This window comes from Phoca vitulina, unplaced genomic scaffold, assembly GCF_004348235.1.
Source record: "Phoca vitulina isolate PV1807 unplaced genomic scaffold, GSC_HSeal_1.0 scaffold30, whole genome shotgun sequence".
Classification (NCBI taxonomy): Eukaryota; Metazoa; Chordata; class Mammalia; order Carnivora; family Phocidae; genus Phoca; species Phoca vitulina.
In genome coordinates, this window is record NW_022589733.1 from 9,024,199 (window position 1) to 9,166,641 (window position 142,443).

At 43.9% G+C, this 142,443-nt stretch overlaps 5 protein-coding genes and 1 long non-coding RNA gene across 14 annotated transcripts in view; 3 read left to right on the forward strand and 3 right to left on the reverse strand.

Moving 5' to 3' along the window:
* The window catches only part of AMFR (autocrine motility factor receptor), a 46,460-nt gene extending 43,270 nt beyond the window's left edge, over positions 1 to 3,190 (reverse strand). Inside the window, exon 1 of the mRNA XM_032424241.1 lies at positions 2,776 to 3,190. Coding sequence (XP_032280132.1) covers positions 2,776 to 3,030 — 255 coding nt within the window. The 5' untranslated portion in view covers positions 3,031 to 3,190. The remainder of the gene's footprint in view (positions 1 to 2,775) is intronic.
* Positions 3,191 to 9,575: 6,385 nt separating this feature from the next.
* Positions 9,576 to 25,406, reverse strand: NUDT21 (nudix hydrolase 21). Its single transcript, XM_032424313.1, has 7 exons — positions 25,145 to 25,406; positions 21,691 to 21,891; positions 20,770 to 20,833; positions 16,254 to 16,343; positions 12,191 to 12,266; positions 11,249 to 11,363; positions 9,576 to 9,906 (listed from the first exon to the last, which is right to left on the reverse strand). The coding sequence occupies exons 1-7, from the start codon at positions 25,258 to 25,260 to the stop codon at positions 9,885 to 9,887; spliced, it is 684 nt and encodes a 227-aa protein (XP_032280204.1). The 5' UTR covers positions 25,261 to 25,406; the 3' UTR covers positions 9,576 to 9,884.
* Positions 25,407 to 25,601: 195 nt separating this feature from the next.
* OGFOD1 (2-oxoglutarate and iron dependent oxygenase domain containing 1) lies at positions 25,602 to 52,304 on the forward strand. 4 transcript variants are annotated; one of them, XM_032424339.1, is made up of 14 exons: positions 25,736 to 25,824; positions 26,177 to 26,356; positions 27,526 to 27,671; positions 32,442 to 32,488; positions 35,590 to 35,690; positions 38,917 to 39,033; positions 39,578 to 39,669; positions 39,876 to 40,004; positions 40,288 to 40,401; positions 41,821 to 41,900; positions 42,190 to 42,503; positions 46,188 to 46,310; positions 46,789 to 46,847; positions 47,580 to 52,304. In XM_032424339.1, exons 2-14 carry the CDS (start codon positions 26,290 to 26,292, stop codon positions 47,739 to 47,741), a joined length of 1,551 nt encoding a protein of 516 aa, XP_032280230.1. In that variant the 5' UTR covers positions 25,736 to 25,824; positions 26,177 to 26,289; the 3' UTR covers positions 47,742 to 52,304. The 4 variants fall into 4 exon arrangements, with proteins under 4 accessions (XP_032280229.1, XP_032280231.1, XP_032280230.1 ...); XM_032424338.1 differs by lacking the exon at positions 26,177 to 26,356 and having other exon boundaries at positions 25,602 to 25,824; positions 47,580 to 52,302; XM_032424341.1 differs by lacking the exons at positions 25,736 to 25,824; positions 26,177 to 26,356 and adding an exon at positions 29,813 to 29,870 and having other exon boundaries at positions 27,594 to 27,671.
* A 580-nt stretch (positions 52,305 to 52,884) lies between these two features.
* Positions 52,885 to 85,196, reverse strand: BBS2 (Bardet-Biedl syndrome 2). 3 transcript variants are annotated; one of them, XM_032424352.1, is made up of 17 exons: positions 84,937 to 85,196; positions 79,977 to 80,204; positions 75,357 to 75,482; positions 75,030 to 75,092; positions 73,733 to 73,810; positions 70,643 to 70,747; positions 70,473 to 70,559; positions 67,090 to 67,225; positions 66,706 to 66,845; positions 65,472 to 65,616; positions 65,213 to 65,384; positions 64,659 to 64,788; positions 63,421 to 63,552; positions 62,795 to 62,932; positions 61,800 to 61,912; positions 55,053 to 55,201; positions 52,885 to 54,249 (listed from the first exon to the last, which is right to left on the reverse strand). In XM_032424352.1, exons 1-17 carry the CDS (start codon positions 85,051 to 85,053, stop codon positions 54,143 to 54,145), a joined length of 2,166 nt encoding a protein of 721 aa, XP_032280243.1. In that variant the 5' UTR covers positions 85,054 to 85,196; the 3' UTR covers positions 52,885 to 54,142. The 3 variants fall into 3 exon arrangements, with proteins under 3 accessions (XP_032280243.1, XP_032280242.1, XP_032280244.1); XM_032424351.1 differs by having other exon boundaries at positions 63,358 to 63,552; XM_032424353.1 differs by lacking the exons at positions 52,885 to 54,249; positions 55,053 to 55,201; positions 61,800 to 61,912 and having other exon boundaries at positions 62,824 to 62,932; positions 63,363 to 63,552.
* LOC116644638 lies at positions 83,432 to 88,463 on the forward strand. Its single transcript, XR_004301800.1, has 3 exons — positions 83,432 to 84,969; positions 86,670 to 86,819; positions 88,285 to 88,463. It is a non-coding gene; the product is annotated as an uncharacterized LOC116644638 (long non-coding RNA).
* Positions 88,464 to 109,677: 21,214 nt separating this feature from the next.
* On the forward strand, positions 109,678 to 119,133 carry LOC116644642 (metallothionein-4). 4 transcript variants are annotated; one of them, XM_032424363.1, is made up of 6 exons: positions 109,678 to 109,808; positions 110,833 to 110,958; positions 112,699 to 112,813; positions 116,961 to 117,027; positions 118,252 to 118,317; positions 118,882 to 119,133. In XM_032424363.1, the coding sequence occupies exons 4-6, from the start codon at positions 116,997 to 116,999 to the stop codon at positions 118,971 to 118,973; spliced, it is 189 nt and encodes a 62-aa protein (XP_032280254.1). In that variant the 5' UTR covers positions 109,678 to 109,808; positions 110,833 to 110,958; positions 112,699 to 112,813; positions 116,961 to 116,996; the 3' UTR covers positions 118,974 to 119,133. The 4 variants fall into 4 exon arrangements, with proteins under 4 accessions (XP_032280254.1, XP_032280255.1, XP_032280256.1 ...); XM_032424364.1 differs by lacking the exon at positions 112,699 to 112,813; XM_032424365.1 differs by lacking the exons at positions 109,678 to 109,808; positions 110,833 to 110,958 and having other exon boundaries at positions 112,619 to 112,813.
* The last annotated feature ends 23,310 nt before the right edge of the window (positions 119,134 to 142,443 follow it).

The following is a 142,443-nucleotide window of genomic DNA, read 5'->3' on the forward strand; positions in this document are numbered from 1 at the left end:
TTCTCAACCATCAGTGTGCCTAAAAAATCGCCTGGGACATTTATCAAAATGAAGATTCCAAGGCTCTGCCTTTCCCCTTGAATTGATCCCCCGGATTCAATCTGAGAAACTACATTTTTCAAGTACCAGATTGCCATTTTCAGAAATATACCTTTATAGGGGTTGGTTACTTCCCTCACCTCCTGCGACTCCCAGGCCTCCCCTTTACCTTCCCAACCTCACTCTTAATCATAGGACCCAAAGGAATTGTAATTTAAGAGCCCAGTTTATGGGCTGCTCTGCACAGGCCCTGCACTACCTTTCATACACCATCTGACCTTCACATGCTGTTTTCTCTACTTGTAATACATCATGCTGCTTGCTGAGATCCTTCTTACCTCCCAAGGCTGGGTTCAAATACCATCTTCCAAGCATCCTTCCCCTAGGCATTACTTTCTCTTTCCTCCAGACCCTGCCGTATATTTTTTTTTAATCTATCTATCATCACTTATCAAATTTTGCTTTATTTGTATATGGATTGCTTTGAGGGTAGGGGAAAGGGTTCACAGCTATGCCCTCCAGAGTGCCCCAAATGGTACCTCTGAAAGGTTCTGAATTGAGTTTGTTAATCAAAACCTCCTGAGATGCTATCAGACCTATATTAAATTGTGCTCTACAAAGATAAGTTTTAGAGATTCCAATATGCCAAATAACAGCCAGCAGGATTTGCAAACTGGCAGAAAGATCAGTTTTTGTTTTATCTTGCTTGGTTTTTAAAAAACTGAATCTGAATGTCTTTGGGCAGGGTGCCAAAGGGATCCATTTTGACCAAGGCCCTACCATATATTCACTCAATCATGCTATCTGTCAGGCTAAGGAAGCAGGCTTTTGAGATTGTGGCCCCCGCTCAGGTACCAAAGCAGAACTATGCCACAGGTGATGAGAAAAGCTTACAGAGCACACGTGGAGGGTCTGAGAAACCAAGGCAGGCCAGCATGAAAGTGGGAAAACCACGAGGAAAGATGTTAGAAAAACCGTTAAAAAGATAACTGAAAAAGGAAAACAATCATCAACAGATCAGGAAGAAATGAGAAACCTGCTCTAGGTAAGATCTCTAATGAAAAAGCCAGGGGAAAACTGAAATTTTCTTAAAAGAAATAATTTTCGCAGGAAAATCAACAGGTTTTATGCAGTGGTTTATGAAGAGGTGTTAACCTTGGAGTTTGAACATGAGTTTGGTAAAAACAAAAACTCCTGGGAGGGGAAAATCACTAAACAATACTAGCAGTTGTTCTATTCTATAGTGGTTCCGTCTCAAAGGCTTATTTAGGTCTCATACTTACCTGTCAAAGAATACATTATAATCTTAACATTTGGCAGAAACACTCTTCACACCACTTTAAGATGTTTACCTGCTAACTCAAATGAAAAAATAGACTGGAGATAAGACAAAAGAGAGGTGAGCTGAGTTCTTTCTTTTCTCCCTTCTTCCCTACTGTTTACACAGTACGAAAATCAAGTACACAGCAGTGAAAGAATAAAACTCCACTCTTCACTGCCTTCTACTAATCTCTTCATCAGAAGGACCAGGAGACTTAATCCACAGCCCACCAAATTCATAAATCCCACAGCTTCCTGATGAAGCACAGTGGGATTAATTATAACAAATGAGTTGTATATCATTCTCTATCCTTGGAATATTAATCTTAGTCATTTACAGCCTACTCTTAACCCCAAATGGGAACTGTAGGAGAAGACAAGCCCCAAGACACCACAGTAAACCCAAGTGACAGACTTAAATCCTGGAGCAACTTTTCTGATCATTGTGTGTGTGTGTGTGTGTGTGTGTGTGTGTGTGCGCGCGCGCGCACGTGTGCATGTACATGCATGGCATATAAGGCCAAGGTGGAAGCAAAGTTCTTTAGCCAAAATACTGTTATCTGCCCAGCCTGAAATTATCTGTCCTAACAAGCGAAACCAGCATTTATGCCTTGTAGGTGCTGCTTATCTTGCACTGGCAGACAAACTGAAAACGTTGTTTTAAAATGGATCACTGAAAGGCGAAAATCCTGAGTGAAAACGATGAGCCAGCTCTTGACTCTGAATGTTTTACTGCCCTCAGACATCAAAGGAAACCGTCATGAATCACCAGGTAAAGGCAACAGGAAAGGAAGCACGGTTTGTATGTGTGTTTGACCCAAACAGGACAATCACATACTAAATGGCGCAAAAAAAAAAGTTATGGGAGACAGGCAGTCTCCTCACAGAAATGTCCCAACACACCCAGATGCGTACAGTTCTCCCCTAGCCAGCACAGGACTCGTCTCTGCCCCCTCCTCCTCACGGGCAACCCGCTAACAACATTCCCGGGCTGACCGAGCCAGAAAAGCCTTTCAACTTCCCTCCACAATTCCCTGAACCGCCGGGGTAACCGACTCCCGGAGGTCCTCGAGTTTCCTTCGGGGCTCCTCGGACACCCCACCCCCACCCCCCTCGCCCCTTCCCCTCCCCGGGCCCGGCCGCGTGCCCTCGCGCCCTCCGCGCCTCCCGGAGCCCCTTCCTCAAACCGCCCCCGCTTTCGGCCCCGCCGCTCTCTCGGAGCCCCCCGACCACCGCAGCCCCTCAGCCTCGGGTCTGGCGGCGCGCTCGCGGGAGGACCCCGCCCCCCCCAGGCCCCGCACCCGGGGGCCCGGAGAGGCGACCCCGGCCCAGCCACGCCCCCTGCACATAATGGGTGACATGGCGGCCCCCGCCTCCCGCCCGCTCCTCCGCGGCGGCCCGGGCTGCCTCGCTCACCCACACGAACAGACTGTCCGAGAGCAGGTACTGGGCCACGTCGCGGGCCCGGGGACCGCCGGCGCTGGGCCGGGCGGGTACGGCCGCCTCCGTCTGCACCGCGGCGGTTGGTGGCTCCGACTCCCCGGGCCCGGCCTCGGGCTGGCTGAGGGCGCGGTAGGCGCTGACGATGGTGCCGAGCAGGGCCAGGCCGCTGAGGCCCGTGTAAGTGCGGAGGCTGGGCCAGGGGAAACGCTCCAGGAAGAGCAGCGGCATGGCGGCAGCGGCGGCCTCCAGGCCCCAGGCCTCCCCGCGCTGCGGCCGGACTCCCGCGGCGGCCTCGCGAACGACGCCCTCGGGCTCTGGCGTCGCCGCCGCCGCCGCCGCCGCGCCGGGCCGGGCCGGGCCGCTCCTGGCCGCTGGCGCCGCTCCGCCCCGCGCCGCTCCCGCTGCTGCCCCTGCCGGCGCGGAAGAGCCTCGGCGGGCTCGGGGCGGACCGCCGCCCCCAGCGGGGCGCGGGCGGGATGGGCGCGGGGGCGCGGCCTCCGTCCCCCGCCCCCAGCAGTCGCGCCGCCGCCTGGCGGGCGAGGGCCCGGGCCGCAGCCTCTGGGGCCCGGCACCCAGCATGACCGTCCGCCGCCAGCCCAGCTCGGCGGGGCCCGCGGCCGCGGCCGGTCGAACAGAAGCGTCACTCTGGCCCGACGGCGCTGGCGGGCGGTCGAGCCCAGGCAGTGTGGCGGGTCCGCAGGTCGCGGGGACCCGGACACTCGGCCCTTGGTTTCCTTAACCCACTCACCCCCTCCCGCTTAAGCAGGTTACTACCCCTGAGCACGCCTGTGGGCCTAGCAGCTTCCCGGGTGGTCCAAAGAGATGCTGCTTAGGGAGTAATAGAGGACCCTCAAAGGAAGAATATAATCAACAGTCTTTTTTCTCGCCAGTAAGGTTATCTTAAGTTTCTGTTGTGTACTAGTAGCCTGGAGCAGAGTCTAAAATGGACTTGAATTAGGAGGAAATGAAAATGTGTTCCCTCATACACCAGGTAGGTATATAAAACAGTGCAGCTTCTTTGGAAAGTTCCTCAAAAAGTTAAACACACGGGTAACCATTTGACCTAGCGATTCCACTCCTAGGCATATACCCAAGAAAAATGAAAACAGAGCTCAAAACACAAACTTTGGTAACAGCATTATTCATAATAAATAGCCAAGGGTGGAAACAAGCTAATGTCCCTCAAGTGATGGATGGATAAGTAAGGTATAATCCATACAATGGACTGTTACTCAGCCGTGAAAATGAATGAAGAAGTACTGACACATGCTACATCATGGAGGAATCTTGAACTTGCTAGGTGAAAGCAGCTAGACACAAAAGGCCACACGTTGTGGTTCCGTTTATATGAAATATCCAGAATGGGCAAATACATATACAGACCCAGAAAGCAAAATAATGGTTGCTTGGGGGGGAGGGGCAGGGATGAGGGAACTGGGGGATAAAAGCAAAATATGGATTTCTTTTTTTTTTTTAATTGTGCTGTCGGCTCCACAACTCTGAATATACTAAAAATCATTTCATTGTACACTTTCATAAAGCTGTGACCAAAAAAAAAAAAAATGTGTGAGCTTGGGGGTCTTATTCCTCATTGTAGCTCCAAGGCCTAGAATTGTGCCTGCTCCAGAGTAGGTGCTCAGTATTTGTTGAATCTTACAAATTTTCAAAACAAAAGGACTAAACCATTTTTGAGTCTCTTTAATGCCTAATATTTTAATTCTAAAACTCTACTAATTAGAAAACAAAGACCTCTCAGAATTATTACCATCCACTTTCGAATTTATAGAAACATCCTATTCAAAAGCCTATGATGGAACAAAACAATTTGGCTGGGGGGTGGGGGGGACGTGTTACTTACACACTTTTTAAAGTAGGCTCTACACCCAGCATGGAGCCCAACAAGGGGCTTGAACTCACAACCCTGAGCTTGAGGCCTGAGCTGAGATCAAGAGTTGGATGCTTAACCGACTGAGCCACCCAGGCACCCCTCTGAAGGATTTTTTTTTTTTTTTTAGCATGGTCAAAACCCACCTTCTAAAATCAATTCGTGTTTCTCGTTCTTTGCACTGTATCCTACTCCATGAGAGGACCCGGGGAGGAGGCAAGACACAGAGGAATGAACACTTAGTGTGCCCAGGAAGGCTAGACATAGGTATAGGGACGACCTTTCTCAGTTGAGTCCTAAGGCCCAGTGTGGCAGGAGGGCACCCACACCAAACCTTAAGGGGCCCGTCCAGCTTAGACAAGAAAAGTATCTTGAAGCTAGAGCTCTCGGCACTCCCACCCTCATTTCAGAATACCACTTATGCTTTCTGGATTCCTTGGAGACTTTGAGTTGGCCCCACAGTCTCCCAATAATGACTGAGAGACTGAAATTTCTGTCGTCTTTATAGGATGGTGGCTCTGACTTGGTTTGATTTAAAGGAAATTTTTAAAAATTATCAATTCAGACAAACCAGCTTATGCAGATTAAGAATCACACCTAGATACTTTACTGTTATTTACTTTTTAAATATCTGAAATCCTTTCATATTTATGACTTCATTTGATTTTCATCATTCTTTGAGAAAGGCTGAGTAGTTTTGTTGTTGTTGGAAGATTCTCAACATCCTAGAAACTGAACTACCTTATCTAACCAATAACCTTAAGTGTACTCCCACAGAACTCTGGTGTTTCATTAGCTGGACCAGTGTGTTCCACTACTAAATCTAGCAGAGGGGGAAACAATAACCAACTCAAGTTGCAGGGGTAAAAAGTAAGTTAATGGGTATACTTCAATTTTTAGCTTTCCTTTCATAACTTTTCATAGCTTTTTGGTACCTGCAATATACAAGCAGTAAAAATTTCATAGAAACTTTATAATAACTTTATCAGGTTTTGTTCAACTTTTGTTCAGATATAAAACCTTAAGGCTGTGATCTTATGACACAGGTGTTCTCATCTTTTGGGTACACGGTTTCTATTTAAGATGCTTAAATTATATTACACAGTATTACATAAGCAGCAAGCACAGTGTCACAGAACATGACTTCCAGACAAGTTTGAGGGAAAAAAAAGCCTAAAGGAACCAACACAGAGATTTATAGATGAGGAAACTTGAGGCCCCCAATGATACAACACAGCAAAATTGTGTGACAACTTCTAAATCCCAGTCTTCAGGTTCCAAATCCAGGGATTTGGAACTTCACAATGCAGGAAACTAGATCTGCCTAAGATCATGGTTAACACACAATGGGGGAGCACCAGAGAGGGCAACATCAATGTCCCAGTTCTTCAGACCCTTGCTATTCTGTCAAGTTGTCTCTTACCTAATGGCCCTTGGCCAACAACAATGGAAAAGAACCGTTCAGGATTTCTAATGGCACACTAAGGTTAGTAGCCACACACAAGCAGAGTCATTCTGTTTTATTTTTTTAATTGAAATGAACAATAAAATAAAATTTAAAAAGAACAGTGACCATTGTAATCAAACTTTTACTTTACAAATATAAAAATATAACCAAAACTTCAGTTTCTTTTATACATTTTCTTTAAGTGTAATGCCATAAAAATTCTCAAAGCCAAACCATAAATGATGCTAGTACACTATAATGTAAACACAGTAACCAAGTTTTAAGTTTGTAAATGCACTGATCTTTCCCTCAACAGATAACATAATACATTTTCCCAATTCTTCTCTAGTCCTATGGTACAATCCATCACTAAGATAGAAATTACACCTAAACTGGCTTCATTAAGACTCACTTAGGTTTTAGTCAGGTTTTTTTTTTTCCCACAAAAACAAGCCTGATAAATATGAGCTAATATTAAAATGTGTTTTATGGCTCAAATCAAATTATAGTATTATGTTCCTCATCACATCTGAACAACAAAGGCAAACTACTTGAAATGAGTCCAGTTTAACCCAAATAATAAGTGATGCAAAACAAGTAGAATAATTATAGGAAATCAAACCTTTGCTACAGAAGCGGACTTGTAGTACATTCAAAAACCACTAAGGCTTCTCTGGCGAAGCAACATACAAAACCGCACACCCTCTGAAGCAGTCTTAGTGAGCGGCACGTACTGTCCCGAACACTATGAAACAGTAAAAACATTAAGTTTGAGAAACTCTGACGTGGAAAAGCTACTCCAAGCATTTCATCTCAAGTGACTGAACAAATACTTAAAAAATATAGTCATTAAAAACCTGAGAGCTTAAGAGTCACATCATTTAAGAAAGGAAATTTTAAGTGGCTTGCTTGCTGGCCTGTTGAATTTAGAGGACCTCTACCTCTCACTTTTATTAAGCATGGAATAAAACAAATTGGCTAATTTGGCTATGTTTTATATGCCAATAAATGCTAATTTAATGGAACCTGTAAATATAACTGAACCATAATAAGCTAAGACAATGATAAAAAATAACAATTCTCCCTGATCTGCTGTTAAAAGTATAAATTCATAAACAGAATTATCACAATGCCATTTTAAGTATTATCTACTTACTAAAAAATCATAATAGTCATCCTCAGGAAAAAAAATAAATTTCCCTTTTCTTCAAAGGGATGTCAATTCTAAATATAACTGAAAACATTTGAGTAAAACTTTTAGTGTTATCCCCCAACCTACTAAATATTTTCCGGTGCCATTTAGATTTATATAGAATATGCGCTACTTGAATTACTCAGGGAAAATAACATGACATATGTTGTACTTATACAATGCAAAAGAGGACTCTCATTTATAAACAAACCTGGAACGTAGGAGGCATTCAAAAATACAAATCAGTCCATCAAGAGCTCATTTTAAAATTATTCAGTATTTAATATGTAGAGAATTGGAATGCACAATTTAAGACTGTCAGTTCTTGAAGTATGTTAAGAATTTACATCAAAAGAGCTTAGTGTCAAACATTCCCTTGTACCCTTTTCTAATGTAGGAATATATGATATATAAATTTCTCTAGTTTTACTATTTCCATCAGGAAACCTAAAACATGAGTATTAAGATACAACTGTAGCTGACAAAGTTCAAAGTTCAAAGTTTAAAAAATCAGTGTTTGTGTGTTGCCAATTTTACATTTAAAACCAGATCTTTTTAGGTTCTAAGGTTAGTAACCCAGCCAGCTTAAATCAAAGGTTTTTCTCACCCAGGCCCCAACATATAGATGACTGACTCAAGCACTTAAACTGCGAAGTAATGATCAAGAAAGACTTTCCAGGTCAAAGCTTATGTTACAAAGGACATGAGTAGCTTCAAATCAGATCTCTTCAACTTATACAGCATTTTATAGTAACACCAAGAAAAAGTCCACTTCTTTCCACCCTCCCCAAGTGGCAAGCGCTAGCACATCTGAAATGTGGTTACTATAGCCTTTCACTTGGATGCCAGAAGCAACCATAAAAGGTGGGCTGGATCAAGCTGTTTCCATCTCTGCCTTCCTCAATCTTGATAAGGCTCAGCTAATCAGTGAACTCACCAGTAAAATTATAGTAAGTTATAAATATGCTAATGTAAATCACAGGGGCAGGACTATTAGCTCTTGAGGGAAGAGGACTATCCACAGAATTAGTGGCTTTTAATGAAATTAAGAATTATTTTTGGTCCTACAGCCTGTTGCTAACCTACTACTAAGCACGAGCATGATCACAATCACTACTTGACACAACCTTGTGAAGGCTTGATGGGACCTCAGCTAAATAAACTTGAACCTTTATTCATAGAGATGTTCTTGGTCTGATTTTTTCAAGTCTAAATAGGGAAGAATTTACAATATACCTTTCAACTCACCCAATATTTAGGAGTCAAGGCCTGTGATCTTATCATAAAGATGTAAGAACTAATCAAAAGTTCACTTCTATCTCTTAAAAACTGCAGCAATCTCTCTTCTTTAAGTAGCTGCATCTTACAAGATCTCCTTTTCATTAAGCCTATAGTCAACACGCTTGTTTTAAGGCATGCACAACATACTTGGACCATTATGCAATGACACAGCCAGCACACTCCTTTGCCCTAAGAATAATTTTCTATTCCCCCCCAAACCTGATCCTAATTTAGCAGTGTTATTTGAAAGAACTTTAAAATTCGGCATTTTTCCCACAGGCTGACAAAATCTATCCCCTATCCTGTCTTTAGATTTCAGTTGATTCAAATTATCCCCAAATATTTTTGAAAAGGCTTGTCACTTGCTAAAACCAAATTTTCATTTCTATGGATATAAACTGAAATAACTAACTTGGTAATCCAAGAGTTCAAAACCTAACAGACCCACTTTTAAAAACTTCCTTCACAGATCACCATTTTACCATGGCCCTAAGAATAACTAAACCACATAATTTCACAGCAACACAAATAATTAACACCCCTATTATATGAAGGAAAAAAGTCTCAGTCAGCTCTCAAAAAGGTCTCTTTTTATACCAATTCCCATGAGTTTCCCTAATCTAGCCAATTTTAATGGCTTCCCATATGTTTAATGTCTGTTGCTTGTGAACAAAGGTCTGAAAAAATCAGTATGAAATGTACCAGTTAGTAATATACTGGGAGCTCTGCTGTAGAACAACTCAAAGTGTATTATTTGGTTCAGGAGTTGCACCTTGGGACTCCATCAAGCAAATCTAGTTCCCAAAAGAAACAGAAGTTCCTCATCACAAAAATCTAGAACACAGTCTTGGAGTATATCCCCCAAAATGGCATCCAAACAAGGGTCCCATATACTCAACTGACCTAAACCTGCCATTGTCTCTTAACATCACCAGCCTAGGAGCAGGGGGAAAAAAACAGTCCTCACCTATAAGAATTGTACAAGTTTAATGTGAAAATTAAAGAAAAAATACAAATAGAAAGAAGTTCATATTCTTTAATGTTGTACAAAAAAGTATGAGTAGAACCAAAAGTAAATTAAACATTATCACATTTGTTTACACCACTATCGAGTTCTTCATATTAACTTTACTATTCAAACAACAGAAAGTAGGTAGCAATTTAGGGACTGGGAAAGAGATAAAAACCAAAAAAAACTTTTCTACCATGTTTATTCTACACTGTGTATAGCTGTGCTCACAGAGACGGCTTCTTTTACTTCTCCACTGTGCAGGAATTCAGTTGTATATAAAATTGAACCTGAATTTTAGAAAGAACAATATCTTTATTAAAAACAGCATTATTTACCAAGTATTTTTTATCTTAGATGGTAAAGAAATTTGGACATTTCTACCCTCCCTTGACATTTTTGGCATTTTCTCACACCAAAACATCCTTTTCTCTCACCTGGATCGTCTTACACATTAAATAACAGTGTTGTTGAATACTTACAATTAAAAAAAATTTAACAGTATACATTTGATTAATTATCCACTAACAAGTTCCTTGAGAGAAGGAAAATTTTTATACCTCATTGTATTATGCCACTCAGCACAGTTCCTGATACCTGATAAGCGGTGTTCAAATAAATGAATTATATGACTCTTTTACATATCTCATACTTCAACTTTTAACCCATCAGCAGACCAAAGAAGAGGAGCAAAAGATAAAGTTTGAGAAGTTAACAAAATGGAAAGAACCAATTTCATACTCAACAAGCTTTCACGGAAGGCCAAAATCACTATTGGAACTGTTTTTGAACTAACATCTATTAGGCATTTACCAGGTGCCTGGCACTGTTCTAAGCACTTTATATGCATTTTTTCACTTGCTCTTCACAATTCTATGAAGTGGGGACTACCACCCTGATTTACAGGTGAAGATTAAATAAGCAAATAGGCATAATCATTTGTCTAAGGTCACACTGCCAGAAAGTTATTAAAGGTGGAATTAAAAAAAAAAAAAGGTGGAATTCAAATCCAAACACTGCCCACAGCATCTATATTCTTAGCCACCACATTGTTCTGTGACTCCTATCTATATAAGACTTTAAGGACCTCAACCAGTACAAGTCAACTCTTTTTTAAATGCATTTCTTATACCTCTATCAGCCAATGACAACAAAAAAAAACAAAAACAAAAAACCAAACTCCATGTACGTAAAAATTCAGGACTTAATCCCACATATCCCAGTAGACGTAAATATAGCACATTTCAAAGAGGAAAGAGAACATATTACACCAAGAGATTCAATTCTCCACATTTTCATATAGATAATTCCCCTCAATTTTATTATATAGTGCTGACTGCCATTTTACCATCTCTTCTCTGAATGCAGACTTCAAACTTAACAGTAACAAAAATATCAGATGTGGGGCAGAGCACTCACCCAAATACCAGAATGTCATGCTGCAACTTGGAGTCTGGGGATACTTTTAGTCAGTCATATTTAACCTATGGCTTGTACATAAACTAAAAATCCATCTACAGTCTTAGTTTCCTTGAAGACCAAATTTCATAACTATTCCTTCTCAAGCAGCTCAGAGTATTTTAAATTTGGCAATTTAGATGAATCAGTCACAAAATATTCAACTTTCCATACCTGCTCAGAAGCTGAGGGAGACTAGAAATGATGGGTCCATATCCTGGTGCATTATCATATAATTCAAACAACGGTGCAGCTACAAGCTTGTAATTTTTAGGGACTGCAAACAAGGCTAAAATAAAACAAAACAGTATTCATTTCCTGTAAATTCTTACATAATCACTGCTTAAAATTCATTTATAAAGTAATCACCAGTTTTACATTTGAGAAACTTTTGCGGAAAAAGATAATCCTCTTTAATACCCTTTGGTTGTATCTTTCAAGCAAAGTTCACAGTGTTAACAACCAAGAGCACCTTGTAAGTGCTGGCCCTGGGAACAAGGGGAGAAGAAAAGAGCCTTCAGGTTTATAATTTATTTTGAATTCCATTTTAAGACTATGACAAGAAACAATTATTTGTTAAAATGTACAAAACACCTAAAGGTGGTATTTAAAAAATTAATTCCTCTGTCTCCTAAAAGTTTTAGTTTATCATGTGAATATCAGTACCAGAAGCTAAACAGCTATTTTAAAATACTACAATCTGGTATTTTAGGCTCTAGTTAACCTTTCCCCTATAGCATGATTGGCACACCTATGAGAAGAACTAGTTAATTCTGGGGCGCCTGGGTGGCTCAGTCGGTTAAGCATCTAACTCTTGATTTCGGCTCAGGCCCCTGCGCTCAGTGTGTAGTCCACCTGAGATTCCCTCTCTCCCTCTGCCCACCCCTGCTTATGCTCGCCCTCACACTCTCTCCCAAATAAATAAAATCTTTAAAAAATAAGTAAAATCTTTAAAAAAAACACAGTAGTTAATTTGGTATATACATAAGTATATGTTTTTATTTTCACAATAAATCCAAAAATTCAAGGAACTTGGAGAAAACACAAATATAAGTATTCTTGAAATTACTCTACAAAAGTTTTCAGATGGCTGCATTCTAAAACAAAATAACTTACCTTTCTCTTGAAGTTGAACCAAAAACAACTTCTTATGTTCCTTAGGTTTTGTAATATGTGCAGGAATATATGGGTACTAAAATCACAAAAGAGAATAATTTGCATTTGCCAAGACATCCCTCATACCTCCATGCCTTTATTTATCAACTTCTCCCATTTCAGGCATTAAGATCAAGTATCAGAGACCATGTTCCTCATAATCCCAACACAATTTAACATGTATCCTGTGGTTTCATTTATTTCTTTATATGCTTCTTTCCCAATACAGCATAAACTGTTGGGAGAAACAGAACTCTTTCTAGTCTTCCCTTTACCAGAACGTGGTACCTAACAGATGTTCTAATAGATAAATGCTTAATAAATACAACATAGTGAGTAGTAAACCATTCAACCATTCAAGTCAATTAAATAAGTAGTCACAAGATTTACAGCTTGAGAAATTTACAACCCAATGAAGTTTACTATATTAGAAGTTTAAATATGGCCTGTGAGGTATTTGACAAGACACTCCTCCCCCAACAATGTCACATACACATACACACACACACACCCCAGATACATGCTTCAGAATACCAGATGAGTAGTCTCAGTGGAGTCCTGTCAGCTAGAAAGAGTCAAGGTGCTTGTGAAAATGGAGAAAATATTTTGAAGAATTTAAGGGATTCTAAAGAGAATTAGAGAGGGGTGGTTGCTAGCTCAGAAAGAATTCTGGCATAGTGAATTTGAAAAGTCAGAGATAGAGAACTCACCTGCACCTCCCCACATACATTCAAAAAATCTACTTTGGCTTTGGGAGTTGTATTTGAGAGTAGGGGAATTGGAAAATGCTGAAAATAGATATAAGGGGACAGTAGGATAAAACAGAGGTGGCCAAAAGGAGGAAACATCACCCACATTTTATGTAAGAACTTAACACTGAGAAGCTACATGTCTTTCCCAAGACTACACAACTAAGTAGTGACACCAGGATTCAACCTCATCTATTCAACCCTTATCTAATGGTAAAAGCCTATTATTTCCCACTATGCTACCCCATTGGATATCCCAGTATTCAAGTTAGAATAATGATACACCAGAGCCATCCCTAAGGTATGATGAATGAAGACAACTGTCCCAGGCTTTGGAGGTGCCCTACACAATCATGAAAACCAGGCACAGTGGCAATACAGACACAGCAGTGAGTAGTAGTTTGAAGAGCACAGGCTACAGGAGACCTGTGGTTCACATACAACAAAAGCTCCTACACCATGACCGAACCAAAGTGACTGGCATTACCCCAATTGTCTTCTACTCGTGGCTATTTGTTCCTTTTCTTTTAATACTTTCTTCTCCAGTCTTCATCTTGGGAGTTTATTTTAAGCCAACTGCACTTTATACAAAAAGACAGGGAGATGGTGTCATGCTCTTTTCCCGCTGACACCGAACCAATACTCCAAGTGTATTAAATAAACACTCAACACTTACGTTATATCTCATGCTAGCAAAGCCAACCCTAGGGTTCAGTCAATGAAGGGAACTGTCCTAGGACTTTGGTAGGGGAGATGAATGAGGGGAGTATTCAGAAAGTAGCCTGGAAAACTTTTGTGTTATTACTGAGCTTCCAGTTTGATCAAAGAATGTTCAGAAACCAAAAAACATTAACAATTATCGTTCTATGTACCTTTGGACCAGGAACTTCACTATTTCCAGATGAAATTATACTTTCTTAAAGCCAAGACAATTTTCAGGTAGTGAGTACTAGCACCAGCTTCCACAGTGCCTTCTCTTCCTATCCCTCAGCTATACTAGAGAGTCAGAAGGAAGAGGACAGATATAATCATTTTTTGCTTGGCTGGTATTTTGTATAATTCTTAACCTGGAACATCTTGTCATGCAAAGAAGCTATCTAAGTCATAGAGCCTTGTCAACAGGATTCAGGATCAGAGGCTCCCATCAGTTAAAGGTAAGAAAATTTGAGCTCAGTACCATTATCAATCATTACAATGGATTAAAACACAATGAATGTATTTAAATCCATGAGGTTATAGGACACTTTAAAAGGTCACTGAACCAGATGCTTTTTGTGCACCTCACCACCACCCACCTCAGATCTCATCCCACCTCAGATTTCAGGGCAGCTATGTTGGAAAGTGCCAGAAAGCTCCCAGCTTGCTGCCACTGTCTCACTCTCTGCTTTTCAGCCTCAAAGCATGTCCAAAGCCCCAGAAAATCTCACAACCAGTGCTCCGACTCAACATGAAAGTGCAAGGGAGTTAATACAACCCTCATCCAATGGGGTAGGAGTCTCCAGCCTTCCATCCTTCTAATGGAACAATTTTAAGGTCCAATCCACATGGTTCTTCACAGTCCTTAGCAGGATCAATCCAGCTGCCCATAGTTGTAATAAAATCAATTATATACCCTTCTTTTTTTTGACTACTGCTGTTTCTGGTCTCTATCTCCCATCAGTCTCACCAGTCTACTGCTTTCTGGGATCACTTCCCAAACAAACTATCTGTACCCAAGTCTCTGTCTTATTCTTTCTTTTGAATAAAGTCTTTGAAGGATACTAATAAATTAACTCATTCTTCTGCAAAGAAGCATCTATTCTTTCCTACACAAACTATACCTCAGGGTAACCAAACAGTTGGTAAGAGAAGTTTCTCTTAATAAAAGGATCACAACCTTAATGAATTAATACACCCAAGAAATTATTATCTATGATCTGCTAACATTACAAAAAGAGACCACCAGACATTATAAAACTTTTGATGGAAACACATGATACTGTCTGTGAGGGCCATTCCCCAAGATGACCCCCAATGGCTCCTGTCTCCTGGTATCCACACCTCTGGGTAGTCCCCTCCCACAATGTACTATGTTGACTTGTGTGACCAATAGCATATAGCAGAAGTGACGGTATGTCACTGCCAAGATTAGGTTACATGGATCACAGCTTTCTACGTGGGCATGCTCTCTGTCACTGCCTCTACCTTGGATCTCAAGCTCTCGGGGAAGCCAGCTGCCTTACTGGGAGTTACCCCATAGAGATGCTCTCATGGTAACAGAGAGAGGCCTCAGGTCAACACCCAACAAGGAACTGAAGCCTTCAGTCCGACAGTGCAGGAAGAGAGGCCTGCTAACAAACACATGTGTGAACCTGGGATCAGATCCTTCAAGCCCCAGTCCAGCCTTGAGGTGATGCAATCCCAGCCAACAGCCTGACCATAACTTCATGAGAGACCATGAGCCAGAACCACCTAGCTAGGCAGCTCCCAGATGCCTGACCCTGAGAAATTAAGATAACAAATGTCTGCTATCTTAAGCTGCTAGGTTTGGGGGTAATTTATTATGTAGCAATAAACAATATACCGCATATGGTGAGCCTTATACTCCCCCACCAGCCAAATCCAGGCTCTTGATCTAACTACCAGTTTATAGGACAGAAACGAAAGAACTACAAGTTCAATGACAACTGGCAGAATGCAATCAACAATGATAACACAAAGGACTTTAAAAAGCTTGTTTTCATTAACAAATAAATTATGAGGAAAAAAAAAGAGAACTAGGAAACTGACCAGCCAAAAGAGATTTAAAAGACTATCCTAATTTAAACAGAGAACAAAATAAAAACTTGAAACTAGTCAGAGTTACACATATTTAATGCTATCATGAAATAATTTCTTACTCTTAGTGTGAGAATGTGTACTGTGTTGTTTTTATTTAAAGAGACTCTTATGTTTTAGAGACGCGTACTGAAATATTTACATCTGACATGATGCCTACGATTCGTTCCAAAATAATCCAAGGTGAGGGCAGGGGAAAAGGCGTGCCAGGTGAAGTCTGACCATGAGCTGCTAACTGTTGAAGGTGGAAGACAGGTAATGGGATTCATGTACTTTTATTATTCCTACTTTTGTCTGTGTGAAATTTTTCTTTAAAAGAAAAAAATGCTTGATTTTTAAATTTTTTATCTAAACTAATGAGAGAGAAAGTCAAATTCTGCTATACTCTTTTCAAAAGGCTGGAATTAAAGTAGTTTTCTACTTCCCCAAATGCTCAGCAAATAGAAATGAGCATTGACCTGAGGAGGTTCAAAATTTGGTCTCCACCAGTTACCAATGCAGTCATCAATGACCCAGTCTTGCAGGACTCCATCCTGACGACCCAGTATCTGTCAAAAAGAAATAATACAGTCAGTAAACAACTAAATATACCTACCCATGAATATCCTTCTTTTTTAAGATATAGATTTTCTCTTTATAATTTCTTGTCTATTATTATCTATGTCACTTGGCCCAGGACATAACTATTAGTCCCAAAATGGCAATCTAGTATCAACCTAACTATATAGGACCAACAAATCTGTTGTTACGCCCTGGCCACACATGAAAAGCCAAAGGTGACCACTTTCTTACATCAGCCAATGCCATACATACAATAGCTTTAAATCACTACCTAACTAAATTATAGAAAAAACTTTCATTTTTATAAATCTGTGTGGCATAATATTAAACTTAAGTTATTTTAATCAAAATTATACTCTATACATTTTAATTGGTCAAACATGGTTCTACAAGGTTTATAATGAGAAAGAGAAGTTCCCTGTCCTGCTTTCCCCATTTCCATTGGCTGTAACTTTCAACTCTTTGCGGTTTTCCCCCATACTTGCCTCTATTTTTACAAGCATTCACCTTTTTAAAGAAACTGTTTTAGTTTCAGAAGGTTGCTGGGGGGGCGGGGATGGGCTAGGTAGAAGGTGGGTATTAAGGACACTCGTGATGAGCACCAGATATTATATGTAAGTGATGAATCACTAAATTCTACCCCTGAAACTATAAACACTGTATGTTAACTGACTAGATTTTAAATAAAAACTTGAAACAAACAAAAAAACCAAACTGTTTTAGTTTCAGATTTACAGAAAAAAATGCAAGATGGTACAAACTTCCTATGTATCCCACACCCAGTTTCCCCTATTTACATCTTACACTAGCACAACACATTTGTCACAATTAATGAACCAATACTGCTACTTTATTAACTGAAAGTGAATACTTTATTCAGATGTCCTTAGTTTTTAAACTAATGTCCTTTTCCAGTCCCAGAATCTCCTGTAGTAACAGTTTCTCAGTTTCCTTGTTTTTGATGATCTTCACAGTTTTAAGGAATACTAATCAGATATTTTATAACATGCCCCTCAGTTAGACTGGGATTATGGATTTTGGGGAGTTTGGAGAGGAAGACCACCAAACTAAAGTACCATTCTCATCACCTCATGTCAAGGGCAAGTTATACAGACAGGACTTTTCACTGATGTTAACCTTGATCACCTGGCTGACATACTGTTCATCAGTTTCTCCACTATAGTTATACTTTTCATGCATTCTTTTTGATCATTTCTTGATTACTTTATATTTTTATAAACCTAAAGAAAAGAAGCAATTAACACCCTCTACTGTGAGAATGTGGATCTTTTTTTTTTTTTAAAGATTTTATTTATTTATTTGACAGAGAGACACAGCGAGAGAGGGAACACAAGCAGGGATAGTGGGAGAGGGAGAAGCAGGCTTCCTGCACAGCAGGGAGCCCGATGCGGGGCTCGATTCGAGGACCCTGGGATCATGACCTGAGCCGAAGGCAGACGCTTAACAACTGAGCCACCCAGGCGCCCCTGAGAATGTGGATCTTAAAACTATATCCTCCATTCATACTTTCTCTTCCACTGTCCCATTATCAATATCTAGTTAAGTCTACATTCAGTATTTAAATTACTATGACTAGGTGACTCAGACACACCAGAGTGTTTAGTAAACTATAATTTCATTTCTTACTATACAACTATCCTTTTCCTTTAGAGTTAATAACTGTTTCATACATATATCATTCACTATCACTACTTCATCTCCACATTCTCCCAAGAACTTAAATTTCTTCTCAATTCAAATGTCAATTATTCTGTCAATTTCATTTTTTTCCTAGGAGACACTTTCTATCATCCTCCTCTAGTCTTAGATGCTCTCTCATTCCTGCCTCGCAAATGGAGTCCTAGGGCTTCCCTCTGCCTCTCTTCCGTGTTGTTACATCCTCTCTATATTTTGAACCCTGTATCTTCTTAGTTTTTTCTTTCATTTTGGTAGTGAACACCCTCCAGCAGCTTCCTGAGAAAAGTTACAAGAGATATATTTCTGGAAACTCTGTATGTCTGGAAATAATTACCTGCACACTTGATTTATGGTTTGATTAGACAGAGAATTCAATGGCAGAAATCATGCTCTCTCAGAATTATGAAGGCATGTTACAAGACCTTTTAACTTCCGGTATTATTTCTAGGAAGTCAATACCATTTCTGTTGATGCTTTGTATTTAATTCATGTCTCCCCTCCATTCCCCAACTTCAGAAGTTTTTAGGATCTTCTCTTTATCCTTACTGATTGAAACTTTCATGATGATATGCCTTTGCATGGATCTTTTAACATTCATAAGAGGGCAGGCCAGCAGGTCTCTTCAACCTGAAAACTCATGTTAAGTCTGAATTATTGCTTTGATATTCTTCCTCTGCCCTATTTATCTATAATCTATTTTGGTCCTTCTAGAATGACCCACTAATTTTATCTTTTCACACCTCTGTTTTACCTTTTCATCCTACTTTCTAGATTTCCTCAATTCAATCTTTTAACCCTCTACTGAATGTTTTGTTTCTGCTAACATTTTTTCAACACTCATGGGTTCTTTCTTGTTGGCTGAATAGTCTTTTTTATGGTCCAGTGTTCCACAGATGAGCTATCTCCTCTCATCACATCAAGAATATTTATTATAGGGGCGCCTGGGTGGCTCAGTCATTAACTGTCTGCCTTCGGCTCAGGTCGTGATCCCAGGGTCCTGGGATCAAGCCCCGCATCGGGCTCCCTGCTCGGCAGGAAGCCTGCTTGTCTCTCCCCCACTCCCCCTGCTTGTGTTCCTGCTCTCGCTATCTCTCTGTCAAATAAATAAATAAAATCTTTAAAAAAAAAAAAAAATTTTTATTATAATTTTATTGATTGCTGAATTTTCTGTTTCTGTTGAGTTCCTTTTGCTTCTTTTGATCTTTTTCTTATTAAGACACTTTCTCCAAAAGCCTGGCTCACATTAAGGGTAAAGTACTAAGGTACTTAGTTGTCACCTCTGAGTGATAGGGCCATTCTCTTTGGGAAGATTCCCAAATATCATCATCTGGAGGGGGTTTTTTGGACTGGTCACTTTCTCTAGAAACAAAACCTCCAACCTATAGTCTGGGGTATGTAAGCCTAGTTGTCACAATTTTATCAGTGTAGTAGAAATCTAGAAGTCTCACTATTCAGGATGTAAACTCTCATTTATTCTCCTCATCCCTTCTACTTTTTCATTATGTTTAGTGTTCTGAGTCAATCTCTACTGACAATCAATCACCAGCCAATCTTTATCTAACTGGAAAGAGTATGGAAGACTATCTAGATATAGAAATACAGACTATCCATCAATCCAGTTTCCAATCCATGCATGCCCCCACTTTCATGGGCACCTGGCACTTCCAATTCTTCAGCCTTTGTGGTGTTATGAAGTGCTAGGTCCTGAGCTACCCCCCTGCTGGGCTGAGGTTTCCACTAAGTCAGATGTGATTTGCCCATCTGCTTTTCTAGCTTCTAAAAATTCTTTTTTGCAATTGTCTCATTTTAAACTCCTTCAATCCTACTGAATTTCTATCTTTTAAAACCCCTTTACTTCCTTTTTGGTGGATTTCTGAGAAGCAGCTGAGTTAAGCAAGTAGGTTCAATCAGCCACATGTAAACGGAAGTCCAAGCAGAGCACAATATTTAAAACATATGATGCACTTAAAAAAATACTGGAAAGATAAACCAATAGGTCAAAGTGGTAGAATTACAGGTGATTTTAGTTTTGTTTCTCCTTCTGCTTTTCAGTATTTGCCAAGATTTTTGCACAGAATGTGTATTAGTTTTGTAATTAAAGAGGGAAGGATGGCGTGCTATTTGGCCTCAAGTCTTCAGAAACAGACATTAGAGTGACTTTTAAAAGGTAGCACAATTTGGGTAAAGCTTAAAAGATGTGCGCAAAAATGAAAATAGCTTTTTAACAGGAATCACTCTTGTTAAAACCCTATAGCGGCCTACGCTGCAACAAAACTAACTGCATTCCAATCTCCAGCTCCATGACATACTAACTGTAAACATCAAGCAAGCTACTTGAACCCTCTGTGCCCAGTTTCCCTATCGGTAAAATGGCATTAATATTAGTACTTCTCCCTAGGACTGTTGTGATGATTGAAGGAGCTCCTGCATGTAAAGCACTCAGAAAAGTGCCTAGCACAGTAAGTACTCAATAAATGTTGGCTTTTATTAACCATTATTGTTACATCAACACCTTAATGGAAAAAAATGTTAAGTTCTAGTTCAATTTACGGAAAATAAACATAGTACTAACACTCTGTGTTTAAGTTTTATTTATTGAAAACTATTCAAAATAAGCTTAAAAAATAAAAAGATAAAAAGCCTAATTATCCATTCAGTTGATGATGTTCAAATAGGCAAGGATAAAACCACCAAAGCAGTTAAATGGAGAAATACCTCTGTCATTAAGCGTTTTAGTCCTTCAACTTCATCTTCTCCTGGGTTAAGTTCACCACCTGGTCTATATAAAGGTTAAGAATTTCACCTTTCAACTTAAAACAATTTTAGGATAACAGGAAGAACACAATAATAGTTATTTCCATCATATAACTGAATAACACATATTTCAATGTCACATAAGGCAATCAAAGCAAACAAATGTCAAAGGGAGGGGGAAGAATGTGCTATAAAGTTGAATTCATAATATTAATTCACCAGACTAACAGTGCACAAACCCTAGCTTTAAACGAACAAAATATGTAATATAACAAACAACTTCTAGCCACCAGTCTTTCCCACTCTCTTTTCTCTGGAAGGTAATCTGGTCATAATGGATTCTAGAAATGCCCAAGGAGGCAATGGACCACATTCTTTAGGTCTGAAAAATGGGGCATTCTTCAAGAATTTCAAACTAAGGATTTGGACCTCTCTTTTTGGTACAATCTGGTCAAACAGTTGTGCACTAAATGCATAATATGGAGATATTTATGAGTTTAAATGATAAAACTAAACAGTTACCTATAAAAATGTAAGTCATTTTAAGAATAGGAAACACCATTCATCCTAAGAAAGAAATAATATCACTTGTTCTTAGTAATGGTACAATGACATCTAGAAATTAAACTTGAACTAATTTGCTTCACAGGGCTTCTATCAGGCTCAGTTATTAACAACAATATACAGAAACATGCAGATTGCTAGTTAAGGAATAAATGAATACTACACTGGAGAAAAATGACATTTTTTCTCTTTCTAAAGACTCCATTAACAGGAGTGTTTATGGAAATAAATGACTAAGGTCTAAAATTGTCTTCCAAAGCTGCACAAACATCAATCCTATTAAAAGTTGTCTAGCTGTTAACTTCCAATGACACTTACAATTTGAAGAAAGTTGTTCCCAGCTGTAGCAGTAACACATGTGGTAGCCGGTGCTCATGTACAATCAGAACTCCTTCTACAGTCCTTCTCATTCCAATTTTATCAAATTCCTCCCTCATGCGCTGAAATCTGGCTGCAACAGAGCTGTCCTTCTCATAGAGGGGCTCTTTTGTACCAAAAGTATAATTGGTAAGAGGGTACCTGTGATCCAAAAACAAATATCTAACATGAGAACTGAAGACCATAATTTACCACGACAGATACCAAACACATATAAGGAAACTATGGTTTAAAAAAAAAAAAAAAAAGTGTTCATACTGTACTCAGAGAACCAGGTTTTGTCCAAAGTTACACAAATTAATGTGACAGCAGAGATTAGAATCCAGCTCTGGACTGTAAGGCCAGAGCTTCCATTACATCAAGTTGCTACACCACACTTAACTTTCAGGTATAGATAACACCACCCCTTTAGGCCCTCAACTGCTTAGAGAAGTGGCTATCTGGATATCTGGTAATCCTCTGGTTTTAGATCATGGCTGCTAGACTAACACTGCCAACCTGGCTAACACCCCCTTGGGCTCTTCTACTAATCTAATCAGAAATTCTATTAATTATGGGTGCTAAAGACTAGTATCTCTTTTTCTATAAGGTGAGCGATCGATCACCTTCCATCATCTCTTCAGTTACTTTTCTCCCAGTCAACTACCCTCAGACTTTTCTGGTACTGAAACCCTTTCCTCTTCAGGTGAACTTATCTTTTCCCTCCATATAAACCTTACCTTTCTGCATGTATTCTATCCAATATCCTTATTCTTCCCTTCTCGTCATTCAAATCCTTTGCCCACAGTATCTAATCTGAATATTGTCCCCTCCTCTAGCAAGAATTCAAAATATAGCTCATATAAAGACAGTTTTCATCTTGCCTAGTAAATATCAAATTTTTCCTTAGAGATAGTTAAAAATCCTATATTTATATTTAATGAAACATACCACCTTTTAACCCCCCAATCATAACCCTTACATTAAAGAAGCCTCTGATTATAAGTCTTTGAGTAAGAACACTTTGACCACACCTGCCTATTCCCTACCAAAATGACTTAACATTAAAAGCCAACAACTATATTAATTAATCCACTTAGCTATTCTTGAAAGGTAAACAAATCAAGATTGTCAAAACTTAACACCAAAGCCAGATTCTAGGCATGAATGAAGCAGCTCTAAAATAACTAACATATACGATTTCCAGGATCCTTTAAAGAATTTAATAACTTCCCCAGTAGACCCAACACTGAATCTAACATCATTGCTAGCAACAACAATTTCACACAGTACTATCTGCCAGGCAATTTTTTATATGTATTAACATTTAGTTTTCACAACTTGAGTTAGAAAGAATTAAGGATAGCTGTATGTATCTGTACTGTAAAAGCCAGCTCTCATATCAATAAAGAGATGCCATCAAAATGAAATGTAAGAATTTTCAGATATGAAATCAGAGTGCCAGCCCAGACATGCATTTTATTCCCATCACACTGTGAACTTTGCAAAGCAGGGACTACATCTTACTTGCTCACCACTGTATGCCCAGCATTATGCCCAGTGCCTGGTATAAAGTAGACATTCATGCAGTACTTCCTAAAAGAAAGTATAGTAGGGGAGAAAGGACTTGTTTTCAAGTTAGATTATAACCCACCCAGGTGAACTGCGTTCACAACAGTGATTTTTTTTTTCTGAATACCGTATTTATATAGGAGAGGAAACATTCTGTAAATTCATCAACCCATAACTTTAATGGAGCAAAAATAAAAACACTTCACCAAGTTAATTCTACACTAACTTGATGCAAATTGATCCAATAATGAAGTTAAATCAAGGGAAAACCGCAAGCCCTAGTCCTAATTACCAAAGTAATCCAGAAGCTGTGTTTTCACATTTTTAAAAAGAACGTTTGCCTTTTCTGCTTCATGGGAATCTTATGAAGATGTTTTAAAGAGAGGATATGAAATTAAACTGCTATTATGTTAATGTAATAGCTAGAGATATTAACTGGTATATACCCATCTATCTAGCTACAGATTTCATAAACCTAACATTTTTATTGTCTAAATTTCCATGCCAGCACCTGTTTTGCCAAATAAAACAATAATTACAACCATCTCTTCAATTTCAAATCGCTTTTGAAGGGGAAAAGTTAATTTATTTGAAAGTAAAATAGAGAAACACCTGAAGTTTCTCATGGAAACACCAGCATCAGTAAATCCTTGCACCTTTTCTAAGATTTTGTTTGTTTGACAGAGAGAGCAAGCGAGCACAAGCAGGGGGAGCCTCAGGCAGAAGGAGAGGGAGAAGTGGGCTCCCCACTGAGCAGGGAGCCCTACGCGGGACTAGATCCCAGGACTCTGGGGATCACAACCTGAGCGGAAGGCATAGGCTTAATCGACTGAGCCACGCAGGAGCCCCAGTCCTTGCACCTTTTAAACACTGCCCAGTATAAACTGGCCACTTTCCTTCATTAGGGTCAGCACCACGGTGCCTCACAAACTCTCAGAAATGATTTAAAAAAAAAAAAAAGAGAGAGCACACTGACAATTTGTTGAGCAAGATAGAACTCCAATGCCAATTACCTGCCACTGCGAGATAACTTTTGAGAGTGACTCCGAAATGCAATAGCTTGAAGGGTTCAAACAGAAAAGTGTTGAAAATAAAAGCACAGCCCACAATGGGTTCTCTGAGGCTACATGCTGGTCCCCTCCAGGGTCTGAATGAAAGCCCAACCTTAACAGTATGCACCCTCCCAAGATGGGGCCCGCTGGCTGCCTGGCTGCTGTCGCTGCGGAAAGAAGACAGGTGAATGCATAGGGTAAGCCAGATGGCCCCGAGCACATGAATAAAATGTGGTGTATGCTGGAGCTCAAATATCAATTAAGCCGTTAAGAGAAAAAAACTAAACCTACGCATTAGAGCTAGCTCTCGAAAGCTCACTGCTACAGAAAAGTGAAAATTGCAAACAAGATAACATTATACCATTTATACCAAATAAGAACCCACAAAAGCAATACCACATACGTGATGTGAAAACATAAACACTGCACAGGAAGAATGAACACCACGCTCTGCAGCTGGTTTCCTCTGGAGACCTGGGCAAGGGCTGAGTTCAAAAGCAAACTCGGGATTTTCCTACTATCACTGAATCCGGGGGCATGGGAGCAAGCCCTCTCTCCGGGAAAGGAAAACCCCCTCAAGTAGGACTCTAACCCCGAGGCGCTCGAGGACCACGAAGGGGCCCGTGGGATCTAGAAAGGCGCGCAGTCGCGAGCGGGAGTGGAGGTGATGGGGAGGCGTGAAGCCCGCCGAGGGCCGGGGGCGCGCCGGAAGAAGATCGGCAGTCTTTGCGAGCGCTCACGAGGAAGGGGGTGCCCGCGAATGCAGCGCGCTAAGGCCAGGCCGCACTTACAGGTTGATGGTGCGCTCCAGGGTGAGGGGCTTGGTCTGCTGGATGTACTTGTTGCCGAACTGGTTGACCCCCCGGGGCCAGCCGGTTTGTGAGCGATTGGGCGGCACCACGGACATACTGGCGAGCTCGAGTACTTGCGGAGAGAGGAAGTGGGGCAGGCAGGGAGACTTTCCCTGTGCCGGTAGCGGTTATTTGCGTCCCCCTCAGCAGACGCCACCCGCCATTAACATGAGAGCGCAAGAGGAGGCGAAGGCACGCCGGAAGTGCATCCGGAGCCTCTGGCGGCAGGAAGTAGAGAGGCGGACGCCAGCCGGGCCAAGCGCCACTAGGCCAATCGCTGATGAGATGGCCGCAATATCTAGAGCTTCCATTGGTAAACCAGGAATGGGTTCCGCCTCCTTTTACTTTGATACTTCCTATTGGTCGGCGCTGGGGAACACGGGAAAGGGGGCATTCTGGGAATTGTAGTGGGCCTAGGAAAGTAGCTGCTTAATCAGTGTGGCGTGGGTCTGTAGCTTAAGAGAAGATGAATGGGAAACGGCCCGCTGAGCCAGTTTCTGGCCGGACGGGGAAAAAGGGAAAGAAGGAGGTGATAGCGGAGTTTTCGGACGCTGTCACCGAAGAAACCTTGAAAAAGCAGGTGTCTGAGGCCTGGAGCCGCAGGACGCCGTTCGGTCACGGTAACCCGGTGCTGTGAAGGGGGAGCAGGGTCTGGGGGGCCTCTGAAAGTCCTACCAATCGAGTCGAGCCCCGGGCAGCGGGGCCACGAGGGAAGAGGCTCTTGGAGACAGTGTGACTTTGGCCACCTTTGACTCTCCTGCTGCTCTCTATCATTCCAAGTTCGGTTTGGATTTAGAAATCTGAGGAGGAAGAAACGTAGGCCCGAGAGTTGGGAAGCAGAGGGCATGGCATGCAAGTTCGTAGTTCCTCCGAGGGCAAAGATCGGTTATCCCAAAATCGTGTAACCAGAGCATTTATCGTGAGCTGCCAGATGGCTGGCGCCTGAGCTTACTCGTTTTTACACGCCTATAGGCCGACTACGTGACCTATGGGAGTAAACGAGTGTTGAGCAAGGGAAGAAACTCACCTTGAACGATTCCAGCCTCAGCTTCAGATATCACTTTAGAGGATCAGAATTCCGCTTCATGCCGCATGCTTTCCCTCCTAGAGTTTGCCATGATTTGGGTTTCAGTTGTTATGTGCTTCGAAGGGGTGAGTCCTGGGTGTCTGGATGCACATAAAAGGTGATAGCTCGGTGTCTAAAGGGCAAGCTCTGTACCCCCAGGGACTTGTCAGTATCCTCAGCTGTAGGATGGAAATAGTGATAATGTCTATTACAGGGTTGCCGAGGAGATGAAGTGACATTATGCATGTAAAACACCACTGTGTTTGGCACGGGGTAGGTGGTGGTGGTGGTGATGGTAGTGGTGGTGACTATTAATATTAGGAGGGTACCTAGAGTATCAGAGGCAGTGGCTAAAATGTTGAGACAGAAATCAAGGCATGGAAGAGTTATGCTTGAACCGATTTTTTTAAAAAGTGTATGTTGTAACTTCCTTCCTCCAACAGTAACTTGGGGAAAGAAAAGGCAGAGTTGAAGAAAAATTGCCAACCAGTATTGCTATTCTCATTGTTTTTTTAGGGGTTGGGGGTGAGCAGAGGGAGAGGAGAGAGAGAATCTTAAGCAGGCTCCTGCCCTAGCATGGAGCGTGGGGTGAGGCTCTATCTCACAACCCTGGGATCATGACCTGAGCCAAAATCAAGAGTTGGATGCCTAACCAACTGAGCCACCCAGGTGCCCCTCTATCCTCATTTTTCATTTGCTCCTCTCACTTTAATTTTGGGGGAAATGAATAAGGAATCTAAAATATATTCAGTTCAATAGCTAATCATTGAACTAAAAAACTCAAAAAAGAGCAAGAACCTTAATTCAGTGATATCACCTGTACTCCTAAGGACTAGTATTTTGAACACAATATATTTAAAAAGTAGTATTGAGGGGCACCTGGGTGGCTCAGTCGTTAAGCATCTGCCTTCGGCTCAGGTCATGATCTCAGGGTCCTGAGATCGAGCCCCGCATCGGGCTCCCTGATCAGCGGGAAGCCTGCTTCTCCCTCTCCCACTCCCCCTGCTCGTGTTCCCTCTCTCGCTGGTCTCTCTCTGTCAAATAAATAAAAATCTTAAAAAAAAAAAAAAAAAAAAAAGGTAGTATTGAATGGGGTAAAGAAAAAAGGGAAGAGCTTATAATTCTTTCCCCAAGTCTTTCGGTACTAGATTTCTGAAAATTCATGATCATGCCCTTTTGTATTCCCTCTGCCATGCTACTCAGGTCAAAAATACAAAAGGGGAAAAAGCCATAAGTAATGTTTTCCTTCCAACAGAGGCCATTGCCATGGACATGGATCCCTTTCTTCACTGCGTGATCCCAAACTTCATCCAAAGCCAAAACTTTTTGGAAGGGCTTCAGAAGGAACTTTTGAACTTGGACTTCCATGAAAAGTATAATGATTTATATAAGTTCCAGCAGGTATTTATGTCCCTTTCACATTCACTCTTCCACTTAAGAAATGCTTTATCTACAGAATCATTCCTTACCTTTAGACTTGAGGTTTTAGATTGGGTTTGCCTTGGAGGGTCCTTGCCTTGACATCGCTAAAAGCATTCCTTCATTTCACATAAGCTTACTGAGTGTTAATGATGTGTTAGGTGCTATAATTATTGCATGGGAGCCTCTGACAGTTCCTGCCCTGTAAGACTAAACTAAGAGAAGTGCTAGTGATGGTGACAGATAGTCAAGAAATACAGTAAGCCAGTAAGTTAAGTACATTATAAACAAAGGGGATTAAGTGCATTTTGAGGATTGGTATGCTGAAGAGGGTTGTACGTTGGAAAATAATACCTATTTAAATTTTTAGTTCATGTCTTTATTTTAGGTGACTTGATGTATGCTGTGCATCGCAGTATGTCCGCAGAGAGTGAGGTCTATTCTTTTTTTGGTGGACAGTTTAACTTGGCAGGAAAGACCATATCAAAATGAGGGCCAGTTTTTCCACTCTTAGAAGACAGGGCTCAGTCTAGGTATAGAAATACAGGTCATTGGTTTCCCCAGTTTGAGGGGAAATATCTTTTTAGTACATGGTATACATCACTCTTGGAAATCCTTTATAAAATCTCAAGGATATCAGCCCTTAAAAATCACAGAACAAAATAAAAATGAAAAAGATGAAGGATTATTTTGTTTTCTTTGCATTTAACCCTTTGATTTCTCTTTATCTGGGATAAGAGAGTAAATAACAGGATTTCCTTCTCTTTTATTCTTTTGCACTAGAGCTGATTATGTCCCCCAGTCTCTATCTTTGGGCCTTAACACATATGATTGACCAAGTTAAATACACACATGATATGACTCTTAATAAGTCAGGAAATCTGACAAAATTAAACTTCTATCCTAGTGAAGTTACATAGGTTAATTAGAAGTCACAACTGTCTGCCTTTGTAATTATATCAACTTCAATAACAGTAGGTCTCTTTGTTGATTTAGGGCTATATGTATCTCTGATTACAAAAACTGAGGATTTAAACTGGTTTTTACTTGATGCAATTTGGTAGATGAAAACACTTCTAACTGTGATGTCAGTGAGTGGCAATATAATAAAAAGGGCTCTGGGTAATGAGGAGGGGGAAAAAGATTACTTTAGATCACATGGGTGTTAGGTGAAACTCTACTCTGCTGTGAATAATTTTTACTATGCTCACTTTGGGATTGAACTTCTTCATCCTAAAACAGTAGATGCAAAACCTATTTTCAGTCTCCTGTCCCTTCAGACTTTGCTTATATCCTCTTTTCTTTGCTTGTGCTGTGAAATATCTTAATAATGGGGTCTATGACATCTTACAACCTTCCTAAACAAGTGTGTCGGTAGGAGTTGCCTGATATTCTGGATATTTTAAAGCAAGTGTTACTGAGTGCATGCTTTATGCCATGCTAAGTGCTTTATATTTATTAATTCATTAATAAATTCTCATAACAGAGAATGAATGAATGAATTCATTAAGTCCTCATAACAGTCCTATGAAGGAGGTACCTTCCTATTCCTGTTTACAGATGAGGGGAGTACACTGGTTTTTTTCTTCTCTTCTGGATCATTCCCTGTGACATGTGAAAGAAAGCTGTTCCTAGGGGCGCCTGGGTGGCTCAGTCGTTAAGCGCCTGCCTTCGGCTCAGGTCATGATCCCGGGGTCCTGGGATCGAGCCCTACATCGGGCTCCCTGCTCCGGGGGAAGCCTGCTTCTCCCTCTCCCACTCCCCCTGCTTGTGTTCCCTCTCTCGCTGTGTCTCTTGCTGTGTCAAATAAATAAGAGAAAGAAAGCTGTTCCTAAGAAAAAAATGCTTTTGACCTAACTTTGCCCTTTACCCCATTCCTCTGCTCCTCTTGACAGTAGAATTCCGTATAAGTTGTCTGTACTTTCTCAAATACTCCTTCTCTCATTCTCTGTCAAGCCCATTTTGCATCAGGCTTTTACCTACAGCTCCACTGAAACTACACTTGTCAGGCTCACTCATAACTTCCACATTAGTAAATCCAGGATTCATTTTACTTGACCTTCCAGCTGCATTTGAGATACCATATTACTCCTTCCTCCCGGAGATATTTTCTTTACTTTCAGGATACCACGCTCTCAGAATCTTCCTTCTACCTCCCTGGCAAGCCCCTGGTTTCCTTTGGTAGGTCTTCCTTTTGTACCTAACTTCTTTTTTTTTCTAAAGATTTTATTTATGTATTTAATTGACAGAGAGAGAGAGAGAGACAGCGTGAGGGGGAACACAAGCAGGGGGAGCGGGAGAGGGAGAAGCAGGCTTCCGGCTGAGCAGGGAGCCCGACGTGGGTCTCAATCCCAGGACCCCGGGACCATGACCTGAGCCGAAGGCAGTCGCTTAACCAACTGAGCCACCCAGATGCCCCCTAACTTCTTAATGATAGAGTACTTTAGGGCTTTGCCCTTGGGCCACTTCCTGGCAGATTTCCAGGGACTCCCATGGCTTTGCCTCTACTCTTGGATATCTGTTAAGTGTCTCACACTTAAGTCCAAAACTAAACTCTTGGTCTTCTCCCCCTAAGTCTGCTCCACCTACAAATTTACCCATCCAGTGAATGGAAACTCGATCTTTCCAAGTGGCTCAGGCTAAAAACCTTCCATTCCTCGGGCGCCTGGGTGGCTCAGTTGGTTAAGCGACTGCCTTCGGCTCAGGTCATGATCCCAGGGTCCTGGGATCGAGTCCCACATCGGGCTCCCGGCTCAGCAGGGAGCCTGCTTCTCCCTCTGACCCTCTCCTCTCTCATGCTGTTTCTCTCTCGCTCGCTCTCTAATAAATAAATAAATAAAATCTTTAAAAAAAAAAAAAAAAAACCTTCCATTCCTCTCTCACCTCATACCTAGTTCGTCAGGAAATTCTGCAGGCTCTCTCCTCAAAACATATCCAGAAAAACCCACTTCTTTCCACTTGTACTACCAACAGCCAGTCCAAGGCATCCTTGCCTCTCATCAGAATTACACTATTAGTTTATTGGCCAGTCTCACTGCTTCCACTCTTGCCCACCTACACAATCACAGACATTGTGTTCTTTTAAAATGGCAATGGACCCAAGAGAATTGAAAACATGTGCACATAGAAACAGGTACACAAATGGTCATAGCAGGTTATTCATGATATCTTAAAAAGTGGAAAGAACCCAAATGTCCATCACCTGATGAATGGACAGATGAGTGTGGTCTAGCCACACAGTGGAGTATTACTCAGCCAGGAACGGGAATGGCATAGCAATGCTGCTGCAACATGGAGGAGCCTTGAGAATATACTGAGAGAAGCTAGACATGCAAGGCCACGTGCTGTAGGATTCCGCTTATCTGTAATGTCCTGACTAGGCAAATCCATATAGAGAGGCAGAAAGTAGATTAGCAGTTGCCAGGACCTTGGGGAGAAGAGTATGTACGGTGACTGCCTAATGAGTATAGGGTTTCTTTTTGGTGGGGGGATGATAAATGTTCTGGAATCAGATAATGGTGGTGGTCGCACAACATCGCGTATATACTAAAATCTACTGAATTACACATTCAGATGGTTAAAATGGTAAATTTTATGTTACGTGAATTTTATCTCAATTTTTAAAAATGTAAATGGGATCCTATTACTCCTTTGTTCAAAGCCTCCAAAGTTTCCTCATTTCTTTGTCAGAAAGCCAAAGTACTTAGAAGAGTTCTAACGCGGGGCTCCTGGGTGGCTCAGTCATTAAGCGTCTGCCTTCGGCTCAGGTCATGATCCCAGGGTCCTGGGATCGAGCCCCGCATCGGGCTCCCTGCTCGGCGGGAAGCCTGCTTCTCCCTCTCCCACTCCCCCTGCTTGTGTTCCCTCTCTCGCTGTCTTTCTCTCTGTCAAATAAATAAATAAAATATTTAAAAAAAAAAAAAAAAAAAGAAGAGTTCTAACGCATCCCATTGCCTCTTTGGCCTCATCTCCTACTGCTGTCCCCCGCACTCTCTACACTCTAGCCACACAGTCTCCTTGGATGTTTTGACTAGACCAGGCATGCTTCACACCCAGGACCTTGAATCCTTTTTTTTTTTTTTTTAATTAATTTGTCTATTTTGAGAGAGAGTGTGCGTGGGGCAGGGCATGGCACAGGGAGAGGGAGAGAGAATCTCAAGCAGCCTCCGTGCTGAGCAGGGAACCTGACATGGGAGCCTCACGACCCTGAGATCACAACCTGAACTGAAATCAAGAGTCAGACACTTAACCGACTGAGCCACCTGGGCACCCCAGGACCTTGAATCCTCTTTGCCTAGATATTCCCTTGGCATGTTTCCCAACCTCCTTCAAGGCTTTGCTTCACTCAGCAAAATCAAGCCTGGCCATCGTGTTTGTACTTGCAAACCCTTTCCCACCTTCAGCACGCCCAGTACGTCATATCCTGCTGGTTTTCCCTGTGCCTTTGTCCCCTTATTTCATGCTAACAATCAGCTTTTTATGTTTATTGTCTGTCTCCCTCAAAAAGAATATAAGCTCCACTGTCGATAACTATTTAAATATTTGTTGAATGGAATAAGGCCCAGGGGGGTTAAGTAACTTGCCCGAGTCACAGAGCTGCCATATGGAGGGGCCACAGGTCAAAGCCAGGCAGCTTGGCTTCAGTCCAGGCTCTTCGCCATAATCCTACACTGCAAGGGCACTCACTGAACTGCTTTCTTCTGTGTGTAATATATGAAGGAAATCCTTTTTTTTTCTTTTTCTATGATCAAGTCGGATGATTTGAAGAAGAGAAGAGAGCCTCACATCTGTGCTTTAAGGTAAACAATCATATTTGTTGGGTGCAGAAAATGTTACATCATATAACGTTATGTCATTATCCCATTTTGTAGAGGAGAAAACAGATTGAGAGATTAAGTAACTTCTTCAAGCTTCCTAGATGAAAACCGAGGGAGCTAAGCTACAAACTCAAATTAGTCTGATTCCAGGGCCCACCTTCTCAGTGATAAAATGTTCAGCTTTGTTAGTAATCAAGGAAACACTGCTGGAACCATTTTTCACATATTAGGTTGGCAAATATTCGCAACAAAATCCCCCAGTGTTGACAGAAGTATCGATCCCTTTCTTAGATGATGGTTTTGAAAAATGTATCAAAACTCTTAAAATTATGCTTACCTTTTTATAGTATCATTCCACTTATAAGAATTTATCCTGAGAAAATAATTAAGGATGTGCTCAAAAATTCCATACAAGATTGCATGTTGTAATGTTGTTAAAAACAGTGGGGAAAAAATGTTCTAAAGACTTACTCATTTTAGAACGAGAAAGAGAGAGAGAGAGTGCGTGTGCTCTAGTGCAAGTTGGGGGAGGAGCAGAGGGAAAGGGAGAAAGAATCTTCAAGTAGACTCCCTGCTGAGCTCAGAGTCCAATGCAGAGCTCGATCCCATGACCCTGAAATCATGACCTAAGCCGAAATCAAGAGTCGGACACTCAACCCACTGAGTCACCCGGGTGCCCCAAAATAGTGAAAAACTATATACAAATTAAAAGGCCATGCATTGAGATTTATATAGATAATGGTAAAAGCATGAGTGGAAAACTCTACAACCATTGAATATGATGTGTGAATTTTAATACATGAGAATGATAAACCTGATTTCACCAGTTCTAAGACACATTTCTTCTTTTACATTTTAGCACTGCTGGGGTCCAGTGTCTCACAAATTACTATTGTGTTCTATTTTAATTGGCAACATTTTTTTAAGTGATAGCAAAACAATGATACTTCTTACAGAGGAGGCATATTAGAGTTGATGCAGTACACTTGTCAAGAGAAAAGATGGGGCGCCTGGGTGGCTCAGTCGGTTAAACGTCTGCCTTCGGCTCAGGTCATGATCCCAGGGTGCTGGGATCAAGCCCCACATCAGGCTCTCTGCTCAGAGGGAAGCCTGCTCCTCCCTCTGCCTGCCATTCCCCCTGCTTGTGCATGCGCGCTCTCTCTCTTTCTCTCTCTCTCTGTCAAATAAATAAGTAAATAAAAATCTTTTAAAAAAAGAGAGAGAAAAGACGTTAAAACAGCACACACAGTGTGAATGATTTTTAAAAGATATATTTGGCTATCTGTGTACAAAGGAAAAAAGAGAAGAATGGAATGTTTAAATCTGGCTAGTTGGATTTCAGATTTTTTTTAACAGTTTCTTTTTACTTATCGAGGGTTTTTTCCCCCAGTTTTGCTACAATAGGCACATGTTACTTTGTAATCACTGTTTTTCATTTATACAGAAGTCATTTTTTTCTTGTTCTCTTTTTTCCTCTGGGACATTTTGATATATGATGTCAGTCTGCACAGATTGTTATTTCTTCCCGATTCTGAAGTATTACTCATATATTAACTGCACCTCATAATATCTCATATTTATTTAGACCTTTTGTTATTGTTGTTCCAAAGAGAGATGATCGTACTGCCCTGTAAGGCATTATCTCTTTAGTTCACAGCACGCCTCTGGTAAGCATTTCCTGTGGGACTGAGGTTCCATTCTATTCCCACAGGATAATAGCCAGATGGTGTGTTAGACGGGATTCCTTGGTCTATAGAAAGGTGATCTTTATACTTCCCAGTTGGGCTCTGTGATTTCTCCGTTATATTCGATTAACAAATGAGAATAATGACAGAAAGTAACCCTGGCCTTGTGACCCTTTCATAGTGACTAGAGGAAGAACTTTTTATGGAATACATTTGAGGAAGCCAGTGTTACCAGTAAAAGAGGGATTTAAGGCTTTGATCATAGTTGCTTAAAGCATCAAGACTTTGCAGAAATGTTTGCTACCCACATCTCAAGCCTGGTTCAGCACTTTGTTCTGCTGGCTCATTAAATATAATTTGCAACTCTGTTTTTGAAGTTACATGGCATTTCTGGTTGGACCAACCTAGCACAGCGTTTTTTAGAATTTTTTGGTTTGGTAATGTAAAGTGTGGAAAAGGGACTTGGTATTAAAATCTTAGGAGATCAGCCTGGAGACTTGATACATAGTTATGACCAGCACAGTTGCATTTTATGGGAATTTCAATTGTGTACATTTATACTGTCTGTGTGTGCAAAATGTGAACCGATGTAAGTCCTTTCAAAATGTTTTCAACTCATGAAGATTCACATAATTCCAAAGTTGATTGGCTGAGTGAGTTATAAATTGTGTTAAAGAGATTTCTATACGGAGAGCCCCGTTAGCTGGCAAATGGAAGTGTTCGGCATCTCTTACTGGTATCATGCTGGCATCAGAACTTCTATAAAAGATTTTCCTGAGCCTACAGTTAGCATAATATTCACTGTTATTGCAACTTAAAGTTTTTAATCTGCAACAGTGTCACCCAAGTGGTCATTAAGCAGTGGAGTAGTATTTTTTTTTTTAAAGATTTTATTTATTTATTTGAGAGAGAGAGAATGAGAGAGAGAGAACACATGAGAGGGGATAGGGTCAGAGGACGAAGCAGACTCCCTGCCTAGCAGGGAGCCCAATGCGGGACTCGATCCAGGGACTCCAGGATCATGACCTGAGCCGAAGGCAGCCGCTTAACCAACTGAGCCACCCAGGCGCCCAGCAGTGGAGTGGTATTTAGTGCCAAAAAACATGTCTAAAAATCAGTAACCTCGGAAAGGAACATCAGGGTGCTAAATTATGACAGAGGGCAAAGCACTGCCGTGCTAGAGCATACTATCAATTTAAGAGGAAGAAAGTAAAATGAAATAGCAGAGCAAAACTATATTACAGTAGATGGATTTGTATTTCTTTCTCTTTATTTCAGTTCCAAGTCCTAAACTGTGCAAGTTTCAAGTAAAGAAGCTACTACAGCCTCCAGGAAAAAGTAGCTGTGGCCGAGATCCAAACGCTGTGGCTAACAAGTTACCTTTGTTGACATTTCTAGGAAAGTTCTGTTTGAAGATTTCCGGACTTGGCTTGCTGACATTTCCAAGATTGACCTGGAATCAACTATTGACATGTCCTGTGCTAAATATGAATTCTCTGGTAAGAAAGATAAAGCCCTTGATGTCTAGAGGACTTTCAGGCTTTAGCTACACAGTGGCGGCAAGAGCATCGGTGTGCCAGGATCCTAGACTTGGGACACGTCCCCCCATAGCATTAGGACCTTCTTTTTTTTTTTTTTTTTTTTTAAAGGTTTTATTTATTTATTTGTCAGAGAGAGACAGCGAGAGAGGGAACACAAGCAGGGGGAGTGGGAGAGGAATAAGCAGGCTTCCCGCGGAGCAGGGAGCCCGATGTGGGGCTCGATCCCAGGACCCTGGGATCATGACCTGAGCCGAAGGCAGACGCTTAACGACTGAGCCTCCCAGGCGCCCCAACATTAGGACCTTCTTAATAAGGAAGATTTGACCCGGTTCGAATACCGAAACGCCCATCTTATTGGAAGGTATAAGGCAGTGGTTCTCTTTGGTGAAAATATGATGAAAGCCGTTGACCAAATTTTCAGAAAAATGCTGATAAGGCACACACACACCAACTTCGTGTAGAGCATCAGGAAACTCAGGGGTGGTATTGTCAGCTCTACTCTTGGGCTTCCTAGGGAGCAGATATCCCTCAGTGCCTCTTTTTCTTTTTTTTTTTTTTTCTTGTTGTTGTTCTTTGGAAGATAAGAAAAGACTACATTCTTTTTTTTTTTTTAAAGATTTCATTTATTTGACAGAGAGAGAGACATAGCGAGAGAGGGAACACAAGCAGGGGAGGTGGGAGAGGGAGAAGCAGGCTTCCCGCTGAGCAGGGAGTCCAATGCGGGGCTCGATCCCAGGACCCTGGGATCATCACCTGAGCCAAAGGCAGACGCTTAACGACGGAGCCACCCAGGCGCCCCGAAAAGACTACATTCTTAAGGAAGAATCTTCGAACAGTATAGAAGGATAGTGTAAACCTTGACAGTTCCCTGCACTTTCTCCTTGTCCCCCTTCCTCTTCAGAGGTATCCATTGTCACCAGTTCCCTTTGTGAGCAAAGAAATGTCTTTTTGAAAGTGTGTTTGCTTTTTCACCTGGAAGGAAAAGTGTTTTGCTTTGTTTCACTAAGTAAAATTTTGATGTGGGTTTACTCTCATACAGTATAAAGTATAAGGGGGAAGTATACATTGGTAACCACTTTTTGAGGCTAACTGAGTGATACACAGGATGAGTCCTATCAAAAGCCCTTTTTTTAAAAACTTTTTTCTTTTTAATTGAAATCATTTCAAACTTACAGAAACATGGCAAGCATAGTATAGTTTTTTCCCATTTTACTTGAGAGTAGGTTGCCGTCCTGTTCCAGGACCCCCATGTACTTCAGTGATTCCTACAACAAGGACATTCTCCTAGATGATGGCAATAAACCATCAAAATCAGGAAATTAGGATCGATACATTATTCCCATCCAATCTGCAGGCTCCATTCAAGTTCCATTATTTGGTCCTTGATTGCAAAAGGATCCCGTCCAGGATTGCGTAGTTGTCATGCCTGACTTGGTCTCCCACAATCTAGAATAGTTCTTCAGTCTTGCCTTGACTTTCATGATCTTAAGTCTTCTGAAGGTTTACAGATGACTCATTTTGTACATTTGCCCTCAATTTGGGTTTGCCTGATGCCTCCTCATGATTAGATTCAAGGCTTGCATTTTTGGTAGGAATGTTACAGAATTATGTGGGGGTTGTTTTGTTTCTTTTTCTTTTTTTAGTACATCTTATCAAGTGGTATATGGTTTCTGTGTGTCATAGTCTAGTGATACTTTGATTACTTAATTAAGGTGGTAACTGATGTCAGGCTTTCCCACTGTAAACTTGTTCTTTTTCTTTCTATAAGTGAATAAGAATTTTGTGGGGAGATACTTAACGATTATGTAAATATCCCATTTCTCCTCCAACTTTGATTCGCTTATTTTAGCATCCTCTGGCATCCCCTTTACATTTATTGTCATTCTGTAAAGGAAACCTTCCTCTCTTCCCATTTATTTATTCATATATTTATTTACATCAGTGTGGCTTTATGGGTCACTATGTAACGGGCTGTAATCAGTTGCTATATTATAGTGATGCTCCTCTTGTCCCTGATTTGATCAAAGGGAGCACCTTTAAACTGATTTCCATGTCCTTTTGATGTGTCCCCATCATTCTTAATACATTTTACTTCCTAGCAGAACAAGATTTTTCCAAGCTCATCTTATATGTCCCCTGCTCTAGACCCAGAGTTAGCCATTCTTCCAAAGAACCCTGATTCCTTTTAGTGACGAATGATGCTTAAAAATCAAGATCTGGACTCTGGGTGTTTTGCCATTAGGGTGTCACTGCTCCCAGGCCTTTCTGTGGAGAAGAGGTAGCAAATACACGGATGCGCACGTGCACACGTGCGTTTACATGTTCATGTATGTCAGTGTCTAGAAATATGTTGATATCTAACTAAATATCTCCATACATAGGAAAATCAATTCACATTGATTCCTCCAGTTCCAATTCAACACCATAAGGTTTATCCCAGATTTCTCCATTTCCGTATTTATAATTTCCTCCCTCAGCAGTGAGAACCATGGCTTCCGTCACCTTCAGGATATTTCTTTATCAAAACAATCCCTCCATGTGTGAACGATCACAGTTCACTATAGCAAATCCTCCCTCTCCTGCCCTGCAGGGATGCCTCCCTTGCTCAGTCCCACCTAACGGCTTTTAGAAGCGTTAGCTCAAGAAATTAATGGGAACCGCTACCAAAAGATCTACGTACAGTAATGGTCATTTGCTTATTGAAGCATTTTTCTTAACAGATGAGAAATGGAAACAATTAAGTCTAAGATTAATTAAAGGAGAAAGAAGGTAATTCATAATCCGTATAGTAGAATAACCACAGGGCCATTAAAAAAGCGATGACAGCTGTATATAGTGATGGTAGTAAAAAGGCCACAAAACAACCACTGTAGGACACCCATTTTTATTTTTTTTTAAGCAAACATATGTAGGAAAAGTGCTGAAAGAATATAAGCACAAATATTGTTAGTGATTATCTCTGGGGTCTGTCCATATGTGTGTTCTTCAGGGCTTTTAGAGTTCTCCGTGTTCCCAGTTGTATGTCTCCGATTATAAAACAGGAGAAACAAGTGTCATTTTACAAAGCTGGAGGAGCTCACATTGCAGGTGAATATCAGATGGACCGATATTAAAATGCAGGATCAGAGTAACGGCTGCTCCTTGTCAGCTCGGGGACATTAAAGTACATGTTGCACTATTGCAGATGCCCTCCTCTGCCACGATGATGAGCTGGAAGGGCGCCGGATCGCCTTCATTCTTTACCTGGTTCCTCCCTGGGACAGGAGCTTGGGGGGCACCCTGGACCTGTATGACGTTGATGGTAAGAGAAGCGCGTACACATCAGCACCAGTAGCTACTTCTGAGCTCTTACACACAGTGTGTGTCCTCCTCTGAGGAGGGGGAGCGGACACCAGCCTTGACAGCCGCCTCCCTACATTGTACTTGTAGTCATTACTCCAGAGATGGAGTCCATGAGCATGAGGACTAGTCAGACCCTACTCCTGAGTACTGACCGTGGAAAGCTGGAGCACGTGGAAAGCTGCCTGGGACCATCAGTGTGCCCGCGCCAGTCTGTCTGACAGGAAGTCAGGGTTGTTTCCTAATGACTGACACCAGATGTTGCCTCTCGAAAACTTTTCCGAACTTATCCCAGCCCTCATCAATAATAGACAGATGGCATAGTAAGAACAATGGTCAGCTAGCAGAACTGAGTGAAACAGATGGAAGGGGGTGGCGTTTTGGGATCTGCAGGGTCCATCTACTTCCCCTTAGAAATCTGAGAATTGTCAAGGTGAAACGAGGCAGCCTGAAAGTGGTTAGTGGTAACGAAATCACATTTGTGGTTGTCTTCTCTCCTGGTGCAGAACACTTTCAGCCGAAGCAGATCGTCAAGTCTCTTATCCCTTCATGGAACACACTGGTTTTCTTTGAAGTGTCTCCAGTATCCTTTCACCAGGTAAAGATTATAAACCACAAATATACAGAGTACTAAGGATCATGCTTTTTAGTCCCCCGTTATCGAAATGTGAGAGCTTCCTGTTGGACTTCCGTGGCCAGGTTGTGCGCGCATCCAGCGTGACGGATCCAGAAGTGAGCGCGCCTTGGCTAGCAATCGTCCCCCTCAGCGGGTACGTTCATGCGCTGCTGGCCTTGTCCTTTCAGGTGTCCGAAGTCCTATCTGAAGAAAAGTCACGTTTGTCTATAAGTGGCTGGTTCCATGGTCCTTCACTGACCCGGCCTCCCAACTACTTTGAACCTCTCATACCTCGGAGCCCTCACATCCCACAAGATGTAAGGATAAATGCCTCTTGTCGGGATTCTTATCTTAGAAGCTTTACCGTGTGGTTTGTTTTCCTGATAATGAAACTGGACTTTGAGTTTCCTCTTTGGCTTTTCTTAGGTAAACTTTTGATAGTGTCTTTTTCTCAGGCAGAGTTTTCCAGCACTTTTATGTGTAACAAGGAGAAGATTATAAAGTGAGGCTTTGCATATATTTTACTAGCACGAAATGATGTAAGAACAAAAGCAATAGGAATTGTTAATTCACGTTTTGCATCTGCTGCTTCTTTGTAAGCATGAAATTTTGTATGATTGGATCAACCCTACTTATCTGGACATGGATTACCAAGTTCAAATTCAAGAAGAATTTGAAGAACGGTCTGAAATTCTCCTAAAGGAGTTCCTTAAGGTAAGCCAGCATGTTCTGTCCAGTGTATCTTGGGGACCTCGCAGGCCCTAACAGAATCTCACTGCTATAACAACTTGTGCTTTTGTCTTTCTCGCTTCTTGGGTGGGTAAACAGGCATCACTAAGGGAGTTTTTGGTTAGTTCCTGGTTAGAATGTTTATATCATCTTTTTCATAAAATACACAGGTGATGCTAGTAACTAACATTGGTACCAGTTGTATGCTTAGTGGGTTGAGGCCCTTGGGTGTGCCCCAGTTTTCTGGAATCTTAACGGTACACACATACACACACGCACGCTTCTACACTGACAGGGAGTTGTATGTAGCTTCCTTCCTATTCATTTGGTGAATATGGTTTCCTATCAGCTTACTATTGCTTTTAGTAAAAGATAGATTATTAACTGAGCAGCACCTATTAATGAACATTTGACAATGATACGCAGCACATTTCAGTGGAGAGGGACTACATCAGGAGTCAGAAGACTTAATATTCATGCCCTGGCTCTGTGGTTTTACTAATGAGCAAAGCACTGAATCTCCCAGAGCTTGTAGGTCTTCATCAGTTAACCTGGGATAAGACCTGCCTTGTTCGTCTTGAAGAGTTGTTGTGAGGGCCAAACAAGATCGTAGACACCGGTGTGGTGCTTCACAGTTGACCCTGGGTCCCATGGAAGCACAGTCCCAAGAGCTGTTCCTCCACAAGAAACATACTGCCTCTCTCTCTCTCTCCCCCCTCCCCTTCCCTCTTGAAATTTTAAAGCTGACATTAGCATATTAAGGAGTTTGAGAAATATTAGAGTAAATAAACTTTGTTTGATCCTATTTTATTCAGCTTACCTAAACCAGGCTTTGGGATCCTCTTTCCTGTTTTACAGCTGATAAGACTGCTGTTTTGAGAACACTCCTTGGGAAGCCACATTAAACAAGTACATAGAAAGCCTCTTGTGGAGCAGATTTCAATAGATTAATCAGCTTCTTGCTCTGTACTTGGCTTTCTCTATTTAGAAAGCTGATTGCATAAAGGTGAGGCCTACAGAGACTTTTAGTGTGATGACATTGACTGTTAAGCAGTTTCATTGTTTTTCCTCACATCTTATGAATTGAAGAGACCATATTATGATCTTCATTTTATAAATGCAGGAGTCTGAGAGGTTTAGCGATCTGACATGAGACACACAACCACTAAAGGAAATAGCCCAAATTGACACTCGGGTCTCTTGGCTAAAGCATGCTGATGATTTATCCAGTCTTTTTTCTGGCCGCACTATATCAGGCCTGGGGACCTTGGGCAAGAGGGGTGAATGTGCACTGGCCCTTTTAGGAATCAGCCAGCATGATTCTGCAGAGCGGCTCCACCTGCAAGACCAATGTGGGATCAGAGAGAGACTCACTGACTGCTTCTTTCTTTGCTCATTTTCCAGCCTGAGAAATTTGCAGAGGTCTGTGAGGCTTTGGAGAAAGGAGACGTGAAATGGAGCAGCCGAGGTCCCCCTAACAAAAGGTAGAGCCGCGACATTTGCCTTTGCGTTCAGCATCTGCCTATTTGTCTGGAAGGCTCACTTCCAATAATAGGACATTTGCCAGTGGTAGGACATTGGCCCTGGTGATGTTTCATTCCCAGGGACATCCAGTAGCAGGCCCTGACAGAACCTCACAGTTACAACAACCTGTGCTTTAGTAGGCTGTGCCGGGACTTCGGAGCAGGGTACAAAACTAATGAACAGCTTTTCTTCCATGAGTCATTGTATAGGTGTGGCTTTGATGAACAACTTGGCATCACTGCTTTCCAGGTTTTATGAGAAAGCTGAGGAGAGCAAGCTTCCCGACATTCTGAAGGACTGCATGGAATTGTTCCGCTCCGAGCCTGTGTTCTTGCTGCTCTCCAACTTCACAGGCCTGAAACTCCACTTCTTGGCCCCTTCAGAAGAAGATGAGGTGGCAAACCAAAAAGAGGGAGAAGGAGCCTCTGTGGCCGATAACCGTGAAGAAGGGACGAGCCATAGGTCCCCTGGGCCAGAGAACCATCAGACAGCCTTCTGCAATAACAGCCAGCAGAGCCAGGGACAGACAGACCCAGAGTCAGAGGAAAATGAAGCAAAGGAAGGTAAGCCGTTGATATCAGTTGTCCTTACTTAACCATTAAACATTCACTATTCAATTATTGATTCATCTAACAACTATTACTCGAGCATCCATGATCTGCTAGGCCTGTTTCGGGAGCTGGAGGACAGAACAAGCAAGGTCTCCGCTCTCCCAGAGTTTATGTTCTAGTGGGAGAGGACGGAGATTAAACGTGTCCACAGACCACAAGAAAACATAAGCTAATAAAAGCGGTTTGCAGAAAACTTGAATAGGGTTGTGTGCTGAGGAACAACGACCGAGTGGCCTCTTAGGTGACCGGGCAACTGGAAGAACCTGTCTTAGGAGCTGCCATCTAAGCTCCGATCGGAATAACAAGAAGGATCTGTGGGAAGAATATTCTAGGTAGGAGGAGCAGCTCATACATTCTATTAGGCTGAAAATATACTTGAACAGTGGACAGAAATAGGATTGGCTTTGCCCCAAACTACTCTAAAACATAACATCAAAGAGAGGAAGGTGAACACAGCTTATTTCTGCCAAGGACCAATAATAGCCTAAGAAAAACCTCCTTGAATTTGGGAAAATAGGTAGAAGGAAATTATTAATAAAAGTAGAGGAAGTCTAAGGGCGCCTGGCTGGCTCAGACGGAAGAGCATGTGACTCTTGATCTTAGGGTCGTGAATTCGAGCCCCACATTGGGCGTGGAGATTAGTAAGAAAAAATAAATAGGCTTTAAAAAAAAAAGTAGAGGAAGTCTTTAATTATCTACAGACAAGATCAAACAGAGAAAAATATAGGAAATTTAAGAGGTGAGGCTTCTGTGGAAATTTTGGCACCCGTAAGTGAGCAGCTACCAAATGAGCGTACACGGCTCGGCACCTACTAAATCAGACGAGAAAATCTGCTGCCCGATTCCTCTCCTCAGTTGTACTCTCCCTGCTTCCACTCTGATTTTTGGAGAAGGCCCCTGTTGCAGTTAGAAGAGCAAAGACAAGGAATGTAGATGCCCACGGACACATAGCCAGCAGTGTGACACAAGAACCACATAACGCAGATTCTGTGGCCTCGCAGACTGACCTGTCGCTTTGGTCACCACAGATTTAGAACAACCAGAGCCAGGTGGCTTTTTCTGTGCTAGTCAATACACAGGATAGCCTTTCTTTAAGATAAAGGTTGGCTTTCCTTGATAATTCATACTGGCTTCCATACCTGGGCCCTAAAAGGAATCAGGTGAAGATCAGTGGGGCCTCATGGGCTTTTTTTAAAAAGTATCTGTTGGGGTGCCTGGGTGGCTCAGTCGGTGAAGCGACTTCGGCTCAGGTCATGATCCCGGAATACCGGGATCAAGTCCCACATCAGGCTCCCTGCTCAGTAAGGAGCCTTCTTCTCCCTTTCCCCCTACTTGTGCTCTCTCACTATCAAATAAATAAATAAAACCTTAAAAAAAAAAAAAGTGCTTACTTATCTCTATTCCTTTTTGGTTTCATTTTCATGGGAACCTGGACCTTGGAAAAAATCTATACAGGCAGCCAAAGGATGCTTTATTACTGAGCATCTACTGTATGCAAGGCCCTGGGCCAAAGCAGGTGGGAATACAGAGGTAAATGTGAAAAGTAACTGTAAAGTTCATCATCTTAAAGAAAATGGTGGGGACAAAGCCGTGAAGGAGCAGAATTTTCCTATTTTATTAAAGTTAAGCTGGCATGAACTCGAATGAGAGGTTTTATAACTTCAAGATGTTAAATGTAACCCACATGGTACCAACAAAGAAAATAGCTATAGGATATACGTAGAAGAAAATGAGAAAAGAATTTAAACATTTCAATACCAAAAAATCAACTAAACACAAAAGACTGTAATGCAGGGACAAAAAAAGCTATAAGGCATTTAGAAAACAAATAGCAAAATGACAGAATTAAGCCCCTCTTTCCTAGTAATTACCTTAAATGTAAATGACAATCAAAAGACAGAGATTGGCAGAATAGACAGGAACACAGGATTCAGCTATCTGCTATCTACAAAACACTCAAGATCCAGAGACACAAACAGATTGAAAATAAAAGCATGGAGAAAGTTGTTCCATGCAAATAGTAACCAGAAGAGAGCAGGAGTGGCTCTACGAATATCAAACAAAGTAGATTTATTTATTTATGTATGTATGTATGTATGTATGTATGTATGTATTAAGGCTCCATGCCCAACGTGGGGCTCAAACTCATGGCCCTGAGATCAAGAGTTGCATGCTCTCCCAATTGAGCCAGCCAGGCACCCAAACAAAATAGCTCTTAACTCAAGAAAGATTAGAAGAGACAAAGAAGGACATTCTATACTTGTAAAAGTTCAGTACAGCAGGAAGATACAACAGTTACAAATCTTTATGTACCTGATGACAGACTGAAAATATATGAAGCAAAAACTGACAGAATTGAAGGAAGAAATCAGACAGTTCTACAGCAGTAGTTGGGAGAGGTCAGCGCCCGAGAGGACTTAACCCAATAAACCAGCTAGATGTAACAAGTGTAATACAGAGCATTCTACCCACCAACAGCAGCATATACATTCTTCTCAAGTGAACATGGGACATTTTCCAGGACAGACGATAAGTTAGGCCACAAATTTAGTCTCTGTAGATTTTAAAAGCTAGATACCGGGGCGTCTGGCTGGCTCAGTCGGTGGAGTGTGTGACTCTTGATCTTGGGTTTTAAGTTCAAGTCCTACGTTGGGTGTAGAGATTACTTAAAAATAAAATCTTTAGAAAAGTAAAAAATAAAAGATATCATACAAAGTAGCTTCTCTAACCACAACAGGATGAAGTTAAAAAGAAACAAGCGATCATCCTCCATGAAAAGACATGGAGGAACCTTAAGTGCATATTGCTGAGTGAAAGAAGCCAGTCTGAAAAGGCTACTTATTGTATGATTCCAACACTATGACATTCTGGAAAAGGCAGAACTAAGGAGAGAGTAAAATCAGTGGTTGGAAGGGATTAGGAGGAAGGAAGGGATGAATTAGGTGGAGCACAGAGCTTCTTTAGGGCATTAAAACCAATTCTGTATGATACGGTAATGATGGACACCCAACATTATGCATTGATCAAGACCCATAGAACGTATAGCACAAGGAGTGGACCCTAATGTCAACTATGGACTTTAGTCAATAATAATGTATGAGTATTAGTTTGTCAGTTGTAACAAATGAATCACACTAAGATAAAACATTAATAATAGGAGATACAGGCAGATGGCAGGGGGAATCTATTTAAAATTATAATATTTATTCATATTATAATTTTTTATTTTGGCAGCTAAATGTATATTCCATCTAAAATTTCTTGTAAAAAAAGAAATAGAACATCAAGTCCCCCTGCCCCACCAAATAGTACATGGTACATTTCTGACAGTCACTGTAAGTAAGGCTGGTTTGGTGGAGCAGTAGGTCAGAAGGTTTATGGGAATGGTTTCCCTTTAGTGCTGGACCATTCCTACTTATTATTCCCTCGCAAACTAGCAGTTGTATCAAAGTTATTTATTTTCTTAAGCAGGCTTCACACCCAGCATGGAACCCAACACGGGGCTTGAACTCACAACCCTGAGATCGAGACCTGAGCTGAGATCAAGAGTCAGACGCTGAACTGACTGAGCCACCCAGGCACCCCTGTATCAGAGTTATTTTAAGTTTTTTCTGGCCTTCTGTTGTTTCTTCTTAGACTCAAATGTTCCCACATGCCAGGGAGAACTGAGGCATTGGAAGACCGGTCACTACACTTTGATCCATGACAACAGCAAGACTGAATTTGCCCTAGACTTACTCCTCTACTGTGGCTGTGAAGGTAAGAGGGCAGAAAGGACAACAGTGAACTGTTACCTTGAGAGGGGCAGTCTCCTGGTGACCCCCTCCAGCTGACCAATTCAGAAGTGATGTGCCTTGGCCAGGATCCCAGATCATAGAAGCTTTCTGTTGGAGGGGATCTTGGGGGTCATGAACTTCAGTCTCCCAACCCAAAGGATTTATATCTGACTAAGGTATGGGGGGATGTGGACCAAACCATAATTTCCCTCCAAATAACCCCCCAGATCCACATCGTTTATGTAATTGTCCTTCCAGGTGCGTTTTATATTCAATTCTTAGTTTTCATTTCTTACTCAGTGTGGATTGAATGGTAAATTCAAGCTCATAAATCATAGAGTTGGTTACTACGGAGCTCCCAGAGCCCCCAGCTTTAAGCAGCATGGGATTGGCAATGGAAGCAGAGGATGGAACTCTTGCAGTGAGAAATTTCTGAATGCTGTTTGTTTTCCCTTTGTAAGGCTGGGAGCCAGAATATGGTGGCTTTACTTCCTACATTGCCAAAGGTGAAGATGAAGAGGTAAGTTGCATCTGACAGCAAACTGCCCTTTTTAGTTCTTGAGGAAGCTTTTATTCTTCAGAAACCCAATTTTTATTTTTTTATTTTTATTTTTTTTTATTATTTTATTTATTTATTTGAGACAGAGAGAATGAGAGAGAGAGAGAGCACATGAGAGGGGGGAGGGTCAGGGAGAAGCAGGCTCCCTGCCGAGCAGGGAGCCCGATGTGGGACTCGATCCAGGGACTCCAGGATCATGACCTGAGCCAAAGGCAGTCGCTTAACCAACTGAGCCACCCAGGCGCCCAGAAACCCAATTTTTATGACCTTCTGCCAGTGTCTTTAGCTGATAAATCCATGATGGTCTGCCTGGCAGTGGTTCTAATTTCTAGTAGAAAGTACTTGGCAGGGAATAAAGATGCCACAGGATAATCAGTAAGCATTGCTTCTACCCTACTGAGAAATTCCATGTAAGCTAAGAGTTACATGGTGCATTCCCATGAAATCTTTCAATATAGTAAGAAATAAATGCACTGGGTAAAATCGTTCTGGGTATGTGTTGGAATGGGGCTCATTGGAAAATGCCTTGACAGCCAGAGCAATAGCTCCTCCTAGTAAAGGATCTTTTAAAAGATCCCTATCGCCAGTCTAAGTACATGATGTGAAAACCATTTGTTCAGTGGTGAATCATTGAAGAAAAGAGTTGAGAATAAGTTCGGTGTTCTGATGTGTCATTGTATTGGCTTATTTCAGCTGCTAACAGTGAATCCAGAAAACAACTCTCTGGCACTGGTCTACAGAGACAGAGAGACTCTGAAATTTGTCAAGCATATTAACCACCGAAGCCTCGAACAAAAGAAAGCCTTCCCAAACAGAACCGGTTTCTGGGACTTCTCATTTGTCTATTATGAATGACAGGGCTGGGCAAAGCTGAAGGAAAGAGACCCTCGGGACTGGGAAGCATGCAGGAGCCACAAGGTGACCTGTGTGACGGTGTCCTTAAAATCTGTGTGTGGTAGGACTCATCATCACTGTCCTCAATCTAGACTTTGAGCTTGGAGCCAGGTACTTCTCTCTTGATTAAAAAAAAAGGCTTGTCTTTTTTTTTTTTTTTTATTTTAACATTGAGTTTTTCATTTTCCATATGATCTTCCTTAGTGATTTTTTAAAAGTTTTTCTGTGTGGTAAAATATACACAACATCAAGTGTACCATTTTAACCATTTTTAAATGTACACTTCAGTGACATTCAGTACATTCACATGGTTGTGCACCCGTCATCACCATCCACCTCCAGAACCTTTCCATCTTCCCAGACTGAAGCTCTGTCCCCGTGAAAGCGTAGCCCCTCTCCCCCAGCCCCTGGCAGCCCCCATTCCACTTTCTTTCTGTCTCTGTGTTCATAGAAGTGGAACAATACAATATTCGTCCTTCTGCAACTGGCTTATTTCACCGAGCATAAAGTCTTCAAGGTTTATCCATGTTTCCAGTGTTTTTTTTAATACTCAAGGCCGATTCTGCCCTTCCTAATCGCACTGGTTTAGAACATTGCAGAAACTTCTAGCCTCTTCTTCCTGGGCTCATGATACTTCCTCCCACTGCTTATGGCTTTGTTTCACTGACTCTCCTAGGACAGTGTAGACTTAGATGACGGTGTTCCTGCCTTGGTAAACGCGGGCCTGGCCCAAACCACACGGCCCCCGCCTCAGGAGACTTCTGGATGGTAGAGGAGAGGGCTGCTTGTGCCCTGTGTAGTGGCTCCTGGGGCTACTGCCTTTCCATCCTGGAGTTGGGATTCTGGCCTCATGCGTCTTTCCTTTTCCTAAACACTCTAGGATCGACTATAAAATTTGTTGCCTTTTTTTCTTTAAAAGGACAAAGTCTAAAGGCCCCATCAAAATGCCAAGAGGCTGTGCACTCTGTTACATTCTTTTCCCCTGGACCATCGTGGGGGTTACATGAGAAGTACCACGTGTCCATGTGGGTGTGCCAAGTGGGCATCGGGGTCACTGCATCTTTAGCTGAAAGACGCTATTCTCATTCCATTCTTGTCTTCTCGTTTCCTCTCTCTTTTTTACACGTATTACTAGCTGTTACCATAGCTTTTATTGGGGGTTTTATTAATCAAGAGCAAAAGCATTGGGCTTTTATCTTCGTTAATCTCGTAACACTTTGAGTATTGACTCTATTCTAAAGTTGACCTTAAATGAGAGAATGAAGTTCACCTTCTTTTAGGTTGATGGTTTTAAAATTTGTTTAATTTCGCACCCCAGTCAGTAAAAAATGTTTTAGCATTTATACCCATTATATGGATATCTGTCTAGAAATTTTTCACATGCACTAATCTTCAGTATTTTTACAAAACACATCTTTTTCCCAGCTGAGATGAGAAAGCAGCACCTAGAACTAGTGTTCTAATGGTGTCTTCCCACGCCCACACTGGGCCAGTGTACATGCATACTATTTTGGAGACCACAGTTTTTTCACCACGGTATAATAACACTCACGGATTACAACTGCTTTATAACCAATGGCTTACATTTCAAAGCTTGCCTTTTCTTTTCAGTTACTACAGACTGAATGAAGGTCAGCCCTACAATATGACTTTCACTCACTTGCTTTCTGGTGTGTTTTCATGATTGGGAGAGAGAGGGGTAAGGTTCTAGTGAACCCGTCAGTGGCGTTAACTGGAAGCGGAGGGCCCAGGAGAAAGTGCCAGGCAGGTGAAACCATCACATATGCCAAGCTGGGAAAATAGAAACTCGTGGCTCTAGGTGACACGTACGGTGCCACCCAGCTTGTCCTGTTCTGGAGCGCTCCGTCTAAACCTTAGCAAACTACACAAGCGTTAAAATGTGCTTATTAGTTTCTCCTTAATCTCAGTGTGTTTACGGTCTGTCAACACGGCAGAATCTTCTATACACTATGGGAAAGGATTTCGGTGCCTGAAGGGAGAGCAAGTCCCTGAGAGCCAGACTCTGCTGTTTCTGTCCGTTATATCATCTACAGCAGCTCCTCTTAGAGGACCGTGTAGCTCGCAGGTCCCTTTCCTGCACTGAAGACATCAGTGACTGAGAAGCTGTTTTTCCTAGTACTTCATTCTTCCTCTCGATCTTTAGGGCTTCAGCCAGTGTCAACAACTGTTTAGTGGCAAAAGAGAAATTAAAAACATGGGCATCTTTGAAATACTTGTTTCAGGTAAGAGCTATGGTGTTCACCTATGTAATATATGGCATCTTCTCTCTTAATTCTTAACAGTGAACCTCCAATTCTTATCATTCCTTTTAGTAAAGGAAGATTTTTTTCCCCCCGGAGAGCAGCTTTATATTTTTTCAGATTATATAAATAATACATGTTCATTATGAAGAAGTAGAACATGGAAAAATATGAAGGAAAGGTCATCCATCTGGAATCCCACCATCCTGTGACAGCCACTGTGGTACTCTGTAATGTACTGAGACAGAGAATGTGCCTTCCAGAGACTGCTTCACCACTTCCTACAGCTGCGTAAGGTCGCCCCCCAGAGAACAAAACCCCTTTATATGTTCATAATGATGGAAATTAAGAATGTTTTCATAAAGTTATTTTGAGAGCATATTAGCATTTCTATTAAGAGGAGGAAAAATAAAATGTTTAAGGAAGAACTCTATTAATAATCTAACTTCTGTCCCCCATTTTAAAGACATGGAAAATGAAGCCTAGAAGGGAAAGAGGCTGGTTTTGAAGCTGGTTTTGAACCTGGCTTTTCTACTGCTCATTGACTGGCTCCCACACTCCACTGAATGCGGTGGTTTCTTTCCCGCAGAATACTGAAGGAAAAAAAAAAAAATCACTGCTTGGGCTACCTCTCCTAGACCAGTATTTCTTCAGCCAGAAGCTTTGGCTGTCGTACATCTTCGGTACCAGTATGTACTTCCTTATATGCCACTGACACTGAGGGAGAAAATGCAAAGCCCGTTAGAAGGGTCCTTGTGACACCAGCTTTCCAGCCCTAATGAACTGAATGTTCCTGCAAAAACACACGATTTCTTTCTCTGACTGATGCAAAATCAGCCCATGTAGACAGTTCTGAAAACTACTTGGGAATCGTCCATGTGACATCATTTTAGGAAAAGCAGATTTCTGTACCATACAAATAAAAAGATGAGTCAGGAGCTTCAGCATCTAGTGTGGGCAGGGGCCAGATGGGAAAGAGGCAAAATGCAAAACACCAAGCTGCAAACGGGTTCCTTACTGTACTTCAGTTTCAAAGTGAAAGCAGAGATAATTTAGTTCTGTGATCACAGGCCTCTGCACTGGCAGATTTGTAACTGCTAATTATAAACTTTGAAACATAAATAATGTTGGAACTCATTCTTGTAAAGCACTTCTAGGGTTGCATAATTGTTGTGAAGTCCCTAGTTCTGTGATGTTGGAAGCTCCTGAGGGACTGGCTGAGGACAGGCAATTCCATGGAGAGCAGCAGATGCTTCTCTGTGCTCGGAGCACTGGCTCAGCACCGCTGGGAGGAGAAAGCTGATTGAGGTGCAGCTCCTGTTCTCAGTAGAGGATTAACATCGATCTAAACACAGAATGTAATAAGGGTTAAGGAACAGCCACGGGAGGGATCTCCTGAGGAGAGAGCATTTGAGCCAAGCCTTGATGTATGTGGATAGGAAGACATGTGGGAAATAATAAAAACCATACTCTTTCAAAAATACTGAGTACCTGAATTTGGCAGGGGACAGGAGACTTTTTTAAAGGGATGCTCGAAAAATGACTTCAAAGCTTTCTCCCAGATACCAGGATCCTCAAGATCAGCTTTTCAATGAAGGCTCAGTGTTCACTTAAAGCTTCAACAAAACGCAGCAACAAAATAGAGTTTAAGCTGTGACTTCTTAGAAGGCCTCAGATTCTATCAGGATAGAAAAATATGGCAACAAAACAGAGAGGCAACGGATAACCAAATAGTTTTTCTCCTCCTTAAGCTGAACATGGTGACTTATAAGGGGAAAAGAGATGGTAGAAGGTTTTATGAACACTTTCATCTCATCCAGTCTTTACATGACTGGGAACAGTTAGAATAGCAGGAAGGGCCATGGCTACTTGGTTTCAAACCCACACCAAGACTCACCAAGCTGTGAGACCCTGTAGAAAACATTCTGCCTCTCTGAGCTCAGTGATAAATACCAAGAGGATCAAATTAATGTGAAAATCATCTATTTGTAACCTATAAATCAGGACTATCTGAAGATACATTCTACTGCAGGTCAACCCCTTCGAGACTTGCTATGAGTATTTTTAGGTCTAAGAAGGAAGCTTTTTGGCTGAAGAATAACTGAATGACCTTTGATGAGATTATTCTGTTAGCATATGACCTGAGCCAAAGGCAGACACTTAACGACTGAGCCACCCAGGTGCCCCGAATAGTGCCATACAATTTAAGACCAGCACCAACTAGAGATTTTAATCTCAAAACGTATAGATTACACTGTAGTTAAAACAGAAAAAGACTCTGGGGCGCCTGGGTGGCTCAGTCGGTTAAGCGTCTGCCTTCGGCTCAGGTCATGATCCCAGGGTCCTGGGATCGAGTCCCGAGTCCGGGCTCCCTGCTCAGTGGGGGTGCCTGCTTCTCCCCCTGCTTGTGCTCTCGCACTCTCTCTCTGTCAAATAAATAAATCTTTTAAATTAATTAATTTTTAAAAAACAAAACAGAAAAAGACTCAAGAGTGGAACTCGAGTTTTGCCAGTAGCTCTGTGACTCTGACAAGTAATTAATCCCTGTGTCTCAGTTCCCTCATCTTTGAAGCACACATAGAAGATGCTTTACTACTTCAGGGATTATGAAAAATAATACAGTATATGTGGGTGTCTTTTTTTTTTAAGATTTTATTTTTTTATTTGACAGAGCGAGAGAGCACAAGCAGGGGGAACAGTAGAGGGAGAGGGAGAAGCAGGCTCCCTACCAAGCAAGGAGCCCGATGCAGGGCTTGAGCCCAGGACCCTGAGATCATGACCTGAGCCGAAGGCAGACGCTTAACCATCTGAGCCACCCAGGCGCCCCTATGTGGGTGTCTTTTGAGCTTATAGGTTGAAAATGTTAAACAAAGGTATTCTAGGGCATAGTCTCATAAAAATTAGGATTCCACAAAGCTCACATTTCAGAAACAGAAGAGGTCATCCTAAATGCCTAAATGGAAGAAACTCGTAAGATTAATTTACCACAGGGGTACGGCCTGTCTTCCCCACCACTTAGGAATGCTGTTAAGGAGTGAAAACTGGCGAATGTTTTCGTCATTAAACCAGTCCTGGAATCTACCTGAAGTCAAAATTTTCACTCTTAGGGAAGGAGCTGCTAGTTGTTGGCACAGACACCAGCTTTCTCCACCTCGCCGACACACAGCTGGGGGTAGTTCCTGGCCTCTCTGCAGTGAGGTGTGGCCGTGTTAGCTGACAGAACGCAAGTAGGAATGATAATGTGCTATTTCCAGATCACAGCTTGGAGAGAAGCTTTCCCTGTTCTACTGACTTGGACTTAAATCACGGCAAGGCCTTCTCACATCGGGTTCCTGGCGCCATCAGGCCTTCATCATATGCAGTGAATGTGAAAATAGTCACCCGAATCCATTTCCTGAAACTCCTTTCTCTAGAGAACTCCAAGAAAGGCTGCCCTAGAGGATGACATGGCTGCATGATCACAGGAAGCGGGGTTCCTGAATAACTATAGAGACATGCTGACATAAATGAGAAATAAATGGGTCATTATGAACTTTGAGGTCTATTAGTTTCAGTAGCTAACATTACCCCCAACTAACAGATCACCTTCAACTGACTCTCCCTTAAGTGCAGACGTGTTGCTTATACCCACGTCAGTGATGAAAGGGCACACAAATCCAGTACCCATGCTTGTGTTTTCCTCCACAGCATGCAAATGGTTTCTGCAATTCTAAGACGGTGGTGACTACAGTTAACACAAAGTGCAATTCCTAAGTTTTAATGAAAAACTTTTTAATTACAAATTCAATTACAATTTCAAGGAAGAAGATGTATCTATACATCTATATACCAATTTTACATACATACAAAAAAAAACTAGACTTTGAAGCCCTAACATTTTAAAAGTATTCACCTCCTCTACAGAAACCTGGTATTACTCGGTAACAGGGCAACTGATTCTAAACACAGAAAGGGATGCGATGGTTGTCTGCATTTGTACCATTCACCAAGGCTACCGCCATTCTTAGCACCTGGGTTCACCAGGATGTGGTTCAAGCAAACTAGCCTCGATTTTTAGGGAAGAGCCCTTTTTAGGGATTTCATTACCTATTCTTTCCTTTCCTAAGAAGACGCTGTTCCCACCCGCATGATTCTGAACAGCGTGTTGATGTTGTTGCTTCGAATCGCATCCCGACAAGCAGTGATCACCTGGTTCTTTGGTTTTCCAACTGTGTGGGATGAAACATCAAATCAGTACAATCCGAAAGATGATTAAAAGTGAAATTATAAATCAGAGGCCAGCTTTAAAACAGCATAAAACTAGAGTAGAGAAGAGATATATGGTGGGCAAATTTAATTTATCTTACCACTCTCTAAAAAAGGTAACTCTGTGAGGGAATTTATCACAAACCAAATCTAGGGACCATCTCAAACCTAGAAATGAAGTCAGTTTTTATAGAAGAGGATCAAAGCACAGATCCACCTAACAAAGATTATTTTTTTTCCCTAAAGATTTTAAGTAATCTCTATACCCAACATGGGGCTCGAACTCATGACCCCGAGATCAAGAGTTGCATGGTCTTCATACTGAGCCAGGTGCCCAAGCAAAGATTATTTTTCTAAAAGGAGGTCAAAGCATTGACCCAAACAACAGATTTCAGGTATAAATCTCTGGCGATATTTCTGCTTCCTCTGATTTATTCTATTGCTCTTTTTCTATATTTTAAGTTGGACACTTAGCTCATTAATTTTTAGTCTCCCTTTTTAAAAAATAGGTATATTTAAGGCTTTCCCCTTGGGTATTATGTCACTAGGTTTTCCTTGGGAAGGTGCAGCAAGATCTAAGAAAAAGGGCTGAAAGTTTTCTTTCCCTCTGAAGTCTGCAGATTGACTAAAGCCAAACTGCGATCAAGCTGGGTATCAAAGGTATGCTGCTGTCAGCCCCAGTATGAATTCTAGAAGCTACCACTAGCTCTAAGGGTTCTCACCCCCAAATTACAGACTACTTATAGTGCTACAAAAAGAGACTTACCCCGAAGACGACCAGCTCTTTGAATGGCCTGATTTACTGCTTTGAGGTTCCCCAGGAGCTCCGTGTGGTTGTTACAGCGAATTCTGTATCCATTTAGCAAGTCTTTATTGAGGTCGTACAGTTCCATGTAGCGGTTCTTCATGGTTTTCCTGTGTAATTCAACAGAAGTGTGTGACCATCACTGTACCTCAATACGGCAGGCTGAGATGAAAACACCTGCAAATTTCTTACAGAAAGACAACACCAAATTTTTAACTTTGAAATGTTTGCTTTGAAACATTGAGAAGTTCCTATCAAAATATCCCATTTCTTCCAGATAAATGGAAGACAAGTGGCCTTTCTTGGTTAATTGGTCCATGGAACCGAGAATTATTAAGTGCCCACTGTGCTGGGGAGTAAGGAAAGGCAGGCAAGGCAAGAAGCTAGCTTCACAGTTTCTGATTAATATTCATTGGGCAAAAGTGACCTTATTCTTTTTTTTTTTAATTTTATTATGTTATGTTAGTCACCATACATCATTGGTTTTTGATGTGGTGATCCACGATCCATTGTTTTCGTATAACACCCAGTGCTCCATGCAGTACGTGCCCTCCTTAATACCCATCACCGGGCTAACCAATCCCCCCTCCCCCCTCCCCTCTAAAACCCTGTTTGTTTCTCAGAGTCCATAGTCTCTCATGGTTCATCTCTCCCTCCAATTTCCCCCCCTTCATTTTTCCCTTCCTTCTCCCAATGTCCTCCATGCTAATCCTTATGTTCCACAAACAAGTGAAACCATATGATAATTGACTTTCTCTGCTTATTTCACTTAGCATAATCTCCTCCAGTCCCATCCACGTTGATGTAAAAGTTGGGTATTCATCCTTTCTGATGGCTGAGTAATATTCCATTGTATATATGGACCACTTCTTCTTTATCCATTCAAAAGTGACCTTATTCTTAATATTTTTAGACAACTAATAAATTCAGCTTCTGATTTTATCAAGGTTTTAAGAAACAAGCCTTAAATTTAAAACCACACTGAGACATTATTACACAATGATGAAAATGACTAAAATAAAATAAACTGATAAAGACAAATGCTGGCAAGGATGTAGAGCAACTGGAACGCTCCCGTCCCGCTGATGGGAATGCAAAATGGTACAGCTACTTTGTAAAATGACTGCACAGTTTCTTTCAAGTTAAATATGCACTTACTATGAAACCCACAAATCCCATTACAAGTATTTACCCAAAATAAGTGAAAACGTGTCTGCAAAAAAACTGTACGCAAATGTTTATAGCAGCTTTGTTCACAATCACGGGAGTTTGGAAACAACCCAATTCAATCAGTGAGCAGATAAACAAAGTATGGTATGTCCGTTCGGTGGAACAGTACTGTAGCCAGCAATAAAAAGTAACAAATTACTGACACAGGCAACAACATGGATGAATCTCAAAGGCATGAGGGTAAGTGGAAGAAGCCAGGCTCAAAAGGCATATACTATATGGTTCCATGTATATGACATTTTGGAAAAGGCTAAACTGCAGGGAGAGAAATTGGATCAGTGGGTGCCAAGGACCGGAGGTGAGGGGTTTGGGGGTACTGATGCAGAGAGGCACAAGGGTGATGGAAATAGTCTACATCTTAACTGTGGCAGTAGCAACATGGTTTTATATGTTTCTAAAATTTACGAACTATAAACCTTAAAAGGGTGAATTTTCTGCTTGTGTATAATAAGTTATATATCAACTAAGTTGGCTTTAAAAAATAAAAATATACATATGAATCTCTAAATGAAAAATAATTCAGGAAAAAAAGGGATTTAGAGGTTGGTGGTCACTTTCCTCCAGTTTAGCAATCAAATGCCTAAACAACAGCTCTCTGACTGAAAAAGAAAAAAAAAAAAGACAGAGAGAGAGTAGAAAAGGTGCCCTGGAGATAAAGTTGGCCAAAAAAAGCAAAAACCTCATATACCTCAAAGACGACAACAGAAGAAAATGAATTGCAAAGTAAGAGGCAAAACAGTCTCAATTTACAAAGGATACAAATTCACATCTGGAAAAATTAAACTCTAACATAATTTAGTAAAGTAGTAGATTATAAAATCATTATATAAAACTTAGCAGTGCTCATATATTCAAACAAAAAAACCAGAAGATGTAATGTGGAAGAAAGATCCTATTTACAACTGCAAAAATAAAACAGTTGGGCATAAACTTAACAAGAAATAGCTAATACCTACGTGAAGGACCTAAAACATGACTGGAACACATGTAAAGACATACCATGTTCTTAGAAGGCTGAACATCCTTGTAACAATGTCAGATCAAGTTCATAAATTTAACATGATCCCAAGAAAAACACCTATTTTTTTTTTCTGGAGCTAAAAAAAAATGACAAAGTTCACTGGAAAAGACAAGCGCAGTAGGCAGGAAGACCATAAAAAGGAAAACAACAGGGGCTGGGAGGAGGGGCACCTAGCCATACCAGAAAACATACAAAGCACCTATAAAGAAAAAAACAGTAGTGTCTAATGAAGAGACAAGACCAATAGAACAGGATAGGGAATCCAGAAATAGACCCAAGTGCATATGGAAATATGATATATGATAAAGGCAAGCATCTCAAATCAGTGAGAAAAAATTGACTTTTAAAGTAATAGTATTAAAACAGCACAGAAAAAGAGAAAACTGATTTTACCACTGTTATGCCAAACACCAGGATAAACTCCAACTGGAACAAAGACTTAAACGTAGAAGAGGAAAACATACAAATACTAAAAGAAAAAGAAATAGGTGAATTATTCTATAACCTCGGGGTCGAAGTTTAATGACCAATTTGACTACGTGAAAACTTTAAAAAGCTGCTACGTGGCAAAAGCAAAAATAAATTTTAAAAAAATCTAAGCAGGGCGCCTGGGTGGCTCAGTTGGTTAAGCGACTGCCTTCGGCTCAGGTCATGATCCTGGAGTCCCGGGATCGAGTCCCACGTCGGGCTCCCTGCTTAGCGGGGGGTCTGCTTCTCCCTCTGACCCTCTTCTCTCTCTTGCTCTCTGTCTCTCATTCTCTCTCTCTCAAATAAATAAATAAAATCTTTAAAAAAATAAAATAAAAAATAAAATAAAAAAATAAAAAAATCTAAGCAAAGGACAGATACAAATGACAAAAAACTATGCATCTCATATCACAAACAATTATTATACCAATATATAAACACTCAAAATAATTAAATAGTTCACACACAAAAAGAAATACAAATGGCCCTTAAAACAATGAAAAGATGCTCAACAATGCTCACAATAAAACAAAATGAAAACCACAGTGAGACCACTTCTTACCCACTGAGTTGGTAAATATCTGAGAGTGTGCCAACATACTCCATTGGCAAGGCTGAAGAGAAACGTACTCTCATATCACTGATGAGAATGCAAAATGATATCACACCTATGGAGGAGAATTTGGCAATATCTCGCAAAATTCTGTATGCAAGTTACCATTTACTCTGGCAATTCCATTTCAGTACTTTTTCCCAAAGATATCTCAGCAAAAAGATGAAAAAAATTATGTAACAGAGCTATGGGCTGCAGCATTATCTATAAGAGCAAAAGAGCAATCCAAATGGAGGGAACTGGCTGAATAAGCATCCAGAGAATGGGTACTATACAGCTGTAAAAACAACAAAAAGTATCCCTGTACATGACTGTGAAGTGATTGTAATATTTTTAAGTGTAAAAAAGCCAGGCGGAGAAGAGTAACGTGCGATGATTTACCTAGTGAGGGAGGAGACGTGAATGTGTATATACGTGTGTGTGTGTGTGTGTGTGTGTATTCAAATTTTGATTGGTTATGTATAGTGAGAGGGAGGGAAAAGGATGAAGGTAACAGGAATTAGAAGTTAGACTTTTCTGTACATTGTTTTATAGTGCTGACTTTGGAACCACATAAGGGTTTTAATAAATTTGTAATAAAATTAAATCAAAAAGGAAAAAATGTCAGTTCCCACAAGACCAAAGGCAAAATGAACCAATTGAAGCTAACTATATATCAAATTTGTGGCAAAACTAAAAGAGGGGAATTATTTCAAATACAATAATTTGACGAAAAATCCCCACTGGAATATACTCTAAAGACACAAAAAAACTAGAAAAAAAGTTTTTACTGTTTTCAGCAGTCATACTGTTGATGGTAATATTGGTATTATTCTAGCAAATACTCATGTGGATACTGGTTAGAGCCATGAGTTCCAATGTAAAAAAAGAAGAGATACAGCTTTAAAATCAAAGCTAAGAGCCTACATTCATAAATTTGAAATGGAAATAGTATGAACTCACGATATGTCTCTCATTAAAAATATACATACATTTCCTGGCTCTATCCATTGAAAAGTCCTAGAAACAGTAACCAACCTAGTGGCAATGAGCACCTCTAATGTGCAAACTATCATCTCTAAATACCATTTCCCACTAAAAAGAACCAAGGCTCCTTGGAGAAATGGCTGATTCCTGATTCAGAACGGATGTACCAGATAAGCCTAAAACATCCTGTACAAGAAAACAAGGACCTAACAGAAATATTGGCTATGTCCAAAGGTAGCTGTAGCCAACCTGAAAAGGTTTCCACTGGCCAAAGTCAGCACAATTTAGCCATCATACAGAATAACAAAAATGGATTGAAGTACATTAAATATGTTAAAATACAAGTTTATAAGGAATTAAAAATCTCACTGGTCAACATGGAGGATGCTAGAGAACCAACTCATTATTTTATTATTATTAATACATATTTCTTTTATTTAAGTAGGCTCCATGCCCAGCATGGAGCCCAACGTGGGGCTTGAACCCTGAGATCAAAACCTGAGTTCAGGGACGCCTGGGTGGCTCAGCCGGTTAAGTGTCTGCCTTCAGCTAAGGTCACTAACCCAGGGTCCTGGGATCGAGCCCCACGTTGGGCTCCCTGCTCAGCGGGAAGCCTGCTTCTCCCTCTCCTTCTGTCCCTCCCCCCGCTCATGTGCGCACGCTCTGTCTCTCTCTCCCTCTCTTTCTCTCAAATAAATAAATAAAATCTTAAAGAAAAAAAAACCCTGAACTCAGATCAAGAGTTGGATGTTCAACCGACTGGGCCACCCAGGCACCCCCTACTCATTATTTTAAAGCTGATAAATAATCTGTCTTTCCTTACAAACAATACCTCAGAGAACCAAATGGTCATTAATCCATAAGGGTTATGCTTTATAGAAGTATTTTAGCTAAAAAATGAAGAAAAAGTAACAGAATATCACTGTTTTGCAAACTCCAAAAGAAATAATAGATCTAGGCAACGGTCATCAATGACTGAGAACAGAATAGAAAGACACAGCCAGGCATTATATGCTCCCTCATGGAAGTACAAAGCACCGCTTAAGAAATATTCGTGCCTTGGGACGCCTGGGTAGCTCACTCGGTTAAGCGTCTGCCTTTGGCTCAGGTCATGATCCCAGCGTCCTGGGATCGAGTCCCGCATGGGGATCCCTGCTCAACAGGGAGTCTGCTTCTCCCTCTCCCGCCCCCTCCACTTGTGTTCCCTCTCTCGCTGTCAAATAAATAAATAAAATCTTTAAAAAAGATTTAAGTGTGATAATGTGATTATTGTTTTTTTTAAAGGCTCACTATCTAGAATATTTGTGGCTGAAAGGATATAATGTCTAGAATTTGCTTCCAAATTTAGCCCAGTGCCTGGGAGAGGAAGAAGGTGAGTGCAGCAAAAAGACCAGATGGGCCAGTAGGTGATGACTACTGAAGCCAGGTGGCAGGTATATAGGAAATCACTGTATTACTCAATCTGCTTTTGTATGTGTTTGAAATTTTCAACAATATGATTATTTAAAAAATCACTTACTTCTGAGCAACACCGTTTTAATATATGCTAATAACTCAGGCCTTTCAGGAAAAAGACAAGCTGCCGCCCCGGGCAAACTCTTGCCTGTAATGTAGGCACAGAAACTTCATCTATCACTGGTTACCGATTTTACTATCTCCACCTCAGTCGCTCTGAATGCCAAGATAAATTCTGCAAGAAGCTACATCTGCACATCTTTAACGGTTTTACTGTAAAATGTAATACACATTCGGAAAAGTTCACAGAACGAATGTTTGTACACCAGGCCCAGAAACGGGACACTGCCACATCCCTGAAGCTCCCCGACAGGCTCTTTCTGAACACAGTCCCTCCTGCCCTAAGAGAGAATACTGTCTTAGATGATAATCTCTTCCCTGCATTTCCTTAGAGATTCTTCATCTTGGTATGCTTCCCAAATGATATACTCTAGTGTTGTGTTTCCCAGCTATATAAAAGGAAGCATTTTGTACACATTCTCTCGAGTCTTACTCCTTTCAATCTCCATTATGCCTCTAAGATTTGTCCATGTTGTCACATGTCATCGAGACAGATGCATTCTCATTGCACGTCATAGCCCACTGGGCAATTATACCATAGTTCAGCCATTATATTGTTGATGCCAGTTTAGTCTGTTTCCACTTTGGGATACTTACGAACATTCTTGTACAAATATCCTGGTTTATATGTCGACACAAGTTTCTCTAGGTTATAAACCAGGAGTAGAGTTACTGGGTCATAGAGAATGCCCATTTCCAACTTCACTAACAATGCCAATTTATTCTCCAAAGTCACTGTACCAATTTACACTCCTTCCGGTAGCACTTGAGAGTTACTATTCCATATTACTGATCTTTTTAACCTTGCACCTGTCCTAGCCTGGTAAATACTCACATGTTCCTCATCAGACGAGCATCTTCAGCTCGGACCAGCAAACTTCGGATCAGGTTAGAATTATCAGCCATCTCAGCACTGAGCTTCTGATGCACTGAATGATATTCATCCACCTGAAGACCATGAACACTCAGGAATTAAAAAGACCTCACAGACTTGTTGAAAACTAGTCAGATTGAGAAGACACTCTCTGCCATACACTGAGGCCCTTCTCTTTCCCCTATTTACCTGTACCATCTCGACTGTCCCCCACTGTTTCACTTCCTCATCAATGAAATAATTAGTCTACGCTGCCTCCAACATGCAAGATGGATCTTTCCATGTCTTACCACTGGGAGCCCTAGCAACATACATAATATTTTAGAGATCTGGGGTAAGAATATGGTTATGATTTAGGGCCAGTCACGATCCTTTTCTTTTTCTTTTGAATTTGGGTTGTTGGAAAGCACTGAACCAACACAGCAACGTAACTACAACAGATAAGTGAAGGGCTAGCAAAGGAAAAGGTTAACGTGACATATTTTTAAAAAGTATTCCCCTAAACCAAACAAAGCAGGGTGGTCTAGAGCTAAACCACTCACTTTTATAAAAGAAATCCTCTAACTAGTGAGCCCTCTACAACTAGTTGAAGGGGGCGCCTGGGTGGCTCAGTCGTTAAGCGTCTGCCTTCGGCTCAGGTCATGATCCCAGGGTCCTGGGATCGAGCCCCGCATCGGGCTCCCTGATCGGCGGGAGGCCTGCTTCTCCCTCTCCCACTCCCCCTCCTTGTGTTCCTGCTCTCACTGTTCTCTGTCAAATAAATAAATAAAAAATCTTTAAAAAATAAAAAAATAAAATAAAACTAGTTGAAGTTTAACAATTCTCAAAAATTCTTTAAAACATGACTGTCACTATAACATACACACATTTGGGGTATCATTCATCTCCTAAGAGAAACATTTCAAATATTATGACACTACCACGTTCTCACAAATGCATCTAGTGGGTGACCTCACCTTAACTAGCACCTTTCGTAATTCCTCAAAGTAGACAGGGAAATCTGCTTCTACTTGAAGGTCTTCAACAGCAAAAAATGATGCCATCGACTGGATGATATCACCAGCCAAATCAATATCATCAGTATTTACAGTGATCTATCCAGGGGGAAAAAAAGAGACGAGCTTAGCATCCTCAATGCTAAAGACAAACCCAGCTGAAACAGTATCAGAATTTCCCCACATTCAACATATTTACTGAACCTAAATGTTGTGGTAAATAAGACAGGGGTTAGCCCTGGAGGAAATTACAAACCAGATGAGTCACACTTCTAGCAGCCGGCTAAAAGATCAATCGTCTGGCCTTGTAAACTGAACAACAAAATCATTCAAACATTGAAAATGTTTTTGTTCACCTCTGTATTCCCATTTCTTCCCAACTTAGACAAGGAAGGGCTGAAAGGAAGGATGGAGGAAGACAGAACACCACCATTCTAGATTACACCCCAGTGTCTAAAACAATTAACAATAACAGACTACGTTGAAACACATGGTTTTACAACCTTGAGACTGGTGCCACCCACCTTACCTTGCACTGAATGGTCAACAGTCCATAAGAAATCTATGCCCGTGACAGTACACGTTACCTCTCCACTAAGCTTTATCTTTATATACAGCTGGCCACCGTTCCGTAAGGAAGTGAAACACACTTGAAATGGAGCATTTTGAATGTTAGTGTCTTCTGGTAACAGGAAGTTCTGGTTGAGCCATATAACAACCTTAAAAATTAATAGGATGAAATGAACTTCCATTTTTAAAGGACAGTCATTCTTAAGAATTACCCTTTTTTCTAGGGTTATTGCTTGATTAAAAAAAAAAAAAGAATTATACTTCACACCCCCTCCCACCAAGAACACACTAATCACACTCCTTTTTCCCACTCCATACATGATCTTAAGTAACATTTATAATGCCTGTCCCCACAGCATGCATGACTTTAGAGCATTTTCAGTGTAGACATAATCTTATATGGAATGTAGGAACGCTTCGGGTATGATGCTAAGTCTGTTTATACAGTAGCTCTTCTGTGGCTATATCCTGGACAAACTATTCCATTCCATCCTTTAAACAAAATTTAAAATGAAGTATGCATGCAAACGCATGAGAGACAGACACAGAGATACACCCACACAATAAGTAAAAAGTAAGTTTTAATATTCGTAACAACAGCGGTACTTACACGGGTAGCAGCACAAGGTCCACGTAAGAATCTACATTAGAATCTACATGACTACAAACCTCCCTGAGATTTCTCAAGTCCAGCCAAGGTTAAAGGCCACTAGTATTAGTCTCTTACCCTGTATAAGGTACTGTCACACCAAGTTTGTAATCTGCAGGGGCCCCCTGTGAGGTGGAACCCTCCTCCCTTACGGATAAGGGCATTGAGGCCCAGACTGGTGAGGGCTGACAGCACTAAGAATATCACGAAGAATTTAATTAGTTAAGGTAGCATCTGAACCCAAAATGTTCCCAGCTCCAACTCCCACTCTCTTTCCATTCTGAAGCAGGTTCCTCCTGGAACACTGCGTCAGGACAAGTACACCAAGACCGTGACAAAAGAAAGAGAGGAGTTCGAAGCTGGTGAGAATTTACCTGTAACTAAGGATTGCTCAAGTAAATAAGGTACGTGTTTTTTCAAAGTGAGAGGAGATATTCTAGCAGTATTTTCATCACAGGTTATAGGCCAACGCCAAACTACCTACCTCTTTCGTGTCATAATTACTGCTACCAAATAACTCATTCATGTCATTTCCCCCTCCTATGAAAGAACATCCGAAGGGTTCTAAAGTGCAAAAACATTGAGAGAGAAAAGCCTGACACTCACCCTCTGTGCCCGTTCTGCAATGACAAAGTTGACATAGCTGAGTGGCTCTCCGGCAGGGTCGGGGCTGGTCAGCGCATACATGGAGAAGCGGGGAAGCTGTCTTGTCAGTTCAAACACATGAAACTGCGTGCTATGGTCAACCAACGGACACAAGAAGAGAAATGGGTTGCGTGGAATATTATTTCAAAATGCAAGGCCCAGAAAATAACTACAAAGTCACTACTGGGTCATCGAGTTATTTACGGGTTTCGCTGAAGGGGAAAAACCCAAAAACCTTGAGAGTTAAGTACTACTACAGTAATGGGGTTTGGGATTAGCGAGAACATGAGTCTTATACATACACACAGACATGCACCAAGGGTATAAAATGCCCTTTTTTATTTTTGAAAGATTTCAAATTAGGGAAGTAAAGGTCATGGGAAATCTTGCCTGGGTGGGTAGAACCATCAAATGGCTCCTTTGGCCCCCCCAAAATCCATGGCACAACAGAAAATCTACCCATTTGCCCTCCTCTAAGTGCTGGCTAGAAATGAACTGTGATGGCAAAGAGTCACCTGCTTCTGTAACCCACGAAGGTTTTCAAGTGCAGATCCACAGGGACATCTTTGGGAGGTGTAATTGGGATGCGGATGGAGCCGGAAAGGTTGTGAATGCTGGGGTGTACCACATGGCTTTCACCTAGAAAAATTCCCTCGGCAAAAATCAATACTGCTCGGATGATGGTGTCTACAGAGAAGAAAGAAAACAGCAGTTCAAGAACCACTCCAAGATGGCAAAGGTATCCACAGACACCAGCTATAAATAATTTCTTACCGTTAGAGGTGGAAATACACAATTCTGCATGAGCAGCCTGGGTCTCATGCCCCAGATTGACCGAGAGGGCGGTGTGCAGCTTGGTATTGGCTGGGATGATACCCCGAGGTCCATCAGCCTCACTCTGTGGACTGCTCAATTCAGCCTGTGAAACATGCCCCCACTTCCAACTCAGTCACCAAAGCAGTGAACTCATGTCAATTTTAAATAATATGGTTATTCAGCTTCAAAAGATTGACTCCCAACCATCTGATATTAATCTGATTCTTTAGAATTCAGAGGGCTCACCTCATTATCACTCCCTTTCTCTACCCAGCCTCTTCCCAAGGGAAAAATTCCCTGTCCCTTTCTGTGGTTCAGGTTCACTGTACCCCACCATGTCTTTTATAGTTTGGGGGTTGTTCTTTTATTTTTATTTTTTTTTAAAGATTTTATTTATTTATTTGACAGAGAAAGACAACGAGAGAGGGAACACAAGTAGGGGGAGTGGGAGAGGGAGAAGCAGGCCTCCCGCCGAGCAGGGAGCCCGACGCAGGGCTCGATCCCAGGACCCTGGGATCATGACCTGAGCCGAAGGCAGACGCTTAACGACTGAGCCACCCAGGCACCCCTGGGGTTGTTCTTTTAAACTGGCAAAATTAATTCACTTAGTAATAAATTCAAATACAATTTCCCATGACAAGACAAATTAAAGTCCCACCTCCCAGCTCATCCTCCAGCCAGCTTGGTACACACACACACACACACACACACACACACACACACAGGTTTTGTGGTTGTCAACTTTTGTTATTTGTTTTTGAAAAAGGTAAGAGATACTCTATACTTATTGTTCTTGCATTTTTTCACTCAGTAAGGCCACAGATACCCTTCCATATCAGTCCAACTACATACACCCCATTCTCCTGAGCTGCTTCATATCCTCCAGCACACTCCTTACTACTGATCAACCTTTCAGTTGCTTCCAACTGTTCACTACCACAAACAGTGCTACCGTAAATGTCTTTGAACACGTGTGCAAATATTTCTATAGTTCAGCTGCATGGAAGTGGGATTTCCAGATTAAAGGATACGTGCCCTCTCCCCTCTGACCCTGGCAAAAATGCCAAAGCAATCCGTGCTTCCGCCAGTGGGCAGGAGGGGCTGACACTCAGTCTTCCTTCACATTTGCCATTCCCACCTCTCCAGACTCCCACTTCCCCTAAGGAAAATTTCCATTTCCATGAGGATCTACCTTGGCGTTTTCCTCATAGTTGCGGAGTTCCAGCAACAGATTCTGTTTTTTCTGACTCAGCTCTCGGATCAGGTCCTGCTCTACGCTGGTGTCCATGAGGTTCCCTCTCATCTCCGCTGTGCCTGGCAGGTAGCCCCGGACTGCGCAACAGGAAAAAAACCCTCACCACATGGAAGAATACCCCGGCATAGCCAGCCCTACTTTTAAATCATCAACTGTCTGTTCTTAAAAACCAAAAACCTAAGTTCTCATCCTCCCCAACAAGGTGACTTTATTAGGATGCGAGGATATCCATACAAACACTTTATAGTGAAATTTCCTGGTATACTGACCCAATCAAATTGAAAATCTGATTTTTCAAGGATTTTTCCCATCCCAATTTACTTTCACCGTCCACTGCGCAGCAGATGAGCTGTGTGTGGCCGTCCATCAGGTAATCTCCCTCCAGCACACCAGCAATTGCAGAAGAAAAGTTGTCTTTAAAGATAACCTCCCCAGTCCGGTCACTTCGAGCATCAACCTAAAAATAAAATAAGAACTTGAAAAATAGCTCATGCTGTAATTAAAAAAAAAACACACAAAATTTTAAAGTCAGAATCAGCTCTAAAAGTCAGCTAGTCCAGCAGTTTTCAAGAGTGCTCCATGGAGCCCCGTGCCTTCTCAGGAGACACCTATGACCCCTGGGGCTAAGGGGACCATAAGGGGCCACAACCAGCTAGACTTTCTTCTTTTTAAATAAAAGCTGTTTTACTACTGGCCTTTACATAATGTCATTTGGAGAAATGGGTTGCCAGTTCATATACAGAGAATAGGGCAAGTCCAAAATGTCTGGGTTCAGATTCCAGCTCTGCCACTTACTATCTTTGGGATCTTAGGAAAGCCTCTTATCCACTCCCTGCTTGGTCACTTCATCTGAGGGTCAAGAACAAGAACCTGAAGAAAATAACTATACCTACACCCCACAGGATTGGAATGAAGTTAACACATTAAAGCACTTAGAACAGGGGCGCCTGGGTGGCTCAGTTGTTAAGCATCTGCCTTCGGCTCAGGTCATGATCCAGGGGTCCTGGGATCGAGCCCCGCATCGGGCTCCCTGCTCAGTGGGAGGCCTGCTTCTCCCTCTCCCTCTCCCCCTGCTTGTGTTCCCTCTCTCGCTGTCTTTCTCTCTGTGTCAAATAAGTAAATAAAATCTTAAAAAAAAAAAAATAAAGCACTTAGAGTCTGGCACATAGATGTATACAGGAAATGCGAGTTCTACATAAAAACGTTACCTTTATCATATATGCATATAAATTATATTTACATCTAAAGTTTGAAAAACACCAAACGCCAAGCTAGCTCAACCTTCCATCATATAACCTTTTATAATAACCCTGTTTAAGAGTCTCTCTTCCATGTAAAAACTATTGAGATACCCCAGCGAGCCCTCCCATCCTCACTGAGTTTCCCCTTCCCAAGAAAGGCAAATAATGAATGATCAGAAACAAATGAACCTGAAAAACAACAATGAAGGATAACCACTTAAAATGATGACTTTTGTTTCAAGCAAGAACAAGTGTTATCACTAAAAGGGTAGCTATAGAAAATCTGGTAGAGCAATCATTTCAATGGCCAGTGCCATTCACCATTTTTGTCTGTTCATGAACATCCTTCTGGGCAAAACTTCATAACAACCACAACCAAAATAAAGTCATTTAGGTCATAGCCTACTACTAGCTCCTACCCCTTGTCTGGAGAATGTCACATTCAAGTATCCATGCTCTCAACAACATGTAAGCCTGATAATTACCATTGCTGAAGTTTGTGAAGTAATGAATGGTCTGTATTTACCAAAGCCCTTAGCACATTAACTCTCAGGGCCCCTGGCTGGCTTGTCCGTGGAGCATGCAACTCTTGATCTCGTGGTCCCGAGTTCGAGCCCCATGTTGAGTGTAGAGATTACTTAAAAAAAATAATAACCCTCTAACTCAGACTGAACTGAACTTACTTCTGCATTTATACAATACTTTACAAATAAGAGTTCATTTACTACGAAGCAAGGCTACAAATTAATATTTCTCTGGATATTCTGCTCTTTGCTTTATCCAACATGGAGGTTTTGCCCTGGAGCAGAGAATGGCCCTCCAACTCAACAAATGACCTACTAAAGGTAAAGTTAATCGGTTGCTTACATTCATTTGGTATTTCTGCACCTATATTCACATGCTGGATCTGTATATTTCCCTTTTGTATGCTATTTCTGTTAAGTGTAGATATCAGTTTTTCTACTCATATAATGAACTGTGTTAATTTTCTTATCTTTTTTTATGTTCTGGAACAGATTATATAATAGAAATTCCTTAAAATTTTGAAAGCATTTAACTCTAAAAACATCTAGGTCCGGAGTCACATTTGGTAGGTAACTTTTTATTTTTAAGATAACTTTTGATAACTTCTCAAGTCTAGTTTTCTAATTCTTGACTCCATCATAGTAATTTAATTTATATTTATAATTTATATTTATATTCCCCCAGAATACGGTCCATTTTACAATTTTCATGTTTCTTACTAAAGAACACAATCTTCCCTTATAATTTTTTTGTTTTTTATTTTTTTAAAAGATTTATTTATTTGCAAGAGAAAGACAAAACTATGTGCAGTGGGAGGGACAGAGGGAGAGAGAGAGACAATCTCAAGCAGACGCCCCACTGAGTGCAAAACCTGGATGGGGGGCTCGATCCCATGATCCTGACATGATCACCTGAGCTGAGATCAAGAGTCAGATGCTCAACCAACTGAGCCACCCCAGCACCCCAGTCTTCCCTTATCATTTTTTTTAAATGTTTTATTTATTTATTCATGAGAGTCAGAGAGAGAGAGAGAGGCAGAGGCAGAGGGAGAAGCAGGCTCCCCGCCTAGCAGGGAGCCCAATGTGGGACTCGATCCCAGGACCCTAGGATCATGACCTGAGCCAAAGGCAGACGCTTAACCATCTGAGCCACCCAGGCGCCCCTTCCCTTATCATTTTTAATGCCCACGCCAAAGACAAAACCAGGTAAAGAAGCAGGAACCAACACAACAGTTCTATAGAACCTGTTCTTCACACAACACCAGAGGAAGGTTACAAGGTCCTGGCCAAAAGCAAAGAAAAACCAAAGAAGAAAAGGCAGGAATTAGCTGATCTCCTTCAGGCAATCCAGCACTGTCATGCAAGAAAGCTAGGGCAAATGGTACCCATGGAGATCTGGCAGCTACTTAGTTTCTAACAAGACAATCCTGACTTGCCAGAAGTCTGCAGAAAATTCTGATTTGAACTTAAAAAAGGAAAGAAAGCAAAAAGATTGTATTTTGAATTTTATGGCTGGGAAAACAATATGATAACATGATTCTTCCCATTAACTCTAAGTTTTCAGTCAGTCTTAAAAGATTTATTAGAGAAAAGCTATACAAACAGTTCATTATTTGCTTATTAAAATTCCTTTTTTTACAGTCCTACACCTATGATCAACCTGATTAAACTGATTCTCATTTCTTCAAGGAACAGATTTAGAAAGATCTTCCCAAAGATTTTTCTCCCAAATCGGGCTTTTAAGACCAAAAGGACACTCATTCACTTGTAGTACTGATCCTATGGCAGGAAGAAAAAATGTGCAAAGATTATGAAGTTAACTTTGAAAGCACAGCCAAGGAAGACAAGTTTATATTCTCGTGTTACTGCTTCTGAGTTGTGCAGCCAGTCTATCTCAGACAGTCTCTGAATTATACCTGGACTCTGTATTTCAACTTACCTTCCCATTGGACCAACCAGTTATCAGTTCACACACTCCATCAGAATTAAGGTCGAAAGCGTGAATGCTCATGGCATGATTTTTGGACTGAAAAAGAATTTCAGTAATTAGTCCAGAAGTCTTTCAATAAGTATAAAATCCCTGAATATTGGAGGCTGAATTATACTAACTTTAATTCTCCAGTATCGGGCTGTTTTGTCGTAAACTCCAACTGTGCCATTGGAAAGGGCATAACCAAATCGACTGCCATACATGGGGCAAAGAGAGGTGATTATCTGCAAGAAATAACACATAAAAACACAACATCTTCCCATTAAGGTTCAATTTGATGCGAAGTACGGCTTTATAAAATTGCATGCCTTGCTACCAAGTGTGTTAAAATTAGATTTAAATCTGTTAGAGGGGAATGTATTCCTCTTCTCTATGATCCATGTCATCTATTTCAGAGTTGGGTAATCAGAATTAAATAAACTCACAAAGCTTGCTGTTTTAGATCAAACTTACGTGGCAAGTTTCAGCAAATTATTTTTAAAAAAACAAAATTGAGTGATTAAGGATGAAATAAAGTGAGTATGTAAGATACAGAAAATGTACAACAGACACTGTTATAAACACTAACTCAAAAAATGTTTTAATATCCTACAGTCTAAATTGTAAAGACTTGTAAAACCCACAACTGAGTATCTTTTATGTACACGCTTTTCTTTCTATGACATAATTTATTGCTTGCTAGATGAAAGATGTTTTTTAGAAGAAAACATAATTCTTTGAAAAGTACTAACCCAAGCACATGGATTTGTGTATGTATGTAACAATATACAGAATGTGAATATCATACAGAAATATTTATAGGACTGTTTGAGGATTTAACACCTTTAAAGGGATAAAATTTTAGATACTGAACAAAATTATCCTTTAAAGTTAAAACCAAAGCTTAATGATATCTATGCTCTTGCAGATCTACTTTCTAATTGTGACATGAATACAAGAGATATTAAGAAATAAAGTGTATAAAGCAGAGAATAGTTATATAATTTCCTCTACACCTACAGCTTTTCTACAAAACCACCCACTTCACTTAACTCTGAATGCAAAGTGCTGTGTAGGATTCCAGAATTATTTAGCTCAAGGCATTCTTTTGGCAATAGTCAGTACTGTTCAACTGCCAAACGAATTATAATTTTGCTGATCTGCAAAATGACATTTGAGCTAGGAGCAAAATCAAACCAAAAGGACAGGAAAATGGCCCTGAAATGAACAATTTTATAAAGTTCAGATTTTCATAAACTTAGCCCCAATTCTGTAGGTCCCTTCGTCATTCATTAATTAGTTCACTAGTTTCTCTCTTTTGTTGGACCAGGGACCAGGGGCCCAACAGTCAGCTCAAGTCCCTACCTCTATTTCACTGTCTCCTGTCCTTGTCTAGGATTTAGGAAAAAGATGTTTCAAAGAATGTAGCCTCCTCACATCTAGCATTGACAATAAACAGAAATCCAACAAAATCTGAATAATTCCCACCAAATTGGAAAAATTTACTACCAATTTGAATGAAAGAAAAACGATAATGCAGGACACAGCACCTACAGACAACTGATTCGTAAGTTGGCATTTTTTTGAAGGGGGTAAGGAGGGAGTAGCAAACCCCTTTAAGAACCTAATGAAAGCTAAGGACACTCTCCAAAAAAAATCACACGTTAAGCATGGACACTTAAACAGAACCCCTTAGCCTTCATTAGGGTCATTAATTTTCTCTACCTACAACTATCAGTTTACAATTAAAATAACTGTGAATATATAAAAAGCACAGTATAACTAAGTAAAAATCTATGATCCTCGCTATAGGATAAAGGTAAATTAGCTAAATCAAGGATAACACTTTGTATATCAATATGCAAGTTTTGCTTTTTGGTCTTTTTTTGTAGTTAGCGGAACAGAAGCCTGACTTTCCCAGACAGCTTCTGTAAGTGGCAAGAAGCACGGACAAGAGGCTAGGATGGGGATGGGTTCTGAGGTCAGTGCCCTCAAGCTTTCTGATCCGGACTCTCAGAAACGACCTGACTAAATTTTGCAGGATCCCAGCATCCTGATGGCTCAGACTCCCTTCTGTTGTGTTTGCTACCCCTTTAGAATGTTCACGAGCCACTGCTCCTTTATCCTCTTCTCCTTTCTTCCTTCAGAATATCCTAATTCATTTTTCTGTTTCCAACTTGCCCAATCCTGGAGAACCAGCAGCAAATAAATATCCTAAGAATGCTAAAACTACAGTGGATGAGGGCAATCTATAGACAAATGAAGTTTAAACTCTTTCAGCAACATCCCAGGTTCTACTACATGAGTAATTCTTCTTCTTTTTTTTAAAGACGTTATTTATTTATTTAACAGAGAGAGACAGCGAGAGAGGGAACACAAGCAGGGGGAGTGGGAGAGGGAGAAGCAGACTTCCCGCTGAGCAGGGAGCCCGATGCGGGGCTTGATCCCAGGACTCTGGGATCATGACCTGAGCCGAAGGCAGACGCTTAATGACTGAGCCACCCAGGTGCCCCATGAGTAATTCTAATCACAGAGAAACAAGCCAAGTTCTCCAACATTTGATTTACAGACAGAAATGTGCCTAAGAAGTACTTAATTTGAATGAAGAAGAAAAGTTATAAAAATCTTGTTTGTGTACTTCGCTCAATCCCACTTAATATACATGATGAGGAGGAGGCAGACAAGGCAAAGTTCAAACCCTGACCACACCACTTCATAGCTATGACCGTGTAATTTAACAAAGGAACTTTGCACCAGTTTCCTCATCAGTAAAGAGGAATAATAATACTAATATCTTCCTAATAGGGCTGTTGTAGCGTTAAATGAATTTATTCACATAAAGCACTTAGAACAGTATCTGGCATCTATTCAGTGCACAATAAATGGTCACCGTTATTAGTGTTATTATTATTATCAATATGCATTAACTCATTAAAAGAAAGGCCTTTATGTACTCCATAATTTTTCTCTTTTAATCAGTCTGTTCAAAATATATCTTTTTTTTCCCCTGCCACCACCACCTCCTCCCCGCTGACTCTCAAAATATATCTTGATACAGGATTTTGAAGCACATCTTTCTCTGTAATGTGCAGTTCTGTTTAACCCCCACAGTTTTTACCCCATAACTGTCTGGGCTGTGAGAAGTCCCAGCACTCCCATCTGATGTGACATTTCACGGTGCTGATCAATCTTGCCCAAGGTTACCATGACTCTGATGTGGCACTTCTTACCTCTGTTTCTGTCATTTCTGCCAAAATCTCGTCTTCTTTAAAAACTCGGATATCAAAATCCTCTGACCCGACAAGAAGCTGAAAGGGAAAAGAATCATGCATAGTTAGTTCAACAAGTGAACCCAGCAGAATGCCCAGAGATAAAACAAGAAACTGCATGACACTTTATACACTGCTACTGCCACCCAAGAGTTTCCATCTCCCGAGAATCTGGTACTCAGGAAGGTTCCTCCCATTGGGAAAGTCCCCAGATTCAGTTAGTGAAGAAAAAGTGGCCACTACAAGGTTTTACCCTTGCGTGCGGGCTGCACACCGTGCCAGAGTATGTCCTTCCACCAAGCAGGTGAAAACGCTCCCTGGCTCAGTGCCCTTCTCTGCCTGCGGATGGAAGCCAGACACCAGTAGCCATGGACAAGAGACAGGTAAGTCGGCACCTGACACAGCACTTGGTGAGCTGCTCAAGAAGCTGATTCCTAGGGGTGCCTGGGTGGCTCAGTCATTAAGCGTCTGCCTTCGGCTCAGGTCATGATCCAGGGGTCCTGGGATCGAGCCCTGCATCGGGCTCTCTGCTCAGCGGGAAGCCTGCTTCTCCCTCTCCCACTCCCCCTGCTTGTGTTCCCTCTCTCGCTGTGTCTCTGTCAAATAAATAAATAAAATCTTTAAAAAAAGAAGCTGATTCCTAGAGGAGCCATCACAATAATTTCAAAGGCTAAGAGCCCATCTCTAAAACTTTTCGATTCCTGGGGTGCCCAGGTGGTTCAGTCAGTTAACTGGCTGCCTTCGGCTCAGGTCATGATCCCAGGGTCCTGGGATCGAGTCCCACATCAGGATCCCTGCTCAGCAGAGAGCCTGCTTCTCCCTCTCCCTCTGCCTGCCTCTCTGCCTACTTGTGCTTCTATCTCTCTGTCAAATAAATAAATAAATCTTTTTTAAAAATTATTAAAAAAATTTTTTAAATTAAAAAAATAAAACTTTTTGATTCCTGAAAATGTTGGTTTCAAAGCATCAGAAGTGAGTTGTAAGATTGTGAATATGGCTGTGGTCTCATCTACCATTCTGCCCTCTCTCCCTGCCCTGTCTTTGAAACATCATGGCCTTGATCTTTGTATTAGACAAACACAAGTGATGTATTGTTCAAAAGAGGAGAAAGACAAATGAGGCCAGTTAGCTTGTCATTTAGGCAAGAGAGCACCAAAATCAACCAAGAGAAGCTAACGCTTCTCTTAACACTAATGTCATTGTCATGGGAAAATTATTCAGCTGAACACGCAAGATAAGTATCTCCTCCTCCACACACCTCTTTCTTACCATCACCGTCAAAGTCACATAAGGCCAAGGAATGAACATTATCTCCAGTAACCTGAAAATAAAACCAAAGCTCATTAATATGCCATCTTTTTTTCACTTAATCCAAATACATTAGCTACACGAAAGAGGATTACACAAATCACCAATGGGTATTATTCAAATTACAAATGTTCTTTTTTTAATGTACAGAATTATAAATATGATTCTATTTCATTTTTCTTATTCATTATAGTCAATGGTAAAAAACAAACAAAGCATAAAGAACATTAAAAGTAAAAATGTTTAAGAGGATTAAGAGAATGTTTTGTTCTTATACCGTCCAAAAGAGGTCATTTCCTTCATGATCAAAACCCTGCAGAGCACAATTTCCACCAATAATGGCAAGAGGAGAGGAAATGTCTCCCAGTGTTCCCAGCACAATTGCATTGGCCCCATCTGCAACCTAAGAAGGACAAGAAACACATAAAATCTCAGATTCAGTGATGCACAGGCACAGGGGATGTAACATATATCCTTATTTTTATTTCAATACGCAAATCTCTGTCATCATTTGTGAGAAGCCACATGGTCTCCTGAGAGGCAGGCCAGGGCCATGCACTGGGGAGGGTCACTGTGGCTTATGTGTGCTTCCACAGGGATGAGCAGAGACCCAGGATCGACTCAGGCTGCTGGCCTCTCACACTAATCTGCCACAATAAACTGCTACAGAATCTGAGGCTCTCTAGAACTATTAGTTCTAGAGGTCAAATGCTTGCCAGAATCAAACTTACACCTTTAAAACGCCCAAGCTTTTATAATCCATTTTAACCATGTTGGATGGAAATCTTTTTAATACTTATTACCTAGTTCTCTTGCTAGTACTCTTTTTAATTGTAAAGTTCCTGAGAAGTACAAAGAATAATAAAACACCTACATCCCCACCACCCAAAATTAATAAATGTTCCAGACTTCTTGAATAAAGCACATAAGTATAATTTAATTTATTTTTTAAAAATTCAAGGATATCAGGGAGCCTGGGTGGCTCAGTCGTTAAGCGTCTGCCTTCGGCTCAGGTCATGATCCCAGGGTCCTGGGATCGAGCCCTACATCGGGCTCCCTGCTCCGTGGAAAGCCTGCTTCTCCCTCTCCCGCTCCCCCTGCTTGTGTTCCCTCTCTCGCTGTCTCTCTCTCTGCCAAATAAATAAATAAAATCTTAAAAAAAAAAAAATTCAAGGATATCTTTGGAAATGCTAATTGTTTATTATACAAGAAAACAGTCTTCATTTATATAATCTGCACGTGGGAAAACTATAAAAAGATTGGCTATAAAGGAAAGAAAAATTCATTAGAAATCAAAACTGCTAAATGGCAAATCAATCAAAAGATAAAAAGGTAAGCAATAAACTGGGAAAACACCTACAATATCTAAGACAAAGAACTAATTTTTTTGTTAATAAAATAAAAGAGGTAATAGAAAGCAAATAAATAAGAAAAGGATAAACACCCAAGCCAAAAAAAGAACAGGAAATTCACAAGAAATACAAATCACCAATGAACATGAAAATATTCATTCTCACAATGTATCATTTTCAATTTTCGGATTAGAAAAACGAAAAAAAATATTATCCATTGTTGGTTGGGGTGTGATAAAACAGGCACTCTCATATTCTGTGGGGAAGGTGGAAAATAATAGTCTTCGTAGGGAGCAATTTAGCAATACCTATCAAAAATCTCATTTAAAAAAGGCCTTTAATGTAGCAACTGCAGAGGTGCATTCTTGAGATCATTAATTATGTGTCAACTTGGCTAAACCATGGTACCCAGATATTGAATCAAGTATTATTCTAGGTGTTTCTGTGAAGGTATTTTTTTAATGAGATTAACATTTAAATCAGCAGACTGAGCAAAGCAGATTGCCCTCGATAATACGGGTGGGTCGCATCCAATCAGTTAAGGCCTTAATAGAAAAAAAGACTGACCTCCCTGGAGGAAAGGATTCTGCCACCAGACTGTCTTTGGACAAGTTTCAACATCATCTCTCCCCTAGATGATGCCTAATCTGCAAATTTTGGACTTGCCAGCCTCCACAATTGTCTGAGCCAATTCCTTAAAATAAGCCAGTTAATCTCTCTCTCTCCCTATATGTACATATACCCGTCCTACACTCAATTTTATTTTATTTTTTTTTAAAGATTTTATTTATGTATTTGACAGAGAGAGACACAGCGAGAGAGGGAACACAAGCAGGGGGAGTGGGAGAGGGAGAAGCAGGCTTCCTGACAAGCAGGGATCCCGATGTGGGGCTCAATCCCAGGACCCTGGGATCATGACCTGAGCCGAAGGCAGACACTCAACGACTGAGCCACCCAGGCGCCCCTACACTCAATTTTAGTCTTGCACAAAAATACAGGAGGAATATCTTTGTGACCCTGAAATAGGCAAAGACTTCTCAGGACAGAAAGAGCACTAACTATTAAAGAAAAAAACCAAACAGCTAGACTTCCAACAAAATCAGAAACTTTTGCTCATCAAAAGACACCTACTTATTGGAATGAGCCATGTACTGGGAGAAAATACTTGTTATATATATTGTTATTTGCTATATATATTGTAAATATTATTTTATATATGTATATATATAAGAATTTGTACCCAGTATAGCCAAAGAAAATCTACAAATCAATAATACACCCAAAGGATCAATAAAAAACAGGCAAAAGACCTTTTTATTAGACACTTTACAAAAGAAGGCAGATAAGTGGGAACTAAGCACAAGAAAAGGTGTTCTACATCATTGGTCATGAGGGAAATGCAAAATGAAGCCACAATAAGATACCACTTTACACCTTAAAATGGCTAAAATTGAAAAGACTGGGATTACCAAATGTTGAGAAAGTATGGAGCAACTGGAACTCTCACACACTGCTGATGGGAAGTGTGAAATGGTATAAGCATTCCTAGGTATTTACCCAAGATAAATTAAATCATATGCCCATGAGAAGACTAGTACAAAAATATTTATAGCAATTTTATTAATAATTGCCCCAAATTGGAAACAACCCAATATGTCCATCCCACCTGTCTATGATCAGAAGAATGAATAAACAAATTGTGGTATATTCACACAATGGAATACTGCTCAGCAACAAAAAAAAATTACTGCTCTATACAACAACATGGATGATTCTCATAGACATGCTGGATGAAAGAAGCCAGATACCAAGGAGCACATTCTGGAGGATTTATATGAAGTTCAAGAACAGAGAAAGCTAAGCTAAGGTGACAGAAATCAGAACACTGAATGTCTAGGAGATATAGGAAATGACTGGAATGGGGCACAACAAAATTTTCTGAAGTGATGGAAAAATTCTATATTTTTATAGGGCACGTTGGTTACAGGGATCAAAACGCACTGAACAGTACACATAAGGTTTGTGCATTTCACTGTATGTGTATTTTATCTCAATTAAAAAATACCCCCCCCAAAAATAACTGCATTTGTAGGAACTTATCCTTATGAAATCATCAGGTATATGCTTATCAAAATATCAACTGTAATACAGAAACTATGGAAATAACTTAAATATGCAACAATATGAAATTGATTAAGCAAATTATTATATAGTAGCACAATGAAAAAAATTTAGAACCAATAAGAATGATGTATGAATGTACAGTAACTTCATATAAAGATGTTCACAATGTGGTATTGAATAAAAAGGCCATGTGTAAGGGCCAGGGAGTGGAAACAATACACGTGTCCATTAGCTGATGACTGGATGAAGAAAATATGCTATGTCCATGCAATGGAAAATTCTTCAGCCATAAAAAAGAAATGAAGTACTGATACATGCTATGACATGGATCAACCTTGAAAATATTATCCTAAGAAAAAGAAACTATTCACAAAAGACCACTTATTATATGATTCTATTTATACAAAATGTCCAGAATAGGCAAATCTACAGAGACAGAAAGTTGATTAGTGGTTGCCTAAGCAACACAGGTTGGGAGAGAATGGGGAGTGACTACCAATGGGTACGGGGTTTTTTTGGGATAATGAAGATGTTCTAAAATTGACTGTGGTGAGGGGACACCTGGGCGGCTCAGTCAGTTGAGCATCCCAACTCTTGATTTTGGCTCAGGTCATGATCTCAGGGTCATGAGATCAAGTCCCGCATTGGGCTCCGCGTTCAGCACAGAGTCTGCTTGTCCCTCTCCCTCTGCTGCTCTTCCCCTCTCTCTCTTTCTCAAATAAATAAATAATCTTAAAAAAAAACTGATTGTGGTGATAGCTGCACAAGTCGCTGAATAAACTAAAACAACTGGATTGTATCCTTTAAATGGGTGAATTGTATGGTATGTGAATCATATCTTAATATATGTTAATATGTTATAATAAGTTGTAGGAAAAAAGGCTACATGTATTTAGTATGATCCCATTTTGTAAAAAAAAAATTCATTTAGTAAAAATCAGTTTAAGGGTTGTGTTATTTCTAGATGGAGAAATTATGAGTATTTTTTTTTTTTGCTTCCCTATCTTTTCCATAATAAACATGAATAACTTGGGTAAAAAGCCTGTAGCCTGTAGATGGCAGAGCACAGTAAGTGGCTTCTCCTATAAACTACTATACTAAACTTTACTGCAAAGCTACCAGGAGGTCTGATCACTGACTTCCCGGCTCTTGGCTGAGCTCTCAATAGATCCCGACAGGTGGTGGTAGCACAGATGAACCTTATGGGAGACAAGCTGGAGTGGTGCCCAGTGGTTACCAACCATGATAAAACAAGTGTCAGGCAGAGTGCAGATGGAAATGGAAAAATCTGCGAGTTGTTTACATTACAAGAGCCATACAATAAGCAAACCAAAATAAATGTCTCATCTCTTTCAAGCATAAAATACCAACGGACATTCATGAGTAATGAGAACGCTACGGTTGTAAAGGGGTATACTTGCCTCTCTGTAGAACAAATCTGAGTTATTGTAGACATCATAAGCCAGAAGATTAGTCTGCGTCCCCACTAAAAGAGCATCATACCCAAGTTCTGGGTTCAGGGCTCCTGCGGTCAGGCAGCTGACTGCCTGGTTAATGTTGAGAAGCGAAACATCAGACTCCAGGGGGCTCTGGAAGACCCTGGAGGCACTGAAATGCTGGCTCCGGGTATGAGGATTGTGAATAAAAACCTAAAACAGAAACAGTTAATTACATCCCCTTAAGATACCAAAAATGTAAAATTAACATACATTTTTTAAGAGACCCAGGGTATTAACAGATATCAACACTAACAAGAGGTCACTTTAATCACCTATAAAACTTGAACCACTCATACATAGTTCTGTGTATTGCTAGCTTTCAATCACTAGGAACTGTGGAAACCCAGTGGTTCTTAGCCTTCTCGAGAACAAGGTAATGGACCAGATGTAGTTGTTGCTCACCAGGGCAGCTTATCTGCTACCCACCAGCAGGACGTCAAGCACTCTCACAAACTAGCCTCCTCCTGGCCAACCTTCAGGAAGTGCTTCCAGCTACAACGTGATTGCTTCACACTAAGACAATCCCATAACATACAGTAATAAACACTTCCTGTAGTATCTTTCATCCAAGCACCTAATACATTCACTTCCTAACCCTTAAAATTGGTTGTTTCAGGAGCGCCTGGCTGGCTTATTGGAAAGAGCATGTGACTCTTGATCTTGGGGTTGTAAGTTCAAGCCCCATGTTGGGTATAGAGATTACTTAAATAAAACTTAAAAAAAAAAAAAAACCTGGTTGTTTTAAGAGTTAAAATATATAGTTTTAAAGTCTGGTTGTTCATAGATCTGTTTTACAAACTTAAACTGAGTCATGTGGTCAAGCTTTTTCAAGGTTTCATGGTCTATACTAGTAAGACAGAATTAAATAATTAGTCCAAAGTTAATTAACTTAGCAGTTCCAACTCTCATAGATATAATCACGCCAAGAGGGGTCACTGTTTGTGGGGTAGGAGGATGTTAGATATTAAAATGGCTTGTGGCCCTCCCAAAGGGCACAGTACAAAAACAGATATGCAGCATATCTGTGGTATTAAAATTTCATTAGGGAAATCTTCCCTGTCTAAAAAATGCAAAGTAAAAAAGGGTGGGAAACACTGTACTAGAGATCGCTTAAACCTCTTCCAGTTTTAGGGGTGCCTGGGTGGCTCAGTCGTTAAGTATCTGCCTTCGGCTCAGGTCATGATCCCAGGGTCCTGGGATCGAGCCCCGCGTCGGGCTCCCTGCTCCACGGGAAGCCTGCTTCTCCCTCTCCCACTCCCCCTACTTCTGTTCCCTCTCTGGCTGTGTCTCTCTCTGTCAAATAAATAAAATCTTAAAAAAAAAAAAAAAACCTCTTCCAGTTTTAAAATTCACTGATTTTTAAATAAGTATTTCATCCCTTCAATAGAAATCCAAAGATTAATTTTTAAGTTATTATCTAAACAGACAGCCTGCTCAACAACAAATAATTTTCAAAGGAATTGATTAGAAATATACAGAAAAGGTACATAACTATGGAATATCGTGTTGATGTCCTCATTTGTGTAATACTTTACAACACACTTTTATAAACGTTACTGCATTTGATCCTCACAACAAGCCCTGGTTTACAGATGAGGTCAGAAGGGTCAAGGCCCCTTCCCAAGGTCTGGTGACTGGTAAGTGAAGAGGGCTAAGACCTGACACCTGGCGTCTAGTTCCAGAACCTGCACTCTAGCCACCATGTCTTACTTCCTTTTAAACAGTTCGGATAGCGGATGTATCGGAACAAAAGAATTCTTTCAGAGTCTTCCAGTAATTAGACAGGCTGAGGGAGAACAGGAAGGGAAATCACTTATGGACTTCATATTCCCTGCTCATTGGAAAAGAAAGAGTTTGGGGTTTGTGGCCAACAGCAGCAACACTCCCAGGAGCAGACTTCTCCCTAGTTCCCCTCCTGCTGTTCTCTGAGTCTCCAGGAGACCTACCTGTCCCTCGGGCATGGAAAAAGCCAAGCTCAGTCACACAAACAAATGGATCGCTCCCAGTGCGTTCAGCCAAAGGACTGGCTGAAAGTTTGTGGAACGTTTGTTCTAGCTGAGGGGATGCTGCTGACAGGAGAAATTCAACGGGTCCCTTCAGCCCCATGGTGAGAGGAAAAATGTCCCCAGAGGAAAACAATAACATTCATCTTGCAAAAAACCCCTTTTTAAAATATCCTTGCTCAAAACAAAACAAATAAAATCCTTGCTCAGGCTCAGAGACCCAGATCCCAGTATGTCAGATTCACGTTAACAGAATCCCACTTATAATGACAAAATCCTGTTTCTAGAGATGTGAGCTCCATTGGTCAAGGAGGGCTTTAGCCTTACCTGGAACGTTTAATTGTTATTATTGTGTCGTTGTTGCTTAATTATTTTTAAAGCAGAATATATTCCTGTATTACTTGGATCATAAAATGTTACCATTTTTTTAAAGTCTCAATATAAAATATCAGGTCATAACTTTTGAGATTTGTTTAAAGTTCTAAACAAAATATCCAATTACATAGGTCACAGGACTTTCTCTCTCTCTCGATCTCGCTCTTACTCTATTTTTTCTAACTCCAGAAACAGACCTAGACTCCAGTGTCCCCGTCTTCCATATTCGGTCACATTCTAATGATAGGGCTTCCATAGACACCTCTGCCTGACCTTCTTGCTTCTACTTCTACACTCACCTCCTTGCAGCTCTGTTGCAGTACCAGCTAGAGTTATGCTTTATCTTAAAACATTAATCAAACCCCATCACCCGAAAACAATGGTCTTTAGATGGCCTACTGGCCCTATATGATCTGGCCCCTGGCTATCTCACTGCTTCCTTCATTACATCCCAGCCCCAGCAGCCTCATGTTGCTGGAACACACCAAGCATATTTCCACCTCAAGGCTTTTGCACTTGCTGATCCCTCTGCCTGGAAGGCACTTACCCCACATATCTGCAGGGCTTGTTTCTTCCTTTTCTTCAAATCTCTGATCTACAGTTATCAGAGGCCTATGGATCACCCTATCTAAAATAGCGATCTCCCGGGCGCCTGGGTGGCTCATTTGGTTAAGCGATTGCCTTCGGCTCAGGTCATGATCCTGGAGTCCCTGGATGGAGTCCCGCATCGGGCTCCCTGCTCGGCAGGGAGTCTGCTTCTCCCTCTGACCCTAACCCCTCTCATGTGCTCTCTCTCATTCTCTCTCTCTCAAATAAATAATCTTTAAAAAATAAAATAAAATAAAATAGCAATCTCCCATCATTCCCATCCCCTTACTATTTTTTCCCCCTAGGGAGACATTATCTGTGTGTTATTTATATGTATATATAAATATATCTTAACATATAAATAAAACATAAAATATACAAATATACATAAATATTTTTTCTCCCCCCGGTGTCTAGCTCCCCCTTTCAAATGTAAACTCCAAATGGGTGACACTTGTCACTTTCAACCTTGCAACTACAAAGCTAAGAACAGTGTTCAGTTGTAGTAAGCCCTCAACAAATAAGGGGCAGAGCCAATATCCACGGGACCTTTTCAGCCCATTTATTTAGCTGCTATGCACCCACGGAACCAATATGATTTTTTTTTTTGGCATTTGCAGAACCTCTTAATAACTAACATTATTACATGCCAGGCCTTGTGCTAGGGGGCTCTACTTCATTACAGTACCTAACGAAAATGCATCATTACTTTCTACTTATGTATCCCAAGGCCTATCATCTAACATACAGCATAGGTGGAAGTGCCTTGAAAACTATAAAACATTATATAAATGTTAGCTTATTAAATCCACACTGGGTCAAGCACAGGTACTTTACCTTTCATTTCCACCACTTTCTAGTTGCACGACCTCAAGCATTACTTTGAACCTCTCTGAACCGCTATTCTAGTCAGTGAAGTGGGAGTAAGGACAAGAAAATAACAATTAGTGACTTACATGCCTACATTTCCCACACCCCAAGCGCTCTGCATGTATTAACTTACTTAGTTCTCATAACAACCCTATGTGGTAGATACTATTATTAAGTACTTTGCCCAGGGTCATGAAATTAGTAGGTACTGGAGCCCAGATCACACCTGTGCTATGCTGCTGTCCTTGGCATTGTAGCAAGGATGCCGAGATCATTCGTGTAATAAAGCTTTGTACCTGTTAAACATTATTACGCTTGGTGTCACTGTATACCATGTGTTTTAGTCATGCCTCCATCAGTACAGAGTGCCTTGATGTGCCTTCTCTGCTGGATTTTAAGCTTTGTGAAAGTAGAGATTTCAGCATTATCTCTGAACCCCCAACATCTAGCACAAAGGAGGTGTTCAGTAAGTCTCATGAATGTTAAATGACCATTTCATCTCTGTGACTCCCACACCTTGCACAGCACCTGGCACATTGTAAGCACCGAACAGGTACTCAGTGAATAAATTCTAGGAAAAGACGTAAATGCACACGGATAAAGATCTAGTGAAATCTGAATCACTGAATTTAGGGGTCGTTGTATTTTTTTCTCCGTAAAGTTGTCTGGTTCGAGAGGCAATATGAAATAGTGGAAGGAGCTCCAGAGTGACAGGCAGAGGCCTTGGGCTCAAATCTGGGGTACGCTACCACTCCTAATCCTGACCAAGCCCCTTCCCTCCTCGGGACTTTTCTTCCCTAAGCTTCCTATCTGCACAGGGGCTCCAACACTGTCCGAGTCTAAGTGCCTATAGACAAACTGCTTGGAAAAGCCCTTCACGCGAGAACCCATCACTCTTCCTCATTCTGCGCAGGACGGAGAGCTAGGTTGCCAGGCAACCGTGGCTGGGGGCGGGGTCGCAGGGTGAAGGGCGGGGTCGCAGGGGCGCAGCCGCGGAGATCCGGGGGACTCGGCGGACCCGGACTCCGTGCGGTGGGAACGGTTACCTTGCCCGCTTGGGTGGCGGCTGCCAGGCACGGGTGAGTCCCGTCGTAGCGCCCTATGGCCACCATGCGGGGGCTGATTTTGTGGCGCAGTTTCAGGGTGAACACAGGCAGCAGCATGATGGCGGCGGCTCAGGGGAAGACGGCTCGCGGCCGGAGGCCTGTGCAGCGGAGCCGGCCTCACCCGCCGCGGTGCGGGGCTCCGGGACCCGCTGCTTCAAGCCTGGCGCGAACAGCGCGAGATCCAGGCCGTCCCCCCCCGCGCCCCCCCCCCGCTCTTTCTGCGGCTGCGCAGGCCCACCTAGCCTCTTCTGCGGCTGCGCAGCTTCCGCCCCTGGTCCTTCTGCGGCTGCGTGGTTGGGCCTCGCGCCGGGCTGAGACTAAAGTTTTTCTCTTTGGTGGAGTCGCGTGTTTTGCTGCTGTAATTTTACCTCGCTCTAGTCCCCTGTAAGAACATGTCTGAGCCGTTGCACTCCCGGGACTTCTCCTAGTACCACAACCAGGCTGCACCCCTGCAGATTCCACACACAAGTACCTCAGTCCCAAAGGGAAGTTCAGGAAAGGTATCTCGAATGCCTGCTCTGCCTTTTGATTTAGCTGTTAGTCGGGGCAAACCACAGTAGTTACCTGCACTAAGTATACCAATCCTTCCAGGATAAATAAAAATCGTGCATTAGACTCTCATATTTAAGTAGTCCAGCCCCCCCTTGTAAAATTCCTTATATATTTTTAAATGAAAATATACAAAATTGAAAAGTCACAAAACTTCCCAACATTCATTTAAATATACTATGTGTTAGGCACTGTTCTAGAGAATAGAGGTTTAGCAGTAAACATACTAGTTTACTGCTCTACTGGAGCTCTCCTGGCACCAACTTACTAGTCAGCAGAGACAAGCACTAAACAAGAAATACATGCAGTAGGTCATTTGGTGATGAGAACCATAAAGTTAAAGGAGGGAAGAGGGGTAGAGGTTTGGAGGGAGTGCAGTACTACATAGGTGGTAGGGAAGAGACCTCAAGTGACATTTAGCTAAGGACTTGAAAGTGAAAGAGCCAGTCTTGGGGAAGAATGTTTCAGCAGGTGCAAAGGCCCTGAGCACTCCGTTTGAGTGCCTTCTAGAAATAGACATTTAGAAGTGAGGAATGAGATGAGTAGGAACCAACAGAGGAGACTGAGAAGGAGCAGCCATCGAGGAAGTAGGACCAGGATGGTATAGTGTTCTGGAAGCCGAGTGAAGACAGGGAGAAGGAAAATAACTGTGTCAGATGCTGTAGGTAGGTCTTAAAAGATGAGTTCTAGAATATTCTTGTTACCCTTGGATTCTGTAATCACAGCTGTACAAATGAGCATCTTTCATAAAGCCTACTGTTGTGTCTGACTAGTTGTAACCTCCTTTGGAGATCATGTCAAAAGACTAAATTTGAGGGCCTTGATGGAATGTAAGACCTGAGACAATGGCCCTCTGCAGCCCTTTTAAAGGCCTTGCTTCTGAGTCCCACCAGCCCCTTTCTGCCCCACCACCTCCTCTGTCACCCGTCAAGACACCACAGTTCGTAGCAGTTCCCCAACCAGCCTCATAATAGAACTTGCCCTGGCTTGTACCCCTGCCCTCATCCATCAGAACTTAATTTGCTTTGTGAAGTATCCTTCCCCTCTACCCCCAGAGTCTACCTCTACAAAGTTGTCAGCAAACTGAATCCACTTGGCTAATAGCTGATCTTTCCCACGAACAGCTTGAAAGGAATGAATCTCTAACAGATCATTTCGGGCCATCAGTTTTCGGACAGTCTCCATATGCCGGGCAGTGTTCAAGGACCTACGAAAACAGCGGTGGACAAAAAATGTGTAATTGGTGCCCCTGTGGAGTTTACAACCTAGAGGAGGTAAGGAGCAACAAACATTACACATGAAAGCAAATAAGATCATTTTATCTGGTCATAAGGCTGATGTGCTCGATGAGGCTCAGGAAAAGTCTGTCTGAAGAAATTTGAACTAAGATCTTGATGATAAGAAAGCAGCTTCCATTAGAAGATGTGGGGGAAGGGCTTTCCAGAGAGAGGCAACAGTAAAGGGAAAGGCCCAGGTTAGGTGTGTTCCAAGATCAGAAAGAAGATAACGTGACTGAAACCTAGTGAATGAGAAAGAGGTCACATCACCTCAGGCTGTGAACCACACCAAGGAGCTTGGGTTTTACTCTTTAGCGGCAGACAAGTCCATGGCTTACTGGATTTCCATGTAAAGCTGGCCTTGGCCTCCATCCACCCAGTGAAGCCTCACTCACTTGATGGACTGCCTTGGTGGCCTCCTATTGCAATCAGCAGCAGCAGCATCACTAACATTTATATCACTAACGTTTCATTTTCTACATGCCACCATTTCTAAGTACTTCATGTGGATGGCTCACTTAATCCTATAATAACCCTGTGAGGCAGGTGCTATTGTTAGCCCATTCTACAGATGACAAAACTTTTCCACTGTCACCTCCTCCTTTCATGACTCCTCATTGGTGCCCCCCAGTTTCAACCAAAGAAAGTTCAAGCACTTTGACAACTTAAAGAGATCAAATTCTGATCACCACTGGCCTCTGCAAGCCTCCTCTTCTGCCACCTCTTTCTTGCCTCAAACTCGATCCCTTCTTCGATGCTGTCTCTAGTTTCCCTGCCTTTGCTCACATTGGCCCTCTGCCTAGAATGTCCTTCCATCACTTCATAACTCCCACCCATCTTTGGAGACAGATTGGACATCACCACTCCAGACAGTCATGTCTGCGCCCATATTTAGGAGGTAGCCACCCTTTCACGGGTCCCCTGGCAATCACATCATTTGCCATATTGGAGTTTTTGAGTCTTTGGGTCACAATCCTAGTTAGGATCAGCAAGGATCCCCAGAAGGGTAGATAATCCCCATCCTCCTTGACAAGCACTGATCAGAGCAGGGGACTTGGGAAGGTTCTCCTCTAAGGAGAAAGGAACAACAGCCAAGAGAGGCTGGCCCAGAGATGGCTCTCCCTCTACCAACAGTCGCAGAGTCTTCTTTACCTCTGATGACTTCCCCCTCAAGAATCACTGGCTCTTCAGAGGGGACGGCTGTCATCTTCACGTCAGTGAGACCTGGGGCTCCTGAGGACCCAGGACTTGTGGGAAGTTGCTGGTGGGCTCTAGGCTGGCAACACTATTTAGAGGGTGAGCCCACAAGTGTCCCAAGTATGAAGTCCTGAGTTCAAATCCCCCCTCCATCAGTCACTCGCTGAGGCTCGAGCCCATCATTTAATCCTAACACTCATATGTATTGAATGTCTTCTCTGTGCCAGGCATTTGACACACACACTTACTTGCTTAATCCTCACAGCCACCATCTGAGGCAGATTCTATCATCATCCCCATTTTACAAGAATGGAAACAGTCACGGCAGGTTGGATCACCCAAGCCCGAGATCACACGGCTGGTAAGTGGCAGAACCAGGATGGCACACCCAGGTGGTCTGCCTCCAGGCCTTGAGCTATGAACTGCCCCACGTACTATAGTGTCTCCTGCAATGAACTTCCTGAGAGCCAGCGTCCTCTTCTAGAAAAGAGAAATATCTGGAATACTACTACTGGGGAGTATTATGATAATTATACAAATTAATATAAGTAAAACAATGCCCTGCCTTAATAAGGGCTCCCATAAATGGTTATTAATATTATTATGAGCTTTTTATGATTCTGTCTTGGTGAGAAGGCTACCTTTGACTTGTTAGGATCGTTATTGTAATAAATTTGGCGTCTTTTTTTACTTTTTTTTCCTCTTCTTTTTTTTTTTTTTTTTTTTAGCAAGTAGCATTGTTTCTGGTTCTCTCTCAGCCCCAGGGTGGGGAAAAAAACCCACCTAGCTAGACAAGGTCTGGTGGGAACTAGGTGAGACCCGGCTGGGAATGCTGATTTCCCTGGGCCACCCCTGCCCCTCCCCCACCCCCGTGTCCTCACCTCGCTGTGTGAAGCAGCCCCACTAGAGGGTGTGCAGGTGTAAAGAACGGAGGTGCCTGCACCGCAGGACTCTGGATTACAGGCCTGGCGCAGGCCTGGTGAGAGGTCCCCTCTAGACAGAAGGCCTCCAACTGTCAGTCATGGGGTTCACTTCTGGAGAGTGGACTGGGACAGGGGGCCAGCCGCAGGACGACTTTGACTTTTCTTTTGTGCGCTGCGGTGTCTGCTGTTCTCACAGCAAGATTGTACTTTTGTAATAAACATACACACACACTTTAAAATCAAGTAGTGTGCAGGGCGCCTGGGTGGCTCAGTCAGTTGTGTGTCTGCCTTCGGCTCCGGTCGTGATCTCAGGTCCTGGGATCGAGCCCCAGGTCAGGCTTTCTGCTCAGCTGGGAGTCAGCTTCTCCCTCTCCCACTGCCCCTCCCCCCACCCCTGCTTGTGCGCGCGCGCTCTCTCTCTCTCTCTCTCTCTCTCTCTCAAATAAGTAAATAAATAAAATCTTTTAAAAAAATAAAGTAGTGTGGATGTGGAGGATGTCTGTGAATTTCAGAGATCCAGATCCACAGCCCCTCCCCACCCTGTTGCCCCAGAACCTGCCTATGAAGGACCCCAGTCTTAAGTTTCCCCAGAATTATGGGAGTGGCCATTAGGATCTCTCCCCAGCGCACAGAGGGGCAGGGGCCAGAGACCACTGGAGCAAAGCAGGTAGCACAGGGTCCGGCTCTGTGAGAACACTTCACGAGCAGCCTTTCCAGGGGTCCCCTCCTTCAGCCCTTCATCGCCTGACCCCCATCACCTGGCTCCGGGATAGGTCTGCTGTGGGCCGTGGGGGTGAGGCTGTCTGTCTGGGTGTCCTGTTAGCCCATTTCACACATGTGAGCAGTGAGGAAGTGAAGAATCATATTTCAGGCCACTTACTTAGCAGCACATTACATATAAAAAACCAGAAACTGCTCCTTCTGGAGGGTAGACAGGAGAAAATGTACCGCTGCTACTACTCGTAATAATAGTAGAAGCTAACACCTGTTGAGCATCTATTGTGTACCAGACTGCTAAATTCCTTACTTGTATTATTATGTGGCTTAATCCTCACAGTAAGGCTATGAGATAGGTAATATTATCCCCATTTTACAGATGCAGAAACTAATTTCAACTCCAATTTTCTTCTACCCTGCCCCCCACCACCGACACATGTCTCCTAACTGGTAGGAAACCTGGTAAACACCATCTTAACCAGGTGATCAAGATGGATAACGAGGTAAAGTCATGTTATCATGCCAGGCATTTCACCTCTGTGGTACTTTCCCCTAAAACCCATAAGCCTTGTCTGATCATGAGAAAACAAGAGATAAACCCAAAATGAGAGATAGTCTACAAAATACCTGGCCAGTACGCCTCAAAACTGCCGAGATGATGAAAAGCAAAGAAAAACTAAGACACTGCCACAGAATGGACGAGATTCAGGACACACGATTAGGAAACACAATCCTGGACTGGATCTTGGAAGAGAAAAAGAACAGTGAGAAAACCGGGGAAGTCTGACTAGAGTTTATAGTTTGGGTGGTAATGTTGTACCAATGTTAATGTCGTGCTTTTGACAGACATACTGTGATTATGTAAGATGGTACCAACGGGGGGGGGGGCTGGATGAAGAGTCTGCAGGAAGTGTCGCATAGTGCTAGGATTCAGGATGGTCCTGGGGGGTCGGAATGACTATAAAGGGGCACAAGGGAACTTTTTGGGATGATAGGAGTGTTAAATATTTTAATTGTGGTGGTGGTTACATAGATGTATATATCTGTCAAAACTCATCAAACTGTACATTTTAAATAATTTTATTGTATGTAAATTATGCCTCTAGGAAGTAGATTTTTTTTAAAAAATTGAAATTGAAATTAAAATTTTAAAAAATTTTACATCAATTTTTAAGTCACATACATAAAATTCTTCAATGGCTTCCCATTACACAATAAGTAAAATCCAAAATCCTAACTTGGCCTACAGAGCTCTGGTGTCCGTGAACCATCCCAACACACCAAGTGTGACCTCACCTCAGGTCCTTTGCACTTGGAGCTCCCTCCACCTAGAATGCTCTGCCCCCAGATCTTGTCAAGTCTGGCTCCCATACGTCAGTTAGGTCTCAGCTCAATACCTCTCTCCTCGGCCCAGCTCTCTCGGTGTCTCCCAGGCTGCTTGATTTTCTTCAAAGTGTTTATCTCTTTCTGAGAATATCTTATTTATTTATTTTTTGACTTGTTTGTTGTCTGGCTCTCCACACACAAATGCAAGCTCTGCAAGTGTCTTGGCCGCTTCGGATAGAGAAGCCCAATAACTAGCAGCTCCCCACACCCCCACCTAAAGAGAGAGAGAGAGGTAGAAGTCAGGCAGGTAGAAGCAGAAATAGGATTTTATCCCTCATAAGAACTGATCATGGAGAATGTGACTTCTATTTGCTGAAAAAACGAACTTCCTCATCCTGAATGCCTGAATCAGAGATTTGTCCATCACTGGAGAACCACAGGCCAAGTCCTGGGTCAGGCTCCTTTCATCACACGTCAAGGAGTAAAGCAGGCCAGCTCTTCAGAGGAGGCTGAGATGCTATCCCAGGAATAAGAGCCGGGCAGCCGGGGTGAAAGACACCAGGACTGTTGTGCAACATTCTTGTTCTCTCCACGAGAAACATCTCAGCCTAACATCATCCAAGCACCTTCAGCAGTTCCTGGCACCTAGTGGGCGCTTTTGAAATATCTGGTGAGTGAATGATGGTCTGATTCAAATAAATCAATACCACATTGTATATACCTGTTCGGCAGGACCTACTACAGCACCTTACAGTCTTTTCCACCTGGAATGCTCCGCCCCCAGATCTTGTCAAGCCTGGCTCCCATGTGTCAATTAGATGTCAGCTCAATGGCCCCCTCCTCAGAGAGGCCTACCCTGAGTCCCCAGGCTCACCCTCTCTCATTACCCTGCTTTATCTCTCTCACCTTGTGGTATTGGCCTACATAACTTCTCCCCACTGACAAATTCAAAAGAGATTGTTTGGTTTTGTACTAATACGCAGTGAGAAGGGGTGCCTCTTTCTTTTTCTTGTTTTGCACCATGACACCCACAAGACCATGCCTGAGATTCTGGGCATGATTCCGAATATGATTCTGGGTGAGCCAGAGACTCCCAGAGAGAAGGGAAGCTATGGGGAATTGATTACCATTTGCACACAGATGAGGAGTAGGCCGCTTTTTTTTTATAACAACAATAAAGCAATGCTGGGCATCACACTTTCAGTTATGTAAAGTCCTATTCAGTAAGTTATATTTGAAGACTCTTTAGGAAAATAAAGAAAAGATTTGGTCTAGCATGATTCAAATATAATAGCCTTGCCAAACAATTCACTCAAAGAAATACATTTCGATTAATTTTTCTTGATGTTCTTTCCAACCTTCTCTGGCTTGAAGCATCAGCTTCTGATTCTGAAATACCTATGTAACTGACGTAAATTGTGACTTTTTTTTTTTTAATCTACAAATCTACTCATGACTGATGAAAAACTCCTCCTGCTTCCATCAACACCTGCCAAGCCCATGGTGGTAAATGGTGGTCATCAGAAGGCGTAACCGGGGGCGCCTGGGTGGCTCAGTCGTTAAGCGTCTGCCTTCAGCTCAGGTCATGATCCCAGCGTCCTGGGATCGAGCCCCGCATCAGGCTCCCTGCTCAGCAGGAAGCCTGCTTCTCCCTCTCCCACTCCCCCTGCTTGTGTTCCCTCTCTCGCTGTGTCTCTCTCTGTCAAATAAATAAAATCTTAAAAAAAAAAAAAGAAGAAGAAGGCGTAACCAGGGGACACCTGGGTAGCTCGGTCAGTTGGGCATCTGCCTTCGGCTCGGTCCTGGGATCGGGTCCTGCGTCGGGCTCCTTGCTCAGCGGGGAGTCTGCTTCTCCCTCTGCCTGCCCTGCCTGCCGCTCCCCCTGCTTGTGCTCTCTCTCTCTGACAAATAAATAAATTAATTAAAAAAAAAAAAAGAAGGCGTAACCAGAGGTGTGCTGACAGCGACAAGCTTCTCTGCCAGGGCAACAAGGACTGGGAGCCTTCGAATGATTTTGAAATTAAAGGAGGCCGCAGAACCCAACAGGTAACCCAAGAGGTTAGCCCAGCACCCAAGGAGCAGAGAAACCGGCTCCCAGCCCAGCCTGCCAACAGGGTGCAGATCAAAGCTGATCGCTGGAGTCTGTTCCAGTTTCCAAGTAGTGTGCTCTTTATAGCCCCCTGGAGCCATACCTGGGTGTGGGCAGCATCAGACTCTGGCTGAGGCTTGACTCAGCTTTAGTAATTACCCATTTGGGTGGGAAGCCAATGGCTGGGGCACCTGCTCTGGAAGTTTGAGTTTTTCTACCTTGGTATAAATTCTTAGATCTGAAAGCACTGTGCAGCTTTGGAGATGTGAGCCTCATATCTTCAGGGGGCAGAGCAGGCTAAAGAAATTGCAATCCCGTTTCTACAATCATGGCATTTGCCAGTATGAAAGGGGAGAGATCACCAGCCCCGGCTTCTGACCATCTAGCCCCTGTTTGAATACTTCCCGTGACTGGGATGCCCACAATTCACACGATTCTCAGAAATCTCTTACTTACTTTATATTATTTACATAAATCTGTTTATATTATATATATATATATCTTTTATATAAACTTACATAAGTAATCTCTTACTCGTGATACTATACTGAGCCACATATCAGTCTCTCTGTAGAAATAGATTGACTTCATGACTCTTCCCCTTGTCGGCTCTTCAGGTATTTGAAGATAGATCCTCATCCCTCCGTAGCTTCTTTATGCTGAACACCCCTAGGTGGACCCTTCAAGGCTTTCTTGGAATGTGTGGGCACACTTTACTATGACTTCTTGCTTGAGGAGACTGCAGATGTGATCTATTTTGAACGCCCCCCCCATCCCCAAACGAACACAGAAGCCCTTCCCCTCACCTGCCGAATTCTCCAGAAGCGACACCCGGAAGCAAAGATCAGGGCTTTTTTTTCTTTTTTTTTTTTTTAAGAACAGACAAAAACAAACTGGCCAAGATGCTAAGGCTTGACGGGTCCCTGCAGGACACAGAGGCACGTTCTCAACCAGGATTGTGAGAAACTGAACCAAGGAACTATTTACAGAGGTGTGGGCAGGAGTTGGGAAACCAACACAGGGTCAGGGAGCCGCAGTGGAAGCATTGACCACCCGCTATGGACTGAATTGTGTCCCTCCTCCCCCAAAAAAGGTATGTTGGAGTCCTCACCCCCAGAACCTCAGAATGTGACCTTATTTGGAGAGGGTCTTCGCAGAGATCATCAAGTTTAAGAGAGGTCATTATGGGATCATCATCCACACAGCTGGTTTCCTTATAAAAGGGGGAAATTTGGATACAGACTCACACAGAGAGAATGTCACGTGAAGATGAAGGCAGAGATCAGGGTGATGCTTCTACAAGCCAAAGATGGCCAACAAACCCCAGGAAGAAGGGAAGAGCATGGACCAGATTCCCTCTCATGGCCCCCAGAAGGAATCAATCCTACAGAGACCTTGATGTCAGACCACTAGCTTCCAGAACTGTGAGAGAATAAATTTCTGTTGTTTAAGCCACCCAGTCTATGGTACGTTGTAATGGCAGCCCTGGGAAACGAACGCACCACTCCTAACCCTTCCCCAGGGTAAGGAACCATGTTTCAGGAGCCCAGTGAAGGGGAACCTGGCTGGAGCTGCTTTCACCGAGGTGGCAGCGCAAGGAGGGAGCTGAGCGCTGAAGAACCCCACCATGCTCTCCTCCCCCCCCCCCCCAGTCTCCTGCATCACCTAAGCCAGTGGAAGCCAGCAGGCAAGGGAGGTGGGAGATGTAAACCGGGAATCTAACTTGGAGGGGCACATTGTCCACACTTCTCTTATGACCTCTCTGTGTGGGCTTCTTGGCAGATACGGCAGGAAGGGAACTCAGGAGGGCCTCATGTAACACTTCCATCTGACCTCTGAGAAAACCATGTCCCAAAGAGGGGGTGTGACAATGCAGCCAATATAACGCAGAACCGATACTTGAATTCAATAATCTGGATTCTCCGTCATGCATTCCCGCTGAATAGAGGGCTGCTGCCTGTTTCATCATTGCTGTCTTGTCCACTCATGCACCCTCACCTCTTTGGAACGCTGACTTCTCGGAATATTTAATGTATTATTGAAGCAGTAATGGTTTGATACCCTATCAAATTAAAATATATAAAAGCATATATAACAAAGATGTGAAGAAATGGGAACCTTCGTGCCCTGTTGGTGGAATGCAAAATGGTGCCGCCGCTGTGGAAAGCAGTAGGATGATTCCTCAAAACATGAAATATAGAATTACCACATGATCCAGAAATTCCACTTATGGGGATATACCCAAAGGAATTGAAGACAGGGACTCAAACAGGTATTTGTCCAACAGTGTTCATACAGCATTACTCACGGTAGCCAAAAAGTGGTAACAACCCAAGTCGCTATCAACAGATGAATGGATAAATCAAACAGATGAATGGATAAATCAATAAGATTCATACCATGGAATAATATTCAGGCCTAAAAAGGACTGCCTCCATGTTTCAACATGGAGGAACCTTGAAGATATTAAGCCAAGTGAAGTAAGGCAGACACAAAACAAATATTGTATGGTTCCACTTATATGAGGTACAAAAATAGACAAATACAGAGTAGAATAGAGGTTACCAGGGCTGGGGGGTGTGGAGGAGGCAGAATGGGGAGTTATTGTTTAATGAGTATAATTTCTGTATGGGATGAGAAAAAAGTTCCGGACATAGTGGTGATGGCTAGTTAACACTGATAATGTGCTTAATGGCACTGAATTGTATACTTAAAAATGGTTAAAAAGGTAACATTTAGGGCGCCTGAGTGGCTCAGTCGGTTAAGCGTCTGCCTTCGGCTTAGGTCATGATCCCAGGGTCCTGGGATCAAGTCCCGCATCGGGCTCCCTGCTCAGCAGGAAGTCTGCTTCTCACTCTCTCTCTGTCCCTCATCCTGCTCATTCTCTCTCAAATAAATCTTAAAAAAAAAAAAAAAGGTAACATTTAAGTCATGTATATTTTACCATGGTACAAAAGAATATATTTTTAAAGAATATACATTGAAAAGGAAGTCCCGGGCGCCTGGGTGGCTCAGTCGTTAAGCGTCTGCCTTCGGCTCAGGTCATGATCCCAGGGTCCTGGGATCGAGTCCCACATCGGGCTCCCTGTTCGGCGGGAAGCCTGCTTCTCCCTCTCCCACTCGCCCTGCTTGTGTTCCTGCTCTTGCTATCTCTCTGTCTGTCAAATAAATAAATAAAATCTTTAAAAAAGAAAAGGAAGTCCCCCTCCCACCCCAGTCCTTGCCATAGGATCCCCTCCCTAGAGACCCTCCTGAGACCAGTTTCCTGGATCTCCTTCTGAAGACAGTCTGTGTATAAGTAAGTCCTCTCCTCCCACTTTAAGGCCACGGAGTGGTATTCCTGTACAAAGCCTTTCACATAGAAAGTGTCCGACTAACATTTGAAATCAACATTGCATTTTAATAAGGTAGAATACCTGAACTCCAAAGAATGAACTAGGAATGGTAGCATTTCAGAAAATCGGCCAAGTGTGTGTGTTCGTGAGGACAGGGTGGGGGATACAGTCTTCTCAGTTCAGCTTAACAAACATGTACGGAGGCCACACCAGGGGAAGGGGCCTTTGCTGGATGCTAGTCTAACAGTAGCCAAGAGCTATAAAGCTCTTACCATGTGGCAGCTGCTGTTCTGTGCACATTAACTTATTTACTCTTTGCAACAAGCTTTTGATGTCGGCGCTATTATTAATTATTCCCCTTTTACAGATCAGGACTCCCGGGCATGAAGAGGTAAGTAGCTCACCTAAGATCCCATAGCTAGTGAATGACGGGACCGGGGCTGCGCCCACGGAGTGGGGCTCTGGGGCCCTTTGCCCTTGTACAGTGCTCGTGCTGCCTCTCGGGCGCGCACATGTTTACTGAATTTCACAGTGGGCCCCGGGCTTCCTACCGAGAGAGGTGTGAGGATGCCTTACACGTAAGCCCCGTGCTCGATGACTTAACAGCTGCAGCAGGGGCACAATTCACCGTAATACAAGGCAGAGAACGGACCGATCAGGGTTAAAAGAGGAACATATGGGATGTTCTGGAGGTTAGAAGAAAGATGACAAGAAATGCCCTGTGGAGGAAGTAACTTCTGAGCGTGAAGGAAACCAACATTTATGGAACAGCTACCCCGCACCAGCCACTCTGTGTGATGAGTGCTCCTGACAACGTTATCACCCCCATTTCTCTGACCAAAATAATTGAGGCTCCCAGAGATGACATTAAAGTGGGGAAGCTGGGATCCTCTCCCAGGATCAGCTATCACTCAGAGCCGGTGGCCGCGGCGGGGGGAGGGTGCTTTCCACAGTGAGTTGCCAGCAAGGTGTTCCCAAGGCCAGTGACATCAGCCCTCCCCTGTTGGGCATGTGTGGGATCTTTAGTCATCTTAATGTGAATCGTGGCCAATTAACAAGCTAAAAGCACTTTGAAGATGACATTGTGCATATAAAGGGCCTATTCCCACAGTTGCAGGCAGTGAGGCAGGACAAGACTGTTTAGGGCGAGGATTGTGGTGGTGACAATGTCTCAGCAGGGCAGGAATTCCTGGGGCAGAGGAACCCTGAGCGAGGAGGTTGAGCTCATCCATCAGGCTGGGTTCCAGGAGAAACCTGGCTGTTTCTAGAAGGATCAAAAGGAATCTCTTAAGGGCACCTGGGTGGCTCAGTCGGTTAAGCGTCTGCCTTCAGCTCAGGTCACGATCCCAGGACCCTGGGATCAAGCCCCGCATCGGGCTCCCTGCTCAGCGGGAAGCCTGCTTCTCCCTCTCCCTCTGCCCCCCCCCCCCCCCCATCTGCCCCAGTCCCCCCCCCACAAATAAATAAAACCTTTAAAAAAAAAAAAAAAAAAAGGGAGGCTCTTAAAAGATCCTGGGAAGCTGCAGGCCTCTGGCCACCCTCCTAAAACAACGATGTCAGTGGGGAGCCCTCCACATACTGCTCATTAAGATGGTCACCACACGCTGGCCTCACTGGTCTCTCATCAGATGTGTATATAAAATAGCAGAAGGAGACACAAAGCCAGGGAATAGTTGTTGCCTTAGAGAAGGAGAACTGCAGGGCTGGCGCAGGGGAGGGAGACAGACTTTTCACTGCCTCCCCTTTTGTTCCCTTTGAATTTTGAACCATCTGACTGTATTATCTCTTCAAAAATAAATAAAACTAAAATTTTAAAATAAAGATGGTCACAGCATATCACTGGGGAGGGACAAAGGTTACAAAGTAGCTTGTTGAATGTAATTTAATTTCTGTGTTTTAAAAATGCATGTGTAAGGGCGCCTGGGTGGCTCAGTCAGTTAAGCGTCTGCCTTCAGCTCAGGTCATGATCCCAGGGTCCTGGGATCGAGCCCCACGTTGGGCTCCCTGCTCAGCAGAGAGCTTGCTTCTCCCTCTCCTGCTGCTGCTCCCCCTGCTTGTGCGCGCACGCTCTCTCTCTCTCTCTCTGACAAATAAATAAATAAAATCTTTAAAAAAATAAATATATATATATAGAGAGAGAGAGAGAGAGAGAGGTAAATGTGACAACATGCAGATCCGAGTAAAAGGTATATGTGAGTTCTTTGTATTATTCTTGTAAATTTTCTTTAACTTTGAAATTAATTAAAAAACGATAGAAAGATATAAGCCAAAATCTTACTAGTGTTGTGGCATTGCCACTGAGCATTTTTTTCTTTTTGCCTATCTACACTTTTCTTTGTTTCTTCCTTTCCTTCCTCCCTCTCTCTCTATCTCTTTCCTCCCTCCCTCTGTCCCTCCCTCTGTCCCTCTCTTCCTTCCTCCCTCCCTCCCTCCTTTCCTTCTTTTCTTTTGAAAAAGTAGTACGGTAGAAGTAATTCACCCTTGTTTGTTTTTTTTTTAAAGTCATCTCTACACCTAACATGGGGCTCAAACTCACAACCCTGAGATCAAGACGCACGTGTTCTACCAACTGAGCCAGCCAGGCGCCCCTAAGGTAAAACTAATTCAAATGCTATAGACAAGCCTCCAGTGTAAGTCTGCCTCCCGGCCGAGCAGACCCTCAGCTCCTCAGCCCCCCTCTCAGAAGTAACCACCACCATTATGTGTTTTTTGCCTCTCCTTGCAGATGTATTCTGTCCATATACAAATGTGGATATCTAGGTAGCCTCTTCCCACTTTCCCACCACAAATGATGGCATCCTTGCTGTGCACAGCATTCTGCACCTTGCTTTTCCTCAGTTAACACTATATCTCTTCATGATCCTTCCATATGGGGACATATGGGGCTACCTCATGTCTTTAAGGGCTGCCTAGAATTCCATTGCATTGATGTGTCATAATTCTTTGAACCAGTCCCTATTGTCATACACAGTCCTTTTCCAATCTTTTATAAGCAAAATTACAATGAATTGCACCCACTTCTTCGTGCACACTGTGTAAATAAATATATAGGATAATTTCCCACAAGTGGAGGTGCTCCGTGGAAGTCCACATGCCTTCCCCATTGTGGATGTGACTGTGGTTGGCCCGCAGGCTGCGCATGCCTGGCTCCTCACTGCCTCTGCACACACATACTTCACATTTTCGGATCTCTGCCAATCAGATAGACTTTTTTTAAATGATATCTGGTTGTAGTTTTAATTTGCACTTCTATTATTATAAGCGTAGATGAGTATCTTATCACTTGCTCTAAAAGCCATTTGTGTTATTCTGTCATCTCTCTCTGCATGTAGATGAGTGGTCTAAATCCTCTACCACAGACCTAGCCTTCCTACAGAGAAACCCATGGCATTAATCCCAGGCTGAGCCCTCTTTGGACCCCTCTGGGGACTGAAAAGAATAGGATCTGCATCTCCTGGTGCATCTGGACCAGACCCATCCCAGTGAACAGTCTCCTTTTGGGTTTACTAGCTGTAAACCAAGGGCGATAATTTACCATGGGAGCTGGGAACGTGACTCAGCTCAGGCCCAGGCCCAGGCCAGCACCTCTGCCCCCTCTCTGAGCCGCCAGCAGCCGGTGCCCGGCCCAGGGCAAGCCTGTCCTGGGACTTTGCAGCGTGCCGCCTGCCCATCCTTGAAGAACAGAACTTCTTAGTCCCTCTGGGTTGCTGTTTTCTCCCCAAGTCTTTAAAAAGCTGTGGTGGGAACAGAACGCTTCATTCAGAGGAGGCCCTGAAAGGCCCTTTTGTGCTGCATCCGGTCTAGGAACAAGCTCAGTGTTCTCTGAAGGAGAAAAGACTTGGACAAAAGCTGGCATCCTGAGAACCCTGGAGGTCAGGCCCTCGTTAATTAGCCACTGGCGTCCCTGCCTCATTAGTATGCAAGCACAGGCAGAGAGGAGCTGCTGCTTCTCCAAGCTGCCCCTAGAACCACCTCCGTGCAGAGGTTGCTGTTAGAGATGGGATTTTTTTTTTCTCCATCCAACACTTGCAGGGAGATTTCTACAGATAGGGGTTTTTTCTACCACGGGACCTGGCTGATGTGGGTCATCACCGGGCTGTCGGTCATTATCTTGATCATGCCCTTCTTGTAGACAGAGCCCAGGGTTTGGAAACAAATAGACTAGGATTCAGATCCCCACTCTGCCCCTTCCTGGCTGGGTGACCTTAGCAGATGACCTCTCGGGGCCAGTGTTCTCCTCACAAATATGGATTTACAATAGTACCCACTGCACGGGTAATGTAGTGGTGTCTTGGGACACAGAAAATGTGCAGAAAGGGGATTTGAAGATCACAGAAGAACAGAATTAGAAGGGATTCATTTGCCAGGCTTTTCCTTTAAGAAGATCAACCTAGGGAAATAACCACTGAGTTCTAAAAAAAACGCAATCAAAAAATCCTAACATATCCTTTCGGGTTGACATTCAGAAACTTCTTATTACGCTATTACCTTCAGGGTAAACAGTTAAAAAGTAAAATCAATCTGTCAGTCAATCCTTGCGCTCACTCTGAGGGCCCCCTGTGAGCAGGCTCCTATCCGCTTCCTTGCCTCGCATCCACCACTCAGCCTGGGGCTGTGTTAGGGGGTGAGGACAGGTCATCCTGAGATGGGCTACTTTGGCATGAAGACTATGTTGAGCTGAAGGCGATCAAGACCCTGCGGGCTCAAGAGAAACTCTGCCCCTCCTCCAATTACCTAGAAGAATCTGAATTGGGGGTCTTTTACAGCATAAGGGTTATTACCAGAGCTAAATTTTATCTGAGTGACATCTGTATGGCAGGGTAACCATCTAATTACTGAACATCTGCTTTTCTTCTTATGGCCCCATAAAGTGCATTCCTTCACTCTGAAGTCCCAGGCCCCTACCCACTTCTCCCTCAGTTCGGGATGACACACATGCTTCATTTTGCCGGACTGTCTTTGGAATTTCCACGTGTGTGTGGATTCCCCCAGCCCTACGCTATTAAGTTTGATTTTCTATTAACCTGTCTCAAGTCAATTTAATTCTTAGTCTAGCTAGAAGGACATTTGGGGGGACAGGAATTCTTGCTCCCACCCTGCCCCCTCTGACAGCTCCGAGGCCCCTGCCAGTGGGCATCTCTCAGGTGTGTGAACACTTAGAGCTCCCTTATATACCTCCTCCAGCCCCTGATCGTGGAAGCTCCTTCTACCTAGACTATCTCCCCCCACTCTCCTTTTCGCTCTGGCTAACTCCTGCTCAACTACAGGTTTCAGCTGAAGCATTCACTTATTTAGGATGGGAGGGGGGCGCTGAGGGGGCCTGAACCCCCAGATAGGTTATTTGCTCCTATGACCCTCTCTCCAAAGGTTCTGTCTTGTTACGTGTGCTGCACGTGTGGTTCTGACTCCCTGGGCTGCAGGAGCCCCACCAGGCTGCATGCCTAGAGCCGGCGCTGTGACTTACTGTGACTGGCACCTGGAAGGGCTCACGGCGTGTTTGCGAAGGAAGAAAAGGGGAACAGAAAGGAGGGAAGGAAAGGACAGGTTGGTGGGGAGACGTGAATATACGGAGGGGCTTTCTGGAATCCCGCAGCAGAGGGCAGGCAGCCTCTTGTTCATTTCCCATCTGGGTAAAGCCCCCTGGAGATGGGGAGAGGTTGGGACAGATACAGTGGTGGCGCTTGAAGAAACAAGCCCTTTGAAATCCCCTTCTGAATTTTGCTGGGTACTTACTCTTAGAAGCTTCAAAGTTGTTTACAAACCCTAATTACCCCCACACGCTGTGGCCCCAGGCAGCCACCAAACTTGGCCTCAATGTTCCTGTGTGCAAATTAGGAAACTGAGCCCCACGGTTAAGTTCTTGCCTGGGCCCCAAAGAGGAAATGAGCCTGAAGGGCTGCTCGTGTTCTCAGGAAACTACCCAGCAGAGCAAGAGCTAGAAGCTGAGAGTACTTTGGGCCTCAGTTTACCTATATGAGTGAGGGGACACTCCCTGCTCTACAATTCTTTAATTCTCTGCTGTGGATTTACCCAGCCCAGGGGTTATAACGAGACAGCACCCAGGCAGGCCACATTTGGACCTCAAACGTGTGATGCTTTTTATTTTCTTCTCAGTTTTCTTTCTTTTTTTTTTTTTAATAGAAGATTTTGTAGAAAAATGGAAGTTTGAGGATTCTCTTGAAAGATCAGAAGGCCTGGCAACACTGGACCCACAGGTGCCAGCACCACAGGTGTGAGGCTAGCTGGAGCTGAACGGTGGCTCCCTCCTTTATTTACACGGGGCACACGTATGCCACCTTGCCACAGACCCCAGCGTTCCCTCTTGTCTCTGACCTAGCTTCCTTCACTCATTCATGAAACCTGCTGAACCTTCTTGGCATTTGAATCAAAGCTCTTGAACTATCTCTTCCCCCTTAGTTACTATCTCTAGCTGCATTGGCCTTTTCTGGGTTTCTTGTAAAAACCAAACTCTTTTCAGCCACAGGACCCTTGCATATGCTGTTCTGTCAGCCTGGAACACCCTTCCCCAACAACTCTCAGTGGAAGGATCACCTCCTCTGTCTGAATTGGGTTTCCCTTAATATATCTAGAGTTATCTCACATGCCACATCACACCTCGTAATTATTCATGGGTGTGCTTACTTGCTAGTCTTCTATCTCCCCTATTAAAATACAAACTCTTGGAGGGCACAAACTTGCTTGGTGTTATTGGTTGCTCTGTCTGCTGCATGCAGCCCAAAACCTGGCGCCCCTTGGGAACTTGGTAAATATTTGTGGCATGAATGTGTGAATGAATGCATGAGTGGGACCCTGCCAGGCCCACTGGATGTCCATTCGATGGAAAGTGGCCAGTCATTGCTGTCTTCCTGCAGGGCTGATAAGATGCCGTTTTCCCAGCTTCCTTGTGGCATTCACTCAGGCCCATGTCTGCAGGCACATGTGCTCCCTTTTCCAGAAGCCCTCAGATAAAAGGTGAGTGAGAATGCTTCGGGGTGTTTGCATTCAAACCCAGATACATGTGTCAGGCAAGGACAGATGACTAAAGCCATCGAAGAGACAGCAAGACTACAGAGTACAAAATGAGGTTTCTTCCAGGTGCAGAAAAAGAGGCCTGGCTTGAATTAAATCTATAAAGTCCCAAAGTGGATGCAGAGGGGGAGGGATGATGGACACCCAACCTCAACTATGAGGAAAAGGAGAGTCTCCCTTGAAGTTTAAAAGAGTTTAAGGCAAAGAAAAGCCACCTCCCTCAACCTACTTTATGCAAAGGACCTTATGATTTCTTCTACCCCAAGACATAGGATGAGCCAAGAATAAAAACGGGTTTAAGAAAGTTTCAGGGGCACCTGGGGGGCTCAGTCAGTTAAGCATCTGACTTCAGCTCAGGTCATGATCTCAGGGTCTTGGGATCGAGCCCCACGTCGGGCTCCCCACTCAGCAGGGAGTCTGCTTGTCCTTCTGCCCCTCCCCCAACTTGTGTTTGCTCTCTCTCTCAAATAAATAAATAAAATCTTTAAAAAAAAAAAAAAAACCCACAAGAACTAAACAAACAAAAGAACCCACAAAACTACTGGTAATGCTCCCATAAAAGGAATAGGCTGTCACCAGAGGTAATGAGTTCCCTGTCACTGGAGGAATACAAGTGAAACCTTGGAAGCCATTTTTATGACTCTTGTACGTGGGATTCTAGCATCAAGTACTGCTGAGGTTTTTCACTTGGTGGTTGTGAATAGGAGAGTACTCAGACCCTCTGACATTGTATGTAAAATTTTTTCTGGATGAGCATCTTCTTTTTCATTATGCAAAATGTTGATAAGTTTTTTAGCTTCTCAAAAGGGTTTATGACTCAAAAAAGATTAAAAGTCATTGAGAGGAACTGATGAGGGCACCGTTTTCCCAAACTGGCTACACACCAGAATCATCTGAGGAGTTAAAAAAATATGAGACCCTCTCGAACTCCCACTCCAAGTTCACTGCATCAGAATACCCCCCCCAAATTGTGTTTTTTAAAGGGTCTCACTGGGTAATTCTGATTACCTCAACCAAGCACTGGTCTGAAGTCTCTAAAAAATAGTAACCAAAGGCCTCGGTGAATTTTAAGCACTGTTGCACCCCCAGAGCTTTAGAGTTCCAAGACAGAGGTCACAAAACAGGGCCCCATGGGCTGCTCTGGCTTATGAGTGTGTTTTTTCAAGAGGAGGGTATTTAAAAATAATAAACAACTTTGGTCAATGGTTAAAAATTGGAATCGTTCACACACACACACAATTCAGACTTCCAACATCTCCTATAAAATGCAACACATTTCTCCTATAAATCCCCTAGAAAAGAACTGACAAAATTAAACCCTAATGCCCAAATCTCAATATTCCGCTGAAGCTTACTGTGTTTGCCACAGTCCCCATCACTCCCTGTTACGTACAGTCAGCTTACTTTGCTCTTGTGAGTTAACTGCCTAGTCCCTGCAGGCACTTTAGTCGGAGACCCCTATTTGAAGCTTCCCCAGAAATTCACCAGCTTGAGAGATTGTTGACTCCAAGGTGTTTCCCAAAATGAGACAGAGGCTGTCTGTTCCTGGCTGAGCTGGGAACTGAGGGGCCGTTAGGTCTGCACTTTCCCCAGCCCCCTGCCTCCCACCCTGCTGACATCTAGGAGTTGTCCTTTAACTCTGTCCAGCACTGGGCCAAGGACTTCAAAGCCACATAAGATCCAAATTGAGTTGACACTAATCCTCTTTGGCCTCGGCCTGTTTTCCTGTGCCAGGCAGAAACTTCCCGCCTCTGCTCGCTTCCTATTAAAATTAACAAGCGTTGCAGGCAGGCATCAAAGGCAGGGTTGTGTCTTTAATATTCCAGGCAGGCCCAGGCTGTGATTACAGCCCCTCCCCCGTCTTCCTCTCTTCCAACTGAATTGGGGAAAATGGTTCGGCTAAGAGTGCCAGAATCAGAACATTGGCCATCCTTGTCTGTTTGATATTTGCACCAAGGAAAATTCCAGGGCCAGCAGAACATCTTCACAGCAATTTTCTTCAAAGTGCCCTGCAAAAACTGGCCAATTATTTGTAAGAGGCAGCCTTAGAGGGGTGTGTTATTATCCCTATTTTACTGGCAGGGACATTGAGGTCAAATGGCCTGCCCCAGGCCAGTGAGAAAGAGCGAGAGCGAGAGCGAGAGGGAGCGAGATGGATGGAATCAAAGCAATGGCAGCCTCCTTGTCCATCTGAGGCTCACACAGACCTGTTTCTGGTCCAGAATTCTAGCACAGGCTTTCGTGCCCAGCCAGGCTGTTGTGACCACCCCTCCCGTTCTCACGCTGGGCTTCCCAGACCTGAGCTGCAAGAAGACGAGGTCAGTAACCCTGCAAGCACTGAGGGGGCGCCCAGCTCTGTCATCAACCCATCTACCACACAGAAAATGACTGTGGTGGCTAATTATTCTCCTCTACAACCCTCAAACTCTTGTCTTTGTTTTTTGCCTCCATAACTTTAATTGGGGATGATCTGATTATCTTCAGAGAACCATGTATATCCTGGAGTAATCCACAAATGGAATAGTGCACCATGGTCCTGAGTTATTAGCAGAACCCGGACAGGGGGGAAGGGGCTGGATGGTTGCAGGCTTGGTCCCTCTACCTGAGACACCTGTTCAGACAGAAGTTCACAGACATCACCACCCCGCCAAGACTGTGGAACTGGAAGAAGCTTTGGGGGTCTGGTGAGCCCACTGTTGGCAGAGCTCACTGCAGGGGCTGCAGGTCCTGATCTGCTATATTCCCACCCATCTCTTTGGAGGAAAAGCATGGCCAAAAAGTGCCTGCAGACAGTGAACAATTAGTGAAGTTTCTGGAAAAAGTGGCTTTGATCCCAATGCTTTAAATACAAACTGCTTTTCTGGGACTTTGGCTGAGGGGGTCGCCCCTCCAGAAATCATAGAGCCAGGCATCTTCCCAACAGCTGTCTCTTTACCAATTCCCAGAGCAGAGTGGGGAGGGACCGAATGGTGATCTAGCTATGGACACCTCCTCGGCGTTTGGGGGAAACTGAGGCCCCCGGCAGAGAAGTGCACTTGTGGGTGAGTGACACCAGCGAGTGAATTTAGAGGACTCCATTGCTCTGAGTCCCAGGCCGGTCTTCTTGCCTTAGGAGAGAGAAAATACAAGAGAAAAAGTGAGATGTGTGAAGGCAGAGAGGAATGAGAGAAGAGGAGGAGGAGAAAGGACACGAAGGGGAAGGAATGCAGAGTGAGAGAAGACAGGGAGGGGAGAGGCATGCGCAGGACAGACACCCTGCTTTATTTCACCGTGCGGGCACATGGTTCTGTGATGCCCGCCAGTGGTCTTTCTTCACGGCATTTCGGCTCCCCAATTATACCATAAAATCTTCTTTGTACCCCTGGGTGAGGCATGTGGCATCATGTGGGGCCCTAAGCGGTTGCTTCATCCAAGCAGGTGGTTCTGGGAATGGCCACACTTGATAGTCTGAATAGGAGATTTCCAAAGCCCAGGGAGGTTTTTTTCCTCAATGCATCACTTCACCCAGCTGATCTGCACCTGGGAGTGTGGGGGGGTGGATGACAGGCGAGGCACTTCCCGGCTCAGAGCCTCAGGCTCTCTATCTGTAAATGGGTTTGAGATGGAGAGGTTGTTTGGACCACATTATTGCCCTTACAGCCCTGGCGTTGTAGAATTATGTTACTCCAGTTCTTCTGCTTCTCTCTTTCTTCAGGTATTCCTGAGAGGCATTACAGGGCAAATCCAGAACCCCTTACTATAAATAACATTTCAATGGGAAGGAAGGGTTTCTAAACAAAGGGGATAAAACGCAGAAGCCTAAAATGAATTCTGCCGACTTGACCATTCCCCCAGGGGTCTGAGTGACTGCAGAGAAATCAAAGGCTCAGGATGCTCCAGGCTGCCCCTCCACTCCCCACCAGACCCTGAGTGTCCTTCCTGGGGACATACCAGGATGTTCATCTTCTTCATCACCCAAGGTCACTTTGAGCCCTCTGAGTGGGGAAATTATTAAAAACCAGTGACATGGAAAGACAGATGCAGGCCGTGTGGCAGAGAAAGTGATATAAACTGGTCCCAGCATCAGATCAGTTAGTGCGATGCCCCACCGAGCTATCATGGAATGCAGTGTGTTAGCAAGAATACTGGACCATGGAGAGGCAACCCAAATAGCCAAAAATCTTTTTTTTTTTTTTAAAGATTTTATTTATTTATTTGACAGATAGACAGCTAGAGAGGGAACACAAGCAGGGGGAGTGGGAGAGGGAGAAGCAGGCTTCCCGCCGAGCAGGGAGTCCGATGCGGGGCTCGATCCCAGGACCCCGGGATCATGACCCGAGCCGAAGGCAGACGCCCAACGACTGAGCCACCCAGGTGCCCCTAGCCAAAAATCTTTTATAATAGTCTGCTCAGCCTCAGTAGCAATTAGGGAAGTGTAAATCAGTAACCAAGGAAATGCCATTTCTTATCTGTCAGACTGATGAAAATTAAGTCTGACAATATCAAGTGTTAACAAGGACAAGGACACTCAGGGAGGACATTGGTCACAGGAGTGTAAACTTTTGGTGAGCAATTTGAGAATATCTAGGAAGGTAGAATAAGCACATGACTTTCCATCCAGCAAGTCTGCTCCCAGCTTTACCCCCAGAGAAACTCTAGCACATGTCACACAAGGAACCACATATATGTGGCAATCCATCGCAGCAATGTTCATAATAATGGAAAAGGGGAAACGTCTAAATGCTCATCAACAGGGAAAAGGATCGAACTGTGAAATAGTCTTGTAAATAAATCATAAATTTCAAAATACTGGACAAAAAAAGCAAAAAAAAAAAGTTGTAAAAGGCTCCATGGAGAATGATGCCATTTTATATGAGGTTTACAAACTTGTAAAATAAGACCATGTAATTTTTATAGGTACATATATATGTAGTAAAAGTAGAAAAGCATGCGTGGGCATGGTAAACACTTGGAGAAATTAGTTCTCGGGTCTGGTGGTGGGGTCAGAACAAAATATGGGAAGTTTACGTGGGAGGTTTCCACTCTCTTTGTTTTGTTCTTTAAGTCATTGAAATGAATAGGACTTAATGTTAATATTTGCTAACACTGGAAGTTTCCGTATTTGACTTTCTATTCTTACCTGTTTTTTAGATCATTCAGAATATAAATAATAATCTTAAAAAGAGAGAAGACAAGGATGGTCATTGGGCCAGAGTTCTCATTGAGATTCCAGGTGCAGATCTGCAAGCACCCACCATTCCCTTGGGCAAGTCCACTAGCCTTGAAGGCAAGGCTGGTATAATGGTTTTCCCACTGCTTCTATGGGCAACACCACCCGCACCCCAGACACAATTATTATGTGAGAGGAGGTGGGTGGGATGCACAAGACAAAACAGAGTTTAAAAAGAGCAGCTGCCCCATTTTTTTTAAAAAAGATTTTATTTATTTATTTGAGAGAAAAAGAAAGAGCATAAGCAGAGGGAGAGATACAAGCAGACTCACCCCCCCCCCAACCCCCGAGCAAGGAGCCCAAGCAGGGCTTGATCCCAGGACCCTGGGATCATAACCTGAGCCGAAGGCAGACATTTAACCGACTGAGCCACCCGGCGCCCCCGCCCCATTTAAACAGGGGAAGAGAGGAGGGATGAGACCTAGCATCCCATCTGCAGCAGCCCCTGTGATACACCTCCCTGAACCCCCGGGGCTGTGAACTTGCACAGGGTGAACACCCCCACATTCCATGAGGAGCTCAGAGCTTACCTAGACTGGGAGAAATGAAGGGCCAAGACCAGAGAAGGCAGGTGAGGCGCCCAGGGCACAAAATCTAAGGAGCTACTGAATGTCAGGGTCATTCAAGCGCCACCCTGCACTTGTGTGCCCTACGTCCTGCTCGCCTTCTCTTTTTCTGACAGCTATTGACATACTTATCGCCCCTGCTGGAAAGCAAGTTCCTGATGACCAGGCCCTGTGTCTGGCTCACTTACCCCATCCTGAGGGCTAACCTGAAGCCTAGTGCACAGTAGGCCCTGAATGTTTGCTGAATGATTGATGGGAGGGAGGGAGCGAGGGAGGGAGGGAAGGAAGTAGGAAGAAGAATGAAGGAAAGATGGATGGACAGACGTGAGCCTCTTGCCCCATCTCCAAAGCCCTAATCTGGGCTGCCAGCCAACCCGGGCCAGCCACTTTGCTGCTGGGGGCCATGAGTGTCGGTAATTGTTGGCTTTGGCCTTACTCATCCTTCCTCTAGGGCCGTGTGCAAAGCAGAGGGTTTCACTTGCCCAGTGGGTACTGAATTACAGCCCTGGAGCTGGAGTCCTATGTAATTAACCAGCAGCCGCAAGCTCTGGAGAGTCTGTGAAGTCTGCCAAGCACGCAGGTGATTGAGCATCGAGTAAGTTGGCTCCTAATTAGCCTTGGCCTGATTTTTACGATCCCCAGAGCTGAGACCCACGTCCTCAGAGGCTGGTCACGCACTGGTTGGGGGTTCTTTACCTGGGCTCCGTGAATGGAAGCGGGGGCCAGGAAAACAGAATTCTGTGTGGGTGTATATATTTTGATTGGAGGGAAGAGGCTTTCTTGGAGCTATCCTGAGACAGAACAGCCCCAGACTCCCTGGCAAGTGCAGCTTTCTCAGTCTCTCCATCTTTCTCTCTCTCTCTTACACACACACAGATACCCACTGTTACCTTAGCTGTTGGAACAAATGTCTAGAAACATATATTTAAAGGAAATGTGAAAAAAAAATAAAGGAAATGTGAAGAACCTTAGAGTTTATCAAAATCTACAGGACCTCTTCCTGATGATAAGACCTTCAGAACTTGGATCACAGAGAAGGAGGCATCTCGTTAGCCCAGCAGGGGAGGAGTAATACATGGGGAAGGAGGGTGCTGCCCCTGCTCCTCTCAACCAGCCTCCCACCCCAAAGCCCAGCCCGTCAGGGTTTGGGGCTCTGTCACCTCTCTGCGTCACGCTTTTTTCCAGGCCAGGCCATGGAACAGATTTGTGACAAAGATATTTGCCCTTTACGTTCCTTACAGCTTCCTACTGCTCCTTTGATTTTTCTATCCTCGCATCTCCTGTCCTGCTCCTTCCACTTATTATCATCTCCCTTCTAAAGATGGCAAACTGTTGTTTGGAAAGGTGATATGCCTTGCCAAAGCATCGAAGCCAAACTCCAGGTGTATCTGACTCCGTATCAGGCTGTCTATAAACATAACATGCCATCACAAACAAAATCTTAATAATATCTACCATTCCTTAAGCCCTTCTATGTTAAATGCCTGCTCCATGAGTAGACCCAGTGACCCCCATCTTACAGTTGGGGTTCACAGAGATAAGGGAGATAGAAGAGTCAGAATGCTAGCCATGTGCGAAGGACCGCTGCCCATAATATTCACTATGCTCTTTCTTGCTAGAGTGTGAAAGGCTGCTGAGAAGCCCACGATCAGTATGAGAACAACTAGACCATGGCTCACCACCATCTGGAGGTTAATGGCCAAAGAAGCTGGGAGGCAGGGACATGCAAATTACACTGCTGTGAGGTACCATTATACTTCTTCACACTTATCAGATGGGCAAACATTTGAAAGTCTGAATACAGGAAGCCCTGGAGGAGGAACTGGGGAAATGGGAACTCTCAGAAATTGCTTGAGGGAGTGTAAATTAGTGTAAGATCTTGGGAGAGTGGTTGCCCCCCTACCACCTAGCCATCCTTTAGGGATGAGTGAGTTTTATATACTGATGTACATGACATGAATGGCGACCTTCCCTGCAGTATTTTTATAATAAAGAAAACATGGTACAAGGGTCTAGGGCAAGGGAAGGGAAGATGTAAGGGGCCCAGGTAGGAAATGAGCTGAATCTTCCCAGGGGGTGATGATGGCCCAAACCGGGTAGCAGGGGTGGAGGTAGACGAGACCCAGGGGGGATCTGGTTGGAGGTGAGGTGGGGAGCAGCAGCTCAGTTGGGGACGGGGTTTGAAATGCTGTTCGACATCCACATGGAGATATGTTGAGTAGCAGCCAGAAATATGGGGCTGGAGTTCAGAAGAAAGGCCACGGCTAGAGATATAAATTGGGATTCACCAGCACATAGACAGTGTTTAATGCCATAAGCCTGTTAATTTTTTATTTCTTATAAATAAAAGAGCTGAAGCAAATATGACCATGTTGACATCTGTTAATTCTGGGTGGTAGATACGATGGTGGTTATAATACTCTTCTTTGTACTTTTTAGTAGGTTTGAACTTTTTAATAATAAAGGTAATTAATAAATAGTTTATAAGGCCACAAGGCTCCAAATAGCTGACCAGTTCTGTGAGGAGTGCCTCGGACCTAAATCGTGGGTACTAGTAACAAATTGAGGAGTCAAATTCAAGTCCTCCCTGCCACGAACCTAAGCTCAATGACCAGGGGTTGACCCTGTTTCCCCATTTGAACAAAAAAAGCTGGCCCACAATTTCTCAGGATTCTTTCAGGGCTAACCATCCAGGATTCAAGCTGGTGCCTCATGGGGTCCCTGTGAGCCCAGGTGGTATCCACCCACCTCTCATGCCTAGTCCTGCAGATGAGGCCAGAAATACCCCATAAGGGGGCTCTATAGGTGGAAGGTCATCTCTGCCTCCAAATAGATGAAAACTTTATCAAGGGGAGTCAGAAAGGACCAGGCCCCACAGTCCCCAGGCCCTCGGGAACCCAAAAGAAATTAGGCTGAGATTAAAGGCAGAGAACTTTAGTGATAGAGCAGAGACTTTTAGTGACAATATTTGAAAAGTGGTGTTTTTTTAAGATTTTGTTTATTTGTTTATTTATTTTTGAGAGAGAGCACAAGCAGGGGTGGGGAAGAGCAAAGAGAGAGAAGGAGAGAATCCTCAAGCAGACTCCCTGCTGAGCACGGAGCCTGACATGGGGCTCGATCTCACGACCCTGAGATCATGACCTGAGCCGAAACCAGGAGTCGGATGCTTAACTGACTGAGCCACCCAGGCGGCCCACCATATTTGAAAAGTCTGAATGCATCCTCCTCAGGACCCCAGGACAGGCTGAAGAATAGTCCATGGCCCTGAAACATACAAATGGGTGAGTGGCTGAACCAATCTGCCAGGTTGTTAACAGGCACAGGAAATGATAATAATACTATTGCTAATAAGTGCATATTACTATGCATTCTCCCGCTTAACCCTCACAAGGACAGTGCCGTACGTAGGGTTATCATTTTCATGAGCCAGACGAGAATTCAGTGCAGGCTCAGAGCGATCAAGCAACTTGCCCCATGTCATGCAGCAGAGAAGAAAAAGAGCCTGGCTGCAGGACTCCGGATCTCAAGCCCTTGACGGCCCTTGCTGAGCAACAGGTTCCTCTCATCTCCTCTACAAGAGCCAGAGAAGACAGCCTAGTTGTAAGTCTGTGAACTGAGCCGTTTATTCATCGTCAGCCCATAACTGTTTACTGAGCGCTCACTGTGTGGCAGCACTCAGTGAGTCTGGCCACGGGGATGCTGAGATTAATAAGCTCAGCCTTTGTTCTTGCGAAGCGTGTTGTCTAGAGAGAGAGGTCAGTATCTAAACCAGCATAATAAAACCAATGGCTCCAGGCTGCTCCTGGGGTCAGGGTGGGGCACGTATGTCCAGAGAGTCCCTGTGTGGGAAAAGATGGTGATTCCCAGGCGTAAAACATGGACCAGGGTGTGTGTGGAGTCGTGACACAGGGCTTTTCTCTGACCTCATCGCCTGGCCGAACCTCCATTCCTGAGCCATGAGTCCCAGAAACTTTCTTACAAAAAGACGCTGGGCTCAGGAACGTGTATTTAGCTTTTACCTTGTTGGGAGTGGGGGAGACTACAGAAACCCTGTCATTTCGTGTGTTGTAAGCCAGGGGTATTGGCTGCTTCTTTGGAACAACCTGTTTTATTGTTCTGAGAAGAACACTTGACATATGCACAAAAGTCAAAAGAGGCCATACCTGGACAAGGAGATATTTAGGACTGGCTCAAAGGAGCTCCAGCTACTGTGGGAGAAGGAGAGAGCTGCTGCAGGCCCGACTGCTTTTCTGCAGAGAGAACTTTGGGAGCCCTTGGGTATGGCGCCTGGGTGGGAGGTGGGTTCACCAATGAGATTTAAGAGATGCACAAAACCTCTGAACTGTGGGGGAAATGTATTTTGTGCTTTTTTTTTTTCTGGGTAGAGGACCGAGAGCTTTCATCAGATTTTCCTAGGGCTCCTTGAATACCCCAAGAAAGAGAAGGATCACATCTTTGACGATTAATTAATACTTCTTTGAAATATTAATTTTCTTCTTTTTTCTTTTTGATTTTATGTATTTGTTTGAGAGATGGGGGAGGGAGTAGCAGAGGAAAAGAAAGAAGCAGACTCCCCGCTGAGCAGGGAGCCCAGAAGTTCTAGGGAGGACAAAGGCATTCAGCCCTATGGGTATCGGCAAGGCACAGGGAGGATAGGTAGGGGCAATCTTGTATTGTATGCAGGACTTGATCCCATGACCTGAGCGGAAAGCAGATGCTTAACTGACTGAGCCACTCAGGTGACCCTGAAATACTAATTTTCTAAGTGCAGATTTAAGCTATACCTACAGCAATTGCACGTTCTTGGGGTGGTGTGTGTTTTTGGTTCTATGATCCATGCAAAGATCTGGAGCTGAGACCCAGAAGACAGGCAAAAAGGCAAAAGGGACCTGTGGGTGTGCTTCCCCAGGCACTGGAAGAAGGACTGTGTAACAGGGACAGGATAGCCTGGGGCAGAGTTCAACATGATCTTGACTGCCCGATGCTACACGGGGTCGTTTCAGTCTGCGCAGCCCAGAACCTGCGAAATAGCTTCATGCTACCTACGGGGTTGAATTTTGAGATTTTCATTCCACTGGGGCCTTAAGCAATGTCACAGTGTCAATCATCTGAGGACGAAGTCATTCCTGGCTCAGAGAGGAAGGAGGGAAGAGAGTTGGTTTGGATGAAGGTGAAGGAAAATCCCTTCCTTGCTCTGGGCTCATGGGTTGGGCTAGATCTTCTAAGGCATTGATGTTTGCTGCAGGGCACACACACAAGAGGTGCGGGGAGGCTGGTCCTGCCAAGACGTGGGCCGGAACTGGGCTGGGAATGCGGGCCCAGGAGGACGAAACCAGCCTCTGAACTCTGAGAGCAGCCCTGCCCAGGCAGAGATTTCCTGGGATGTCCTCCTGACCTTCTCAACTATAAGCTCTGGTGTTACTCACCCTTGGCTCCCCAGTACCCAGCACAGTGCTGGCCCTTAGAAGGAGGTGAATGAATGGAATGTGCCTCGATCCCCTAGAAGGCTGTGAACTCCTTGCAGGCAGGGCCTATTTATGGATCAATACAAGATTGCCCCTACCTATCCTCCCTGTGCATTGCTGATGCCCATAGGGCTGAATGCCTTTGTCCTCCCTAGAACTTCTCGGCTCAAACCCATGCTTCCAGCGGTCCTTCTGAATAAGTGATAGAGACCCCAGCAATTTACTAATGGAAGGAGCTATCACCATTGGTTCTGGCCATGCCCCATCTCTTTTGCCTTTCGGAACAGTGACAGTATTTTTCAGTAGAGGTCCTCAGTACCCACATGCAGGAGCCTTGTGCATTTATTTGTCCATTTATCACTCACTCACTCGTTCATTTGTTCACTCCCATGCCCACTTATGCGCTCACTCATGTTTTCAGTCATCTGACTATTCATCTCATTCATTCATTCATCTCCTAAACTTGCAGACCACTGCAGAATCGAGATACTTCAGACAACAGGTCTTGCCTCTTAGAGCTCCGAGATTGGGGCACGGAGCACAAGAGCCATGAACACACACAGTGGAGTAAAAAGTAGTAAACTGCATGAGAGATATACAAACAGGCCACTGAGGGGTCACAGAAGGAAAGGTTTCTTCCAGTCGAGAAAGGGCGAATCAGAGACAGCTTCCTGGAGCAAGGCTCAGCAGCAGCAGCTCCAGAATTTCTACATGGGGAGCGGGTGAGGGTGGCAGCTTTTGGAGGCAGCTTGAAGCTGCGTCATCAGGAGGGTATGTTCCGTAAGACTGAATATCTGTCAGCTGCCTGATCATGATGAGACTGGGGGGCTTCATTCTCCCCCAGCGCCCCCCCTTCCTTCTCCCACCCAAGAAATGGCATTTAACTCATGCCTCAGTAAATGAGGAGCATTTATCTGGACTCAAGGTGGTAGGGAAAGGATGAACACCTGACAGGAGCAAAAGCCTGGATGTGGAAAAGCTCAAGGCCAAGTACAGGGAGCCTGGAGTCCTTAGGTTTTGGTGGAACAGGTAGAAGGAAGGAGTGGACAGTGACCTTGGAAAGGTAAGTTGAGCTTGGAATGCAAGACTAAGGTGTTTGGGCTTCATTCAGCAGATTGTGGGAGCCACTGAAGGTTTTGAGCAAGAAAATAACATAGCCAATGCTATTTGGGGGCTCGATCTCTGGGGCAAGGTGGAGAATGAAAAGGAGCAGGCAAGACCACAAGAGGCTGGTTCCAGGCCCCTCCTAATGTTGGGGGTGGGTGGCAGAGCAAGAGTGTAAATGAAGGTTCACATGTCACTGGTTAAAATATTTAAAAGTTATAAATCAAATGAACACATAAAATACTTTCTATCCCCCTACCCTGACAAAGAGAGCTTCAAAGCAACCTGAAGGGCCAGGTTCAATGTTTAATTCTCAAATCTTCACACCGGAAGGTGCCGAGAGATCTGCCCCATGGCCCCAACCTCCAATCTGGGGCCCACATCCAGTCTTTTTCCATCCCTTCCTCCTTCCCTCACGCACGCCTGTGGGCACCAAGCCCACACATCCAAACTGTTCATACCCCCAGCACACAGCTACCTCCAGCCACGCTTCAGCCCTAGAGGGACACACATTGGCTGAGCATCTGCCCTTCGGAGCCTGGGGCAGAGGTCTGAGCAAACTTTTGGAAGCAGGCTGGCTTGGGATGAGAGAAAACTCCAGAATCCAGAGCATTACATGTGTGTGGTCTAGAAGGAGAGGTTGCACACTGCCCCTGATTTTTGTCCTTCTCACCCAGGGAGTCTGGGGGACATGCCAAGAAAAGGCCTGAGTGGGACGTTCTAAAGCCCAAGACCCCAGATAGGGGCCCCCTTCTGCCCACGGTAAGGGCTTTCATGACCAGGGGAGACAGAATGAGGCCCTGAGCCAGGCCCTGTGAAGGAGGGAGCAGAAATGGCAGATTGCAGAGGACTTGGAGACCCGACAGGTGTGGCTGCCAATCTGAGCACTTTGAGTGCCACTGAAGCCTGAGCCTGGCTCCTTGACACCTTGACACGTGGGTAGATGGGTGGGTGCAGCCATCTGCACCCCTTGTGAGAAGCATCCAAATGACTGTACTGCTCTCCCTCTCCTCTGCCCTCCCTCTGCCCGCTCTCTCCAACCCCCAGCCTGCGGCGTCTGGCTGGGCCGTGTGCAGGGCGTCTGGCCCCGGGGACAGGTGGGGTACGCCCAAGTGCACACCTACACAGCTATAAATAGGGAGCCTCCGGCAGCTGCTCACTCAGCTTCTCTTCCCCAGCTGTGATAGTGCTGGAGCCTCTGGCACGCCTGGACCATGGACCCCGGGGAATGCACCTGCATGTCTGGTGAGTAAGAATGCCCACTCGGGGGTCCTAGAACCTTGCCCCAGCTTCCGATATGGAGCCCACAGGGCTCTGATGAATATTTTTCTTCCTCCAATTAGGAGCTGCCAACGGGGTTTGTCTCTGACTGGCGACCTCTGGGGCAGCGCCCACTCTGTTGCCTACCAGCCTGATTTGCTAGAATTGAGACCCTGGCTCAGGGGGCGCTTAGTGTCAGGCCCCTAGGGGCAGCCACCAGAGCTAAGGACCTGGCAATCTGGTTTGGGTCCCCTGCTGCCATTCACTCCTGACACTTCATATTTCTGAACCTACATACCCTCATCTGAAAACTAGTGTCACTCCTCCTCAACTGCCCACCTCCCAGGGCTGCTAAGAAAGTACTAAAATCATAAGGCACTTGCAGAGGTCAAGGGAGTCGTTAGAAGTGTATGTGGGCTCCAGAGTCTCCGAAACCCCTTAATTCCATGGAAGCACGTAACGCAGGAGGAGAGAGGTCAGAGTTTGGAGGCATCTTGGGGTCTTACGGCCTTTGGAAATGGTATCAAGAATTCTCATAAGCCTCTCTGGTCCTTAGCAGGACATGTCTGTACCCCAAACTTGCCAAAGAGACAGAAACTTCCAGCATTTTGACACTCAAAATTTGACACTCCAAATGATAGGTGGGATGATTTTTTTTTTTTAAGTGTAGATGGTTTTTATATGAAAACAAGCTGCGGCTACAGCTCTCGTTTTGGGGTTATTTATGTCCCCGGTTCTTTCTCCTGCCCATTCAGGGTTTCCATCTTGCCTGATACCTTGAAAAGGTGAAGAGGGTATACAAGGCTTCCACACTCCCTAGGGGACCTTGGGCTTGGTAGACCTGGCCTGGTCTTAGTGGTTCTCAAACCCAATCGTACATCAGAATCATCTGGGTTACTTTTTAAAATATGATTCCCTTTCCCCACCCAGACTTATGAATCAGAATATCTCAAGGGTCGGTCCCATGAATCTGCATTTTAGCAAGTATCCCGGCTGAGGGTCCCGATGCAGCCACCCCAGTTTCCATCCGGGGACTGTGACTGGGAACCATCCAAGGGCCCATGCCCCGGGGTGGGGGGAGGGAGGGATGCTCGGCAGCATCTTCATCCTCTTGTCCAGCCACTCCCCAAGGACAGCCCAGAAACCCTGCCACCTCATGTCCCCGTTTGACCCCAGTCCTCACGCTTGGGGCTCTGTCCTCTCTTCTAGGAGGAATCTGCATCTGCGGAGACAACTGCAAATGTACAACTTGCAACTGTAAAACATGCCGGAAAAGTGAGTTATGCTGAGCGGGGATGTGGCTGGCCAGAAGCTAGGAAAGTCTGTTCCCTCCCTTCCCAATCCGCCAGCCATGGTGGGATGAAGCGGGTTCTGGAGGCCTCGGACCCATTTGAGAGGGATCTGAGATGACAGCTGAGCCGAGGCCTCGGGCAAAGCTCCTGAGGGGGGCAGCCTCACCTGGGGGTGAGGGCGTCCACCGGGTTGCCGGTGTTCGCGAAAGAAGAGGGCTGCAGGGAGGTCCTGCTATGCCCAGTGCCGAAAGGGACGGAGCACTGACCTAGAGTCATGAGCTCTGGGTTTTAGTTTCAGATCTGCCACTGACCAGTGACCTTGAGCCAGCCCCTTCCCCTCGCTGGGGCAGCTGGTAGATCTGATGACCCCTGAGATCCCTCCTGGCACTAGCATCCCACAGCTTGCTGCCCCGGGGTTTTCTGCTAATGTGGATTGAAGCCTGTGGCCTGCTCTGCCCTTCCTGCTTTCTCTAAGTGATGGGAGAGGACGTGGTAAGAGGGGAGCGTTGACACCCAAACTGACCTGTCCATCTCCTGACCCTTCCAGGCTGCTGTCCTTGCTGCCCCCCGGGCTGTGCCAAGTGTGCCCGGGGCTGCATCTGCAAAGGGGGCTCGGACAAGTGCAGCTGCTGCCCCTGAAACACATCCGTTGTGCTGGGGGCCAAGGCCCGGCAGGTGTCTGTACAGTGCCTTAGTCGAGAAGTTGGAATTATTGTACAATAGGTTATGCTTTTTATATATTTGCTCAGATGCGGTGTGGGTGACCTTCATGGAAAGGGCTTGAAAAATAAAGGTTTCGCTCGTGGTTGTCTGGTGGCTCAGAGCACTGTTTTGCCCTAACGCAGCAGGACCGAGAAGGGCTGACACCATTGCATACAGTAAGCGTCAGCCTGCCCCCCTCCTGCAGGCGGCTGCTCACTGCAGGACCCAGCAACTCTGCCTCAGGGGGCTTCCTCCGGCTGCGGGAGCTTGCTTGAGGCATGCACAGAGCAGCCCAGGAGTACTGGGCAGTCAACGCCCCTGGGGACAGCCCTTAGCTGACAACAAACAGGAGTCGGTGGGTAAATACCACCCAGCATCTCTACCCTTACGGTGGGACGAATCTGAGACAGGTTCCACACCATGCCCCAGAAGTCCCCGGCAGCGCAGGGCTCCAGTAGCCCACGGCGGTACCCCGCTCACTAACATACCCCATATTGGCTCCCTTCCTTCCCTGCCTCACTTGTCCGTTTTCCTCCCAGTGCTTCCTGGGATCCCCAGCCAACGAAACCTCTTGAACAGGGTCTGCTTCGGGACTCACTGAATCCCACGTATGACATGCTGCCTCACACACACACACACACGTGCGCACACACACACGGCAGTGTGCTATAGACCTGGGGAAACTTTGTGTTTTCCCTTATACAGTTAACTCTCTGCCAAGTCCTTTTTTCCACTTAAGAGAGAAGAGTAAGTAGAGGAAAAAATAGGAAGATTGAACCACAAAAAAAATACGGTGACAAAACAAGAATTAGTGGATGAAACACAGTAGGAGACAAAGAGGAAACTCTACCCGAGTCTCTCCCACAGCAGAGTCGCCGCTGAGCCTAGCACCTGCCAGGGACCGTGCAGAGCAGGGACCATAAACATCTATGAGAAGCACTGACGACAATGAGCCTTCCTCTTCCTAAAAATGCCCATATAAATACCTTCACTCAATTTTACATGTGACCTTAGGGAACTCCCGAACCCACTGAACCGTCTCTGGATCCCCCACAAGATCTGAGTTAGGAATCTATGGTCCGTGCATGCTGTTATTTAAAAGAATAAAGTGGTCTAATAATAGATTAAAATATGAAGCACCTACTACCTGCCAGGCACTGGGCCCCACATCTCCCCTGCATTGTTTTCATTTTAATCGTCACAACAAGACCTCACGAGGTCATTACTGTTAATCAACTCCGTCTTCCCCAGAGGGGGTAACCAAGGCTCACAGAGGTTATGTGACTCGCCCAAGGCTACACAGCTAGTTTATAGAATTGAGATTCGAATCCAGATTTACAGACTCCAAAGCTGTGCAACTGAGAGCAAGTGGAGATGCAGAAACAACCTTGTAGAAGGACCGAGGTGAAGGCTGCAGTCCCTGGAGGCTGGCGCTTCGGAGGGGGAGACTCGGTCCCCTCTCACCCACACACCCCCCCCCAGCAGAGTGTGGATAACCCGAGCTCTGGGATGGCGTTCGTGCTGCCAAGGGCCTGAAAGCAGGGCCCAGCAGAGGCTGGGAGCGGCTGTCAACTCCACCAGCCTGTGTCCAGGTGGCCATCAGAGAGCAGTAGTCTTTTTGTTTTTCCTTGCATTTCGAATTGCCTTTCCCCCCTTGCTATTTGTGGAACAATCAAATATGTACTGGCTTCTTTCCTTATCTTCTGTACAACTGTCATTCTGGGATCTCTTTTCATTGTTCTCCTAGGCTAGACCCATTGGTACTTGGGTCCCCCGTCATCCTCTATCTTGGGCTCCTTTCTATTTTGCTGAAGTACCTCCTCAAGCAATTTTTGTTGTTGTTGTTACCAAAAGAATGGATTCCCTAAATGTCAGAAAATACCTTTATTTTTCTCTCATGCCTGTTTGAGAGTCTGGCTGGATATCAAATTTTAAGTTCAATATAATTTTTTCTTAGCACTTTTGAAGACAGTGCTGCATTATCTTCCAACGTTTGGCGTTGCTGCTAGGAACACCAACATGACCTGCCCTTTATTTTTCACTGGGCGCTTTTGGGAAATTTCTCAGGCTTTTTGCAATCTTCTTATTGATCTTTTAAATTTTGGTCAATCATATTTTAATATATTAAGAGCTTCTTCTCTGAACATTTATCATAATACCTTATTTGTTTAAGTCCTTTCCTGAATCTCTCCGATGTGTGGGAAGTTTTTTTAAATGTTTGTTAAGTTTCCTCTTTCTTGAACTATTTCTGCTTCTCTGAGCTGCAAGCAGCTCTGTGGGTGTCAGTGAGGTTTGCTGACTGGCAGGCTTGGTTTTAGCATGCCCAGGTGGGGAGCCAGCAGGCAGGTGTGGCCCACCCCTCAGTGCCAAAACCAAAGGGGCCCTCCTCTGACCCTTTTCCGCGAGCCCTAGCCCCTCCTAGACTGGTTACTCCATTTCTTCAGAGACATCTCGCAGCCTAAGCCTGCGGGCAACTGGCAGGGTTGTACAAGGAGGGGAAAAGGAGGCCAACCTGATGATCACGTGGTAGGCTACAGCCACTTCTTCCATCAGTCCCCATCCTGGTTTCTGTGACCACTTCCTCTGCCGCTATCCCAGTCTGACTCCCCCAACCCCCAAAAAACCAAGTAACACAGAACCCCCATAGACTTCTCTACTTTTTGATCTGAGCTGTGGCTTCCTCTCCACCCATTTACTCATCAATGTGATTTAACCGATTCCAGTATTCCAGAAAAATCTTGTAACCTCTGATCCACTGATGTGCTGTCCAAGTCATCCTCCCCCGCACCAATTCTCAGCTCTTATTAGTTTGTCTTTTTTTAGTTTCTTTCAATGGAGTCTCAGGAGAAAGGAGAGGTAAATGCATGTATTCTGTCTCCCATCTTGAGCCCCAAATTCCAGGCTAGGCTTCTTAGTCAGATTATGATGTCCATTCTACAGGCGAGAAAACTGAGACTCGAAGTTAAGGCTTTCTCCCCAAACTCAGGCAGGACTAGGTGAGAGACAGACGCTTGAAGACCACAGGGTAAGACAAGTTGGGGAAAAGGCCGAAGCCAAGAGTGAGCAGACTAGTTACAGGCGGCCATGACGGGTGAAACTTGAGCAGTGCAAGGAAACACCAAGAAAACAGAGTTTTACATCAAGAAAAAAAGAGCTTTCTCAAGGAAGAGGTGCCCGGAGCAGGAAGGGGCTCTACCAGGAGGCTGACACATCACGGATTGTGTTCTTGTGCTGCCTAAAGGACAATGAGAGGCTGTGACAGTCTGCACCTGCTCAGGACATCCTCCCACTTGGATGCAAACCAGAGGAAGACGATGGGGAATGAAACGCAGGGCACAGGACGAGAAAGGAAGTTCCCCATGAGGACTGCAGGGGGCGCTCGAGGTCCAGAGGCAGGTGCGGAGGCGTTCACTCTGAGCCCGGCGCCAGAGTTGAGGTCGCTCTTCCCGCCTCAGTCTGGCGGCGTCTGGGGCCCAAGAGATCCCCAGAAAGGGCTTGGAACCTCAGACGAGGCTGCAGGGAAGATAAATCAGGCCAAACTCTCCAAGGGCCGGTTAGGTGTAAAAAGCCCTTAACAATGTGTAAAGCACCCAGATTCACAGGACATGAGGCTTTTAAAATAATTTGGCAATGTGGGTCCAAGAACCATGAAATCCTTCTTATTTGTCCCAGTAGCTTCACTTCTAGAAAGCTGTCTAAAGAATTCGTCACAAATTCGGGGGAAAATAAAAAAAGCCTCACTCCCACGAAAACATTCATTGCGGTACCATCTACAATTGTGAAAAACTGGAAAGGGCCTCAAGTCTATGAGATCGTTCAAGTACGCTGCGGCGGCACTCACAACAGGATATGATACAGCCACTAAAAATGCAAAAACGCAGGAAATAGTTATGGCAAAATCTGCTACAAATTAGGTGTGCAGTCATTTATTTTAAAAAAGAAGCTACACAGAATACAAACTATGGAAATGAAAATACGCTACAGTGTTAACAGTGGTTGTGTTCAAATCACAGGTAAAAGATAATTTTTACTTTTCCTTCTTTTTTCTTTGTGTCTTTCTGGATTTTCCAAATTTTACTGAAGTAGCACATTTTTTAAAAATAAATACTGTTTGACAAGGGGGGAAAATGTATCCTTTGAGCCAGAAATTCTACTGTAGGGAATGTTGTATCCTCAGGAAAAAATCATGAATATACACACACAAAAGCTACCAAGATGTTTGCCACATCACGGGTTATAACAGTGAAGATTTGGAAACAACAAAAGTGTGTCTATGTAGGAGACCATTAAATAAATTGTGTAATGAACCTACTAAAATAAAATTGTAGAAGTAAAATTGATTTCATGGGCAGATGTTCATAATCTGATAAGCAAGGAAAAAGTCATTTATAAATCAGTGTATACTGTAGGCTTCTGTTTTTATATTTGAAAGAATTATATAGATTTTTTAATTTTTCAAAATTTCTGCAATAAACAAGGAAGAAGAGGAAGAGGGAAGGTAGACCCAGATGTTTTTGAATCTGAGGTACAGGTGGCCTGAATTGTACAATTTATATTTATTTATTTATTTATTTATTTATTTATTTATTTTTACAGAGAGAGACACAGCGAGAGAGGAAACACAAGCAGGGGGAGTGGGAGAGGGAGAAGCAGGCTTCCCGCCGAGCAGGGAGCCCGATGCGGGGCTCGATCCCAGGACCCTGGGATCATGACCTGAGCCGAAGGCAGACACTTAACGACTGAGCCACCAAGGCACCCCAGTATGAATTATTTTTAGAGGTAAGGATAGGACAGGGTACTTGAAACTGAAACAGTCTTGGAAAGTTTGGGCCACGTGACCACAATACACGTTGGCTCAGTGGAGGCTTCCTTCCCTCTCCATGCCCAGCCTCACCATCCACCTTCCCTGGCAAGTGCTCTCACTTACTTTCTCATATTTCAGTTCCCAAACACCTTCGTCAAGGAGGCAGGGCTGGGCATGACTACCCACATCTGCCAGAGGATGAATCAGAGGTCCAAAGATGCAAGCTGGGGATAAGGCAGGGGTTCTGATTCCCCTGGCTCCCTTCCCTCCGTGGCTGAGTTGCTAAAAAACCATCCTGGATTTGTTACAGGATAAAGTAAAGCAGGGTTTCTCAACCTCTGCACTATTGACATGTTAGGCCACATCATTCTTTTGGGGGGAAGTTAGTCTGGGCATTGAAGGATGCTTAGGAGCATCCTTGGCCTCTACCCATTCGATGCCAACACCATGATAACCACCACCACCACCGTCACGTTGTGACAACCAGAATGTTCTCAGACATTGCCAAATATTCCTGGGGGTAAAACTGTTGACCGTGGAGAACCACTGAAGTAAGGTGAGATGTGGGACCCAACTTTAATGCTAGGTGAGGCTGCTCTGGGGCGGTTTCTGGGAGAAGGTGTTGCTGCCTGTCCCCAGACCTGGGCGGTGGGTAGTGGGGGAGCGGGGATCTAATGAGGAAGGGAGAGAGGGGAGATTGGTTTATGCAGAAAGCACGGGCACCACCATGTCCTCTACCCTCCCGGCAGCACTTAGCTTACTACGTGTGGAATTTTTTTTTTTAAGATTTTATTTACTTATTTTGAGAGTGAGAGAGAGAGCACGAGGGGGGTGGAGGAGAAGGGGCAGTTGGAGAGGGAGAAGCAGACTCCCCAATAAGCAGGGAGCCTGATGTGGGGCTCGGTCCCAGAACCCTGGGATCATGACATGAGCCAAAGGCAGACGCTTAACCAACTGAGCCACCCAGGCGCCCCATATGTGTGGATTTCTTATGAAATGGCTCCTTGCCCAGCTGGTGGGTTCTCAGAAAAGACAGACGTTGTCATTGTCCTGTTCCCCTTTGTATCTGCCATTCCTAACACAATGTGTGGCTTAAGGCAGTGTTCAATAAACGTTTGTGGTGGGGAAGGAGAGACTTCACCACCACGTTGCTCATTACACAAAGCAGGATGCTGGGGGCCATAGGGTAACTTCATTAAGACACATGTAATTTAACCTGACTCTTCACAACCCAGCCTTCAAGAGGTCCCATAAAAAAGGGTGAGCCCAAAGTCAGACTCCTAGTTCTCACATTGATTCCTTCATGCAGCATTCAGACATTTCAGGTGCGCAGGGAGCTTTGCTAAGCATAGAAGGGAGGAGAGAAAAGAACCTCCTCGCTCAGCCTCTGCCTTTAGGGACCTCAGAGTGTGTCAGGGAGACTGTTGGACTACCCTCTCCCCTCTCTTCCAGGGAGGAAAATATCTAGACAAAACCCCATAGAAGTTCCAAGAAGGATGGGTAAGTCCGGCTACAGGCAGGAGTGAAGACTTCCTGGAGGAGCGAGGCATTGAAGCACTGTTTGCTGAGACCTGGGATGTCTTCAGCAATCTGCCTGAAGAATCTCCTGGATGTTCACCATAACCGAAGCGGTAAGGAGTATGATGATCCCCAGTGAATAGCGGAGGGAAACTGGTGAGATTCAAAATCAGGTCTGTCTGACGCCAAAGCCAGTCTTCACTTGCTGCATTTTAGGAAGAAGATTCTGGCAGGAGTGTCAGGGTGGTCTGGGATATGTGAGCAGTGCAGGACCCCCATTATCCTGATGTGGGAGCCCAGCAGACACCCGGAGTGTCTCCTGCAGTTTGGGGGCCCTGAGGGCTTTCTCCTGATGCCCCAGCTAAAATGGACCCTTCCCTCGTCATAACCCTGTCCCCCTAGAGCCATGGAGCTCCTGACCCCACCACGCACAAGAGCTTCCTCGAGGGATGGCCCTTGAACTCCAACCCGCCGATGCCCAAATCAGCTCAGCTTGGGCCCTGACTTTAATGATTCCCCCCACCCCCGCCCGGGCCCCTCATTGAGAGGAGATGGCAGCCCCTTGGGGAAAACTCTGCATTACAGTCCTTAGAGCTCGGAGTAAACCCCAGGAACCAAGGTATTGGCACGGTTGCTGGGGTCAACCTGGCCACTTTCTGACACCTGGAAGCTCAGAGGCTGCCTTTCCCCGCCTTCTCCTCCAACACTTTCTGTCCCACGAGTGATCAGAGAGGACAGAATCTTCCCGGGGCCTTCAGAGTACACGCAAAAGGTACCAATGCCTGGCTGGGAAGGATGCAGGAGGGCAGGGGAGAAGGAGCCCGAAGCCACGATGGACGTGAGCGCTCAGGGGATCGGCCTCGTGTAGGGCAGTATTTCCCTGATTGCTGTCCTTCGAGAACCACCTACTCGATTTTAGGCATAATCACATATCACCTGGTCTATTATTATACTTAAATTTATTTTAAAAGGAGGTCTTGTATCACTACTGTAGAGGAGAAACTGAATCATTTGCCACAAACAGGAGGTAACCATGGAGACAGAGGATTAAATTTCTAGCTAACTTGTTCTAGGGCAGGCTGAAGCTCCCTCCCCATCCTTACTCTGCCTCCTTACCCTCTCTGTGACCCCCGGCCCCTTCTGCTGCTTCAGCTGCCCCGTGGATAAAGTTGCTCACTCAACATTCATTCTACTAATAAAGCCATATCTCTCCAAGAAACGACTTTACTTGCAAAGAAGCACATTTGCAAATTCTTTCAGCACACCACTATTTGCCCAGGATCCTAAACTCTCGGTCAATTGTTCGGTCCCAGGATAGTAAATTAGGAGACCCTCTGAGGGCAATGCAACAGCTCAGTGCAGCACTGAATCAAGATCGGCCAGGGGTGGGACTTGCTGGACTCCTTGCTTTTTTCTGAGGTCATCGCAGAAAAGATGAGCTAACCCAGGGGCTCCAAATGGCTTCCTCTGAGGCTCAGTCCCAAGGAAGTCTGAGAGGCCTGAGGGGGAAGGAGGGGACAGCTCTGGCTGAGTGTGTTGGCATGCACTTTTTACTGGCAGGGAAAGTCCTAGATACTGAAGCCTTGAGGGCTATGGGCAATGCGGACCTGGGGCCAGAGTAGCCTCAGGCAACATGAAAACAAACAGGAAATCAGCTGCAATGCTAGAGCTGGTGAGCTCTGTCATCTGAAACTACATGAAGCCAATGTTGAGAACCAACCTGGACTTCCCATTAAATACCTTGACAGATCACACCATAGCGTCTCCTGAGACTCTTGGTTCTCGTCTTCTGCTTTTCTCTTCTCTCACCACTACTGATGCTTAGACTCACAGACCAACACATGTGGGACCGGCAAAGCCTGGAGGAACCAGCTAGCCCCAGCCCTCAGATGAAGCCATTTGGAGGCCCCTGGGGTAGCTCATCTTTTGGGGGAGGGAGGGTTTCCAACCAACATTTGAAAGTGCTGGTCCAGCTTTGATTGAGAACAAAGGCTCACTCTGCACGGGGGATATTTGGAGCAGTGCTCAGTTTCTGCTCCAGAGTCAGCAAAACCAAAGTCTGAAAGCTCACCAGACCTGCCTTCCTTGGGAGGCAGCCTAGGGATCACCTCTAAAGAGGGAGGGATGCAGGTCCTAAAAGGGCATCCCCTTGAAAGAAGTGGAAGCTAGGGTTGGACAGGTGATAAGAACACTTTGCGAGGGCTTATGGGGGAACATCCATTCTTAGGGAGGCAGTGGATTTCCCCTCCCACCTCCACCTTTCCAACGTTTTACTCCAGGGATCCTAGAATTAATTTCTCCCTTTCTTTCTCCCTCCCTCCCTTCTTTCCTTCCTCCCTCCCTCCCTCCGTCCTTCCCTCCCTCCATCCCTCCATCCCTCCCTCCCTCCCTTCCTTCCTTCCTTCCTTTCTTCCTATTATTCTCTTTTTTTAAAACTCTGTCTCTAGGAACACCTAGGTGGCTCAGGTCCTGATCTCAGGATTGAGCTCCACATGGGGTCCCTGCTCACTGGGGAATCTGCTTGCCCCCCCCCCTGCCCCCCCACCTTGTGCGCTCTCTCACTAGCCCTCTCTCTCTCAAATAAATAAAAGCTTACAAAAAAAAAACAAAAAACAAAAAAACCTCTGTCTCTAGATAAGCCTGGTCCCTAGGAAGCCCACTGCAACTATGTGAAAGGTGCTTGCACCACCAGCAGGTGAAGTGAGGCCTCTCCATGGGGGGGTCACCAGGTGACTGACTGTCTGAAATGCCACCATTAGCAATTCTTTCTTCTACTTCGATAGCCCTTGACGGGTTATCTAATGCTTTCCTTTGCTCCCCAGTTTCCTGGGGATTAAGTGTGTTCATTTGCTGAGCAAGGCCAGTGAGGCTCAAAGGAAGGAAGTGATCTGCTCTGGGTCCAGCTTCTGGTGGCCACGGCCTCGGCCTCCGTCACTCCAATCTTAGTCTCCTGTGGTCACATGGCCTCCTCCTCTTCTGTCTATTCTCTGTGTGTCTTATAAGGACAATTGTCACTGGATTTAGGGCCCAATCCAGGATGATCTCCTCTCAAGATCCTTAACTGAATGACATCTACAAAGACCATTTGTCCAAATAAGGTAATAGAGGTTCTGGGATTTGACATGGGTATCTTTTGGGGGCCTTTTCTTCAGCCTACCACAGGCACAAGGGACTCAACAGAAGGAAAAGATAAAAGGAGAGTTGCTTCCCTTTGAAACTGGGATGCAGCCACCTAGTACCACCACCCGGCGCCCCCCCCCAGGACTCCCCCCAGTCACCCCAGCCCTGTCCTTCAGTCTTCCCAGAGCCCCGCCCCTCCCAAATCCAGTTTGCAAGGCCCTTCCATTGGTGTTATGATTCTTTTCCCATTTCATGGGGCCCTAGAGCAGCAGGGTGCTCAGCACCCCATTTGGATGAATCGGGCGCCCCAAAATGCTAGAATAAGAGATGAGAGGCAGGGAAGGGCTGGGGAACGTGCGACGCCGCTTTCTGAGAGGGGAAGGGCGCACGTTCTGCCGGGGACCGCTGCAGCGGCGGACGCGTCCCCATCGGCGCTCACGGCCGCGCGCACACGGCCGAGCGCGGAGTGTCGCCCCTGCGCACGCAGTGGGAAGGGGCCCCCGCAGGGGAGTTGGGGAGCACGCGCGCGCACCCGGCAGTGCACACCGCAGCGGGGGGGGGGGGGGGGGGGGGGGGGGGTCCGCTGCCGCAATGCGCGCCTCCGCCGAAGCCCGTGTGCCCAGATGGAGAGAGGGGGCGCCGTGCGCGAGCGGGCTGTGCATGCGCGCCCCCGCCTGGGGCTATAAAAGCCTCGCCACCTGCTGCCACTAGTGCGTCCAGTTGCCCGGAGAAGCCAATTCACCTCCTCCAGCGGCAGCTCCTCTGGACATGGACCCTGAGACCTGCCCTTGCCCTACTGGTGAGCCCCCGCCCCCAGCCCCCGGCCCAGCGCGCCCCTGACTTGCAGAGAATCCCACGCCCTACGGACCCGCTCAAGGACATTTGGGGGAAGGGATTGTTTGCCATTTTTAACCTCGTCGAAGGGTGGACTTGGTTATATCCCAGAGGGCGCTGAGATTTGACACCCCATCTCCTCCTTTAGGTCTGGCCGCACCCCAATTTTAGCACATTTAACCCTTCCTGTGGCGTCCCCCCCTCTAGGCGGTTCCTGCACCTGCGACGGCTCCTGCAAGTGCGAGGGATGCACATGCACCTCCTGCAAGAAGAGTGAGTGTGGGGACCCCCCGCCCCTGCCCCCTCTGCTCCCTGAAGTCGGTGTCTCCCTACGCAAGATGGAGAGACCCCGAGGCCCCCTATTACGTTGCTTTTGACTCTTACTGGGACAGAATCACCTGGGGAGACCATGATGCAGTCGCCCAGGCCCCACCCCCAGTGGTTGGAACAGTAGGCCTGGGGCAAGATGTTTTTGTAAATCCCCGGCTTCTTATGGGGAGCTGGGATGGAGAACCGCAACCCTGGTCCAAACCCTCACCTCCAAACCTCAGTGCCTGGGGAAGCCGGTGGCGAGGCTGGGGGCCAGCTCTGGAGTTATGGTCCCTTGGTCCCTCTCAGGCCTTTGAGGATCCCCTCAATTTGACCTCCCCCAGTCTCCCCAGGAGCAGTGTAATATGCTTGGGGAGTAGGAGGTGGGAGGAAGGCTGCCTTCCTCCCTGGTGTATAAGACTAACCATAGATCCTCCCACGGGTCACCTATATCATCTCGGCTCCTCCAAGTTTATCCTTCAAGTCCCTTTTCAAGGTCGTTGGCCCTGTGATGCTTCCTCCTTACGGTCCAGCACTACCCCCACCATCCCCGGGACTCCCCTGCATCCACCGAAGGGGCTGTGGGCTACTTTCTGGACACTCCTCTCCCGTGGTAGCCCAGCATGCAGATGACACACCATAGATGCTGAGTCATACCAGGCGTGAGACTACTCCGGGGGCGGGGCGGGGGGCAGCGACTAGGCCCCTAGCACCCCTCCCTTTGGATGGAGACAGATGCAGGGAGAGGCCATCAGCCTGGTGGCTCCCGATCTTATCTGCAGGCTGCTGCTCATGCTGCCCCGCAGAGTGTGAGAAATGCGCCAAGGATTGTGTGTGCAAAGGTGGAGAGGGCGCGGAGGCCGAGGCTGACAAGTGTAGCTGCCGCCAGTGAGGACGCGTCCCTCCGTGTGAACCGCGTGTGAAGAGAGCTGGGTGGCCCAGTGCCACCTCTCCTGTGGTGGCTGTGTCCCCTTCCGCTGCCAGCCCCTGGCAAGTGACAATAAATCCCATGAATGGCCTAAGCCAAGGACTGGTCTCTTCTTAAAGGGGAAGGATGTGGGGGTAGGGGGAGTCTAATCTGAGGGAACTGCCCCGTTGAAAAGTGAAATCCTGAGACATGGCCACCGTTCTGCTTGGGGTTGGGAGGGAGCTCTAGGCACCGTGCCCCGCCACCCCAACCTTCAGATGGCACTTGAGCCTCCTGCTAAGTCAAGCTCAAATCTGGGGACAGAGAGACCAGACCCATATGCTGGTCTCTTGCTCCCACCTGTCAACCTCACGTTCTGCATCTGTACAACGGGGCTGGGGGGAAGTTAATTCACAGTCCCAAAGCCCTGTGATTCCTGGAATGTTCTAAGTGCTCCTGCAAAGTTGCCTGTTGTGAGAGCCATCAGAGGAGAGAGTCCAGGAGGCCCAGGGGCCTGTCTTGGCAAACTGTCAGCTGCGTTTCCAAGGTCACCAGCCTGAATAGCCTGTCTCCCCGAAACAGATTGTTCGGCTCCTTTCAAATCATCTCCTTTGGCAGTTTGTCTCCAGCCCCTTTTTCTTCAAGGGCAAGTAGGGTAATAAGAGCTTTTATCCACTGTGGTTGTGATTCAGTCCTTGGTGAAAGAGAGCACTCAGCTCTACCTGGGCTGGCTGAGAAGGGAGAGACAGAATTCCGGGAGTCAGGAGTTTCCCAGCAAGAGGTTACAATGCTGTAAACACATCGATTTTCCTCCAATTTAGTTTTTCAGGACAGCTCATTCAAAAGCCCACCAGGATTTATTTTTAAGACCTAATAGGCTGTGTAGAAAAATAGAGTTTGAGAAAAGCCAAACCAGTTCCGAAAAGGAACAGCAAAAAGGGTTTGCTCTAACCCGCTAGCATTTCCTGTTCTAAATCTCTAGGAAGTAATGTCAGCTCAGGAATAGATCCGTTGGACAGAGAGGAGGGTCCAAAAACAGACCCTGTGTAGCTGGGAGTAAGAGATGATCAGGTTAGTGGCAAAAGGATACACTAGTCAGTGAGAAGCATTGGAATATTTGACTATCCTTTTGCATATCACGTAAAAAGTATTTTCAATTGATTTAAATACCTAGGAGCAAAATCAAAGCTATAAAAAAATCAGAAGGGAAAAATAGGATGTTTATTACTCTGGCGTGGAGATGATTCTTAAGACATAAAAGAAAAGACTGATACATTTGAGGACTTGGGCTAAGTCCTCTAATGTATCTTTTAAGTATGTTATCTTACTTAACCCTTGAACTCTAAAAGAATGGTATGATGATTATACCCATTTTACAGATGGGGCAATAGAGGTCTGTTAAAAGAGAAACTGCAGCATATGTGTTTATTTGAGCAAACATTGATCCAAATCAGGCAGTTTCCAGTCTGGCAGATAGAAAGGAGTTCCAAGGAGCACAAAATGAAAGACTTTTATAAGCAGAAGGGAGCAGGACCAATGAAGTTATAATAGGACGAAAAAAGAAAAAGGAGAAGAAGAAGAAAAAGAAAAAGAACAGGCTCAGGTCATGATCTCAGGGTCATTGCTTCTACCTTCCATGTAGCTAGAACATGGGAGAGTCAGGATTTGAACCTAGGCTAACTGACTAAAATCAGACCCTTAAACCTAACCATGCTTGTTTTCGTGCTTCTGGCTTGCCTTGTGTTACAAAAGGCATCAAAACAAACCTGAATCACCTCAGACTCATTAGGATGATGTTTTTGTCTGTTGGAGCTACTATAACAAAATATTACAGACTGAGAAGCATATAAACAACAGAAATTTATTTCTCGTGGGTCTGGAGTGGAGAAGCCTGAGATCAGAGTGAAAGCCCTCTTCTGGGTCAAAGACTTCCTACTGCATTTTCACATGGCAGAAGGGACTAGGGAGCCCCGTGGGGTCTCTTTTAGAAGAGCACTAATCCCTTGCATGAGAGCTCCACCTCATGACCCAGGCACCTCCCAAAGGCCCCAGGAGACACAAACATTCAGACCATAGCAGATGACTACTATCAAAAAACAAAATAACAAGTGTTGGCAAGGATGTGGAGAAACTGGAATCCTTGAGCTTCAGTGGTGGAAATGCAAAATGGTGCAGCCACTTATGGAAACAGAATGGCAGCTCTTCAAAAATTGAAGATGGAATTACCATAGAACCCAGCAATTCCACCTTTGGGTAAAACCCAAAAGAATTGAAAACAGGGTCTCAAAGAGATATTCGTAGACCCATGTTCATAGCAGCATTATTCACAATAGCCAAAAGGTGGAAGCAATATAGGTATCCACTGATAGAAGAATGGGTAAACAGAATGTGGTATATATATACAGTGGAATATTATTCATTCATTGAAAGGAAAGAAGTTCTGAGATATGCTACAACGTGAAGTTGTAAGCCAGTCACAAAAAAGACAAAACTGGGGGTACCTGGGTGGCTCAGTCGGTTAAGCATCTGACTCTTGATCTGGCTCAGGTCATGATTTCAGGGTGGCGGGATTGAGCCCCTCTACGAGCCCGGCTCAGCACGTGGAGTCTGCTTGTTCCTCTCTCTCTCTCTCTCTCACTCTCTCTCTCTCTCTGTTACCTGCCCCCCACCCTCGCTCAGGTGCCATCTCTCTCAAATAAATAAATAAGACCTTTTTAAAAAATATTAGAGGAGGGATGCCTGGGTGGCTCAGTCGGTTAAGCGTCTGCCTTCAGCTCAGGTCATGATCTCAGGGTCCTGGGATGGAGCCCCACTTTGGGCTCCCTGCTCAGCGGGGAGTCTGCTTCTCCCTCTCCCTCTGCCGCTCCCCCTGCTAGTGCTTTCTCTCTCTCCGTCAAATAACTAAAGATTTTATTTAGTTATTTGATGGAGAGAGACACAGTGAGAGAGGGAACACAAGCAGGGGCAGTGGGAGAGGGAGAAGGAGGCTTCCCGCTGAGCAGGGAGCCCGATGTGGGGCTCGATCCCAGGACCCTGGGATCATGACCTGAGTTGAAGGCAGAGGCTTAACCGCTGAGCCACCCAGGCGCCCCCTAAATAAAATCTTCAAAAAAAAATTTTCCCAAGGATATAAATAAGCAATTCATGGGAAAATAAGCTGGAAAGGCCAAAGAACCAATGAAATAATATTCAATGTCATTTCTATCAAGGAGGTATAAATAAAAATAACATTTGCCCACCGGTTTGGCAACAGAGTGAAAGACTTATTTTTTTATTAATAGTGAGGTGGTAGGGGAGTGGTTATGAATCTCCATCCTCTGCTGGAGGGAGTGTAAATTGGTACAGCCACTTTGGAGGACATTTTAACAGTAGCTAGTCAAACTTAAAATGTGTATACCTTCAACCCAAGAAGTTCACTGTACCATCATTGTATTAACAGAAGCCTCAAAATAAGCTAAATATCCTTTAGTAGGGAAGTATAAAATTGGTCATAATGAACATCTAATAAAAAGGATGATGTAAGGGATACATTGGGTGGCTCAGCCAGTTAAGCGTCTGCCTTTGACTCAGGTCATGACCCCAGGGTCCTGGGATCGAGTCCCGCATCGGGCTCCTTGCTCAGCAGGGAGTCTGCTTCTCCCTCTGCCTGCTATTCCCTCTACTTGTGCTTTCTCTCTAACAAATAAATAAATAAAATCTTAAAAAAAAAAAAAGGATGATGTAAGGCTCTGGGTACTGCTATGGAAAGACCACCGCAACCTATGATTAAGTAAAAACAAATAAAAAACCCCAAAACCAAACATGTAAAACAGTACATATAGCATAATACCAATTACATAAAAAAGGGAAATTAAAACTTCACATATAGGGGTGCTGGGGTGGTTCAATCGGTTAAGCATCTGCCTTCAGCTCAGGTCATGATCCCTGCGTCCTGGGATAGAGCCCCATCCATTGGGCTCCCTGCTCAGTGAGGACTCTGCTTTTCTCTCTCCCTCTTCCTCTGCCCCCCACTCCCAGCTCATGCTCACTCTCTCTCTCTCTCTCTCTCTCTCTCTCTCTCTCTCTCTCATGCATGCACTCTCTCTCAAATAAACAAATAAAATATTTTTTTTTAAACTTCATATATATATGGAGAGTGGGATTTTCCCAGACAATCAAAGGAGATCTTTAGCTTTATTCATATTAATCTTTTACAAAGAGACTGCATTAACTTCTGTTTGGCTAATTTTTACGTATGCAAGTGAATACCACAACTTACTTTTTTCTTTTTTCACTCAACAATACGCCTTGGAGATATTTCTGTTAGGACATAGGTAGCTAATAACTGCTATAGAGTATATCATGGAATGATTATATTGCAGTTCATTTCAAAATTTTCTTACAGACTAATGGATGGATATTTAGGTAGATTCCACTTTTTCCAACATGCAGACTGCGGCTCCTTCTCGTACACATGGGTCAGTGAGTTTCTCTGAGTTGTGAGCTGATAGGTCAAATTGCTGGAGTACAAGAAACAGCCCTTTTCATAGATCTCGCCAAAAGTCCTCCACTGGGACTGTTCCAACTTGCATTCCACCAGCAATGTCTGAGAGTGTTCAATGCTCCATTTCCTCATCAACCCTGCATATTAACTTTGAATTTTTTATGTCAACCTGATGGGTGAAAATGACATCTTAGATTTTAAATTACACCTTCCCTTTTAACAGTAAGGCTGAGCCCCTTTCCAATGATTTATTGGCCCTTGGTTGTCATTTTCTGTGAACTACTGATCATGTCCTTTGTCCTATTTTCTATTCATTTGTTTGTAGTATTCTTATTGATTTGTAGAAGCTCTTTGTATAGGTTGGCCACTGATCCTTTGTTTTCTATCTGCTTTTTTGTTTTTCAGGAAGTTCTCGAAGGTTTTGGGCTTCTGGTGGAATTCTATTTTCTTGTTTTTTAACCCCTTTTTAAGATATAGTTTACATGATATAAAATTCACTGATTGTAAGTGTACAATTCAATTATATTAACAAGTTTTTAGAGTTGTGTCACCATCACCACAATACAGTTTTAAGATATTATCATCATCCAGAGGTTCTGCTGTGCCCATTTGCAGTTTATTCCTGCTCCCACCACCAGCCCTAGGCAACCAGTGAATGACCTGCTTTCTGTCTCTCTGAGTTTGCCTTTTCTAGACATTTCATATAAATGGAATCCTACGTAGTCTTTTGCATCCTTCACTTAGCGTAGTGTCTTTGAGATTCATGACACGTAGTTGCATTGCTTAGTAATTCATTCGTTTGTTTGTTCGTTTGTTTGTTATTGCTGAATAGGTGTTTCAGTGTATGGATATACGACATTATATTTATCCATTCACCAGTTGATAGATGTTTGAATTGTTTGCACTTTTTGGCTATTTCAAATAATAGCTATGTTCATAAATGGCTATGAACATTGGTGCATGAGTCTTTGTGTGGACATATGTTTTTATTTCTCTTGGTTAGATATTTAGGAGTGCAAGTGCTGGGTCTTACAGTAGCTCTGTGTTTACTTTTTGGAGAAATTGCCAAATGGCTTTCCAAAGTGGCTGTACCATTTTACATTTCCACTAGCAGTGCATAGGGATTGTGTGTTTTCCACATCCTTGCCAGCCCTCTTAGATACCTGAATTTTTTACCCTAGCCATTCCTAGTAAGTGTAAAGTGGTATTGCATTATGGTTTCAATTTGCATTTCTCCAATACTAATGATGTTGAATATCCTTTCATGTGCTTAATAGCCATTCATGTATCTTCTTTGCTGGCATGTCTATTCAGATATTTTGTCCATTATAAAATGTTTTACTATGGTAAAATATACATAACATAAAATTTACCATTTTAGCAATTTTCAAGTATATAGCTTAGTAACCTTGGATATATTCACATGGTTGTACAACCATCACCACCGTCCATCTCCAGAACTTTTCCATCTTCCCAAACTAAACTCTGTCCCCATGAAACAATAACTCCCCATTCTTGTCTCTCTCTAGCTCCTGGAAACCACCATTCTACTTTCTCTATGAATTTGACTCCTCTCGGTGTCTCATGTAAGTGACTTCATACAATATTTGTCCTTTCGTGTCTTACTTCATTGAGCGTAATGTCTTTAAAGTTCATTCATGTTGTAGCATTTGTCAGAATTTCATTCCTTTTGAAGGCTGAATCACTTTTCCATCGTATGTGGATACCACACTGTGTTTATCCATTCGTCCATCAATGGACATTTGGGTTGTTTCCAGTGTTTGGCTATTGTAAATAATGCAATGAACACAAGGTGCATATATCTTTTCCATTTAGTGTTTTCATTTTCCTCTGATAAAAATCCAGAAGTGGAATTGCTGGATTATAGGGTAGTTTATTTTTTACTTTTTGAGGCACCTCCATACTGTTTTCCAGAGCAGCTGCACCAGTTTGCATTCCCACCAACAGTGCTAGAGGGTTCCCCTTTCTCCACATCCTCACCAACTCTTGTTATTTCTTTTCTTTTTGTTAATAGCCATTCTGACAGGTTTAAGGTGATACCTCATTGTGGTTTTGATTTGCATTTCCCTAATGATTAGGGATGCTGAGCATTTTTTCATGTCCCTGTTGGCCATCTGTATGTCTTCTTGGGAGAAATGTGTCCTCTGCCCATTCTTTAATCAGACTGTTTAGTTCTTAGCTATTGGGTTATATGAGTTCTTTATATACTTTGAATATTAACCCCTTATCAGATAAATGATTTGCAGACATTTTTTCCCATTTAGTAGGTTGCCTTTTCATTTTGTTGATGGTTTCCTTTGCTGTGCAGAAGCTTTTTAGTTTAATGGAGTCCCATTTGTTTATTTTTGCTTTCGTTGCCTTTGATTTTGGTGTCAAATCCAAAAAAAAAAAAAAAAAATCATCACCAAGACTGATGTCAAGGAGCTTTCTGCCCATGTTTCTTCTAGGTGTCTTATGGTTTCAGGTCTTACATTCAAATCTTTAATCCAGTTTGAGTTATTTTTTGTATATGGTGTGAGATAATGGTCCAGTTTCATTCTTTTGCATGTAGCTGTCCAGTTTTCCCAACACCATTTATTGGAGAGACTGTCCTTTCTCCATTGTATATTCTTGGCTCCTTTGTTGTAAATTAATTGACCATATATGTGTGGGATTATTTCTGGGCCTTCTGTTCTGTTGCATTTGTCTGTTTGACTGTTTTTATGCCAATAGCATACTGTTTTGATTACTACAGCTTTGTAATATAGTTTGGAATCAGGGAGCATGATGCCTTCTGGTGGCATTCTTTAGAGTTTTCCATCATTCAGCCTTTTTTTTTTTTTTTTAAAGATTTTATTTATTTATTTGACAGAGAGCGACACAGCGAGAGAGGGAACACAAGCAGGGGGAGCGGGAGAGGGAGAAGCAGGCTTCCTGCAGAGCAGGGAGCCCGATGCGGGACTCGATCCCAGGACCCCGGGATCATGACCTGAGCCGAAGGCAGACGCCTAACGACTGAGCCACCCAGGCGCCCCCATCATTCAGCCTTTTAATGAATGATCTTTTCCCTCTTTCCATGGGATTTTGAGCAGACACAGGAGATATACATCTCCACTGAGCTGCCATCTCAACCTGCCCCCCCCAACCATTTCCTCACAAAAAAATATTTATGAATGCCTAAAAATCACCATGCTCTGTGGTGGACACTGAGGAGAGATGAAAGGAAATAGTCTCGGCCCTTCAAGGAACTCACAGACTGGTGGGGAGGGTAAAGCCATCCTAAGACTCCGGAGTGGAATCCTGGATGCTTTATTCTTTTTTTAATTTAAATTCAATTAATTAACATATAATGTGTTATTAGCTTCAGAGGTAGAGGCCAGTGATTCCTCCGTCTTATATAACACCCAGTGGTCATTGCATCACCTGCCCTCCTTAATCCTGGATGCTTTAGAAGCTGGAAGAAATTTAACAGACCATGGCACCCAGGCTCTCCTCATTTTAGAGTTCAGGAGGCTGAGGCCCAGGGAGGGTGAGGAAGTACAAGCAAAAGCTCTGGTGGCTTTAAGAAGGGAGAGACCCCACCAGGTTGGGAGATCAGGGAAGACTCCTTAGAGGAGGAGGCATCTGAAAGAGGTTTTTGGGGACGGAAGGAGGGAGCGAAAACATGGAGTGTGGAGTGTCCCATGTGTTTGGAGGAGGCTGTGAGATGCCCTGATCCTAGGGTGGAAGTGCTTGGGGACAGAAAAGGGAAGTTGAGGCCGGATTAGTAAGAAGGGAGTGATGCCAGAGGGTGTTTAGCTGCTCCTTGAATGCAGGCTTTCAGAGCCGACTCTCCACAAGGCAGGTCTCGCCCTTCAAGGAGCCTCCTTCCTGGCCTCTGGCAGGACTCCATTTTCTCCATCCCTCTGCATTATTAAGCACCCACCCCGAGCCGGGCACTGCGCCAGGTGCCGGAGGACAGTGGGAGCACAGCAGACACAGTGCACGGCCTAGTGGGGAGTCAAAGATTAAATTAAAAAAAAAAATCACACAGTGCATTAGCTGCTGGGAGAGGCCGTGTGGCAGAGGGCCCGAGTGCACAGGCTCTGGGGAAAGACGGCCTGGTCGGGCCCTTTGCTAGCGATTGGCTTTCAGCAATGCTCCTTAGCCTCTCCGAGCTGCAGCCTCTCCCTCTGTAAAATGTGGGTGACGACAGTCCCTATGTTTGGGAGCTGTCAGAAGAATCAAGGGAGCTCGCACGTGTACAGCACTGAGCATCTGGCACAGGATCTGGAGGACGTAAATATTAGCTGCTTTATCACTCGTACCTGTCACTGTAATAACTGCCACAGAGAAGATGTGCATTTGCAGATAACAGAGACACGCTGGTATTTTGGGGTCCGGGAAGGCTTTTCTGAGGAAGTGACCTCTAAGCTGAGACCCAACAAAATGAAAAGGACAGGGGTGGAGAGAGCATTTTAGGCAAAGAAAGCAGCCTGCGCAAAGGGCCTGAAGGCAGAAAGCACCCCACCGTCTTCACCCGGGGGAGCCAGACTTTTAAGATGGCCTCCGTCATGCCGTGATGCCATATTCCATTACTCTGTCATGCCGTGACGCCATGATGCCATACTCCACTCCTCATGTCCCTGTGCATGCCCTCCCCTTGAGTGTGGCCTGGACCTAGTGACTCCTTCTCACAAATACAACCCTACAAAAGCAACAGGATGTCACTCTGTGTTAAAATGACCATGACTTCCATCTGATCACACTTTGCTGTTGGCACTCTCTCTTGTTTGCTCACTGTCCTGTTGTGGGATGCTCTAGGGAGAGGCCCGTGTGGCCAGGAGCCAAGGGAGACCTCTAGCTAACAGCCTTAGAGGAACCAAGGCCTCAGCACAGTAGCCCCCGAGGACCCAAATCCTGCCAACAACCCCATGAGGAAGCTTGGAAGCCGATCCTGTCCCAGCTCACTCTGGGGATGACTGTGGCCCTGGCTGATGCCCTGCTTGCTGACCGTGAGGGAACCTGAGCCCGAGGGCCTAGCTAAGCCTTGCCTGCCTTCCTGATCCACAGAAACCATGACATAATACTTGTGTGTTGTCTTAGCTGCTACATTTGTTATGCAGCATTAGATAACTAAGACACCTCCAAAATGAAGTCAGGGTCAGTAGAAAGAAAAGAAAGATTAAGATCACACAGATGATACCTGGGACAGGAACCGTGGAATCCTAGGCTCCCTGCGAAGAAGGGATCTAACCTCTCTCTACCCCCCTATCTGATGCTGGAATCACCAGCCTCTGTTTCTGTGAGGTGACAGGTGACAGGAAACTATCTTCCAAGTGGGTCCCTTTCGGTCATGGCCAGCTCGAATTGCAAGAAAGGCCTTTCCCATCTGGAGCAGAACCTTTATCCCTGCAGCCCCATCCTTGGCCAGGTTCTGCCCTTGGGACCACAGAGGACAAGCCTAATTTCTTCTTTTCGGCACGGCATAAACACTAAGTGTGGAGTCAGAAAGTCCTGGGTTCAAATCCCAGTGCTGCCGTTTACATCTGTGCCCCTGAGCAGGCCATGAATCTCCAGGGTCTCGTCTATAAAAAGCAGTGTCTGCCTCGTTGAGCTGTCTAAGTGAGATAAATTCAGGATGTCCTTAGCACCAGGCCTGGTACATAGCAGGTGCTGGATATTCCCCGTGGGGCGCCTGGGTGCCTCAGTGGGTTAAGGATCTGACTCTTGATTTTGGCTCAGGTCATGATCTCAGGGTCTTGAGATAGCCCCGAGTCAGGTTCCATGCTGAGTGTGAAGCCTGCTTAAGACTCTCTGTCTCCCTCTCCTTCTGCCTTTCTCTCCACTCCCTGCTGTGTGCTCTCTCGAAAAAAAAAAGCATATATAGCAAGTGTGTATATATATATCATATCATATATCATTAATATTAATAATATACTAATATTGTATTTATAGTAATACTATCGATATTAATAATATATATAATATCTAATAATGTATATTATTAATATATTATATTATTATATTAATAATTATATTAATATATATTATATTATATATAGTAATATATATTATATATGTTATTCCCCACAACTACTCTGAAGATTAGAGATGCCTGCAAAGTCACTGACTCCTCCCATCAAGACATAGGGCCTTCATTGTTTCCCCTTGAATCTGGGCAGCAGGATCTGGGACCGCTTGACCGACACAACATGGTAAAACTGACCTGTGCTAGTTTCAGGGCCCAGGGTTTGAGAGACTCGCAGCTACCATGCCTGACTCTCGGTCCTCGCACCTTTGGAGCCCTGAGCTGAATGGAAGGAGCCTCACTGCCCAGAGACTGCCATGCTGAAGAGGCCACATGTGGGAGCTCTGGTCACCAGCTTCAGCTGAGCTCAGCCCTCCAGCCATCCATCCCTGCCAGGGCGCAAGATATGTGCGTGAAGCTGTCTTAGATCTTCCAGTCCAGCCCATTCACCAACTGAATGCCACCAAGTGACCTCAGTCGATGATGCACAGAACAAAAGAATGACCCAAACGAACTCTGTTGGAATTCCTGACCCCCAAAACCAGAGACAGTAAAATGGTGGTTGTTTAAGCTACTAAGTTTCAGGTCGTTTGTCACACAGTTGTAGACAATCAGAGCATCCACTGTGCAAATATTCGAAGGTAACTTTTCTTCCAGAATGAACCTGTCCACCCCTCTGAACTGTTGTTCACGAGATGGGGTTTTGAGTCTTAGGACCATTGTGATCAACCATCTCCTGGACATTTGAAGCCTGACATGAAGACAAACCTCAGGATGGTCTGGCCCACAGTGCCAGTTAGGACTTCATCCAGAATGATTTCACTAAAAAGGAAATGATTCACTCACAACAGCTTCAGGGATGGCTGGGTCCAGGTGCTCCAGTGAGGTCAGTCTCCATTTCCTTTGTCACGGTTTTATTTTCAGGCTCTTCTCCTAGAGACAAAAGGCTTTAGAAACTCAGCTTCACCTCCTCTCAGGTTCAAGTGTAGATGGAAAGAGTAACTTCATTTTCCCAGCATTCCCAGCAAAAGTTTCAGTGATTCTCTTTGGTTCGTGGCTGGGTGAACCCATCAGAGCCAATCCCTGTGGCCAGGGAAGCGGAATGGCCTGGGATCCCAGAGACAGGGTCTCTACCATACAAACCATATATGAACCAAGGGTAGGGAGGAGAGATTCTACAAAGGAGAACTAAGGGTACTACCATAGGGGAAGGATGAATGGATGGTTGGGCATCAGAGTGAAAATTAAAAGGAGAGTGAAAATTCACCTCCTTCATTCTAGATAACATACTTCTATTAATGCAATCCAGGGCCACATCATTGCCTCACACTGATGATTCCCATCAGATTAGCAGTGTGGTATTTTTCCTCATCTAATGCTGCTTGGCTTCATCTCCCTCACCCTCTACCATGCTAGGGATGC

What these genes read in the sequence shown, in the direction of transcription:
- NUDT21 (XM_032424313.1), bottom strand. Translation starts at nt 25,260, where the DNA reads ATGTCCGTGGTGCCGCCCAATCGCTCACAAACCGGCTGGCCCCGGGGG. An exon ending in TAAAACGCTTAATGACAGAG is followed by an intron (nt 16,344 to 20,769) that starts GTATTTCTCCAT and finishes TCTTTTTGACAG; the next exon opens with ATACTGGGTCGTCAGGATGG. An exon ending in CTCCCTCAGCTTCTGAGCAG is followed by an intron (nt 9,907 to 11,248) that starts GTATGGAAAGTT and finishes TCTAAAATTCAG; the next exon opens with GTTCAATTTTATATACAACT.
- OGFOD1 (XM_032424338.1), top strand. Translation starts at nt 25,671, where the DNA reads ATGAATGGGAAACGGCCCGCTGAGCCAGTTTCTGGCCGGACGGGGAAA. An exon ending in ATTTATATAAGTTCCAGCAG is followed by an intron (nt 27,672 to 32,441) that starts GTATTTATGTCC and finishes TCTATGATCAAG; the next exon opens with TCGGATGATTTGAAGAAGAG. An exon ending in CCTCTACTGTGGCTGTGAAG is followed by an intron (nt 46,311 to 46,788) that starts GTAAGAGGGCAG and finishes TCCCTTTGTAAG; the next exon opens with GCTGGGAGCCAGAATATGGT.
- BBS2 (XM_032424351.1), bottom strand. Translation starts at nt 85,053, where the DNA reads ATGCTGCTGCCTGTGTTCACCCTGAAACTGCGCCACAAAATCAGCCCC. An exon ending in ACGGTGATGGTAAGAAAGAG is followed by an intron (nt 73,811 to 75,029) that starts GTGTGTGGAGGA and finishes TTTCCCTTTCAG; the next exon opens with CTTCTTGTCGGGTCAGAGGA. An exon ending in TTGCAGAACGGGCACAGAGG is followed by an intron (nt 63,553 to 64,658) that starts GTGAGTGTCAGG and finishes TTAATTTTTAAG; the next exon opens with GTTGTTATATGGCTCAACCA.
- LOC116644642 (XM_032424363.1), top strand. Translation starts at nt 116,997, where the DNA reads ATGGACCCCGGGGAATGCACCTGCATGTCTG. An exon ending in GGAATGCACCTGCATGTCTG is followed by an intron (nt 117,028 to 118,251) that starts GTGAGTAAGAAT and finishes CCTCTCTTCTAG; the next exon opens with GAGGAATCTGCATCTGCGGA. An exon ending in CTGTAAAACATGCCGGAAAA is followed by an intron (nt 118,318 to 118,881) that starts GTGAGTTATGCT and finishes TGACCCTTCCAG; the next exon opens with GCTGCTGTCCTTGCTGCCCC.